The sequence below is a fragment of the Melospiza georgiana genome, chromosome 6, assembly GCF_028018845.1.
Source record: "Melospiza georgiana isolate bMelGeo1 chromosome 6, bMelGeo1.pri, whole genome shotgun sequence".
Taxonomy (NCBI): domain Eukaryota; kingdom Metazoa; phylum Chordata; class Aves; order Passeriformes; family Passerellidae; genus Melospiza; species Melospiza georgiana.
In genome coordinates this window covers 44,090,753-44,234,931 of record NC_080435.1, presented here as the reverse complement: position 1 = coordinate 44,234,931, position 144,179 = coordinate 44,090,753, and the positions used below count along the sequence as shown (strand labels likewise).

The window sequence follows — 144,179 nt, the reverse complement described above, 5'->3', positions numbered from 1 at the left end:
TGAAACATAAAAAAATCTCCCTGGCGCTTTTTCACAGAGTCCAGATTCCTGTTTATAACCACAGCCAAAGCAGCCCTAACATCTGTGCCAGAAATAGCCTTTTTTTTAGTAATGCCAAGTATATGAAGTTGAAAATTGCCTGGTGATCCCCTCTGGAGCAGACCATGATATGTAAATACATCACTATTTATATCCTATATAGGGCCAGTTTCAAACTAAAATGAGAAAATTAAATGGGAAAAAGAGGTCAGTGCACTTAGATATTCTCCAGCACTTGCCAGCATCAATTAAGCACAAAAGATCAAAGCATCAGAACAAGACTGTTTTCAAGGTGCCTCAGATCCTACTACACTGAGTTGACAACTGGGTCTGTACCACAAAGACTTGGCAGACAGAGCCAGAAGTGAGCTGCTTCAGTCAGCGATATGGGTCTCTTAATTACTGCATTTTCTCTTTGTTCTTAGAGATTAGGTTCTAGCTTTTCCTGAACTATAAGTGCTGTTTTACATGCACTGCTTTTACAAATTAGAGAACGCTGGGGAATCATCCTAATTGTTAAAAACTCTCGCCTGTTGTATAAAGGTAATATTACTACAAACAAACAGCTAAAATGCTCGTTTCTGGAAGACCAACTTAAGCAGGACATACACATTATTAAAATCTCACAGCTGGGGCCTTGTAGGGAGAACTTACACAGATGTAGTCAGTTTAAACAAGGCACATGGTAGTTTAAGTAAGCAGTTAGCATAAATGATGCATTTTCACCACAGCTGAGGTGCCAGCCTTCAAGCTTTTCCACTCCCTATTTCTGTAAGCGTTGTTGTACTGCCATCTGGTGGGAAACACTCATAGGAACAAGGATTGTCATGAAGGTATATAACCAGAGGCACTGCAGTGAGTGAGAGTAAGGGAATTCTGAATTCCCTGCTCCAATGGGAATATTGGAATATCAGTTGTAGTTTAGGATCCAATCCCAAAGTAAAATGCAGATACATAGAAAACTGCTATATAGCTTCAACACAGTAAATAAACAAGACCAAGAGACTTGGGCTGAATATCAGTGAGACAGATGCCACAGACACCAAAGACTGTGACCAGACCGCAAATCAAGCCACATGAATAGATACTGACATTACAATATGAATTATCTGAAGGCCCACATGAACAGAAACATTTTCTAGGGGAAGGAAATTTACATTCAGCAAGTAAGTCACTAACTGGGAACTATTATGAAAATTACTCCAAAGTGCACTGTGCTCAAAGGGCACACATAGCTCTATGGATGCATCCCTTCTTTGAGTTGGTCTAGTTTTACAGTCAAATGCACTTAACTAAAGGGAAAACTATGAACTGTTTTAGCCAATTAAACAAATTAGTGCCTTACCTTGTGCCACTGGTTTTAACCAACTTGGGAATGCAGTGCCAATCCTAACTTAGAACCTGTAAAAGGTTCTATTTACCCCATATTTCCTTGGTGGGGCTGGTCAAGTAGGGTCCAGAAAGGACCATCTGCCCCTCTTTAGAAGAGTCAAAGGTAAACTGGAAGTGCTGCTGAGTTCTTTCCTCTGCAGTGTCCAGCCCTAATACAGATGGTGCAAACAGCTCTGTCTGGCTCTGAAGAGGAAGCAGAAGGGATATTTCAGGGTAGACAAAGGTGTCCTCTCACTTCAGAGACAGCCCATTTTGAAAGATGACAAGAAGGTCTTTTGAGGTGGTTTTAAGACAAAATGTATCCCATCAGTTGCCTTTAGCCACTGAGTTTCAAGCCAGGACTTGAGATAATGGCATGGAAATATGACTGATCTATCCATTAATACAGCATGTCAAATGGTATTAGTATTTATGTTTTATGAGGCTAAATGTGTTTTGTATGTTTCTGAGTGTGCTTCCATTAACTCTCAGGCACAAAGGAACATGCTTGCATTTAGCAGCAGACTGTAGACAGTGTGCAAAAGCAGAAACTGGGAGAAGTGCAGCTGAGGGCTGCCATTCTCAGCAACAGGCACTAATTCCACAGCAAATCCCTGCCTACATCCCAGGATAGCATGGTAGACTTTAAGAGGTCAGTGCTTCCATAAATACAAATTTGCTATTGCAAAAGGGCACAATTCATCTCACACATAGCAAGTTGCCAATAGCAATCAAAGCATTCTTCCTCTCTGGGTCATGTCAAAGTTGACATCCGGTATCTCAGGATCTACTGCCATGGCAATAACCAGGTCCTCTGGGCAGGGTATTGTTATCTTATTGCAAAAGTTCCATACCTTCTTGGTGATTTCTTATGGGAACCTCCTCACAGCACTGACTCCTTCTCAGCACAGCCAACAAACTCCAGGTCCCTTCTCACCCAGCTAACCCATCCTTTTTTAGCACTCATCCTTATTGGACACAGCTGTAGCCTATTAGGGCAGGCCTGTTCCTAATCTGTGGTGATTAGTACAGCTGCAACTCCTGAGGGGTGAGATTGCCTTCTGCATTATTCTCTTACATTCTATCCTCCCATAGGTTCTGGGCAGTGCTTGACCACTCTTCATCACCCTGCTCTGAGTACAAGAACACAGTGAGTTACTGTGAGTTCTTATCCTGAATAATTTTTTATGAGTCTAGGAAATTAACAAGTGACAGACCAGGGGGTGTGCATCTCTATTGCTATTTGGAGGAAAAAGGGATGACCTTCTCAGGCTCAGTACTTTAGATAATACAAAGAAAATTATACAGAAAACCAAGAATATGGCACAGATTTTGAATAACATCCTTGCTTTGATAGAGTACCAAGCACTTAAAATAGAAGGGCCCAACCTAATTGGCTAATTTCTATTAAATGAGTCAGTAAACTAATATACATAGTCAGGACTTTTCCCATCATTATTTGTTCCATTAATTGTGTCCATTTAGAGTCGAAGCTAATTCAGTGTAAGTTTGGTTCCAGGTACCTCAGGGATAAAATCTTTTCTTTGTTTTCCTCCCAAAAATGTGATTCTGTAGTCACTGAAATCCACAGACTCTCCCAGAAGGGCATATTTTCATTTAACAGAAGAGATTGCTGACAGGCAAAAATTCACACTACAGTAGGTAAGGGAAACGGGGAATTTTCAGAAAACGGCAATTAACTCTTCAGGAACATCACACAGTCTGTCTGCTTGACCAGATAACATTAGATAAGCTGAGAAAAAAAGGCTAGTAAGAACTGCTTGAGTAAGAGGGAGGTGTAGAAACAGACCAGTGATGACAAGATAACCATGCTGTTATCATTAGTATCTTCTGCTCTTGCCTGTGTCTTTAACTAGAAGCAGCTAAAATGCCTGCATCTAGAACGGTGAAACTGAGCAAATGTCACATCAACAGACACTTCAGGAAGAAGCATAAAGGCACAGAAAGGAAAAATGGAAGCAGATGCACCACTGGAACAGAAAAGACCAAAATATGATTAAATGGTACTTCAGAAACTACAGGGAGACAGACAAAAGAATAAGTTTACTGAAGTCAAACATGTATCTCCTCCTGTGGGAGACTGCTGGTCCCAAAAGAGGGAAAAAAATTAGTAAACTTACTTTTTGTGGTAACCATATTTGCTCTATTATAGCTTATATAAAAAAGTTCCTCACAGAAGGGGTAGGCAGATGAATCAACAGATAACTTTACCCTTCAGTTCCACTGGGGATGTGATGGATGTTTAAGTATTTCCAGTCCCAGCGCCAGAAAAACACAAGGAATTCTCTTGCCTCTTAACTGCAAATGTTTGGGAAGTTTGAAAAGGGTGGACACCATGACTTAATGGGAATGAATTCGTGACAATGCAACAAACCCCAAAACAGCAGTGATAGTCCATTGCTCAGGAACTTTAGAGATTTGGAAGCAAAAACTGGCCAGATTAAAAACACCCGGTGTTAACCAAGATCCAGACCTTGTATTACTATTCAGACTTGTACCAAATCAGCCCGCTCTTGAATTTTTCAGCAAGGTTCTATGTTTAACAACTTAAATAAAATAAACTTAAAGTTTGTGTTTAGAGAGCAGACAATCCAAAATCCAGCTCTGGATCTAAACAGAAATAATCTTGGAAATATCACCTCTTCTTCCAAGAATTTCAAACTGAATAGAATTCACAGAACCACAATCACAGAATGGGTAAAGTTGGAAAAGACCACAGTTGGGTCATCTGGTCCGACCTCCCTGCTCAAGCAGGGTCATGCTAGAGCGCATTGCACAGGATTGCATCCAGACAGGTCTTGAATATCTCCAGTGTGGGAGACTCCACAGTCAAATCTGTTCCAGTGCTCAGTCACCTGCAGAGTAAAATTTTTCATCAGGTTCAGGTGGAACTTCCCATGCATCAGGTTCTGCCTGTTGCCTCTTATCCTATTGCTGGGCACCACTGAGCAGAGTCTGGATCCTTCTTCTTGGCACCATCCTGACAAATACCAACAGACATTGACAAGGTCCCCTCTCAGTCGTCTGTTCTCAAGGCTGAACAGGCCCAGCTCCTTGAGTCTTTCCTCGTGAAAGAGATGCTCCAGTCCCCTAATCATCTTTGTTGCTCTCCACTGGACCTGTGCCAGCAGCTCCAGGTCTCTTGGCCTGAGGAGCCAGAGCTGGACACAGCACTCCAGCTGTGGCCTCACCAGGGCTGAGCAGAGGGGCAGGATCACCTGCCCTGACCTGCTGGCAATGCTCTTCCTGATGCACCCAGGACACCACTGCCTTCCTGGCCACAAGGAAGGGCACACTGCTGGCTCAGGGATAACTTGTTACCCACCAGGACCCCCAACCCTTCTCTGCAGAGCTTCTTTACAGCAGGTCAGCCCCCAGCCAGTAAATGAAAGCTGCTTCCGCCTCTGCAGCAAAATGAATGAACTAACACATGGACAAACCTCCAGGTTCTCAGGACTTGGGTGCCCCTGTCCCTAAACAATTTGCAGTCTCTGGTGTTGGTGATCCTTTGAGCAGGGCACTCCCCCTTAGACACCTGGACAGGCTTCAGACTCCACGATCCTTCAGTCGGGGACCAAAGGTAATAACAAGGTAAAGCCTTGTGTTCCTCACTTTTAATACAGGAATGTATGCTAGTGATAAAAAGCACTGGAAAATGAACCATAATTCCACTGCGAAATTAACTGGGCATTTACAACCAAGTTGAAACAATTTCCAGCTATTTTATGCTACTCATTTAACTTCAAATATTTCAACTTTAAGATTTGTTATAAAGAGAAGGTACTAAAGGCAAGGAGTCACCAAGTAAAGTTTCCTCCAGTTTTCCACCCATCAGATGGTTATTATCCTTAAAAATGCATACAAAGCAGAAAGCACTTCTCTTCCCACCACTTGATCCAGTATGCATCTTTTGGACATTATAAGCTGTCCCCTATGGAAAACCTATTATATTTGTGCATACCAGCTTTCTCTCCCACCTTCCTGGGCATGAACAGTGCTTTTGAAATGGAACCAAATTAATTTCAGGGAGCTTTCTGTAGTAATATTTTATTCTTGTGTTGTCATGTCACAAATTCAGAGCTATTTCAGCAGTCTTTTAAACCTTCCTCTGCAAAAATTCAGTTACTTCAAATGAAAGGAAGGTATAAACAACAGGTACTGTATTTCTTTCTTGCTCCTTGTTACACAGACTTCATTTGGGAATAACAGCCTTGTTGCACATGGCAAGCAAGATGAATAAATAAGGATTCAGAGCAGTGCAGTATTAGAAGCAAGCCTCACAATATAAAAAGCCTCATCAGTTAGTGTCAAACTACATTGGTATGGGCCAGTGGCTGCACAGCTGCATTCTCCCATCATGAGTCTGTTGCAAAAGAGCATCTGATAGTGTGGCTGTATCATGTCACAAGAACCTGCTAGGTGACCATGCCAGAAGAATACAACTGATGCTGTCACACAACACTGTGATACCATAAAGGGACACTCCTGAGCCATTGTTGCTTGAGCCATTGTTGCACATTTCTGTCATAAAGGCAAATCATCTCTGGGCTGCAGCATATGGGATCATTAACACCTTATATGTATCCAGATACTGCAGTGTATGGGGAGAAATGCCAAAAGCAAACAGATTTCATATCATCTGATTTTGGGTGCCTAAATTAGAAAGCTAATCACCTCAGATCATCCAGAGACAAAAATACAAGCATTCAAAATAAAATTTATAGCTACAGTTCAAGCAATATTGTCCTTAGCTGCCTCCTGAAAGAACCCACTGCGAACACAGGGGGAAAACACTCTAAGATAAATACCCACATTAAGATGTCCAGTGTTTAACACAGACTAACTTGATTTAAATAACTGTTTGTAAGATTATAAGGCACAGGAGGCCCCACCAAACTCAAACAGAAATAGCGATATCTCTAAGTTAACATAAATCCATTTTTATCAGTAGAGCTCACTAGTTCCAGACTGTCAAAAAACCACACCACAACTAGTTTGCTGCTGTATTCCCTTCCTGTTACAAACAGGCAGGCAGTATCACAATAAAGTATTCTCAATCAGTAATTAAAAGCTTTTACACATGAATGTCACAGCATATATCACAGTTAAGACAGCCACAATACAATTTCAGAAAGCTTCAACCCATATACAGTAACATCATACCACATCAGAGGGCTTTGAGCATCTGCCCATACAGAGTAACATCACTTTAGAAAGCTGCAAGCAGCTGCCATTTCTTGTTGTTCAGCCCAACCTTTTATCCCCTCACGCTGATGCACTGCCCCTGTGTGCCTCTGTTTCCTTTGTGGTTGGTCAGTGCCCCTGGGCCCTCCATGGCTCATTGCTGTCAGTGCTGCTCACCTGCTGCTCACAGCTGTGCCCACTGGGGATGAGGCTCAGCCCAGCCCCATCCCAATCACCACAAACTGTGTGCCTACACATAAATGCAAGAAAAAAGCCTCAGAGATAATTCAGTGATACATTTGTTGGTATAATTTTTCCTTCATTTCTTTCAAAATGCATTTTAACAGGATAGACACGCACCTGACTGACCTCACTGAATGCCCAACTACATTACCACCATTTTAGTCCTGCTGTTAAATGGAACTGCATTGTTTATACATGTCTAAAAAGCTTATCAAACCAAGTTTTCAAAGCAAATAGAATAATCTCTTTGCAGTATTCTTGAAATACACTGCGGTCCTCTTTCATTTGAGCTGCAATTCAGAATTATCAAGATCTCACATAAGGCTATATGAAAAAGATCAACAGCAGGCAAGCCAAGCCAAGTGCTTCCCCAGCTCTGCCAAGAATTAAACACAGAGCTCCATCAGCAGGAGGGCTTTCTTTGGTAACAAAATCTGTCTCAGCCTGTATGTAAAAGGTTTCCTAAGGCTGAAAATTAAAGCTTAAAGACCACAAGAAAAGCCTCAAGACAAGGAGAGCTCCTATAGAAAAAATGCTGTATAGAATTTCCAAAAATAAATAGGTAACAATTATTTCTAGTAACAACAGTAATAGCAACAATAGTCCCTCTTTTTAATGATTCTCCTTCCCTAGAGATCTCAGCATGCTTTTTAATTTATATAAGCAGCAGTGTGCAGTTCACTTAATATTGAAATCCAGCCATCTCTGAGCACAACTGAAAAAGACAGCATGAAATAACATTTCATTATGTAAGAAAAAAAAAAAATGCTATGTTAATTTGAAATCACAAGGGAAGTTTCACAAGACATGTGGAGAAAGCACCAGGGCTACAAACCACTCCCTGGAAAAGTGCCATTGAATATGTAACAAACTGAAATGGTCAAGACTTCTTGCACGTCAAAAGGAGAAATTAGACTGCACCTCATCCCCTAACCCCTGCCAGCACTGCTCTCAAACAAGCTGGGGAGGCAGTTCTTCAGTGATTGAAAGGGAGAAGCCCAAACACTGTATGGGAGTGCTCTTAATAGCAGCTCTTAAAAAGGTTTGAAAAATGCACAGGCAGTACTTGCCCTGGAAATGGATTTATTGGGAGCATGAAGCTGCCTGCTAGTTCTGTTCCACACTGCATGTATTCAAGCATGGGCTGACATATGGACCATACATCTGACTGATAATGTCATTCTAGTCTGATTTCTCTTAGCAGAGTATTAAAGACAAAGGTGCAGTATGATGAATGAAACTCTAGCAGTACAACAGATTTCTGAAGAAAATTAGACTGATTTGACAAGACTGTGCAACTCAAAGATAAGTATCTTTCCTATAGCAATTCTGCTTATTAATTAGCAGCAGTAAAGAAGGAGATTGAGCGTTTCACTTCCTTCCCTTTTTATTAATATGCACAGTAAGTCAAAGTTTCTGTCATACAAAGCAAGATGGAATACTGTTAGTCCTATCCCAAAGGAACACATAGACCTCTTGTAATGTAGCACATACAAACACTCCTAAATCCTTCTGCTCAGCTTTTCCACCACCCATCACTCATCGCTGAAAGCCACCAAGCATGTGGTATTTCTCAAGTACAGATCAAATGTTACACTTGTAAAGTATCATAATATAAATAAAAAAATATAACTGGAGGTAAATAGAATTAAAACAGAAATTTAATCCTGTTTTCTTTGAAAATTATCCTTGTATTCTCACCAGACCAGAAACACTAGACTGGAAATTCTACATAAGTTGTCTCTTTGAAACTCCTGTCATCTTGGATGCAACTAGATTTTACAGCTAAAGAACCCCCACCCCAAACAGATTAAAAAAAAAAAAAAAAAAAAAAACACATCAGAAACATAGTTGGGCTCATTTCATATTGTGGTACTGTGGCCAAAAAAAAGGGCATCAGTCCCAGAGCTGATAATCTAGTAATACCCCACCATGATTAAAACATGCTTCATTTACTTTAATATAAAATAGCTAAAGCTAGAAAGACAGAATTGTCTTTTCCTTTTAACCAGCTGTGATGGCTCAACTGGCCTCTGATTACATGAGGCTTACAAGTCATCTGAACACATTTGTATGCAGCTATTTAATAATACTACAGTGATTAGGTGTCTAAAGTTATCTTAGCCAATGCAGGGAACATCTAATGCAAAGTGAGCGAAATTTACAGTGGAAGTGCAAAAGCTCTGATTATGGCAAGAGTATTATAGCCATTTCTTTTAGTCATAATCTCCTGTCAAATTGATGCCCATAGATATTACAGAATTGTCTAACAATGAAAAGAGGCCATACTGTCGCATTCTCAGAAGTCTTCCCAGCACAAGGAATGGATCACGGAGACTTAAACTGCTCATTAATGCTCATAAAGTGTCATCTTAAAAGGTGAAGCCCTGATATTGCACTGGAAGGAAGTTTTGCTGCAGAAAAGACACCAATTAGCACATTTTATTAACTTCAGAAACTTGGCAAGGAACAAAAGCCACAGCTGTTAGTAGCTTGAGAAGATCATGCTGAACGTGAAGCATCTTCTCTAGGAGAGTAATGTAGCATTAGAAGACATAATCCAGAAAGATGATGGAATCTCCAAGCTACTTTCAGACAAAACCACAGCTGATCTGATCTATCAATAACTGTCCTACTTTCAGAGTGGTGTTGGGTGAGAATATGCTCTGAGATCCCATCCAAACAACTTTTCCAAGATTCTGTGATCTTGTGAGCAGATGCAGACCAAGCCAAAAATTCACTGCAGCAGGAAATGGTTGCAGGAGCCCCTAGTACAGCAGTAAGGCCATACACACCTGGACAACTCTCAGGTAAAAGCTCACAGGAGATCTTGTGCAGATGCTTTTGTCAGCAACTGCAGGTTTTTTTCAAGACACTGATTTTGGCACTGTCTTCCACCTATCAGAAAATATTTCAGCTGAATGACAGAAGTACAGCAGCCACATCCTCATCTTTTCCCTGAGACACACTGTTTTGCCTATCAGACATGCCTTTGCTGAAACATGAAGATGTTCCACATGTTCAAGTTAGAAGGGAAGTCTGGCACACCAGGTTCCCTTCAGAACAGCTGGGGCTGGCATGTAGCTGGTTATAAATGCACAAAGAACCTTAGCATAGCAATGGGAGTTCAGTAGAGGAAAAATGCTCTCTTTTGCTGTAACAGTCTTCATGGTTTAACTCCGAAAAAAATTCTCTGCTTCAAAAGCCTTTATGCATATGAATGTGATTTTCAGCTTGTCTCTCAATTTCACTGTTACAAAGACTTGTTAGGAAAAAATAGTAACTGGAAGGACTCGAGGGTAAATGAAATATAAAAACTGACAACCCTTTCTTGTGTCTACTTACACCCTTCACCCTCACTGGTACAAAACATCATTTTTCACATCACTTAAAAATTGTGTGCATTGGACACTTCTGTAGATGCCAGTAAACGTACTTGCATCTCAAACTTTTTTGTAGTCACTGGTATGATTTGCTCTGCAGGGTAAGCATAGTTTTAATGAGGTGGTGCACTCCTCAAGACAAATAATATATATTTTTTCCTTTTATTTAAGTTTTGGCTGCAAGACCTTACAAAGAATCTTGGGGGAAAAAAAATAAAAAAGCTATGGGTGGGCCTAGCCTTCGAGTGCAAAATTTTTGCTCAATTTTTTAACACCTGATATCCTTCTCATTTCAATAGTAGAAAAGAGAATTTATAATAAATACAGCTCTTGCTGTGACTGAAAAAGTGGAAAATCTTTAACTCAAGCTAGCTGTCAGATACTGTAAAAAGAACACTCAGAAACTGATAAATCTCCAAAAGATTTATTCTGTAGTCCAAAATGGAGTGGGCTAAAATTCAGAGTTCTGAATTCTTATGATCTGCTACAAAATTGAAAAGAACTCCCATAGCCCATGCGAACCAAATTAAGAGAAGTTACTGAAATGACCAATACATCATCTGTGGCAATCATAGCGGGGTCTTGCTCCCAAATGAAGCATTTTATTCTTCCCCACAATGAAAAGTAATAGGTCAAGCTAATAAGTAAGGTATAACTAACAGGCATGAAATATGTTCATGCTAAGACTGGAGCATCTGTTTGGAGTGTTTCATTCCCTAACATTTCTTTTCTTCTTGGCCTCTTCTCCAGTTTGAGGTTTAGTGTTTTCCTCCTACCTCACTAATACTTCTCTCCTTGTTACTTTAGTTTCATCTTCCTCCCCCTAAATCATGGCTTTACATTTTACCCCACACTCTTCCTTAGACATATTTAGGATGTTTATTAGACAAAGTCTTAACAAACTCAATCAAACCAGCATGCCCAAGCAAACCATAGATCTCCACAGATTTTAATGCCTGCAGACTTTATCTAGCATGACTTCTTTCCATTTTAATACAGATTTCTATGAATTATATTTAAGTATGCTTTTAAAAAATAAAATCTTAACATTTAAAACATCAGAAGTGAGGGCAAGTCCACCACATTCCCTAGTGCACTGCTTCAAACAACCTTCACTTAAATACTGCATCTTTTTTAAAGTAAACTCATCTATTTCATTGTGTTATTGCAATGAAGACTGAAAATTTTCCCTACTAGGGTACCATGTTCTCATCTGGAGTTAATAGTATATTTTAAGTCAACTTTGAGACTCCAGAAACAGAAGAGAAATATACCTATGTATTCAAATCCATCTCCAGCTGAGGATCATTTTTGTGCCCTTCTCTGAAGTTCCACCAATGTTGCTATGTTGGTTTTGGATAGAAAGTTCTAAAATGAACATAAGAATGTAGCACTCTTACCAGTATTTCATGCAGAGGTAAAACTACATCTGTTTGTTTAACTGCTATTCCGATTTCCAGAAGATTTTTCCAGTGTTCAGAGCAGAAAGGTTTTGAAGATCACTTCAGTAAAAACCTGTATCATGATAGGTACTCACATTCATAATAACTGCTCTAAGTTACTCCCTTTCGGGAGTTTCTTCGAAAAGGTATGGTCAGTATTTTCTACTCCTACACACACTCTGTTTTATTTATCTGTAAAGAATGCAATAGCTTTAATAATTTAGATTACACTGTAATAATGCACTATTATAATTACAGCATTATTGGCTATTAAATAATTTAAATAACATTTCAGAACACTGCTAAAATGCTGAATAATATAAAGCAAACAGGATTCCTGAGGTACCTTGTCAGAAAACAGACACCCTGTTTTCTCCCCAATAGCCACTTTTTAGATCAGCCATGAAGCCAGATTTTAATCCATCTAATATATAAACTCTTAGAGCCAAGTTTCACTAGTTTCCCCCATCAAGATGTTAGAGTGACAAGACAAATGCCTTTGAGAAATTCAAGAATACTACATTCATTATGCTGTCTTCATCAGCCAGATCTACGATCTTGTCAAGCGATGACAGTTTTGTTTGACAGAACACGTTTCCATAAAACCATCTTGACTGACAATAATATGCTCTTCGTCTCTAACCTTTTGTAGATGGCATCCAAACTGTTCTGTTCTGCTGCCAAGGCTTCTGTGAAAGTCGCTATTCTGTTGAGTGGTGGATAGCTCCTCATATTCGCCTAAGTATTTGTATTACCATGGCACTCCTGCATTGTGACAGAGCTTCTCCACTCTCCAACACTCTTTAATATTTAATTAACGGCTGGCTCAGAACACGAATGCTAGATTTATTTATCTAGTAGGATTTCAGAACTGCTGGTCATAACACACTTGCTTTTATCCAGTGCTCTCCATCTTGCACTTTGACTATAATGAATAAACGTATACTATCTATCATATGAGGGTTGAAAAACAGAGCAGAAACAGCTGCTGAATATTTCTAGCTCTTCTGCATCACTATTTATAATTTTATTTTCAGTTTAGCAACAGATAACTCGACCCAATTTACAGCTATCAACTGGAGGCTGATTCATAATATATCTTATTCATAATATATTTTCATAATCTACCTTAAAATGCCATCTTACTATTGTTAGATTTTGGTATTCACTTTATCTCCCATGAGTTGCTTTAACATAGGGACAAAGTACACATCAAGTTAGACAAAAATGTCCTTATATCAGTTTTACACTGAAAGAACTGGGGAAAAAAACAGTACGATAAGATTGTCTAAGTAACAATGTACATGGAAGAAAACGTACTTAATGGAAAAGAATCAGATGAAACTGCAAGCAAAATTTAGACAACTGCTACTTCAATGCTTTTCACCTGACTTTGAATGTTGGCAATTACTTTTTATTATTTTTATAGGATACAGGGAAATACATAAACCTAGAAGACTCTTAATTGCTGTACAATGTAAAAATGGAACTGTCACCTGTGAGAAGCACAGCTGAAAGAAATCACTTTTAAGGGAACCAGAAAATGCTTCACCTTGGACACCAACACGCCTGGCACACACTCTCCATCTCATGTTTTTGAAGCAGTGCACAGGGAGTTGAGAGACAGAAAACCTTGCAGCCCTAATGTTTCCCAACACAAACAGAAAACAAAGGTGGATTCCGAGCTGTAGTTAAAAAGTGACTGTCAGAGCTGGACAGACACAGAGGAGTTCTGACTCCTTCTCTTGATTAGATCATTGCCTAAGGTTTGGTGAATTTCTAATACATTTTTTTTATGCAACAAAATTTTATTCCATTCTGTTTCCCTGAGGAGTGGGAGGAGATGGTGGAGAGGCTTCCATACCTCTCCCAATATGTTCGGTGCTGTTGTGCTTGGCTGCGCATATGCCAGGGACACGAAGCATATGGCCCGGGGGCTGGCACTGTCCCGTTCAGCAGATGTCTTCAATACATTCTGCCATAAAAATCTTTTGGGGGACTGGTTGACTGCTTTTTATCAGACAATTCTCTCTCTAGTTGATAGAGAGTTATTCACCTTAGCTGAAATACTACTAAGTCCCTTTAGAAAAGCTGTGTAGCTTTCCATATCCAGCAACTACAAAATAAGATTTTACTACTTTCTCAAATTAAGTCTGCACCTAGCAGATAGATTGACTGCAAGCTGACTATACCAAGTGCCACAGGAAGACCTAAATCTTCCTAAAGTAGTTATGCTGCCTTGTTTTTTTGGACCAAGGAATCAGAGACAGGAATCAATCTTCACAGGCAAGCACTCTTCCCCTTGTGGCATTACTCCAAAGCAGCCAAGGATGAAAACACCTGTAATTTGTGCAGGGCTGCCATGCCAGCAGGTATAGAGGAAGACTCACACAGCTTACAAAAAAAACAAAAGAGCAAGTATCTATTTGGAAATCCAATGTAAATTAATCTTGCATGTTGGTAATGTAAGTATTTACCAAATTATTCAAATGGTGAACATTATTTAATCCTGTGGGCCGTTTACAAGCTTTGCCTGAATTGTTTTATGGACAGTTAATTCCCACTTTGGGTTTGTGTATTTGACAATCCCTTCCCCATGGGGCTTCCAGTGTTTGGCATATCCATCAAGATAATGGACAAAATAATCCTGATAGGAATTATTCCTTTTTGCCTTTGTAGAGGACACACCAGACAGTGGAGTAATGGCTGGATGGGAGAAAAAAATGCTGCTGCACAATATCAATGCCCTATACCAAATCACATGACAAAACTAGAAAGTCAAAGCATCAAAGCCAACCAGCTCCTAGTCAGTGAGCTCAAAGGCAGAAGAATACCCAAAACTGACTTAATTTTGTATTTTCTCACTTTAGTTCTTGTTACAAAGGCTGGACACTTTCACCAAGTATCATGATCTGTTTTAGTTGATCTCAACACCTGTATCACCCTAAAACTTCTACATCCTCACTTACAAATTAGAAGGGAAAGAGTAGCACACTTTGTGATCCCTCATAAAAATACTTTACAAAATAAGACCCAAGAGATCCCAGAAGAATTGCCCTTCAAGTGTCTCAAACTTGAAAACTGATGTTCCACATTGAGCATCCTCTTCCCCCCAACCAGAGGCAGAGCATTCTTGTTCCCTAGCTGATGATATGAACATGCCAGGCTTCTAACAGGTAATTTTTCTGATAACCATGCAAACAACTCACACAAGGGTGTCGTCAAACACCGATGAAAACTGAAATTAGATTGCCTCAACAAAGTCCACTCTTCAGGGAGCAAGGGTCTGCCTTAAAAAGAAGAATGGGAAGGCTTTTATAAATGACTCAACCATATATATATCATATTTTCAATCAAATTAAAGAAAATCTGTATTATTTCCCCTTCACCCCCTTCTGTGCCCCCCTAGGGCCAGATTCCTTGTGTCTAACCCACAGATTAATCAATCCTTTAAGAACAATAATAAACTTAGCTCCCCAGTGTTTCCACTACACAGCTGTAAATAGCCCAATGGACAAACTTCTCCATCCCTCCTTGGGAGGCTATTCCCTAGCCCAATACATTTCACCATCCACTTGGGATTCAGTACTCCACAGGTCACAAATTCTGAACAGATCAAGGAAAAAGTGTCTAATTCTCCTAACAAATTACAGTCCATGTAACCTTAACGAATTTTCCTGTATCCTTCTCTGAGAAGTTAACCACTTAATTTCTGAGACTTTCACTAGTGTGTTACCATTTTGAAAGACAGCATAAGAAGCATATATGACAAGATTTACATTAACAGAGCTACTTTTGTAAGTCACTTCCTAGTCCTTAAAAATACTTTTCATTGGCCCCTACCTTGCAAAGCACTTATAAGTACATTCTTCCCCAACTATATGCCCCAAAGTCCCAATGAAATAAAGCATGCTTCATGTTTTCCATTCAATCCAACACACAGACAAGAGTATTACACATAACTGAACTATTTCAATGTAGTATGAGCCCAACCTCCCTGCCCAAACCCCTCAGACACCTGCTGATTGACTAGACTAAGCAGATTACATGAAGAATTAATACAAGTTTTACATTATTGCCATCACCTGTTCAAACTGAGGAGTGTAAGTGTCCATGTAGCCATTGCTATCTACATAAACCCTTACTCCCTGCAGCCCATGAGCATTACGGGCTATTGGATCCATGATATGATCACAATCTTTGCTTGGATATTAGATCTATGGTATCTACCACAATCTGTAAACAGTCTTGTCTTCTGAATGTTCAGCTTTCCATCTCTGTGAAACCATAATAAATCCATGATTTGACAATGGTAGTGCTGAGTGATTGCTTCAGGTGACCTCAGAAATGTCACTTACATTTTTGGAAATCAGACGCTACTTTAAACATTTCTACCCACATTCTCATGAATAGCCTGGTAAATTGTCTATTCATATAAAAAGCAAAAAACAAAATAAATGACTGCCTTGACCAGGATTATTAAAGAAAATAAATGAGGGTAGCAAAAGTGATTTTCTTGATGCAACTCTTTCAGAAAGGAAAAAGACATTTTCAATTAAACTAAAAAGAAAAAAGTAAAGTACGATCTCTGTAGTGCATGGGTAGCTTGACACAAAGTAAGAGAAGGAAAAGGAAAGCAAAAGAATGTCAAGCACTACCCATTTGTATATTTTCTGTGGAAAGATGCATGCTGGTGATAAACATAATGGCATGTGAATGGAAGTGAGGCAGTGGCACAGTGCCAGGCTGGTTTGTTTTATTTGAGAAAGCACTGAACAGTGATGTATGAGATCATTTACTAGAGAAGCTGGGAGAGCAACTCACAGTAAACAATTTAGTCTCCAAATGTAGCTCTTTTACTATTCAAACTGTCCACAAAGACCGAGCTATTTTATAGATGTTTGCTGTTTCTACTTATCCAGACAAGTATTTCCTTCTAGTCCATACCAAAAACACAGGTCCTGGTAAGTAAAGGATTCAGCACTCACAATGACAGCACTGTGACTGCTCAGCAAGTCAGCTGGCATTGCTACTGCTCCAGTTTAGCTGCATATGCTAAATTCCTTTATACAGAACTAAAACTTCTGAAAGTTACATCTCAAGTTACATCTAAATGTCTGGGGTCATTTGTCCCAAAATTTATTATAAAAACCCCTGCTCTTTCTGTACACTTCACAACGGATGTGAAGAACATGTCGCCATAGCATTTTATTGTAGGGTTAGCCATTTTTTACTTATTTCTGCAGCTCTGCTTTAAAGCACACAGAGAAAAAGAGAATTTAGTAGACAGTCTGAGAGACAAGACAGGTAGAATTAGTCCTTTTTGTTATATGTGCTCTGTCCCTTTCCTATATCCTTTGAAATTCAATTTCTTGTTTGCTGATTTAGCATCTCGTAAAAGCTTAACCAGAATACACATAAAACATTTCTTCTGTAAATCTGAGATTTATCTTTTCAGAAGGCAGGTGTAAGTGCAAGAGAATCATACAGCTACTTTTCTAAATGTAACTTGATTACAGACCTCATACAGCTCCCAAAATTATGGCATGGTGATATCACATATCAGGCAGGTAATTTTATATACATTCACTGTAGTTCACATGCATACTCTGTTTATTCATAATAAGCTGCAGCTGTTGAAGTACTTATGTATCAAAAAATAAAACCATCTGGGGTTATGCTCTGGGATTTTAGGAACCTGATGGAAAAGAAATGGATTTTCCCCCACAATGAATCTCAATGGAAATACAACCACTTTCCATGAAGACTGTGATTCTTTGGGATAGTACAATTCTACCTACATTACAAGTCACTGTTAGGCACAATGTTCCCTAATAAAATTGGACATACTGCTTCATAGTATCATACTTCTCTGCTTTCTGTAAGACATACAAAAGTAAAGGCACAAAATAGAAAATAAGGTTTAAACATTGTTCAAATCTTAGGTGCTGAAACAGAAAAAAAACATTTGCTGTAATTTGGCACTGGAGAACAGATGAGATAAAAGTAATAGAAGATTAAAAGAAGACATCTGGAAGCGCTCAGGAAGCATTGTGCTACCTCAGATTTAGAATATTAGCAGTCATTAGACACCATGTATCCCCTGACCTAGAGAAAAAGAAAATCAGAGAGCACTGTACTCTGTACTTGCTTCTGGTCTAATAAATTTTTCCTCATAATGAGTTTCTTTTCATAAAATCTGACCCAGTAAAGCATTCACCAGACTTTGGTTTTAGGTACAAGTGATACCATGCATTTCTAGGACACTATTCACACCACATAACAATTCACAGATTTCAAAGTTTGCTTCAGAACATCAAAATAATTAAGTTCCTTAATGATTAAACCCATTACTAAACCTCTAAGGCACATGATTTCACTGGCACAGTGCTAATCATCACGGTGCTTTCTAACATGATGCCTTCTGTCCTGGAAAACCTGTCTCATTAATTTAATCTTAATCTAAGTTTTTTTGCAGTCCTAATAGAAATTGTACAATTACTTTTAATTCACATTTTAAAAAATCAAAATCTCTTATTTTTTTTCTTATTCAAAAGTACAAATAAACACATTTGCAAGAAGAGAGAAAAATGTTTGACTGCAGCACCTACTTTTACAAAGCTATAAAGAGATTTTTAATGCATTAGAGGTTTTAGAATAATTATATTTCCAAGAGATTACTCAAGGATTACAAAGCCCTTTCATATATACTAATCTTAACCTAATAAATATTTCTAATTTTACAGATGGGGTAATTGACATTACTGACATTTTCAAATTAAGTCTCCTATATTCAAATTACTACAGTCACATGAAGAACTGAAGGAATGCAAGGATCTTTGAATGTCAAGACAATTTTTTTGGAACCTATGCATTGACTAAGCTAAGAATTATGAGAGTTAATTTTTGGGAATTGTGGTCAATATCATGAGACCATGGATATCATTGGGAAGAAATTAACATCTATGAAGATATTAATAACAAATAGTAGTTTGACTAGTGTCTGACTGTAAAGCTAATAGCTTTGTGGTCTGCAGGTTCAACTGAGAGGAGGGCTAGAAGTTTCTGATCTAAAGAAGTTTCTCATTAGCTCATAATACCGAGCCCTGGAACATCGTTGCTGTGCATATGGGTAGTCAGTCACACCAAAGTAGAAAAGCCACTCTTGGACCAAGCCTGAAGTCAAGGCCCAGTTCAGTAACAAATCCTGGAGCCTAATTGTTTCTCTGTGAACTTTGGGTAAATCTGAGTTTAAAGCAAGGAATCAGCAGGCTACACTGCTTTTCAGTCACAAACTTCCAGCATGGTAGAGGAAACAAACTCAAATGGCTCTAGTCCATTACAGCCAGAAAGGTGTAGGACATGTTTGCAAAGCAGCAGTTACACCCACTTAACCACACAGCCTCAAATATCTAGGGCTGTCTCCAATCCCATTTTGCTTTATTTGAAATATGTGACAGTAATACTGATACACAAAGAAACTCTGACCTTTGAACTGCTCCTCCTCCTGAGTCACTAAGAAGATATTGGTATCGCTACCTTACTGTTTCACACAATGAAATATCCTAGACAATACATATCAAATAACAGTGCTGTCTTGATATTAATTTTATTTATTCTCTTTAAAGTCTCAGTGTCTTCTGCCAGTCCTTTGCACTAGTAAGTTTTCATCAGCAAGTACAGTATACATTAAATGCTGATCTATTTCTGCCCTCACAATACACTGGTTCACTTCAGCAGTCAATAAACAAAAAGAAACAAACACATAAAATTTGGGATTAAAAAGCCCATTAAGTGTTACAAAACTGGAACTGGATGCACTTGGAATGTCAAGATTCAGCTACATCTCCAGCAATACTGAAAGACCAGTTTTAAATCAGACAGCAAGACTTAGCAACAGTTAGCTGGAATGTGTTACATAAAAACTACATCATTCATGCTTCAATCTCAAATCAGAAAAGTGTGCTATTTCAAAATTAAATTGTTTTGAGTTATAAACTGCTTAAAATTCAAAAGTGAAAACAAAGTTACCTAGTGCATCCCCTTCAGAGAAAATAAACAAACAAAATCCTAAAAACTAAAAAAAGAACAAAACCCACCAAAAACTTACAAGCTAAAAAACGCCAAAGTAAAAGTAAACATAAAAAAGAAAAGGATAGAAACCTGAACTGTTCCTCATGTTTTTGGATAAACATATGTCAAACATGTTTAGAGATTAAAATGTCTGTCTCTGAACACTTGTTTTCATGATGAGGAAATCAGCTATTATTTTACAACTTGGTGAGGCAGATTATGCACAATGATGCCATATGCTCTTTACTGTAATGAAGTCAATTTTGCCCTGCACTGGCTTTCTTTGTGGTGTTCACCCAGAGATTTAAACAGCTTTATTATTACAATACCACGATATCACTCCACAAGCAAGTTCTTGTTCAGTAGAGAAGTGGTGCATTACTAATGCCATTTCACAGTTGAGCTATGTAAGTCTTGAGAGATTAAGGCAAGACTTCTGAAAAAGTGGACTCTGAACCAGAAAAGCTTTGGCTGTTATTTTTACAGAGTGACAGAATGGGGTTGAAAGGGATCTTTGGGAACCACGCCGTCCAACCCCTTTGCTAAAGCAGGTTCACCCAAGCAGGCTGCCAGGATCGCATGCAGGCGGCTTTTGAACAGGAGGTTCCGCAGCCGCCCTGGCTTGCCTGTTCCAGAGCTCAGCCACCCTCCCATCAAAGGAACTTTTCCTCCAAAGGACGGAGCTTCGGTGTTTCAGCTGGCGCTTGCTGCGCTCGCCCTGGCGCTGGACACACGGTCCCTCGGGACAGTCAGCAGCAGTAGCCCCTTGGAACCTGGAGCTCCAGCAGTGTTCAGGGTGTTTTCAGACACTCAGAAGGAGACCCCTGGGTAAGTGCAATCGGCAGGTAAAACCCTCGGACACCCAGTAAAGCCAGCCTTCCAGCCTTCCTTCCTTCCTTCCCGCCGGCCTTCCCCGACCCCGCGCCGCCCGCACCGCGCCCCGAGCAGCCGCACCGGGCCCAGCCTGGCGCCGCAGCGACACCTGGCGGCCCCCGCTGGCACCGCGGGCGGCGGGCGGGGAGCCCCCGCCACGGGCCGAGGTCGCGAACGTGCACAAATAAATGTACCCAAACAAGGGTACACAGGGCAGGCACGCGTATCTGTGAAACATACAGATATGCGTACATCTAAAATTTGCTAATAATATGTTAGCAACAACCTTAAAACACTTTCTGCAGCGTCCAACTGTCACAGCTTCCAGAAGCTTCGAGGTACCTAAGTTAGTACTCAGCAGGAAATTACAGCAGAGAGGACCCCCAGATAATTCAGGACAAATCTAGCCTACATTGCAAGCACATCTCTTTAAATTGTTATTTTACTTCAGTGTTTAGAACAGGCACTGCTGAGAACAGCACCCAGTTGCTAAACCAAATGTGGCATGTATGGCAGCAGCAGTAGCACAGACAGCTTTATGCTCAAGTCAAAATTATTCTTAAGCCTGAACTCCTCCTGCACAACAAATGGATATTTGGATCTCTAATCTAGTCAGTTTATAGGCAAGGATGCTGAAGTTTGCAACATGAACACTGAGCTCCATCAGAACTGTTTGTATGCTGTGGCTTACAGATCAGCTAAGCAGAAAAAAACCAAGATCACAACAGAAGTAAGCTGGTCACCAGTGGTCACCAGCTGGTCACCATTCCTCAGGGAACGTTAAGGAGTCAAAAACCACTAATATGCCAAACATTTAAAACTCACAATCACACTAGAGGAAAAGAAATCTAAAGTGCAGTTAGTACTCCTTCCCAATGTGAGAATCATCTGTCCTTCCATGGTGTGAACTGATGGATGCTTGCCCTGAGCAGTCCATTGGAAAGCTCAGACTCCTGGAGCAGTAGATGAATAACCTGCCTTAAATCACATCTGACTGGCAAAACCTTAACCTGAGCACCATAACTCTGAAGCCATTTGTGACACCTGTGTGTCCTTTAACAAGGTACAAAATTTATGAGACACATAGCAATAAGAAAAATTAATTCCAATTTATTTCCCAGCCATTCTTACAGAATTGTCTTACATTCCTACAGACATTCTTACAGCCATCTCACTTTGTAGCTTGCACTTTTAATTACAGTTAAACCATAAACAGAAGCAGCTAAAGCATTAGAGGAAACAGCCTTTTCACCAAAGCAAATATTTGCAAAATAAAATAGGTTGGATACTTTTCCATTATTCTCTCTCTAGACATCTCATCACTTAACCATTGTTAGAGCATCAGGGGCTGGACATGAGAAACACAATGAAACTGACAGCAGTGGAAACTTCATGGGAATCAGTGTGACAATATCATTTGGTGGCAAGGTGCTGTTCCATTCCTGAGGAGCAGAGCCCAACTCATGCATTTCAGTCCTGGCTTTCTACTAGTCTCATTTTTTATATCCCAAGTTAGTTCTCTGATTATGTGCTTCAAAGAATCTCGCTGACATCTATTAGTATATCTGAATATTCTAATATCAAATATTACATTATTTTACACATAAATTATTTCTACATACATGTTTCTAAATGCACACAAGTAATAATCATTACCATTCTCTGTTCCCAAATAATCTAATCTAAAAACAAAATCCCCTAAATATGTTCGTTATTTGAAAGTATTTGTTGAACCATTTTTCTGAATAAATTACACTCTGCATGAACGCCAAGATTGTTTATTTATGACTGACAGTTTAAACCTTGTGATTGTTTTGTTTTTTCTACCTGAATGACTCACATTTTCTAAGCAAACCATTACAAGTCCTAACTATTCACATTTAAGAGCTAACTCTGAAAAAGCCCAAGAAATAACAGTGTTGGCATACCGTAAACACAAATTAGATACCTGAGAGTTGACAGAAAGCTAGGGGATACTTAATATGGCAAAATATTGTGTTTTCAGAGATGCACTTTTCTTCATCTGGCATTGTGTACCTCCCAGAATTACATCTCCCAGCTCTGGACATGTTTCCCAGTTAATACCCAGCCCTATTACCGTAATAAATATCCTGTTCCTTTCCTGATCACTAAGCAGAGCTCTGGCTTTGGTCTTAGGCCTGCAGTTTGCACAAAAACTTCCAAAAAAAAGGGCTCACAAGCTGGGAAGAAAAACATCAAAATCAGGTCCCACTTACCCTTGAACCATTTCCATGCTGTACTTGTTATCTTGTCCTATTTTCCCTTGAAAGCTTTCAGTCCCGTTGAGGTTTTCTTCCTTTTAAGTAATTCAGGCTAGTCTAGAAATTGCCACTAAAATAACTGACACTGCTAAATCCATAACTGCAACTGAAGTGCAACATATATGAAAATTGTAGCTTGCAGGCAGCATTAGGTTTAATTTTCATCTGCACTGCAGCTCGTACAACACTTCTCTGGAAATCATGTGATAAACACACTCATACACAAAAAATCACGTATATGTGCATATTTTAACTTGTTTATCACTAGCCTGGACAAAGGGATACAAGTTTGCTGGTGATTTAAAACTGGGAGGAGCAGCTGGGGAGAGGAGGGTAGGGGCAATGCGTCATCAATGCATATTAGTATCTCTAACATGGCTGTCAAGAGGATGGTGCCAGACTCTCTTCAGTGCTGCCCAGTGACAGGACAAGGAACAATGGCCATAAACTAAACCACGAGAAGTTCCATCTCAGCGTGAGGAAGAACTTTACAATGAGGGTGGCAGAGCAACAGCACAGCCCAGGGAGGTTGTCAGGTGCCCCTCTCTGGAGATACCTCAAACCCACCTGGACAAGTTCCTCTGTCACCTGTTTTACATGACCCTGCTTTGGCAGATGGGGTGGGCTAGATGATCCCCAGAGGTCCCTTCCAACACTAACAATTCTGTGATTCTGGTCAGTAGTACAGAAAGGGAACAGACCATCATTTGCAATTTCCAATTATAGACACTTAACAGTGAGGCTTTCTTCTTTTCTTCATTTTGTTCCATTTCTGAAAATTAGGGGCTAGAATAAAATTCTAAAGATTTTACACAGCCTTAAAACAATAATCCAATTTTTTTTTAATTATAAATACTGTGTTTTCACCAGACCTGAACACAAGTCAGTCTGTTGTCACAGTATCTCCAGAGTGGGCTAGCATTTGTTTTTCTGTAACACCTGCAAACTCATTTGTGCTTGCTATTCACTGTCAGCTAAAGACAGGAGCTCAAGCACACAGACAACTGGATAACAGTATTTTTAGTGCAAGCACACCAACTGTTCTTGCTGGAGGATTCCCACACTAGGCACCAAGCTGAAGCTCTCAGCACAATTTGTACACAGAAGAAATCTATATAAACAACTCAGTCATGCCTTTGGGACTCTAACATTACAACTGTGGTGAGCATCAATGTAATGTAATGTAATGTAAGCTCAGGTTTTGTTAAATCCTATAGGAAATCTCATTGAAGATAACTGGAGCTCTTCCCTTGAGAAAATGAACAGGAAAAAAAGCAAGTGATAGCAGTAATTCAATAACAGAGGTAAAACCAGAACGAATACAAAAGCAGCATGATTCCAGGACCTTAAATAAACAAGAGTATTTTTCCTCTATGCAAGTGTAAGAGTACATAGACTGTAAGAGCATCTGGTTCATTAAGCTCTCTAGTTAAGGACCATTCAGTGTAATAGAAGTAAGGAGTAACAAGGAAAACAATAAAGCAATAAAGGAAATGAATACACAAACCTTAATGAGCAGGTAATTAGGTAGACAAAGAGCAGGACGTTTCAGTCGCTGATTGATGGGCTGTTAGAAGCAACTACCTAGACACAGGCAGGGGCAAGAGGGAAGGGAGAGCAGAGGAGGGAACAGAGAAGAAATCAAGACTTCAAGACTATGATGGTATATTTGAAAGTCTTTGTGAGAGTGTACCAAAACCATGGAAAAGTAAAAAGAACTTGTGGGGCTTATGCAAAAATTATGGATTCATTATGAGAAGTGAAAAATGTAAGGAAAGTTAGAGATATGGATGGATAGCAGAGAAACAAACACTGGATGCTTGTCTGAGCCATATAATCAACATATGATTAGCACGTGATCAACACAGTGTATTCTTTCTTCTTAATAAATTATATTACTGACTTTGCCTTTATAACCTCACTCTATCCTACCTGAGTGCTACGATGTCCAATTTCCAGCAGCTGGACAACACACCACAGCTCACCAGGTTTTAGATCCAGGTGACAACAGAAAGACTAGAATACAATTGAGATCTGAGTGTCAGCAACAGGGGAAGGGATCATTCCCCACTGGGAATAGGGTGGGTATTGGTGGGGTCTAAATGTCAGCAACTGGAGCAGGGACTGTGGCTCACAGGGCCCCTATGTTTAAGTGCCAGCAGTTGGAGCCACCAGACTGTTTGTATTTCCCTAGGGAATTTAACTGTGCATACACCTGTGTGTATGCATGTCCATGTGTACACACACATACACTTTGCTAGCCAATCTTAAGCTGGAGTGGCCATGAAATACAAGACCTGGAAAGACTCCAGCTCTGAGTCAGCAGCTATGTGAGGGACAGAGTGTGCATGCATGGACATTGGATCACCATCCAGAGAGAGATCTAATATCTGGGCAAGTGTTTGTTCTTGTAAGAACAGTGCATGAGTGTGTGCATCTGTTCTGTACTGAAGATCAAGCCAGACTCTCCTGAAAAGTAGGGGAGGCTCCAAATAATGGGTGAGGACCATGAGCCTAGGCATGGATGTTACAGCCCACACTGATATTACAGAGATCTGTGAATGCTGGTATATTTGGGAAGCTAGAAAGCAAGGGCTGATGTTTTCATTGATGAGCTTCAACCCTTACCGTTTGGAGAGGAGAAACAGGCCTGAGCTATTTGCATTTCTGTCTCTGTGAATGCAGGTAGTTCACAGTGTTGCCTAAACCCTGCAATTTGTTACTGGTCCAGACTGGGTGACAGCTCTTCAAGCTACATCCTTGACTGGTGTCTTCACAAAAGCCTTGGCAACAACCTCTTTTCTAACATATACTGGAAGAGTCTTCTTTCCTCTCTTCATCACTGCTTCTGTCTCCCTCATTCCCTGTGACTGGGCACTTGATTTTACAGACCAGGTGATAGGAGCCATGTAAATGTTCACCTCTTCTCCCTTAGGTTCCTTAAATAACACCTGTGTTGTGTCTCTTACTTTGCATATAGGCCTTGCTGGAATCACAACCCTCCAGCTGCCAAGAACACTGGAGATACAGAAGTATTGTGCTCCTTGTAATTGTTTTCTCAGAAACTAGTGTGCAAAAGCTTTAAAAAGGCATAGTGTTTTTTTATATATCATTAAAAAGCTATGAAAATTTATCTACCTAAAACTATAAATTTTGTACACTCATGTAGAAAACTAAACATTTTTTTTGCCAGAAACATCTGTCACAATGCCAGTGTATTTTAGGACAGAAATCTTCCCTGAGAGGTGTCTGAAGCTTTCTCCTTTTAGTTTTTCTGAAGCAAGCTGAAAAACTTTATGAGAACATTCTGCAAAGAGAACTCTTGGGAAATTGCTGTTCAAAATCTACCAAGCTTCATACCTCTCCCACTTGTGCCATTTTTCATTAAAAAAAACACAAGAAAGTTTCTGCAATCAAAGTAAAAAGGAATGTTGGTACAACACAGATAGTTGTATGATCAAACTGCATAGAGAGAAGACAAGGGAGAGAATATGAGAAATAATCATAAAGAATACATATCACTAAAGTATTCCTAACTTTATTCCTGCACTTCCATTCTCCTAACTAGAGAACATCCAGTATTACATCATGCCACACAAGCTAGGCAGTACTTAACAGGTCAAATTTTAAAATCTCTTGAAAATTTATACCAGCTAATAGTTTGAGAAAACATACCTAAGAGTACCTGAAATGCAAAGGATGTAATTTGGGCCCTTATCATTTGTGTGGTCACTTGGACTGCTGCATAAAAGACCACAACATTTTGGCACAGAATAGAGAGGAAGAACACTGCAAAAATACCTAAGACTCCATTCAAAGCTTCAGAGAAGAAAATGCAAAATGGATTAAGAAAATTAATGGGAATTTTATGGCTGCTGCACACATAAATGGAAAGGCAGCAATAAATTTACCAGACCCTTAGAGTACAGAATATACTAAATTAATCAGAACCAACTCAGTCTGCAATACTATCTAATTTTTGTTGTCAGTCTGCAATACTATCTAATTTTTGTTGTTTGGACAGTTATTCATTAATTCAGAAAAAAAAATCTGTTTCCCCCATTGAATTTTTCCTCTTGTTCCTCCAGTTCACTTAACCCCACACACAGAGCTTTAGATGTAGAATAAATTTGGTTAGAAGTGACCTCCAGAGGTCATCTAGTTCAATCCCTGCTTGCAGGACGGCTGACTGGGTCAAGTTGAGGAGAGATTTGTTCAATGAAGTCTTGAACAGCTCATGGGCCGGGAGTCCATAAGGGCTCTGGGCAGCTCTGATGGGTTGACCCTTGCTCATCACCAGGTGACCACCAAAGCCACTCTATCACTCCTGTCCTCAGCTGGACAGAGGAGAGAAAATATAAGGAAAGGGCTCAGGGTCGAGATGAGGACACAGAGAGATCACTCACTGACTATTACTGTTAGACTGTCTGAGCAAAACAGACTTGACTTGGGAAAATTAATTATGAATCTAATCAGAGTAGGGTAATGTGAAGTAAAACCAAATCATAAGGACATGTTTTCCCCCACGCCATTCTTCTTCCCGGGCTTTATTCACAAATTCTCTACCTCTCCCTCCTAGTGGTGCAGCGGGACAGGGAAAGGGGGTTACAATGAGTTCATCACTTTCTGCTGTTCCTTGCTCCTCACGGCAAGGACCCTTCACACGACTACAGCTACAGCATGGGCTCCGTCACATGGGAGACAGTCCTCCACAAACTCCTCCACATGTCAAACTTGGGGCTGGTCTGAGCACAGACAAGCGCCCTGCTGAAACCCCTTCAGACCCATTTCAAAATGGCACTCCCACACCTGTGCGGCTTCGTTCTGCCGAACTCTTTAGCCGTGTGCGCTGTGCTGCAGCTAGAAAAAAATTGACTGGTATTTCAGTATTCTGCTACTTAGAAACACAACCACTCCTTAGCTCTATCCAAGGCGCTTACACGCTCTCTAGACACCTCCTGTCTGCAGGCGTTCCGTTGCCTGCGGACCCTGCTGTGGCAGGCAGAGAATCCCTGAGCCAGCGCAGGGTGGGACTGCACTCGCCACAGCTGCTGCCCCTGTGTGCCATGGGATAAACAGCGGCTGGCGGCCACTCTCCCTGCAGAGCTCCCAAGTGCAGCGCTGTAAGGCTGAGGCGGCTTGACACTACTGAGACAGAGTGGGAAAAACGCACTTTATAATTCAGCACAGCACTGTGTAACAGGACAGTCCTGTGACGCGGTGACATTTACTGTGTGACAGGTCAGTCCTGTGACGCGGTGACATTTACCACCCAGCCATGCTTCACTCCATTAAAGACTGGGTTCCTAGTTAGTTCCCTCGCTCGTTTGCTTTTTTTGGCCCACAGAGAGATGCAATCCCTATGAGAAGCGGACACTTGCGTCCCACAGCTGCACTAAAATTTTTTATGTTTCACATACTCCATCTATACTGGTTTAGGAAGGCAATTTACTGCTGTTTCCACACTCCTAGACAACGAGGCGTACCCCACACCCCGCAATTCTGCGTTCTGGAATGGGCGGGGTTCAGGACAGCGACGCCGCGCTCGCGCCCTGCGCCGGTCGGCGCGAGGAGTTGTGGGTGACGTAGTCCCTGCCCCGCCGCGGGCCCCGGGCGCACACGCTCCCAGACGGCGCCGCGACCCTCGCAAGGAACTGTGGGTGCTGTAGGAACGGCGCACGAGCCAATGGAAGGCGCCGTTTCGGAAGGAACCGCTGGCGCAACGGCCTTCGCGGAGACACGTGCGGCGCTATTTGCTAACGGGAGGGCGTGGCGGCTGAGCCGGGCCCCCGCCGAGCCAATCGGAGCGGGCCATGTAGAGCCGGCCGTTCCCCGGGGTTGCGTGTGCTGCTGCCAGCGGCCCGTAGTCGGCCTTCAGCGCGGCCGCTGATTGGTGGCGGCGGCGCGCTGGGCGGGGCGAGAGAGCCGGAGTCGGGGGCGCTCGGCGCGGCCCCTCAGAGCCCAGCGGGATGGGGCGGCGGGCGCGCCGGGTGGCCCTGTTGGTGTGCCTGGCCGCGCTGTCGGCCGGAGCGCTGCCCGCGGTCGGAGCGCTTCCCGCGGCCGGTGAGTACCGCGGCCCGCCTCCCTACGCCCCCCTGGGCCTGAGCGCTGACGGCGGCATTGCCCCCCGGGCCTGCGGCGGGGAACGGGGGCGCAGAGGTGTCTGTGCGGGTCCTGACGCCTGCAGCGGGGCGCGGGGGCGGCGGCAGCGGGGGAGGTGACCCGGTGCCCTCGCCGGGGCTTTGGGGTGCGTGGGGGCAGCGCCGACCTCGCCGGGGCGCTGAGGCGGCGGAGCGGAGCCGAGCGGGGGGAGCGGCGCTCCTGTCACCTGCGGGGCCGCGGGTGGCGGGACCGGGCAGGCTCGGGCTCGGCCTCACCGGCGCTGCTCCCTAGGCCTGGTAGGGGTGGACGCATTGCTCAGTGCGGTGCCTGCCTTTTAGCAGCTCGCTGGGAGCCCACTTCGTGGTGCTTGTACTGCTTAGGACCGAAATGAGGCGTTTTTTCTCCCTAGAACGCATTTTCTCCCTGAGGCGCTGATAATGCTGATTTCACCCTTATTAGAACGGTTTTCTCGCCTCCATACGTAGAAAACATTTATGCGTCCTGTTTTATGTCCCCATAATATTTTTTTCCCGTCCCTGTTTTGTTGTTATGCAGCTCGGGTTTTGTCTTTTGTCTGATTCTCATGTGTTGTCATCTACTTCCTTTCCTGGGGTTTCTACCTCCCACACCCTGCTTTCCACCATGGGCTGGTGGGGGGATGTGCAGTGCATTTATTTATAAAGCCAGAAGCCACTACCTTAACGACAGCCGTATGCGGTGCTGCTGGGGATTTGCTTTTACACTGTTTCAGGAGAGTAACTTAACCTTTTCGCTAGAGGTAAGTTCAGTACTTTTGGGTTCATTTTAACACGTGTGCAGTAGGAAGTTGAACTTTAAAGTAATATTAGTGTATTATATGAGCTTTGTAGGTCTCTCTTTAAGCCAGCAGGGCACTTTTGAAGTTATGGAAAGAATTCACACAAGTTCTGTGAAACCAGAGAGGTGCAGCCAAACTTTTGAACTATATGCTCTCATTTATAATGTATATGATGAAAAAACCTAAAGCGAGATGGGGCTGTGAGTGTCAGATGAACCATCTGTTGAGTACGTGGAAGTTAGGTGATAAGGGCTAATCAAGTGTCCATCAGTGGCTGTACTTCCATGCAGCTCTCCTCCCTTGACTGTTAGTCCACTGTCACAAAGTTGTTTGGTGGGCATGAAGTTCTGATAGTTTAATTTGGCTTGTATAAGCAAAATATTTAGATTCAGTTGAACCAATACACTTAATAAGCCATAGAAAGCACAGTACACAGATGTAGGGTTAAGAGCTGTTTACAAACTAAAATTGCTACTGTGATGTCAGACTGTTTACTGATGTCCACAGTTAATTAGGATAGGATGTTGGGAGTCCATAATTTGGCAGAAAGCTGTGAGAGGAATACATTACTTGCCCAGTTTTTGACAAGAATCGTGCTGAAAGTTGTCCTCATTTCATGCTTTGATTTCCCAGAGTAGCAGTGTGACTTTGTCTTTGAGACTGGTATAAGTCTTGGGACTGTGTATAAAATGCTTCCTTGAATGTTTAATTGTTTCTAATGTCTGGTCTGCAAAGAGTCATCTGGGATGTATGATGGGAGGAATTTTAAGAAGAATGAGTAAAATTGGTCTATGACATTTCCTAACTTTAGGAAGAGTTTTTAATGAGGACTTTTTTTTCAGTAGTGAATATTTTAAATTTAACTTGCGTATTTTAAATATAACTCTGTTGTAATAAACTTCATTTTAAATCAATTTATTGAGAACTTGAGTTGAATGCAAGAAAATTCAAGCCTAAGGGAAGGGGCACTGTATTTTTTTTAAACATGATATTGCTGCAGATTATGAAGGCATTTAAAATGAGGACTGAGGAAAGACATTAAGAAGCACTGGCAAAAGTAGCTAAAAAATGTTAAGCATGTGTGTGTTCTCCAGATGAAACTGGCTGTCTGCTGGTCACTGCAGGAGTGATGGCCTTCCCCTGCTGATCACTCATTAAGGACATTGAAAAAATCCTCTTTTTTGTGATTGCTGATGTTATTTGATTAGTGGGATTGTTTCCTCTTGTTCACTAAGGGGTAAAAATGTTCTCATTCTGCCTGAGGAGAGGAAGTGGTGCTTCCTCTGACTCCTACGTGTTCTGTGCCTAACTTCAGCAACAGGCAGATGTTTTTATGCTGTCCCATTGACTGGTGGGACAAATGAGTGCCCTCATATACCTGTAGGGAACTTCAGCACCTGTTCTTCCATAACACAGAGCTCAGTGGTTTTCCCTCACCTTTCTGTTTTTACTTACCTGATAGAAAAATATTCCCTAAACTCTTTGCTTTGTTGCCTGGTTGGGAATCTCAGTTCCTACTGAGGAACTCCTGGAGAGTAAGCTCTGTAACCAGTTAGCCAGCAATTGCAAGGACACTGGAATAAAGATTTTTATTCAGGGTGAGGGCTGACCTATATCTCAATCTTGTAGTTGAACTAAAAAGAATATGTTGCACAGATTGTGACTGGGAACAATTTACTTGCTGCCAAGGATACTTTGGAACTATTCTTGCTGAATAGGTGCCACTTAAGGATTTTACTTAACTCACTGCATGTTTTAATGGGAATAGCATCTATGCTATTGAGTCTGTTTCTGTGCTGAATATGTCAGTCGAAAAAATTGATGAGAAGCAGTTTGAGGTAATTTTTTCCTTTAGATTTCCTTCTTTCCTGCAAGAACTGGATAAACAGAATTTGCTTTCTCTTTCAATTTCTATCTAGTCACTTGCACAAAAACAACATTGAAAGAAATTGCCAGAAATGCTACAGAAAATCTCTCAGGGGTGCTCTAAAGCAGTCACTGCCAAACCATTTCTGTTCATGCACCCCTCTCTCCAGAGAAAGATTTTTGAGCATGCATTTTACATGTATTTTTTTTGTAAGTTAAACATTCATATACTCTTGTCCTAACATGCTATGTGCCTCATAAGACATGCACAAAAACACAGATGGGAGAAGAATGAAATAAAGGTGGAATGACGGCTGTATGAGAAAAGTTTTCTGTATGAACAGTCTGAAAGGTATGTTGTTCCTGCAGCCCCGTGGGTTGGCTGGCATACTCCCTGAGGTGAGCACACCCCTGGGGAGATCCCTGCTCTCAGCAGAAGCCCACTGGTTGCTTTGTTGTCGCGGTGTTTGAGGCCTGAAGAGCTCGGCAAAAGCTAGAGGGAAACTGACAACGGTAATCAGTTAGGGATTGCTCAGAGCTGAGGGAGACTGCTTCATTACTGAATTGTTGGCTGCTTCCTGAGTGTGGGTGACCGGTTTAACATTGAAATTAGTGGTGTTTCTTGTCTGGCACTAGCAGCCCTTTAGGTTTGTGGGGTGTCAGTTATCTGTTCTTCTAGCACAGCAAAACTTTGGAACTGTTGCGCTCCCTGAAGCTAATGACGTTATTGCTGAATCACACTGCATAGCTCTGCTGGTTTCTGCCCTTCTCCCCTTAGTGCTCTCTTGAAAGCAGTAATTCCCACAAAATGGTAGGAGCTTTATCCAGCATATGGTAGGATCTTTTTCTTCAGCATAGGCTGCCAGAGCACTTTTCCTATATTTACATAGCATGCTTGAAGACTGGCCTTTCTAATTGAGGAAAAATTAATACTTCTTAAAGCTGATTTTAGTTATATATGAGCTGGTGGATGGTTGAAAAAAGATTTTGGTTGGGTGAAGTGCTTTAAAGTCCTAGCTGGGTGTGAGAGCACCCAGCAATGTCTACAGCTCATCACTGTTTATAAGGGAAGCATTCTGTACAACATTGTCAGCTGCACACTTGAGCCACAGGTATCTTTGCCTACCTTTTCCTTTTAATAGATCATTGTACTCCCTAACTTGTTTTACAAATTGTGAGATTAATTTCCACTTGGCCTTTTTAGAGGAGGTTTATGGAATTAGACAGCCTTGGTAAAAGATCCAAATGATAATAATAAAAAAAAAAACTTAGTTACTTTTTATAATTGAAGGGTGGAAAAACAAGCTAAACTATCAGCTTTAATCTCTGAAACAGGTGCATAAACATAACATCTGTGACTTCATTCAATAGCTCAGCCTTGACTAATAAACTGTTCTTAGGCCCAGCTGTGACCTTTCATGGACCTTTCATTAACACTTTCAGAATAGTTTGAACAGTTTCATAGGAGTAAACACACTTCTGTAAGTGGGTGCGTGTTAGTCAGCACTTCTGTGAAACAACAAGGCTGTAAGTGATCTCTCCTTTAGTCAAACTCTTCATTATCTCTGCAGCCTCATCTGCCTACCTTAGAAAAAGTCTCAAAGCTAAGAAAAATTAATATTTTGGTTTTGCTTTAGTGCCTTTTGGAACCACTGTGTGAAAACAATTGTTCAACCACAACTTCTCAGTAACAAAGCTGGTTTCTTCAGAGAAAATTTAAATGATGCAATAGAATGGAAATAGGTTTATTTACTCTCAAAGAAGAAAGAGCAAACACTTACTGAGCTCTAGCTGATGTTGCTCAGGTGTCTCTTGACTTTCAGTTTAGTAAACCTTTTGCATATGAAGCTACAATAAAATTGTTCTTTTATATGTGTGCATAGACAATATAACCTATTTATATTTGGTTTTGTGTTGTCTTTTGACATAAAGTGAACCTACCACTGCAGATTGAAATCAGTTAGTGAAGCCTTTTCTGAAATGTTAGAAAGCTCTAGTGCTGTCAGGCGTATAGGCTGGTTTAGTACAGACAAAAACAATCAATCTAGCTGTATAGCTGTTCAAAAAAACCCAAATGTATTACCTACTGCAACAACAGGTACTTTATAAGTGCTTTGTATATATTAGAAGGAGCTCACAGGCTACTGGGTAGGTTACCCTTATTTTTCCTGCTCTCCAGAATCATGTCTGGATATCTTGACAAGCTCTGAAGTTTGTAGGTAGCCTTTGGTCTAGATCAAAGTTATTTAGGATAATAGAATGTAATATGTGGGAAACATGGTAAATGACAACTTCATTCATAATTTCAAAATAGAAACACCACCAAATATCCTAAATGTATGTGTACTTTTACTGAATTTAAAGACCAATTGTCATATCATGATCTGGAGTGTCAAAGTTCAGTGGCAGAACTACTTATGATTTATCACAATCACCCTTATCTGTTTGGTTCCTCAGGCTGCTAAGCCCTGAGGTCTCTACCAAAAATGCAGCTAGCCTTGTTTGTCCTTATGCCTCATAGTGTTTTTTTCCAAATTGGTGTTTGTTCTTATGCTGTCTTGATTTCTCCTTGCAGGGTGTGTTTCATCTGGAGTGCTCTGCTGTCTCCCCAAGTTTTTCTGAAGTGTTCTACACGTTTTCATTTTCAGACCTGTAGAGTACAGCTGCTTACCCACATCAGCTGTTTTAGATCCTTTTTAATTCCATGACTGCTGGCAGTCAAACTCTTTGAGCTTTACATCCTCTTCACCATCCTCAACAGGCTGTTATTTATATGTCCCAGTTGTACTCATCTCATCACCATAGTTTTGCAGCTTCACTTACAAGTCTTCACATTTTTTCTTAATTTCTGTTATGCTGTTGCTGCCTAAAGTTGAATTCTCCCTCACCTTTTCACTTGTTTGAACCAAAGGTTGTACTTCTAGTAACAATATGGAATCCAGATTCCAGAAAGCAATTTCCAAGATTAACCCTTTCATTGCAAAGGTTATAGTAGTAGGCTTTGAAACATGACCAGATGTCGTGTCATGTTTGGAATTTGTTGCTTCAGAGATGGTTTATCTCTGGTAAGTCACTTTACTTGCATGAGAATGAAAATTGTGCAAGTTTTGTTTGCTGCTAAGTGCTTGCAGGAGTCAGCAGAGTTCTGTAAACTGTTGGAAGTGTTTGTGCAGGTAGCCTTTCATGGCTAACTGTAACATACTGAATGTATCTCATGTACGGGGCATTCGTGTCTATCAGTTTAGACACCTTTTCCAGTCACAGTGCAGGTCTCCAGCCCATCTTTGCTTTGCCACTGCTACAGGGCATTGTGCACCCCAGAGCCTCAAAAAGGAGGATTTCTAAGCCTAGGAGGAGTTAGTGGCAGCTTTGCTAAGTGGTCTCTTTGTTTTGAGATTTTATTTTAATGTGAGTTGGGTACCAGAGTGAGGGAGGCCTGTGGCATCTTGTTTCAAATATAGGGAGGTCTGTTTGCTGAAATGAGGTGGTATCAGATACTGATGACTCTGAACAGTCACCTCTCAGTGATGTTAATTTTATTCTCATCAAAATGGTAGCACAGACCAAGTTGTTGGAAGTCCATTTTAGTTAATGGAACAGAACAATTGCTGCAGAAAAAAACCAGGAAAACAATGATAAAGCTGTCATAAATAAGCTTTTCTAATTATCTTCACCTTTTCACATGTATTCCTTTAATGTCTGCCTAATAGCCTTTCTTGTTTATCATTTCTTCCCCTTCCAGTCTTCTAATCAAATATCATCTAGCTTTTAGACAAGAGAGATGACAGTTTAAACAAGACTTGCATTTCTTGAAGAGTATCTTAAAGACAAACTAATTCCACACAGTTTTGAAGAGAAACCTCTATATAAAGGTTTGAATATGCTGGTCAGGCAGAATGAATTGGCATTCTAAAAAGGACAATGTTTAATTATAAGCATGGGGGTATGAACACAACTTTCTGGTCACTACTGAAGCTGTTGGTGCTAAGGCTGATTTGGTGACTAAACACTTTATGTTCCACAGTCCTTTTTCACTAGATGAGCACCTTTTTAAGTAGTTTACTTGGACTTGAGCCATTCAGACTATGACTTGGATTTAGAAAAACCACACTTTTTTCACTATGGAACACACTGTTGTGTTGGCATAATTTAAGGAAGAGAATCACCTCTGAAACATTTGATTCCTCCTCGTCACAGTTATAAGGCTTTTCTGAAGTGTATTAGTCAACTTAGTACACTAGAATATTTCAGAACTATGGTACAGCATTGTAAATAAAGCTTTTATTTTTGAGGTAGTTACTAATGGAAAAGCATTTTACTGACTTATAATGTCTCTTCTAGATGAAGAAGGAAATCAAGATGAATCACTGGAGTCAAAGGTGAGGAGATAAGTTTCTAGTCATTCTGATTTACCTGTGGAGTAAGAGCAAAGGTCTGAAATTCAGAACAATAATTTGACTTTAGATTTTAAGTTTTTCTGTCGTTTTCTTGCTGTCTCATTAATTTTTCTGTGCATCAGAGAAATTAATACTGGGTTACAAGTTGGAAACATTTTTTTTTTTTTTAAGACCTGAAAGGGATACAGGCAATGAGAGCTGATAGAGGTAGCTCAGCTTAGTTTTGGTTTGACTGTTTAATTAATTAACTGTATCTTTTAAGAAGTTTTTAAATGGATTTTAAGCCAGCTGCTGCTTCTCTCTAATCTTCTAAATGATGTGGCTGCTTTCCTTCAGACTTTGTCTGCAGAGGACCAGGTAAAGGATCATTCCACAGGAACTCGAGTGGTCGCAGGTCAGATCTTCCTTGAATCTGGGAAATCAGACTCTCAATCAGAGAATGAAGAGAGCTTTCACAGTCAAGAAGAGGAAAAAGAGAATTCACTGGAAGAGTTGAACTCTCTAGAAATGTCAAATCTATTAAATAAGGATTTGGAGGAAGCAGAAGTACAGAGTCCAGGTAACTGCTTGCTGACTTTTGAACAAGTGGCAGCATAGATGAGTCTGAGTAACTCCAGCATGTGGGTGAACATAAACAGTAATTTTGAACATATGAAATAACAAGTGTCTTAACCTTTCTGCAATGGAGTGGTAATTGCTACCTTTTTCATTAGAAATAGCATCAAAATGTTTGAAAGGTACTGTAATTGAAATGAATAGTTATTTTCAGATGCATTTGAAAGAATTTTCTGTTCTTCTTACTGTTTCTTGCTGGAAAGCTTTAACCATCAAATAGAGAAGGCCCTGATTTCTTCAAATAGAAGTCAATTACAGATTCTGTGCTCTGTATGTACACCAGCAATACAAAGAGGAATTTGCATTAGTCTTTTTCAATCCCATGGCTGTTTGCCTGGTGAGTCAGTTGACAGAAAAGGAACAAATAGTAATGTAAAGACAAGCTTCCTGGAACAGCATTGAGAGCCTTAGGGCAGCATCTGACCTGCATGTTAACTTCAGCAAGTTTTTAAATATAGGTATTGTAGTGGGCTAAAATTTCCAGGAAATTCTAATATGACTTTTTTATTACATAATTTTATGATTTTTTGATTTGCAGTTGGTAGTTGATAATAACAAGATGGCACAGTTGAGTACCTTAACCTATGCAGCAGACTTTTCCTTTTTACTTGTCCATAAAAAGTAAATCTTATTATTACTGAAAAATGCAGTTGTGTTGTACTAATGATACTTATCTTCTCAACTCATATTGAAATATCAAAGCAGAAGCTATGAAATGAGCTCTATCATGTAATGACTGAGTGTTTTCTAAGCTGTTTCCTTGTTAGAGCAGAACTAATATCAGTTTGTGGAAACTCAGTAATAGGCTTAACCATTGCTTTGTTGTTTGATGCTGTGTTGAACAGGAAAAAAAGTATGTAAAATCCACTAAATATCTTTCTGCCACAAAACAGTGAGCTAAGCACCAGCTTTAGTCAGTGCAGTCTATTTCAAAAGTGAACTTTAAGATACTTTTAGTCTCATACAAAAATATATCCAACTGACTGGCTCCTCAGAACTAAGGTTTTTAACTACCTATCAAACATACTACAAGTGACTTTCAACAACCATAAGTTTAAGTCTTGCACAGTTCTTGGAACTTGTTAGGAATTAAATAAGCAGTGTGAATTGAGGAATTTTCATTTAAAAAAGCAATTCTAAAAGAAAAGTATATGTTTTCTGTTAGGAGAGAGGAGTGCTAAAGGACAACTTTACAAACGCTTTAACTGAGCCTCTATCTGAGGTACAGATGTTACACCTCCAGATGAGCTGCTGGTGACAGAACTGCATTGAGGGACATAAAAGCTTTTCTAAAAACAGTTTAGCTGCTGTGTGTGGTCACAACATTGCATGGAACAAAAGTATATCCTGAAAAGTTCCATATATGTTTTATAGGATATAGAACAAAAAAATCACTTATTTAGAATTAGTGCTAGTAAAGGTTTGAAGTTTCTAAGAAGGCTATCCTGCTCTCTTCTGATGAGTGATGAGATCGTGTGTAAAGAAAATTATATTTCTTTAGTTATTGCTATTTTGTGTTTTAGGGTTTTATAACACCCAATTTCCATACTAACAGTTTTTGCTGAAAATTGCTCACAAGTTTACAAAGAGCTGGCAATTCGTATTGCACTTACTTTCCTTATTTGGAAGAATCTTACAGTAATATTGCCAGTACTTATAAGTAATCTATAATTAGTTTCCTGCAGCTTAAAGTATGAAACAAGACATATGTAAATTAGGACAAATATAATTAAATACCATGTATTTTATTCAGAGATAGTAAAGAGGGAAATTGCTTCTGGAGCATTTGGATTGACAAAAACTAATTTATCCTCTGGGTAAATTGTTTGCCTCACTTAGTATTTATCAATGTCTAAGCACATAAATAACTGTTGTGAACATTAACCTGTGATTGCATTGCCGTGTTGCTCTTGGGATTAGTCTCTATTATTATTTGGGAACAAAAACAGCATTATAGTTGAATTTAGAATTAAAAAAAAATGCAAAGAGGGGAGCATTGGTGCGGAGTAATTTCATAACTGTAGTATGCAGCTACATCTCATGCAGAGCCTCTGTAAAACTGCTTTCCACACAGGAGACAAGGTACAAAACAGTACAAATAAAACCAAGAGTTCTCAAGGAGTGCTCCTGGACTTGGAGCTTGTTCAAATGACAGTGGTGAGAGGTCCCATAAGTTGTAGTTACATGAGCCCTTAGCAGGAGCTTGTATATTACTTTGTAGGGAACAAATGTCTGAAATTATTCTGGGCTAGTTGCATATTAACACATGGTTTTTGAGTACAGTTACTGAAAATAACAGTTTCTCTCTTCTGATGTAATTAACTTGGAGTGATGTGGTGGAACCTGTGTCAAGTTAGGAAGAGCAGTTTGAACAGGTCCAGCTATACCTGAAGACTTCCTTTTGCTTCAAAAAATCAACATGAAATATTTGAATTAGTATAGTCTTTAGATCTTTCAATTATAAACCCTCAAAGAACTAATTTTCTCTGTAACTATAAAAATTAGAGTTAATTTGAAAAAACTCTATAATTGACATTGTCAATTGCATGATTTTGCAAATGTTTTCAAATTAAGCTGAACCCAACTGTTGGATTTAGCTTAGTGAAAGAGGAAAGCTTTTATAAAAGTCTAACTGAAATAATTCCATCTTCAAAACCTAGAGAGAGAATTCTTAGTCGTCATAGAAGATTGATTTTATTTTAAAATATTGTAATACTGGAATCAGTAACATTTGAAGTTCTAGTGCATGAGAAATGATAAAGTGTGCTGTTCAAAGCCATTTTGAATGCAACTAAATATATTGGCAAAATGAAATAATGATTTTAATCTTAGTATTTTCAAGAGTAGAAAATTACCAAACTCATAGTGATGAGAATCCTTTCATCTACATCATAGTGATTTCACTTGAATATTTTCATATAGTTGTGTGTTCAAGTGTACTCCCTGCTGATACTCCAGTACTTTGAATATAGCATTTTGTCATGTGTGGTGTTGTGTCGTGATTGTGCCTAAAACCAACATAGGAGCACTTTTCTGTTTGTAATGTATGATTTAAATTTAGAAATAAGGGAGAGTAATTGCTGGGTGTGTATTTTCAGTTTTGACAGCTATTGGAGGCACTGCAGATGGTGAACCTTGCCACTTTCCATTTTTGTTTATGGAGAAGGAATATGCAGAGTGCACTGCTGATGGGAGGGAAGATGGCAGGCTGTGGTGTGCAACAACCTATGATTACAAGAAAGATCAGAAGTGGGGCTTCTGTGAATGTAAGCAACCTTTTGGCTTGTTCTTGTTCAAGGAATGCTTTTTTAGGCTTGTGTTTCCAGTCCTCCTAATGCTCTTGATTTCAGCATGTAGAAGTCTCTGGCCACTTCATACCATAATAAACAGTAGTTATAAAGGCAAAGTTTTCATGATGGAAGACGTTTTAAAAAATGCCAGTTCCCAGACCTGATGTGGAAATTGTGCAATGAAGGCATCTATAAAACTATTTCTGAGGCTGTAGGAGGATGGGGGTTTGACAGTGTTGCCCATTATACTTCCTGATTTGTTGCACCTGCACAAAGGAGCAACCTGCACAGCTTGCTTTTGAGCAAGGAATAGAAAGAACATTTTATCAGCAAGCTTATGCATGAGACATCACACAAGAAGAAATCATCTGCTAATATATCAAACACATCCATTTGAGAGCCTTTTGTAATCACTTTGTTTGTCTTCAAAAGCAAGTTTCTGGCTGTACTTACCCTTTAGAATGAAAAGGAATTTTGAGAAGATAGTCTTCAGTGGTATAATTTGAGCTCTTAATGTACACTTTTTTTTTTAGCTGAAGAGCAATCTAATAAGAGAAGGCAGATGCAAGAAGCTGAGGATGTATATCAGATTGGAATGAAAATCCTTAATGAAAGTAGTAAAAAGGCTCAGAAGAAAGTGTAAGTATACCTCATCTGCCACCACAGGAGAAGGATGATATGGCTGGTCACTTTTGCTTAACTGAAAAAGAACTTGAATGAGATGTCCTGAGATTTTGAGCTTTATTGGACTCAACATCAAACCATGCAGTGATAGAAGATAGATAGTAAATACAGGGTATTTAGAAAAAAAATTATGCCTGCATTCCTTTGAATGCAGTAAAAATTGTGTAAGATTAATTTCTGAAGAGTGGGTGTCATCAAAACATTGACTTAATGCAAGGTGATGATTCAGTTCTCTAGCTCCAGTTTATACATGGCAACTGGCCAGGAAAAAAACTGAGAATGTGTTATGAGATAATTGCCCTTTTCACATGCTTCTTGCAGTCTGGTTCTCATTCTGCTTCAAAGATGAAGTGGGAGAAATTGGCATCTCTTGTCCTGCTCTGTTTTTTCTCCTGCTTTCTGATGCTTTTGGTCACCATAAAAATAAAAAAATAAAATTAACAAATCATTATAATTCTAATCATTAATTTTCATAGAAAGAAGAGGGTAATTCTTGTAGACAAATAAAACAATTAGAAATTAGTGTTCTGTTCATTCTACTTCATTTTCTGAAGGCATCCAATTACTGATTAAATAGCTGTGGACTTATCACTGTAATTCAGAGTTGCTGTGTTAATTTAGATCTTCCTCCTATTCATGTTGACAAGTTCCTCAGTAAGTGGTGACTTCTGCTTATTAATATGTGAGGACTATAACTACTTTAGATTCATTTGTGGAAATAAGGGAGTGTATTTCTACTTTGTCAGGGAAAGTGAGGAACATCTAAAGTTGTCTGCACCTTGGCAAAGACAAAGAGAGGCAATACCTGTTGGAATCTGAGTTATATTTTTTAGTATAAAATAGTGTAAGAATTCTAAAACAATATTAGGTGTTAGTTCTCTTGTGCACCTTACACTTTCTTAGAAGATGAACTTCTGTGAGGAACCAGGTATGCCTCAGTCTGTCCTAAAGAACAAGAACATGCCTGAGAATTGAAAGGAGGAGAGGTAAATGAAAATCTTGGAATGCTCTCAAGGGTCCCTGAGGCTAAGCTGAAGCAGCTTGCTGCTGCTGTGTAACCCTGTGTAAGGTTAGGAGGTTTTTAATTGCTGTGAAATTACTTGGAAGGGCTACCAGTTCTGAGAGTGGAATAGAAAGAGGAGTATCCAGAGATCGCCCTGTTTGTTAGCATGACTTTTTCAGCATAAAATTGATCACATATTCTGTTATCTTGGGCCCAAGGCTTGGTGTTTTCACTGGAGTGGTTTTGTACTCAGATTGTAGAGAATACATCGTCTTTTTCAGGCTGCTTCTCTTTACTGTGATATACAAGATTGTTACAGAAGTGGTTCTACTAGACACCTAGTACAGAACTAAAAATTGTTGCTACAAAAATATCATTTGAGTTTACATTTCTTGTATGTCTTAGAGGAGAGGAAATGCATACTGCTTTGCCTATGGAGTAGAGCAAACATTAAAATTCAGCTTGTCCATTAACTAAATCATGTGTTGTTGCTTATGTTGATGATTTGTACCTAGAACAAAATGATTGTAGGTAGATGCATTTTTGGAAAATAAAGGCTAAAACAGAGGAACAAAACCCTCTCCAGAATCTTCAGGTTTATAAATGGAATTTGCTACGTTGCTCCAAGTTGACAAAGAAATTGTTTTCTCTTAAGAGCATATCAGTATCTTCTGAAAGCAGCTGACATGAATCATACCAAGGCCATGGAGAAAGTGTCTTATGCTTTGTTGTTTGGGGATTACCTGAAGCAGAACATCCAGTCATCAAAAGAACTATTTGAAAAGCTAACGGAAGAGGGTTCTCCTAAAGGACAAATGGTATGTATATCCTTAGATCCTACAGATGCTTCTATAGGTTTATAAATGAAATAATATAATCTATAAATACAGTGTTTTAGATTGTACTTCCTCTAGGGTACTTTTATAGATGGCATCTGTACCCTCAAAGTAAGCACAAACACATCTTCTGTTGGAATTTTAAAATGCTTAACTACCAGTAATATGAGATGGTGCTGGTCTTTTACATTTTTTTCCCCTGTTACATGGCTGACAACATTGGATGTGTAAGTCAAAAAAACAAGTATATGTAGGTGACTCCAGCCAACAAACCTTCTGAAACTGTATTTTTTATGTGGTTTTTTGTGCAGTGTTGTGACTTTTTATTTGCAGTTTTATCTGAGATGACACCAGTTTATAATCTAGGAAATAAAAACTCCTAGGAACCTTGACATGTATTTAGTAGATTGGGACTTGCTTTGTCCCTGTGGCTTTAAAAACAGAATTATTCATGCTTACTGTTACAAAATGTCATAAAATATGAGTGTTAATGATTTTAATATCCCATACCTGCATATACTTATTGTTTAGTTATCACTTGTTTTGGAAATGTTAGCTTCTTAAGGAGCTATTAACTTTCTCTTCTCTTTGGCTGCCGAATCTACAGCTGTTCCCTGTTTAATGGTGGAGTACCTATTTACTATAGAAAGTAGGAGCATGTTTTCTCTACAGACTTGATCTCTCAGTGATGAACTTGACTTTTACTGATCTAAAATTCAATACTGTCTGCATGAGATAATTTTTGTGTATGCTTTCAGATTGCCTAGAATAGTTGTAGAACACTGAAACATAGACATCTTTACTTATACACTAGTTCTGTGCTACTAGTTTCTGTTCTGAGCTACCAGCTGTAATAGGTGTGATAGGTAGAGCAATAACTATGTAAATCTTAAGAACAAAAATAACTTCTGAAAGAACATCAGATAAATAGCTCAGAGCATTCTGATTGTTTATATTTATAGTTGCAAGTAACCAGTGGCAGAGCAGATGCAAAACTGTGGATTTATAAGAACTGTGAATCCAACAGTACGAGTCTTCTATGCAAGGCTGTGGTTCACAGATGTTTACACTGGTGTCTGAGGCAAGCTGGGTACATGAATGACCTGACAGATACTGCTTAGCTTCACTAGAGAGTCTTTAGACTGGGACACTTTGACTGTTTGGGACCTTTGGATCTACACTTGATATTCTGTGAAGTAGTAGTTTACTCCTTACATTTGATTCACTTGTCTGAATTCTGGTGGAACATTTAATTTATGTTAGCATCCTAAGCAACTGAATGGTTTTGAAACTTCATACTTGGAAAGGGGCAGGGAAGAGCATACATATAGGCAGCACCAAACTGAAGGTAGAGCTTGGCATACTCTTTGCAGCTTTGAATCTCCGTGCCCATGTATTCCAGGAGAATTGATCTGTGGTTTTTTGAAATGTGTGCTTTTGTATTTCTAGGCACTTGGATTTCTATATGCGTCTGGCCTAGGAGTCAATTCGAGTCAAGCTAAGGTAATTTAGAAATTTTCAGTGTGTGGTCTTGTGTTTTCTCTTAGGGGCTGATGTTAAATAACCAATGATTTTTGTTTTAAGGCCCTGGTGTATTACACTTTTGGAGCTCTAGGAGGAAATCTGATTGCTCATATGATCTTGGTAAGTAACATGGTTAATAACTTTAAACATGCAAGAGTGTTTTTGTACTTCTACGTTTTCAGTAGAAGTGTTATGATTTTCTTTCGTATGAATACCCTGTCCAAATACTACATCATTTTGCATGCATTGAGTGGGCAGTAATATCTTCCCCATTATTAATTTTTAATTCAAGGATGAGTCTGCTCATTTTAAGCTATGAACCACTATGAATTTAGATGGAATTTGGATGTTTAAATCTCTTGACTAAAATAAGAATTATCAGACTTAAAATTTTTGTAATCAAATGAGAACTATGAAAGAGATTGTCTTAAATACCATAATACTGACTAAAACAGCATTTTCTATAACAAAGTGCGGTATGTAAATAAAAGGCTTTACAGGTTCACTCTTAAGCATCATTCTACTTACTTGCTTTTTCTTGAGTGATATCTGAACTATACTGGCCATGTTTAACCTTTAATAGTGTCAGTCATTGGTTTTTTATGTAACTACAAAGGACTCATGGCCTCTGTCCAGCCTATTGTCTTGTCAAATCTTGATCAAGTAATGTGAAAGAAGTTTGTAACATTGCAGGCAGTGTATTCTCAAGTAATTGATAGTCCCATATTTGTCATTTCCTTTCTAGGGTTACCGGTACTGGGCCGGGATTGGAGTCCTTCAGAGCTGTGAATCTGCTCTCACTCACTACCGACTTGTAGCTAATCACGGTAACAACTTTTTACTGGGGTAACATTCTTGACCTTCTGTGTCCTTCTTCATCATTCAACTAGAAGATACTAAAGTACTTCCAGAGCTAATAGTATAAATAGAGAATTTCTGATATTAAACAAGTTATGTTTCTGCATTGTGATATGCTATTTTTATCTGTATTGAAATGTCTTGGAGGGTACCAAAGTAATTAATTCTTTCTTGAGTAACAGCTTGAAGCTCTGTAGGCATTTGGTTTTATTAAGTTATGGTGTAACTTTTGTATTGAAAAAAACTGTCTGAAAATTTATCTCATCTCTTTTCCAGTTGCTAGTGACATTTCCTTGACTGGTGGCACAGTGGTTCAGCGAATTCGCTTAGCAGATGAAGTAGAAAATCCAGGAATGGCAAGTGGTATGCTAGAAGAAGACTTGATCCAGTATTACCAGTTTTTAGCAGAGAAGGGAGATGTACAAGCACAGGTAAGATTAAATTCACCTGATGACATGCAGACATTTTCAAGAATTACAGGAACAGCTTTATGAAATATGGAAAGACATTGGAGTTTGTGTTCTATTCATCCAGAATCAAGCTGTTTCCTATTTCCCCCGTAGTTTTTATGTGAAGAGACTTATGTTTTAGTGTGTTTAAGGTAGAACTTGGACAGAAAATGCAAACTTTTTGAAAACAACTTTAGCATGTTAGGAATGAGATCTTGACTTTCACTAGAAACCAGCAAGACTCTTTCAAGGATAGCTTCAGATGTTGTGCAGGAAGGCTGAATAAAAATACTGGCCTTGACAAGGGATTTCAATTTCTCACTGGTCCTGCTCTTGCATGACTTCTGCATGCTGCAGTCTGGATCTCTTCTACACACAGTCTAGGAGGGGAGGATGCTAACAGAGGCAAATTGTCGCAAGCCGACTTGGTCCTATATCATTTAAGATTTAGGTAGACAGGATTCAAATGAGCATTTGTTACTTTACATCTAGGACAGTATGTTGCTTCTATCTAGGATAAATTTCCATTTAGGCTAGTGTGAAAAAGTAGGACTGTACTATAGTTATTGAATCAAGTCTGTGCTTTCAAACTTTGTGGCATCTTAACTCTGATATTGTCTATCTTTGTGCATGTAATTAGCTCACCTGTATCTGTATTGCTAGAAGAAGTCCCAAGGGAAAAGTGACTTACTTTTGATGTAAAATTTTTTTTTTAGGTTGGCCTTGGACAGTTGCACTTGCATGGGGGAAGAGGAGTAGAGCAAAATCATCAGGTACCTTTTCTCTATATCTCTGATGCATATTATGCTAGGCAGAGGGGGAGAATATACAACTGAGAAAGTGGTACAAAAATGTGTAAGTACCATTGTATGGTATGTAACAATTTCAGTAGTCTTATTCAGTAAAACTTAATCTTTATGTGACTAGAAGATGGAACTGATTTTTTTACATAACTAGTTTAAGATTAACCACCTTAAAAATTAGAATGTCAAAAATAAAAACTTCTTATCAAGTAGTACTGGAGCTGGCTGAGCTGTTGTAAATGTGGTACAAACTTCATGATGCACTGGGCCTGCATTAGTGATGATAGTGTAGTTTGTGGCTTGCAAGAACATTTTGCTTCTGTAGACAAAACACTGTAACTTTAAATACTAAAGATATTAAGTGTGCATAGAAAATAGAACTTCTGCAGATGTAAGGCAAGCTAGCTACCTTGCTTATGGAAGTTAAAATAGCTAACCTCATCTTGAAGTGTATATTGAAAAATTGAGAGCTAAGGATGTGTAGTCCTGAATACAGGAATTATTTATTAGTTATCATATTTAAAATACTTCCAGATGACTGTTTCAGGAGGGTTCAGAGATGATAGTGAGTGGTCAGAAGGAGTATAACCAATTTCTGTGTAAAAGTAGAATAGGAATTGGCCAATCTCACCTATTCTAAACAGAATTTGATGGTACCATAAGAAAGTAAGATTTAACTCTGTAGCTAGTAACATAGCATAGTAACAGTTACAGTTTGTTGGGTTTTTCCTCTTCTGTTTTTTGGAATACACTGGTTAGAGGGATTGCTGCTTAATATTGCAATTATATAAGTGAAGAACCCTGTCACATATATTAAATTAAGTGGGATTGGTAACTTTACTCCCAGAAGAATGTGGTAACCTGGCAAACAAATCTACCTGCCTCTACTCCATTTGCAAGAAAAGTTGCTCAAATCCTAGTGATGGTGATTAAAACACTTGCTTTCTTTTCTACAGCGAGCATTTGAATACTTCAATCAAGCAGCCAATGCTGGCAATTCCCATGCTATGGCTTTTCTAGGAAAGGTAAGATACAAATACTCTCAAAAGTAAGAAAACTGCCTTGCAGTGAAAAATAGAAAATGTTTCCTACTTTCTACTATCAGTCAATCTACAACGTGAATTCTGCAATTTAAGTATTGCAGTTTAGCTCCTGTTTTGAATTTTTCTGCAAGATTTGAGTGTTGTAGTGTCTTATGTCTTGTCTAAGTTCTCCTTTACTTTAGGATTTTGGAGTTTTTTTTAATAGTGCCTGAACCAGGGTTTTGGGGTTTTTTTGTGGTTTTGGTGTTTTGTGGTGTTTTTTTTTGGTTTTTTTTTTTTTTTAATCAAATTAAATATTGAATGTCCTTTTTCTGTGGTGGAATTCAAAACTCTAAATAGGAAACTATTCTTTTCCACACAATGTGTAGGGGAAAACTAGGCTTCTCAAAACTTCCCATCAGGAAATGATAAGTTGTGAAGGAAATGGGAAGGAAATTCTTCCAGTTTCATTCTGTGTAGAGAATTGAGGCATCTGAGTCAGAAATGATAATAGGGCTGTACTTACTTTGCAGTAAAGCTTGAATCTCCCTGCAGGGTGGGCCTTTGTTTCAGTTATATCAGATTTAAGGGTTTTTTTGTCTAAGGGCAGATCTTACCTGACCAATTTGGTTGCCTTTTGTGATGGAGTGAAAACAATGGTCAGCAAGGGAAGAATGTCTGATATCAGGTATCTAGATTTCTGTAAGGCCTTTGGCATGGTCCTGTGCAACATCCTGGTCTTCAAATTGGAGAGACATGTATTGGAAGGGTGGAATATCTGGGAAATAAGGAATTGGCTGGATGGATACAGCCAGAGAGTTGTGATTATTGGCTCTATGTCCAGGTGGAGGCCAGTGACAAGTGGGGTCTCTCAGGGCTCTGTCCTGGGACCAGTGCTCTCTAGTATCTTCACCAGTGGCACACACAGTGAGATCAAGAACAGCCTCAGCAAGTTTGCAGATGCCACCAAGCTGAGCAGTGCAGTGACACAACAGAAGGATGGGAGGCCACCCAAAGGGACCTGGACAAACCTGAGATGTGGGTCCATGAGAACCTTGTGAGGCTCAATAAGTGCAAATGGGAGGGCTGCATCTGTACAAATACTGGTGCAGACTGGGAGATGAACTTACTGAGAGCAGCCTTATGAAGAAGGACTTGGGGGATCTCATGAGTGAAAAGCTGGACATGACCCAGCAGTGTGCACTTGCAGCCCAAAAGGCAGACATCCTCCTGGCCTGCATCAAAAGAGGAGTGGGCAACAGGCTGAGGGAGGCAATTCTCCCCCTCTACTCTGCCCTTGTGAGACCCCACCTGGAGTACTTGGTCCAGGTGTGCAGTCCTCAGCACAGGAAAGACATGGACCTGTTGGAGTGAATACAGAGGATCAAGATGGTCAGAGGGATGGAGCACTTTCCAGTGCAGACAGGCTGAGACAGCTGGGGGTATTCAGCCTGGAGAAGAGAAGGCTCCAGGGAGACCTCACTGCAACCTTCCAGTACCTAAAGGGGTCTTACAAAAAAGAGGGAGAGCAACATTTTGCACAACAGGTAGTTATAGGACAAGGGGGAATAGTTTTAAACTAAATGAGGAGAGATTCAGGCTGAGTTAACATTCAGAGCCAAAGCTCTTTATTCAGAGGGTGGTGAGGCAGTGGAATGGGTTGCCCAGAGAAGTTGTGGGTGTCCCATCCCTGGAAGTGTTCAAGGTCAGAGTGGTTTGGGCCCTCAGCAACGTAGTCTAGTGGCTAGCATCCCTGCCCATGGCATGGTAGTTGGATCTAGATGATCTTTAACCCAGTCTGTTCTATGATTTTTAATTTAAAACACAATTTGCAGACTGCTGGCAGTGAATATAGTGCACTACTGCTTTGAGGGGTATTTAGGTCACTTGTCTGAGATCTGGGTTGCAGACTGCCTTCAGCCTGTGAGGAGCTAAATCCTTATTACTCCATTTGAGTACTTTCTAAGGTTAGGCTACAGTAAGCACCAGCTCTAGGTCATCTTTTTCAGGCTGTCATTGTAGTAGAGGATTCAAAATTAATATCCTTAAAGCCTAAAAAAATAGCATAATATTCTGTTCAGGGCACCTGACAGAAGAGATTGCAATTCCTGCTTTCTCTATTGGTTGTTCTATCACTAGTTATTGTTGAAGTTAACTGTGTTTAGTAACCAATTTTTGCTTTGTTTTTGCAAAGTATTTTGACTGCCAATACAGTTTGATTTCCACTGGTCTCAAGATTTTTGCTTGATTGTGTGTTTTTTCACTGCACATTAGGAGAAATTAAAAATGAAGGGTATTGTCCTGAAAAAAATTAATTTTATGGGCAGTTAATTTCCATCCGCAAGTTAAACTGAGTTTTACAGCAGAGAGATGTAGAGATGTATTTTCTGCTTCTGGACAAATTTTAATGATTATTCAGTAGTGTGAGAGAATAATTTAAGTACAGTAACTCCCTCTCAATATGTAATGTGAGGATGCTTCATGGTCTTCATGCTAAACTGACTACTTTGGCTGTTCTTCAATAATGGCTTTCTCTTTCAGATGTATTCAGAAGGAAGTGATGTTGTACCTCAGAGCAATGAAACAGCCCTTCAGTATTTCAAGAAAGCTGCTGATATGGTATGATTACCTGTAAGGTGAAACTACAACATGTGCACTAAGTTGATAAGCTCTGAAATGCTGAAGATGCTTGATGTGCTCTTCCATGTGCAGAGGCCCATTCCCAGCTTCTGTCCCAGATGAATTAGCCCATAGTCTTGCTTGCCTAAGATGTCAAAAACAACTCTGGCCATGGTGCTTCATAAAGCTCTGTTCAGTATAAGGAGTCTAGCTCTCATGAATAGAGTCTGACTCTATTTCATAATTATGAAATACTGTCCACCTAAATTGTTTGCAATTCTGTGAAGTGCTAGTGTTTGTTAATTTGAAGTTGTCTTGTCACAGGAATTTACAGTGCTTCTGTTAAGTGAATATATAATAGTTTTATACCTCTCGTCTCATTGGACTGTTTCCTCTTTGGGATGTTTTTTGATCATGTTAATCCCTTGTATCTGTCTTTGATATATCCCTTATGGTAGTGTTTGTACAATTAAAGCATTCCAGGAAAGGTGTTCAGCATATGAAACACAATAGATTAAGTTCTGAAGAAGCTGTTGGAGGGTAACTGCCTTCATGGTTCTTATATTCCACACTCTGAATGCTGTTCCACAACTCTGTGCTAAAGTGAGGATCTCTCAATGTGCTCACCCTGCATTGACTGAAACTTTCTGATGGGTCCCATTGCCTGTCCTGGCACTGAAGTAGTGCCATAGTGCCTGCTTTTGCATGGGCAGTGGTTAGCAATGTAGCCCACAGGACAGCCACCAGTTCACCCTTAACATGGGTTCTTAGAGTTCCTGGAGTTGTTTTGGGAACTTCTGTAGCACCCAAAACATTTTGAAGTTGGAAAAACTAAAGATAAGTAAACTATTAATGTCCCATAGGTTATGGGTTCTACATCTTGTATGACACTGTAAAAGTGCACAGTAAACTTCCATAAATAATATTGAAAGCTTTTCCCTGTTCATCAGCTGCGTAGTTACTGAATAAAAGTTACTGTAAGTGCTGTTTCCTCCCTAAATAAGTATTACTAGGAGCAAAAAATTAAATTCTGTTGAGTACTGTATGTTTTTATGATGTTCAAGACATACCAGATTTGAAAAACATAGATGTAGGTTTTGCCTTTCTTTTCAGAAGTCTTTTTCTGTGTTTTCAGGGTAATCCAGTTGGACAGAGTGGATTAGGAATGGCTTACCTCTATGGAAGAGGTGTTCCAGTGGTAAGCTTTTGACAGTCGTCTTTCTAATCATAGGTGATTGTGTGACTTTTTGTTGTCAACAGATTTTTTTTTTCTGGAGGGAAGTACTGTGGAAAGCTTAATTGTGAAGATTTCTGTTACGCTGAAAATTCCTTGAGGAAATCTCTAATGTAAAAAAATGCACTATGGAATTAGCAGCCATGAAAGAAACATCCTGACTTTGCTCTCAGAAGCTTGAAAATGTTGCTTAAGCTATTAGAAATGAATAGAAGTGTGCATTTTAACAGGAGATTTGAGCTTGTCTCTTATTTTCTTGTGAAATAAAACAAATCCTAACTGTCCCCATTTTGTGACTCTTGTGAGAGTGGAGGAACACAGAAACTTTTAATTAGTTAATTTGCTTTATTGCTTTTCCCACAGGAAGGTTTCTTGTCAAACATTTTATATTTAGCTATGCAGACAGATACTCAAAATTTGAAGTGGCCCAAACTTGAGGAAATAAGTGTTCCAGAACCAGAACAGAGCTTCTATTCTGTTAAGCTTTACTGTTCATAGCAATGCTGTGTGTGGATGCCAGCTTTGAGGTAGCTGCAGAGTTACAACAGGCTAAATATCATTGTCGTCTATTTCATTTTTTGCTTCCAGATTTTGAACAGGGGAATATTTTCACTGGAAAATCTTGCTGTGATTTTTGTGTAAAACAGATATGTCCTTTCACATATGCACATGCATATTATCTCTCTTAAACTTTGGTGTATTGCAAGGCTCTAATGACTGGACCAAATCTTCCTGCAGAACTATGAGCTAGCACTGAAGTATTTCCAGAAGGCTGCAGAACAGGGATGGGTTGATGGACAGCTTCAACTGGGTTCCATGTATTACAGTAAGTGGCATCAAAACCATTTGCAGGTCTAAGCACCTGCCCTTTCAGTCACTGCTCACTAGGTGGCATTAGAAGTGTGTGCATACTCTGCATGTAGAAGGGGCTTGCTACATTGAACTTGTATTTCATTCTGGTTTTTGCTGACTTTTTCCCAAAGCTTTTCTAGAGTAATTTTGAAGAGTAATAGCTGTTTCATATAATGCTGCTTTTCAAGAGGAATGAATAGCAGTGATTTAATCTTTCTTTTAGATGGCATTGGAGTCAAGAAGGACTATAAACAAGCTTTGAAGTATTTTAACTTGGCCTCCCAGGGTGGCCACATTCTGGCTTTTTATAATCTGGCTCAGATGCATGCTACTGGCACTGGAGTGATGCGGTCCTGTCATACTGCTGTTGAGGTAAGGTCAGCTGTTCATCAACATCAATAACACTGACTGGCAAGAGATTGGCTGTAACCACATCAGCCTGTATAGGATGTTTCCATTTCAGTGACTGCAGAGTCAAGGCTGTCAAAAAGGAAAGTGATATATTAGCAAACTTGTTTGTATTTCATGAGAGAAATCTTTGGCTTTTTTGTTATGTCAGGTTTGTATTCTGTTACTAACTTCAAAGAAAATCAAAAGAATGCGATGCAAAGCAACAGTAGCTTATAAGTACCAAAGTCTTCTTTTATACTTAGTTTAGTTACACTTAAACTAAGATACTAAATAATTCTGAGTAAGCATCTGAATTTTACGAGTTGCTATCTTTACTTACTAAGAATCTTACAAGTTGCTAAGCATCTATCTGCTTAGCAACTTGTCTTAAAGTAAGCCTGTCTTGAGCGGTGGAGTTTGCTTGTCATGTTTTCATGTGAAATAGAAATATTTTGAACAGGCATCAGAATGTTAAAGTGTTACTTCTTGCAAAACCTAAATTTTTGAAGCTCCTGACAACCAGTATCCTCCCCCTTTCTTTTTCCTCTGCAGTTGTTTAAGAATGTCTGTGAACGAGGGCGTTGGTCTGAAAGACTGATGACTGCCTACAACAGCTATAAAGATGGTGATTCAAACTCTGCTGTGGTTCAGTATCTTCTTCTGGCAGAACAAGGCTATGAAGTTGCACAAAGCAATGCTGCTTTCATACTTGATCAGAGTAAGAATCTGAATATATACTAAAAAGGATTTTTCTGGAGGTGGCATGTTAGAACTTTAATGAAGCTCTTGTCCTTTTTCCTCCTCTTCACACTGGAAAGCAATCAGTTTTCATTTTCACTTCTAAGGATGACTTCGTAGACTAAAAGTTAAAATACATTTAATTTCTGACTTGGGGATTTTAAAATGGCGTAAGCAGAGAGTCTTTAGAATATTGCACAGTGCTAAAAATTCTCTGGATTTCCGAAGCACGATTGTAAAAGCAGGGATTGTATTAGGTTTACTTTTGACCTGTCCTATGCCTAGAAGTCTGTGTCCATTGTTCTTTCTCTTGTAATGCATTTTCTCAGCACTTTCTTCTTTGTGTGACTTTACTGATGCTACTCGTGAAGCAGGGGTGAGGAACTGGGCAGCTGATTCTCTTAGATTTGAAAAAAAACTCGTCCCATGTGTCTTACTGGAACTAAATGGCTCAAACTTGGATTCATTAGAGTTTCAAGTCATTGGTAGACAGTGGAAGTACAATGGTAAATCTTTCTACAAACTGCAAAACCCAGTATTTTAAACTTTCTCTTAACCAAATCTGGGTCTCCTTGCCAGCTTTATATCTTAGTGTTGAAATCACCTATTGGTGGCTGATGGGCTGATCTAACATCTTCATTTCTTCATTCAAGTTCATGTTTTTTTAAAGATGTCTGAGTGAATCATCTTTAGATAAGATGGAAGTGCAAAGAAACAGCTTTTTTCCCTGAGTTAAAACTCTGATTGTCTTTACTTGGAGATTGATTTAAAATTACTTGATATGTTTTATACAAAATCTGACAGCTGTGAGACAGTACAGCTGAAACCATAGTTACACTTGAAATTCAAGTTATAAATCCTTTGAATTGTCTGATAGTTCATGAATCTTCAAAGTGTGACAAGACAACTTCTGAAGTAGCTGAAGCACTGCCATGTAAGGGACTGCAGTCTGGCTGGTTAAGGAGTTTAAGCCTTTGTTTTACCTGACTAGTCCTGGGTTTCAGATGGCCAAAACTACAGCAGGTTATACTTCAACTGTGTATTTTTCAAAGTCCAAATTATGTGCTCTTAAAACTTGCATTTTCTGTCATTTCTCAAGTATGCATCAGAATCTCCTACAGCTGGGATGGGAAAGATGCTTAGTAAGCCATAGTTCGGTATGAAATTCTATAGTTTGTGCCTAGCTCTCTCGTGTGGGCAGATAAATGGAAAGGCTGTATAAATGAAATGGATTTTTATAAGTTTCAGATGCATTGAATCTTGTTTGTTCTATAATATGGATTGCTTCAAGTTTTTATCATATTTCAGCAGACTGAAGATAAGCAGGGGGTTTTTTGTGGTCATGTATGCATAGGCCATGGTTCTTTTTAACTGGATTATTTTCTTCTTTAGAAGAAGCTAGCATAGTAGGAGAAAATGAAACCTATCCTCGAGCTTTGCTTCACTGGAATAGAGCAGCTTCTCAAGGTATGTCTGTACCTCACAATTCCAGTCTCTTTATGTTGAGGAGTACATTCAGTGTAGGTTTGCAGCTGCAGTGTGAGCTGCAGGTTGAGCTCTGGGTGAGTGGAGCCCAAGGCAAGGAGCCATACACTGCCACCCTTTTTCATAGCAAGGGGCCCAGGGACCTGTGGCCCAGGCAGGTGACAGGACACAGCAGGAGCCAAGGGCCCCAGATTTAAGTATGAACAGACTGTGAGGGTATAAAAGCCCAGAGATTCTTTTGTTTGGAGTTCCTCCTCGGAAATACAAGCTCAAGCTGTTTTTTGTGTTACTGTGCCATTATTAAATTGTTTAAAAGATTCAGGCATCTGAGACTCTGCTCTTGGAACCCCAGGGTCAAACCATGAAGGGAAGCTTGTCTGACTGTGAGAGTGGCACAGGTAGGGAGTCAATCACCCATCAGCCCTTGCAGCCAAGCACTGCGAAGGGGGAAGGAGCTTCAGTCCCTGCAGTGTCAGTCTGTATTGGTGGGAGTGTGATGGCCACAGTGCCTCCCAAATGATCAGACAGGAAGGTTTCCTTAATGTTTAGTAGAGCCAATAATGTCTGATTTCATCTGTTTTGCTATGAAATATGTAACGAGGGAAAGTTTACTTCCTCCTGTTAAGAGAAGTTGTATCCCAGATAGGATAGTTGGTGTTCTTTGGTCTATTTTTAGCTATAGTGTCCTCTGAGCCTTTCTGTTACAATGTCCTCTGAGCCTTTCTGTGATTATAAAGACTAAAAGGACTAAAATACAAATGTACTTTGTGTTTCTTTTGTCGTTCCATAAGGAATTATAGAGCAGTGTTAAACAACACTAGCAATGTTTGCACTGACTTTTCTAAAAGTGTATATGCTTGGAAAAATAAATCGAAAATCCTTCAGAGTGATTTGTTACTTTTCATCATTTATTAAGAAATGCAATTTCCTATTCAAAGTAAGCACCGGTGAAGAATGCATCCTTGATGACCAAACAACACAAATTTAAACTCTGGTACTTGTTTACCTACCCTAAAATAACCAATGTGAACTTAATGATGAAATATCTTGAGATATCTAACTTCTAAAGGGATGCATCTACACTGTTTGTCTACTAGTTTTTAACTTTAGAGCAAGACTACCATGAAAATTCAGACTGTCAGGGCTTTTAGTTTAAAATTAAGAAATTGAGATGATGGCATGAATGATGAGACACTATTTTCAAATTTCCAGTGTTACTGCTTTAAAAAAAAAAAGTTGAATCCTTTAAAGGTTATATAGCAAATGAAAAGCTTTTCTGTAGTAAGGGACTGATCATGAACATGTTGCAGATTTTCAGCTGATACCACTATATATCAATAAAAATGTTGGTAGGATTACTAGGAAGAGGTCTTACCTGCAGATAGAAGTTTGCTGTGTTTTGGTTAGCTTAACCACATTGTTAAAATAAAAGCTGTGTATGTGAGGGGGTGGTGAAAGATGAACAGTTTGTACACACTGTCAAAAGTAATACTAATGCTCCTACTGGATCTTCATGGGAAGCCAAAAGGTTTATTTGCCTAGTTATTTTATCCTTTTTTTTTTGTTGTTTGATTTATAGGATATACTGTTGCAAGAATTAAACTTGGAGATTACCATTTTTATGGGTTTGGTACTGATGTTGACTACGAAACTGCATTTATTCACTATCGACTGGCATCAGAACAGCAGCACAGTGCTCAAGCAATGTTTAATCTGGGCTACATGCATGAAAAGGGGCTGGGCATCAAGCAGGTGAGTGAGCTGTACACTGAGAGTCTGCTTTGTTAGAGTACATTTGCTGATACTCAGTTAAGTCCACAACTAGTGGAATGAGCATGTCTCCCAATACGTTCACCAATAGGCGATGGACGAGTATATTGACTTAACTATGTGAAGTAATGATGCATAGACACCAAAGGTAAACATATCTTAGGAAAAAAAAACAAACTATGGTTAATTATTCAAGTTCTTCAAAACCGTGCTTTGAATTTTCTTAACTTTAGGATATTCATCTTGCAAAGCGATTTTATGACATGGCAGCTGAAGCAAGCCCAGATGCTCAGGTTCCAGTCTTCCTAGCACTTTGCAAGCTTGGAGTGATTTATTCCTTGCAGTACATACGAGAAATCAATGTAAGTAATGCAGAGTTAAAAGAGAAGAGCAAATGTGTTTTCCATTTTTAAAAGTAGCTTAATTTGTAATTTTACTTAAGTAGAAGTATTGCTTGAACCTTCTGCAAACTTAGGATAGATTTGTTTTCTACTGTTGCATATTAAGAAAGTCAGTGAAGCTTTTGTTCCTATTTGTGCAACTCTGTGAATCTGAAATGTGCACAGGCAGTGCTCTTCTGCACTGTTCTTTCCTTGAAGAGAATTTCTCAAAACTGTTTAACTGTTCTTATCCATGACCATCTGCTATCAAAATGAAGCAGATTTAACTGACATAATTGCTTAGGGGAAAAAAAATTATCCCTGATTCTCATGCTATTTTATACTCAGCTGTAACAACCCCATTATACTTGTGTTTGATCTCTGTGGGGGAAAAATGTATTTGTATTAGATAGTTTAGGTATTTTGTATTGTTTTTCCTGAGTGGTGGACCTGAAAAAAAACCTGTCTGGAATTAAAGTGAAGTCTTTCCAATATTTCTCAGTGTTGTGACATCTTACTGCCCTTTTGGATTTTCATAAATGAAAATGGTATGGAAGTTATTACTACTTAGAACAAATGCAGTTTCAGACAATTCAGCAGTTTGACAAATTATAATAGTATTGAGGCTGAGGACAGTCAAAATACTTAAATCAATTGGGCAAATACCCACGTAGCACTCACAGAAGCTGGTATGCAGAGCGCAGATTTTCCTAGTTAAAAGTCTGCTGCTGCAGTTTTAAATTGGCAGTGACTGTGTAGTATGGTCAGATACAGTGGTGAAGCATTGAAGTGTGTGTTAGCTAATCCTTATGCAAATGGGATCTTACAAAAAGGCTCTTCAATCAAAATTCCCTGTCCATTACCTGCACAAATCTCAGCATTGTACCCCACAATTGTCCTGAGGCTTAATGCTCTGTCATTCATGGGAAAGCCACAAAACACCATAGTGAAACTTTCATCTCTAAAATAGAAAGTAGAGTACCTCATTCTATATAGGATGGCTCTTAGTCTCAATGGTGGTTTAGTTCCTGGAAAATAAGAATGTTGCTGATGTGATACTATTTTTTCGGAGAGGAAAAGAGCCACTAAGTTTTAAAACTGATACTTGTACATGAAAAGTGTTACAAGTCAAATTTAAAATCAAAGTAATTTCCCATTTGTGTTCTTTGACATGATGTTGACTTTTTCTTTCTTAGATAAGAGAGGTATTCTCACACATTGATATGGACCAGCTGCTGGGGCCTGAGTGGGACCTCTACCTGATGACCATCATCGCCTTGCTCCTGGGAACAATTATAGCTTACAGACAAAGGCAGCACCAGGCAGTTCCCAGAGCAGCAGGACTGCGGCCAGCTGTGCCTCAACAGGAACCGCCCCCAGAGCACCAACCACCACAATAGCAACAAGAGCCTCAGTCAAAGAACTGGATTTTTCCAAAAGGAACAATTTTCATTGTGAATTAGGACTTTGGATCAACAGTCCCTCCCCCAAAAGAGGCACAAAGAAGTTTAAAAAAATGTTTGAAAGCTGCTTAGAATGATGCCTTTTTTCAGGGATAAGAAAATTATTTTGAAACTGATTTGAATGTTATTTCAGTGCCAATGGAATAACACTATGGCTTTTTTCATGGAAACACAAGAGTGCTACTACAAAAATGTTGCCTGCTGTATCTAGTTCCTCTTTATTCAGTCCTTTTCATCTCCCAGAGAGACAGAAGGCTAGCAGTGGAAGGTTTTTGCCTGCTTGATAGCAGTTGCCCTTTATAAAAGTAATAATTATAAATTTATGGCAAATTTAAGTCCAAGAAGCTGACCTATATTCAAATTCTGAAAAGACTAGGGCTGTTGGGAACTTAAATTCTGATCTACATCCCAAGTATTTCTATAGTCCTTATTTCATTTTTTTTAGTATTTCTTAACACTTTGGTCCTTCAGGCTGTCTTGGATGGTTCAGCATAGATTATGGATAAACCCTGTAAAACTAAGCCAGCAAACATGCTACTCTCCATTTGTGCTTTTTTGGTTTGGGTGTTTTTCTTCGTTCCCCTTAGACAGTTCTCAGCAGTCAGTATGTAGCCCATAAGGTGGAGTGGGACAGATGGGGTCTGTAAAGTTTGTCAGTTGAAAACTGTCCACACAGCACCCAGATCTCACATACGCCTAAAGCTTTTCAGGACCCTGTGTACTTTGCAGTCCTTCATGACATGAAAACATATTGGTAGAGTTCCTAAATTTAAATTTGTCTTGACTAAGAGGCTGAGTCTAGATAGCAGAAATCACCAGTATTACTGCACACACCTAAGAAAGGAGAGAGCCAGAAATCTCAGTGAGTTAGCTGACTTGCTTTTGGAGTTGGAAGTTCTGTGCTTGATTTTCAACAAACCTGTTAGTGATTTGCACTGCAAGAAAGAAATGTGTGTACCTCATGCATGCATCTGCTTAATGCATCTACAAAAAAGAGCCACAAAAATGCATGCTCTCTACAAAAGGGCATGGGCTTATGCCTGTGATGCTACTCCAGAGCCACAGGGAGTGTTGCAGCTGTTGCCAGCCTCTCTTGTACCTGGCATAGAGGAAAGTCACAAGTAATGTCTCTGGCTGGGCCATCTCGAGGGCCCTTTGTAACAAGAAAATCCAAAGAGAAAGAAGACTAGTGGCTTTTTGATGCCACCAGGTCAGTGTAAAGGCCTTTTAATGGGTGTAAAGACTGTGACCTGTGGACTGATGATTTAAGACTGCAAGAGGAATCTTCACTTTGTGACAATTTTCATTGAACTATAATTTCTGGGGCTGGGTATGGGAAGCAGTGGCAGAATAGTCTAGGAGCATGAAATGCATAAGTGTCTGTTCTTATTTTCCAATGGTAGTGAAATAATTGGTTTCTGTACTAGCATTAAACCCTCTGAATATGCTATCATAAAGCTGAATGAATTCAAATGAGGAGGCTTTAGCTGCTTTCTGACAGAAGCTGTTGTGTTTAAGGGGTTAAGGGCTTCTTTTCATGCAAATGTTTTTCCAGTGTATTGGCAACAACATATCAATACACTTTATTTAGAATTGAGAGTTTGGTATGGTTTCATACTTGGTACATGTGCAAGGAGATCATTGCACAATAGGCCTCTAGCTTGGGATGGAAGATAAACTATCCATTCATTTGTAAATGGAAATGTCATGGATGACTAGTATTAAAGGTACTAGTATTATAGGTAGAACTTCTCAGTACTTCACAATGCTTATGCTGGTCATATGAAGACAAATCTTTTTCATTGCAGTGTGGAGGGTTGCAGCATGTGGTAGAGGAATGCCTTGTTCAGTCTCAATCATCATTAGCAGATGAAACAGTATTGAACTTACATGTAGTGTCTTATATGTACAGCATTCCCCAGCTGCATTTCTAAGATATCTGTGACTTCTGAACACTCCCTCTGACATATTTTGCCACTCTCACTTAATAACTCGTTTTAGCTTGGCATGAGTAAATTAAAGATTATATGGAAAACATTTTTCAGTTAAATACCATTCATTCATTGGTATTGGTCTCTTAGGCAATTTAACAATTTTGTTACTGCTTTATTAAAATGTTTTGGTTGTTGATCTATTAGAACTAAATTCTAAAAGCTCTCTTTTACTTGCATGAGAATCTCTCATCACTGCTGCTATGTGACAGTCTTGTAGATGACTTTCAGTGAATCTGATGCATTTTTACATCCAAGAAATCAGCAGAAGAAAACAATTGAAGATGAGCAAGTTACTTCATTTTAAAAAAATGCTTTTTTGAAGGAGCAATAAGGAAGTCTTTCTCCTGCTTTTTTCCCTTCCACCAAATTACTACCACTAACTTTTCAGATGACATTCATTTGAATGTGGTGGTAGAAGAAAAAGGTACTTACCATAAATAATGGCAAGTTAACTCAGGGATTAAAGATATGAATAAGTTTTCTAAATCAGTTATCTACACCATGACTTAAGTTTTTGTGACAATCCCTTACTACTCTGTTCTGAAACTTGCATTTTGAGGAAAGTATATTTAACTCTTACTAGCAATATGTTCCTTGTTGTGTACTCAGTTAATCAAGCATCTTTTTCTTAAAGAAGCTGAGTTGCTCAGTTTACTGAAGTGAAGTACTTTTCCCTTTTGGTAGCACACAGGTTATCTTAGATGCAGGAGTATTTTAGAAGGGAAACTTGATTTAAGAGAAACCTTTCTGGGTGTGTTCAGCATGGTTTGAATGAAAAGCTGTATTCTTTGTGTGTAGTAACATAGGCCAGAGCCTGCCTATTTGACCTTCATAGACACATGCTCTTCTTTCCTTGCACAGAAAATGGAACTACAGAGCAGTAAGTGTTATTGGTGGGATTTTTATATCTAGGAAGACTGTGGGAAAATATGAAGAAACGCATTATTCTGCATCTCAAATTATTAATCAAAGACATGAGCTGTTCTTGCTAGTTAAAAGAAACACTGAACTGTTGAGAAAACAGGATTTTAGTTCATCACTGGTGAAACTTGTCCCAGAGCTATCTGTTGAAATAATTTTCTTGCTTTATATTGTCCATAATGGGACAGTGTAATAGAACGTAAGGCCTTTGATACAAACGTCCTCATGAGACTCTTGCAAGATAGTTTTACTCACTTTTTAGTTATCTTCCCTAAGTCAGCTACTCTTACTAAAAAAAAAGTTTTAATTTGGGGGGAAAACATTAGGATACAGCTTGTGAAAGGACTTTTTAAGACTATGCATTATCTAATTTCCACCTATTATATGCTAGTTTTGGCCTATAAAAGGGGATTAGACTCACCTTTGCAAGTTGCTTTCCTTTTAGATAGGCAACAGTGAACTGAAATTCTATTTTTTTGTTTCAGAGAATATTAAACTGAAAAGATTTAGTTTGATTTGAACTACTGCAAATGCATATGGCCAATAGGGACTATTTGGGGGGAACCCTTTGTTTTTATCAGCTACAGTTCTTTAAAAGGGTCTTGTAGGAGTTTTGTAAATTTATTTTGTATTTAAAATCAGTATAAAGGCTGGTCAAATGTAATATAATTGTGTAAACAAATTCTGTTAATAGAAAGATGTACAGATTCATTTTGTACTGTATCTTTAATCTTGTGAAATAAAGATACCACCTGTGTGGTCACCCTCAGTGTTCACAGTGGTTATGATGACAGAAGATGTGAATTGCAAGTCATATGCACTGGTATGTGCCACTGCTCAATGCATCCCTTCCTATAAGGATTCTCATACTTTCCCTTCCATTCCTTAGGAAGGGCACAGAGAGAGGGGGAATGTCTCCAGTTGTGCTGTAAACTTGTCCTCTATGTGTGTGTATGTGTGAGACAGTGTATGCAATATTTGTACCTTGGCTGGTAGGCACAGCCATGTGAACTGCTGTGTGATTCAAGAGTAGTGACCAGTAACTTCAGAATTACTGCTGCATTTTCAACACTGATCCAGGGATAATTCAGTCAGTTGGAATGGATACTGGGGGAGGGACTGCTCCAAGCTGACAGATTTGTTTGTTTTGCAGGCTGGTTTTGACCCAATCATCCCTTCAGGCTCCACCTGTTGAGACCAAGTCCTCCCTTGTTAAAATCATTAAGTTGATGGGCTTTGCAGCATGGTTGTTCATTGGGGAGAAGGAAAATAAGGACAGTGGGGTAGCAGTAATACGTAGGAAAGGTATCAATAGGTAAGTGCTCCTGAGCATCAGCCCAAATCACATAGTTTTCTGAAGTATTTGGAGGCTTTCCATGTTTTCTGCTCCTGCCAGTAGCACTTGTTGCAGGTAAAAGCAGAACTGCAGGTATTAAAACCAACTTGAGTTCGACTAACAAAGCTCAAGCTTAGTGAGGTCATCCCTCACCTTCCAAAAAAGTCCACTATTTGAGATGTGAGTGCTGACATACTCGACTGAGGTGGGATCAAGTAGATACTTGATTTTATTTGTAGCCTGTAGTCAATGTGAAGCTGTGTTCTGTGGAGGGAACTGAGTACCAGGTAAATATATGGTGTGGTGTGGGGAGTGTTTGGGATTTCTGTAGCTTGTTTGTCTTTAAAAGCTCCAGAATAATGTTCATTGAAAACTAGTATATGTGGTTTGGGTTTGGTTTTTATATTGCTGTATTTTCTATGTTTTAGTCTTGAGACTAAAACAAATTAAAATATTATTAGAGAGTATCATTTCTAAACCTACAAGACCTGTTTGATTAGAATGTGTTATTTTATATCATGACAAAATGTTCTTCCTCTTCTCTAAACTCTCATGATATTATTGGAATAATGACTTTGATTCCCTTTTTTTATAAAGAATAATTGAGGAAAAAAGTCACTCTAGCCTACTTACTGTCAAAAATCTTCAGACAGCTGTAATCAATTTCTTCTAAAGCCAAGAATGAGGGAGGGCAGTGTACCATATATCCAGATAATGAAAACTGTAACATATAGTGTTAAATTTTATTATCAGAAAGAAAAGTAAGTGGAGATGGAGTACCATTGTAGTTGCACTTCACGTAGTAAGAGAGATGGATGTCATTTACCTTCCACAGAGATGGGGTTGTTCACATTTTTATTTCTTTGGTATCCAACTTTTTGAGCTTTCTATATAACGTGTTACAGTTTCAGATTTTTGAAAATAACTTTGAAGAATATCAGATTTTTGTGTTGCAAAACTGAATTGTGTTGCAATACTGAAATTATAGCTCTTCAATTCTTCTGTCAATCATTTTCTGTATTTCCTTATTTTTATATGCTTGTTTTTCTTCATTCTTCCTCCTAAACATAGGCTGTTATTTATAAAATTAGTTGTTCCAGTTCCCATCTGTTATGTGGCTCCATTTCTGTACAGGATTCATACCAATGTTTTTATTGCTTCTAATCAACTACTTTTGCTGGGGGGAAAAAAATGTTGTACCTGGGGTGTGTGTTTGTAGCCACAAGGGGGTGTTAGACAATAACAGCAACTTGGACTTGTTAAATACTTGAGGTCTCAAAGATTGAGAATGGAGTAACTTCCACACTTTGAGTCACTGTCATATCTTGGGAGAATGTATGTGTGTATACACACACACGCACACACAGAGATGTAAGAAGTCCTTGGTTGCAGGAGCTTTGGAAACTTAACAAAATTAATAAGTCATTACTCTTATTTCTCTCATTTGTGGAGCAAAAGTTCAAAATTAAAAATTATTGTAGCTTCTGGTAAGACCTGGTAAATAATTACCTTCCCGTGAAGGTAATTCCATACTTCCCAACTCTTTTAGTATGTAAATCATTCTGAAATGTGCCAAACTGTCTTCCAACATTGCTTGGAAGATTATGTGCACAGCTTCCAGGAGAGTGGTCTCTCTTGCAGTTAAATCCATATTTTCTTAGAGTACAAAATCTTTCCCACTAAAACAAGTGAAAATGTTTAGTAACAGGTGATGAAGAAATTTTTAAAAATCATTTTTCATTGAGATTGTCTGGTGCAATATTTGAGCTATCCAAATAGCTTGAAGACTAATTAAAAATGTTACGTTGTTAGTTTCTGACCAATCTTACTTTAATGTTTGTTAGGCTCCAGGCTTTGCTATATTTGCAATATGTGAAATATTATATTGTATTTTCTATATAAAGAGCTTCTATTAATTAATGGCATTTTATGTTTTGCTTTTTATGTTGCTGTATTTTCTATATTTTAGTCTTATTTAGTCTTCTAAATAATTTATTGTTATTGTTATCACTACTACTATTTGGAAAATTTCCCAGATCTAGTCAACAGCAATTTTAAAGGAAAAGTCAGTTTGCATTGCTGATATTAAAAAGGGAGATGTGAAAAAGTCAAACACACTTCATGGACTTTGAAGTCATTCTGTTAGCCGATGTTAAAATGACTGAAGAAATATGTGGAATGTTCCAGTTTAAGGGTTCTAAATTTGCAATATAAAAAGGTACTCCTTGAACAATTGTCCAGCTTTGAATTCAAAGGGTGAAACCCTGACAATCTACATGTTGGTGAGTTTTCCAAAGTGATTTTTGTTATCTTCATTACTGGGGCAGTGAGATCGGGAGGACTTGAGTTAATTCTCTTCAGGTTGTATTTAGTTTCATCTCTAGTTTTCATCCCTAACTAAAGATTTCATATTTTTTACAAATAATTCTGTGTTTGACTTGGTTGTTGAAATCTGGGAAACATTGCACAGAAGGGAGGTGACTCTAGTAAGAGAATTCAGACCCAGTGAGATAAATGTGATCTCACTGCACACAGCTGTGTTGGCTTTTCCTGCCTCTTTGCTAAACTAAAAACTTACTGAGTTTCCTTCTAGGAGTATGATTTTTTGGAAGACAAAGGGTGCAAGTAGGTAGGAACTTCTCAAAACGGGCAAGAAAGAAGGATTTCTTCATTGATGTAATCTCTCAGCTAACAAACTGAACATTGTATATTAACTGTTTGCTTACTCTATCTTGCATATTCATTGAATAGCTCCGTAGAGACACAAAAAATACTTCAGGTTTTTTGCACATGTAATTGCAAAAAATTGGCCTAATTGTTATGTTCGGGTTTACAAGTGCCAAAAAGTTCACTCTTCACTCCATTTGTCATTCTTAGTTCAGTTCCAAAAGGTAAGTTGATACAAAATATTTGTGAATGTTTCTGGTGATACTAGTTCAGCATCATAATCACAGCTCTCATGTTTAGAATAAACAGTTTGCAAATAATCCTTTGGCTGAAAACTGAAAAACTCTATGGTAAATACTACTAAAACTAATAGAAAAGTAAACTAAAAATAAAACCCCTTTAAGATTTCAGATCCAGTGTCTTAATAATTCCGTTTGGCACTGTGAAAGTTGCTAGAACAAACAATATTCTCTGTCATTTTAAAATACTATTCCTTATTTAAACACAGCAAATAAAATATTAATTTCCACTGTCTCCTTGGGATTTCTAAATGCTAAATCATAAAGACTTTCTTGCAGCTCCAGAAAAGAAAGATTTCAAATTACATAAAATGAGTATGTTTGAGCCTTTAGCTCTCTCTATGCTTAATATAAGCATTTGATGCTTCCAAATTTCTCGACTAGCCATTACATTCCTGGCACTGCTATTCTGCAAACTCTTCAGTTGCTCAGATTGCAGGCAGAATGAGCTCTGCAGATACTGGTAATTTGGTTTGCTGTTAGATGGCAAAACAAGGGTGTCTGGTCATTGAGAAATGCCCTTCTATGGGGAAAATATTGTCTGTGAAGGGGACGTGAGGGTGATGGCTTGCCATGCTGGAAATAGTGCGTTTGTTCCAACAATAATTGTTTTAAACTAATCTTGCCATTACTGAGGTGTGCAGTTAAACAAATCTCTCCTGAAGGATGTGATCTTCCAGGCTGGGCTGTGGCAGCTGGAGCAAAGACCCTGCAGGTGTGTGCAGGTGGTCTGAGGTAAGGGAGCTGAGCAAACAATCTTTTGGCACCACACATTTATTTTCTTTTGCTGCTCTGTGTCAATATCAGCTCACTGGCTGAGAAGTAGCTCTCCTGTGAGACTCCTTTGTGATACAGTATAAGGGAATATGAATTACAGACTAAATTGTGGAAGCAGGTCCAGATAGGTAAAGAAAATTTCAAAATGCTTCTGTGCACTTCTGAATGGAGCCTCTGTTGGCACACCACTAAGGGTTAAGTCACACTGCCTTATTCAGTACGATGAAATATATTGAATTCTGTTAACTGACAAATTTAATTAAATTTGCAGTAAAGCTTGCATGAGAATCATGGTTTTGTATTGGAATAAAATAGCATCATTTTCCAGGGTATAATGAATTATTAATATCTTTATAATGAAATATTAACATTAAAAATCCTAGTTAGCTGTCAAGTTGAAAGAACAAAAAGTCAGGTGATGTGTATATTCATAATAAATTAGAACTGGGATCATTCTAGCCTTTAGTTACTCAGTACATGTGTTTAGAGTTATGATTTCACATGCTCTAACCCTGTAGAATTATGGAATTATATCATAAATACATATTCAACATCAGTCAGAATATCAAGAATAGAATGCTGTATTTTTATGGTTAATATTGTCATATTGTAGAAAATGGAAGAATATAATCTTTATTCTTCAAACCCAAACTATTTCAAGTAGGCAAATCAGAAACTCCGGAGTAGGTTTAATTTTTTTTTTCTTTTTTTTTCCCCTACGTCTTTACTTTGGTGATGATAAACACTCAAGTGTATTCTAACTTCTCTTTCAATTGTAGGAAAAGCAATGTTCAACCAGAAATTGAATATACTTATTTAAATAGGATAACTTTGGGTTTGACGCTCTGATGTAATAGAATATTTCAGTGGAAAAAAGGACTTGTAATGACCATTAAGTTCAACTGCCTGACCATTGCAGGGCTGACCAAAAGTGTTTTCTGTGGTTTTGATTCTGAGAAGACTCAAGAAAATCTAAGAACTCGTATCAGGTGTGTTATCTGCTACTCCTTCCATTCCAGATCTTACTAGTAAAAGAACTTCAGAAATATAAAGCAAAAATTTCTTTCAAGTCCAAACAGAATAGTACTAAACAGAGTTGTGTGATGTTGTGGTAATGATGTTCCTAATTTGGATGGAATAGATAGTGTAAAAGAATTAAATGTTGTAACACATGTTTTTGCTCTGCCCCCACCTCTGTCCCATTCCTCCTTTTTAAAAGGATGCTTAACACAGGGACTTCAATTTACCTAATATCAGAAAAATTGATGCTAGAGCAAATTTAAGCCTGGTAATCTGCGTAAAAGAGGACAAAGTGCTAAAAAAAATATTATATGCAAGCCTTTTTCCTTTAACGACTACTTAAATGAGGAAACATCCCTTTCCTCAGCTCTTAAACCATCTAAAGGCTATCAGTAAATATGCTCTGGAGTGAAATGAAAGCAAAGACGGAAAATGTGTTTCTGGTGATTACAGCCTGACTGCTGGCATTTCATGCTTTGTGCTTTAGCAATGAGAGATACAGCAACCACTGCAACTGTTGGACTGTTTGTGACAGTATTGGTAGCTGTCACTAGCCTTTGTGATTATAAGTTAAAATACTGTTGTGAAAAGTTACTCTGTATTAGCTTTTACTTTTATTTAGAAAACAAAGAGGAAAAGGCAGAAGGAGCAATGGGGTTCAGAACTTGATCAAAACCAGGGAAGGATTGATGGCCTTCAAGTCTTTTCTAGCCGGGATCTTTCATAGTACAGTACGCTAGAGGTCAATAATGTAATTCTGGATCCTGGATTTATTAAAGATGGGGAAGATAAAAGGCAACAATTGGAAAACTAATCTGTAGTTCTTTTGGCTCATAAAACAATCCTGAGAAGAAACAAAGACACCAATTGTACCTGAGTAGAACTATCCGTGTCCTTGTTGAATTTGCCCTGTACACATGTAAATGAGTCTGACAGCCAGCCTAAACCCATTTGGGCAGATGATTCAACTAAACATCTTCCAGGTGACCGGCTTTGTCTGGGCAATCAACATCTTCTACTGCAGGATGAACAGAGTCAGCAAGTCCCGTTGGGGAATGTGCGAGCCGTGTGCTATTTTCCCCCGGCCGCCTCTAGCTGGCACTCGTGTCGGCGCTTTGGGGCACGCCGTGTCCCCCGCTTGTGCCGCGGGGGCTGTGGGCTTCGGGTCGGGTGTTCTCCGGAATGTGTGTCCCCGCACTGCTCTGCACCAGGGCCCCTTAGAAAGCCCCTTCGAAACAATCAGGTGAACCAGACATGCCAAACTGCTGAGTGGAACATCACTTGTAATCCCATGGTTGTCTTGCACTTTGCATTTGAGATTTTCCCAGTGGTTTTGCACTTTTTAAAACTCTTTAGTTCACTCAGAGAAAAATAAAACTGCCATTTTCCTTTTTTTTTTTTTCTTTTTACAGTCAGTCTCCATTCCTAATTAAGGCTGTTATTATCATGTTTATTGCAAATGGTCAATAACATTTGTCAGCTTGCAAGGTTCAATTTTCTAGGAAGCTCTTTGGTGACTTGCTACTCCCTCAGCTCTCCAGAGTCGCTCTGTGAACCTGCTAATGGCTGTAAATGTACACACCTGCGCACACGTTTGGGCTAATGGTGCACATGTTCATTTTGCATAAACTTCCTTTCAGCTGGAGTCTCGGAATGGTACTGGGGTTGCAAGTTAATTTCTCCATAAAGACATTTTCATATGCAGATTGCTCTCTGAACTATTTAAAGGCAGAAATAAGATTAATATTACCATACAATTTGTATTATTAGGTTTGTAATACTCTTACAGTTTAACAGCTTAAGCACAATTTGGTTAATAGGCATTGTATTAACTTTCTTATACTTGCATAATCCATAATCTGCGAAATTCATCAGGGTCCAACAGAAGAAGTGAGGTTAATTTGTGTTAAAAGCGTGCACGCGAATTCACCAGTTACAAAAAAATAGCGTTGTATTTAAGCATGCCCGCTGAATAACCCCGAGCAGAAGGATATTTTGTTTGCATTATCGATTGTTATTTGCACATTGCTATTTATTTTTGCCCGTGGGCGAACAGAAACGCTGAAGTCCGTTGCCTTTGAATCGTACTTAGAAGCGGGCCCTAAGGAACTTGGGAGGGATCAGCGCTGGGCGTGTGCGGGACGAGGCGGCCGCTCGGCCGCCACCTGTGCGCGGTGCGGGCGCTGCGGGGCGGGCGGGCAGCGGGGCCGGGGCCGGGGCTGGGGCCGGCTCCGTGCGGGGCGGGGCGGGCCCGGCCAATGCGGCGCCGCCGCCTCCGGGGAGCGCCCAATGGCGGCGGCGCGGGCGGGCCGGGCCGGGGATGATCGCGCTGGGAGGGCGATCGCAGCGCCCGCGGAGCAGCGGCCGGCGGTAGGTGCGCGGGGCCGGGGAACCGCGGGGAGCAGGATGGGGCCCGTACTCTGCCTTCGGAGCCCCAGGGAGGGGGGCCGCGGCTCGGGGCTGGCGGGCAGCGCTGGCGCGGTCGGAGCACTTCAGAAACTGGAGCCGAGGAGCCCTAAAGCGAAGGCAGGTGGCCCTGCCGGCGGAGCCGGGGCCGCCGCCTGCCCCTCGGTGCGTGCGGAGCGGGGCCGCCTGAGGTTCCCCTCCGCGCTCCGGCCCTTTCCCCGGCCGGGGTCGCGGCACCGCTCCCGGCCGCGACCCTGCGTACCGAGTGCGGACCCGTTCCCCTCGGTGCCGGGCTCCCTCAGGGCCGCTCTCCGCGGACCGTGCCGGGCAGCCGGCCGCCCTCGGTTTGCGCGGCTGTGCGCCTGCGAGCGGGTCGCTGCTCCTCGGCTGCGGAAGGGTTAACGCTCATTAGCAGCAGCGCGGGGAAGCTGCTCGTATCCACCTACCCCTCAGCTGCTCCATGTAATTACTCATGGTTTGGATTTTTTTCTTGCTTGTGTCCGCTGAATTATGCTGCTTTTGAAACGCTTTTCTGCGGTTCAGATATTGCAAGGCAAACAGAAATCTGTCTCTCATCTTTCTGTTGTCGCGTTTGAATACGCTATGTTAAATTGTAGGTTTAAAATGCTCAAATTACACATTTCCATGCAAAGTGGATTTTTGTGTTGATATACGATCAGACAGCCTTCTCTCTGCCCATTTGTTTAGTTCATGTGTTAAGTATTCTTTTTGTGCTGCATCTCCACTTTTCTCTATTGATTTTTGTTAATTGTTTTGTGGATTAATTTATTGTAATCAGCCTCAGCTTTTCTCATTTTTTCTTTCCTATGGCTTAATCTGTTTGAGACTTCAGGTTTCCAGAGACACAAAAGTTTTAAAAATGCTCGACTGCTTGAGTAGATCGGGTGATGCTTTGCAGCTTGTGTCTTCTCATACTGTAGTTGTGCCTTTTGCTGGGAATATCCGTAGGATAATATTGCAGTATTGGTTTGAGGGCGCTTTTAGTATTGTCAAGGCAAAAATTTGGCAAACATTGACATTTCTTGTGAATCAGATGTGAATCATTCTTGTCTCCTGTGAAATGTGTATTTTGCAAATTACCAGTCTGGGCAAGTAAATTTCAAACTACAGGTTACTTGGAAAATGATTGTGTTCGCTAATTCTGGCATGTGACTCTGTTTTTTGCTTCTGCTCTGCCAAGGGGATGGAAACATACCTTGCATTACACAGACAAGTGAGATCTGGACTTTGCCTTAATATTGTCCAGATAAACAGGTTTATTTTAATAAAGTTTGTGTTATCACCAAAAAGCTTAAAGAGCAGCTTCCCACATCTCTATGAGATGTATTATGCAAGATTATACAACACATTGGACTTTCCTAAGTACTTCATTTCTTAATTCAATTCTTCTAAGTTGTCTCTTCACCAAGAATTTTCAGATTTGATTGATTATAATTTAAAGCAGTGTTCCCTATGAATTACTTTGTTATGTGATGCTTTTTTCAGGTAAATCTTTGACCTTTTCTGTATATTATTAATGGCTTTTCATTATATTCCTATGATGCTTTAAAGTACAAAGTGAGTAGCAGTAACTTCCTAGCAGATCTAACATACAGATTTCCTTATATGTAGGAATACAGCTGGCAACTCTGCTCTTTTATAGTTTTGGTTTTTAAATTATTTTTAAAATATCAGTGTCATCAGGAGCATAACCATTAAACTTTCCAGTAAGAAGAAAGGGTCAGATTTTTTTTCTGCCACATGATGCAGTGTATCTCAGTTCTGACTAGTTGTACGCTCTTATAATTTGTGTCCTTCGTTATCATTAGGAACAGAACAGCATCCCTTGGTTTTTAACTGCAGAGCTTTCCTTGAGTTCCTTGTATCCCTCACTACCTCAGTGGCACAATTAATACTCTGTGAGGTTGATTTAGATTACAGTCCAAGGGATGCAAGGTAAAAAGGTAACAGCAACATCTCAGTAGTGGCCAACTCCCCATGTCGAGTCCTTGTTTGTGCTGCTTTGCCACCTATCTTGTGAAGAACTAGCAGCTGGTACAGTTCCCTGGTTGGGAAACCCAGACTGTGTGTGGGTTACAACCATATTGTGAGTGGGCTAAACACACCATGTTTATAGAGTCCATAATTTTCAGCTATCTCAAGTCTGGCATCAGCAAGTGAAGATGAGAATTGGTATCTAAGTGTGTTACAAACCTCTCAAGGTGTTTTGCTCTGCAAGGCTTCTGTTGCCCCTGAAGCAGTGACTTTTCCAGTCTGTGAGACAGTTTCCAAGATGGCATCAGCCGTAAGGTCATGGCTTGTGGGCTCTCCTGCTCTGACACTTGGCTCCTGGTAGTACCCTTTCTTCATGCAGCTTTCAACCAGGTACTGCACTGAGGCTTTGTGCAGTAAGCTAACAGAATCAATTTTGAGTTGTTGAAGCCCTGTTAAAGGCTGTCTTTGCAACACCATCAGCTTTCTCTGGAAGCTGGAAAACCAAACAGGTATGAGGAACTAAGCTATAGAACTATAAGGATTCATGTGGTGGTGGCGGTCTTCTAACATAATCTTTGCCATCTAAAAGTTGCGTTTAACAAAGACAATCACTTAAACTCAGCTAGGAAAAGACAACCTTCAAAAGGCAATTCTTGGCCAGTTTATCTCAGCTATTGGTTGCGTTACCCAAAAAAAAAAAAAGTATTCAACTGCAAAACCAGGTTATTTTGTCCTCAGATGTCTTAGTGCATTTCTTTTGAGTCCATCATGACAGATGTTCTCTTCGAGGATTGTGAACTCTGCTAATGGATGTAATAACTTCACAAGTGGTTAACCTCAAGGAAGGAATGCCTGTCATTGTATGTGTTGGGTATGAGCATGTGTTCTCTTCAAGACTATAGCTGTAATTATGACCACGAGAATTTGAGTCCTAGGAAATTAGAAGCCTTACAACTCAGCTTGTACATCTGGAAACTTCAGGGATTAAATCTTTGCTCCATGTAGGTGTGAAAGATTCACCAGGACCTTAAACAGGCCCAGAAATCCGTCTACATGTGTCTATGTGGGTGAGACTGCTTCCCAGGAAGGGATTATGTATCCCCTATTGACTTCTGCCATCAATTTTCACTGTCTTCTGAATGTTCAAATAAGGTGAATGGTGTGGAACATCCTATTTTTTTCAAAACTGAAAAGGAAGTAAAATGTCAGAAATTATGATTGAAAAAATTTAAAAGACACAGTCCTGTGAAAATACCAGGGAACACCCAGCAGTGTTCCAGATTTCTCTTCTTTTCTGAAAAAACTATAGGTGAAAATACATGAGTACATTATTTAAAGTAGGAATACCCTTTTAAAATGAATGTCCTGACCACATGCATTTCTGCATCTAAACAAAGATGCACATAAACTGATTCTGTTTGGGATAAAACTGAGCAGAAAGAGGAGTTCATTTAATGTACTCCAAGTGCTAATGCAAATTCAGTCTACAGGATCATTTTGGAGATAATTGTTAGTAAAAACCACAAAAAAGGTAGTGTGAAAGCTGTGCCCTTAAAGCTAAGTATTTCACTCTACCACTCAGCTCCTATTGTTAAAGTTTTATGCTGTTTACTAGTGTAAACTTAGGATATAGTCTCTTGACCAACTTGATAACTCAGTTTTAAATTTGGTATAATCATTATTATATATTGACAGAAAAAAAAATACAAGAAAAAGAATTAACATCTTAGAACGATACTGAAAGACTTAATAGCAGACATCAATGCTAGGACAATGTGTGTCCCTTAGATAAACATAGAAACAAACACTGCTTTTTAAATAGGAAGGTATCTTAAAAGAAGTTGGTTATTGGAATGTATAGCTTTCTTATACATCAGTTCTATAGAGATAGAGTTTCTGAAGTGAAACTATAAAATTAAAGAGCTTTTGCTCTCATCAATCATGAGAATTCTTCAATAGCTGGTTTTTTGACAGGAAATACTTCCCATAATGCTGAAAATATTTTTTAGCAGTGATAATGTAAGGTTTGTCAGTCACCTTCAGTGAAATGTCTAGAAATGTGTGTAAGACTTCCTTGAAGTTTACACCCTTAGATGTGAAAAAGACATGCAAGTCTAAGTTAGTTACCATATTCTTCTTGGAGGGGGATTCACCTCATTGGATCAGGCAAAGGACCCTCTGGAGATGTTGTGCTCCTTCTCCTGGCTATAAGCAGAGCCTCAGATGTCTGACTGGGTGGCTGGAGTTAAAGGAGGTGTGATTCATCTTGCTTTATTAAGGTAACCGAACTAAATGTCTCAGCACAACTCCTTCAGCTTGAAACAGAGGGCAGAACTGACCAGTGTGCTTCAGGAGCCTACAGAGGTGCTCTAGTAGTTAAAAACTATGATGATATTCAAAGAGCAGTCAGTGTGCTCCAGAGCTGAGATTCAAAGTGGAGCTCCTGGTCCAAGGGCCAGCAGACCTGCCCGGTGAGCTAGAGAAAAAGGATGTCTTTTTGCTGAGCTGTTTCTTAATTCATTATTATGCTCTTTTAGGCCAAGTTTTAGTTGGCACTTATAGACATGAATGTTTATAGAAACCAGTTCTCTCTGTGGGCTCTTGGGTTTGCCAGCTGTGAAATGAAATGAAAGAATTATCTTCAATTTACTTTTGAAATAGGGAGTGGCTATAGGATACAGTAATTTTGCTATCTGAATCAGGGGCGTCTGGTGAACAGAAGGTACTATTTTGCAGAACTTCATGGTGGTTTTGTGGTTATGTGGGTGATGGAAATGCATGAAAAAACATCTACTAAGCATTTTTGAAGAGAAAAGTATTACTAGCTGCAAAGCTGAAATTAGAGCTCGTCAAGCTCCACAGCACAAGGCCTGTTTATTTTCTAAGAGAGCAGTTTCAATTGAATAGCTGTAAGGAAGAATTTGGCCCATGAAGTTTAATGATTAGTTGCTGTTTAGTTGCCAGCTGCTCCTAATGACAGAAACTTGCCAACAGAATGCTCCTTTCTCTCTGATCCTTGCTAGGTTGTTTCAAGTTCACCACAGTTCAAGTATTTACCTGGCTAAAGCTTACATTCTATATATAAAAATTATACATGGTGGAAGCATCAGGTGCATGCTCCCAAATTTATCCTAAATTATCCAGTGCATGAGTTTAGCATGAGGAATGCTCAGTTGATCTGTGCATGGATTACTTTGGGGGCATTCACAGCCAGAATCTCAAGTGTCACTGAAGAGGATAAAACTGAGGTAGAATAGACTTGGCAGATCTGGGCTTTCCTCCCCTAAATAACACAACTCTGACCTCTGCAATTGAATTGTTCAGTCTCTCTGAATGGAGGCAGCTATATTAGCTTACCACACTACATACAGGCTCAGAGCTTGACACCTGCACTCAACTCTTTTTTTCCCAGAAAAGTTTGCCGATTCTCCCTGTATCCAGTCCAGGCTATTGATGTGAATGTGCTTGGAGCTGACCATTAAAAGATGATCTCGTGGAAGCCGTGCAATAATGTTGGTATTAATTATTTGATGCCTTTTAGCATGAGGTGCAACCAGTCCTCCTCCCTGCAGTTGGTATCAGACTTGCATTGTCTCCCTGTTGCAGCTTCCTCAGCAAAACACTGAGTGTAATAAAATACCAGTGCCTTGCTGCCTCCATATGCAAGAGGGGCCTGCATCTCTCACCCCATGTACCTCTGCATCACTTAAAAGATCTCCCCTAGATAGCTGGCCCTGTGTCTTGGATTCCTCTTTTGGAATGCAAAAGGCTGCCTGCTGTCTCACAGGCACTATCATTGGGGTGCTACCATAGACTACCACTTATTAGTGTGTGTTAGTAAAAACAAAACAGCCCAAAACCTCAATAAAACTGAACAACAAAAAGTGAAGGATTTTCTCATACCGTCTGTTCTACATCAGGCTAGTATACCGTGCTTATGTTTTGACTTTCTATGTTTTGTTCAAAAGTTCAAAACTTTCTTATGTTTTGACAACTAAACAAATACAATTAGGCACAAATGCATTAGTACCATTGCAAACACTTTTTGTACTGTGTATGAACTTAACTTGTCAGGAACTTTGTTTCTACTTCAGATATATTTTTGGTAATATTTTATTAAAAACTGGGTACCTTTAAATTCAATCTTTGCACAAGCTTTTTTTTTTTTTTTTTTTTTTTTTTTTTTTTTTTTTTTTTTTTCCCTAGGGCTGTTTTTTCATTCTCTTGAAACAGGAGTAGCCATGCTAAACCATCATGTCTAATGGGCCTATATTTAGGCTGTCTGAAATAGAGAGTGACAACAAACATGATATTTGTGGGTTGCCCTGAAGGACTGCAGTGTCCTGGCATCACATTAAGTTGCATTTGACTCTTCAGACACTGGAAATGAGGAAAGACCGGTTGGATCATTGAAAGAATTTTCTGCTAGGGCAAACTTGCTCCCTGTTCTATCTCCTCCAGAGTGTTGTTTTTTGTCTGGCTTTAGATAGTCAAGTAGGGTTTCCTTAAACTGGGAGACAAGTTCACGTTTTAATGTTGCCTTTATCTATAACAATCAAGAAGGATCTCCTTTATAACAAAAACCCCTTTTTAAACTCTTCATTGGAAGGGTGCTGCTGATACAGATTAGAAGTTATAAAAGATGTCACATAGAAATACTATTATAGATAAATTTATGTAATTAGTTGTTAGCTACATGGATATACAGAGAAGGCTTGAACAGAAGATGACTTTCTCGCTCAGTGTTCCTAATCACCCTTTTGAGCCAACATTCAACTCAAGAAAACTTCTTTGCTTTCATTCAGGGCTGCATCACTTCCTCAATAGTCCTTGTCTTCCTGATGCTTGCACAGTTGGATTCTGTGTTTTTCTCTCACTCTGAATCTGTTCTCCCATTCTGCACATACTCACAGCTCAGACGGATCAATGCCCATCCTCTCTGCAGGCATACAGCCTCCAGTGAAGCATCTCTCTACAGAATTCAGTTCCTCCTTGCTTGAATGTGGCTAGTGTTTGAGGCCTTGACTTCTTTCTTTCTTGGAGATTTTTTTTTTTCTTTGGGGTTTCTTTTTTCCTCTTCCCCCAGCTTAGTCAAAATGAGAGTTTAACTGATGCTGATTGATGGCAAATAATTGTACCTACCATCTTCACTGAAGATGTTTTTACCCATCTTCTAGCATTTAACTTATTTGTAATCAGAAAATAAAGCCGTGATTTCATTTGTGCAGGTGAAATACTCCACAATGGAATTACCATCCTTACTGATGGAAGCAGGATCAGCTTTTGAGTTGTACAGTGGATATTTGAAATGCAGTAATTTGTTGCAATGCATATAAGCAGTGCTGGAAAGTTAATATCTGTCACAACAGGAGGACATTTCATACAAGCCAGGCTGTGTGTTTTCTGAAAGACTGTTGTTCATCCAGCATGATATTCCAGTAAACTTATGATAGCTTCCTCCCTTCCCTGTTTCTTTTGTCATTAGTCCCAGCACAGAAGGAGGAGAGTAGATAGGATTTTATGAGCTGTGTTCACTTTTTGATGGCTGTCTTCAGTGATGTCAGGCTGCGATGGCACAGTTGGCTCTACAGTGATTAGTTGTAGAACATTGTGCTTTTTGTTTTACTGAGATAACTTTAAAAAACACTTTTATCATCATCACAACAGCAAATAAAATACAGGAGCTTTTGGAGGGTTTGGTAATGGAATACATCTGGCTAGCTTGTCTGCAGAATTTGAGTGAGAACATATGAAAGCGTCAATGTCAGATGTGCAAACCAGGTCACTCAGTGGGAATTTTCTTCTGAAACACACATTCCTTGTATTACTCACTTTTTGAGGTTTGAAAGAAGAAATAAATTCTTAAACACAGTTCCCTGCACATACTGTGGACTGGAGCATCAATTTTATAGTATTGTGTTGTGCAATAGTTGTGACCACTCCAAAGTCACCATCTTGAAGCAGAGAAGAATCTGTGGCACACACAGTGGGCAGGTGTTGAAGTCTGGGATCTGGGTGCTGCTTTGGACTTCTGCCCTGTGAAGGCCTTGAGAAAACAAGAGTAGCAAGGACCCTGAACCCACCCTTTCCTAAGGGGATGTTAGCAACTTCTCCTCCCTTACTGCGTTTACATTTCCTGTTGTCTATTATGATTACCAAGAGAATTTTGCTGAACAAAGTAAAACCTGAGCTATTCTAGTCTTTGGGAGGAAAAATCTTAAATTTGTGGGTTTTTCTTCTGTTTTTTCTCCTGTTTATAAAGTATTGACTGGGGGGGAAGGGGCGGGGGAAGAAGTGCCAGATTTTAGAGATGCAAATGTTCTGCTAAACAAATTGACACATTGCCTTTTTCCTGTGATCTTGTCCCAGTCTAGTTTTATTGCGCTGTTGCTCTGTATGGTTAGAGAAGCATTTTTCTGATTGTTGCCTCAGATTCTAGTTTGAGTTGAAAGCTTGGCAGTTTGGGAAGTTGTCCTTCAAGTTCCCATGCAATTACATGGCTTCAGTTACGCTTTGAATGAATCATGTACCCAGAGTGAGCTATACTGAAAGTCCTGAGATGCAGAACTTCTCTTTTCCTGCTGTGACTGGTGATGTGAACTATCACTGTCAAACATTTTGTCTCACATCCTCCCTTGGTTTTAGCCTGCTTTATATTTCTTCTAATAGTAAAAATAAATAAAAATACATAAAAATTCCTATTTTGTTTTGCACTGCTGGTCTTCTACAGTGTCTTTCTACATTTCTCACGCTTTTAGGAGTACAAGTAATAGAGGAGGTTGTACAATTTATCTCCAGCATCAGACTTTGAATCTCTGTCTCTCATTATGAGGCATCCAGCATCCATGAACTATTTCTGAGGCATGCCCTTGGCAGGAGAGACATTATTGCCTTCTGAACTGCCTAAATATGCTGGTTTTGCCTGCAGGAGAGCATTTTAGGTGTCCTCTCTCTGTGGAAAACAGAGGAGCCTCTGTGGCAGATAGATTTTGGTGCAGAGAAAACAGCAGCTGTTGACCTTCCAGATATTAGCCTTGACACAAATATTCCTGGGGGAGACGCTTGTGACTTTCTTACCAATGCATCCTGTACAGATTCTCCTCTCTTACTGTCACTGAGTTAGGAGTTTCCAGGAAACCTGGCATGTGTGTTTGTGGCATATGCTTTTATGTGTGCTGGTTGTGCTGGAGAAAATAAGGTCATTCCAGGTCATCTCAGCTTTAACACTGCTTCTGCCATGGACTTGCCGTGTGGATTTAGGCAGATCACTTTGTATCTGCTGGAATAATTGGGAATGGGGTGGCCACAGTGGGTCCTGGGCTCAGGCAGACCACCAGTCTGCTTATGTGTCATTCAGAGTGCCAGACAGCTCTAGTCACCTTCAGTACCTCACTCAGCCTTGCCCCATCTCTGTCCCAAATCACCAGGAGACAGCACTAATGACCTACCTTGTAATGGCACAGGGGGGATTTGCTCTGGCTCTGCAGACACAGCAGGCTCTTGTGACCATTCACTCAGGTGTAGCCCATAATGGGAAAAGCCATCCTTTCTCCCAGAGAGGCTGCAGGAGTTCCATGAGGCACATCCATTTGTCTCCCTTTGGGCCCTAATGCTTCCTTTCACATTGTGAGTTTTTGTTTGTTCTGCTGTTGTGTGTGCGTTACACGCGCCAGGTAACGACTGAGTTTTGTAAGCTGCATCTGAAGTCATGGAGCTCATGTAAGAGCATGTATCAGAGTAAGTAAAACTGATCTAAGACAGAGTTTTATCAGAGACTCTCTCAGGGCAATTTACAAGCTGCAGAGCTGTGTATGTGGAGAAAATATTGTCAATATTACAAATACCATAATCAACCAAATGTAACTTTATTCCTGTCATCATCTAGGTCATTCATAAGGTAAACTTACCTCAGGCATTTAGGCAGAGGTTGATAAAATGATTTTTTTCAGAAAGAATGATATCTAAATCCACTTCCTTTATTTCATTTGGTTTCTCAAGTTCATTGTTTTGGTTTATTTTCCTGTTGTTTAGCACTGTGTTTTGTTTATGCTGTTGCACCTTGAAGTACTTGGGACTGCCTTTTGATGCTGGAGAACAGAGTTGCAATTTGGAGTTTGTTTATTATTCAGCTCATGATGTGCTGATGGTCAGTGTTTATTTACAGGCCAAGCTGAGAGGAAGAACCATGAGCTCTCTCTCACTTGGAAATTTTCCCAAGGCAGCAATCATTCCTCACTTCGTGCTACCAGAATAGTTTCATCTGTACAGGTTTGCCAAACACATGGTCAAGATAAAATTACTTATTTTTCCTTGAGGCTTTCCTGGTGGGAGTGAAGCTTGTTTGTTACAAGAAAAGCCCTGCTCAGAGTCTTTCCTTTTCTTACGGTCCCATTGGCTTAGTTTCTTTTTTTTTTCTAAGTGAAATTTAACAGCTTGTCTACTTATTTTCCCACAATGGTCTCCTACAAAACCAAATGCAAGCCACTGTAACCAGTCAATATTTCAGTTCCTGGAACTGTAAGGGAAGGTATAAGCAAGAAAAACAGAATCACTGCATGGATTACAGGATTTTTTTCAATAGTATTGCCATGTAAGGCAATAGAGACTATGCACTTAGCACAAGCTTGCTATTGATATATAATTGGAAAACAAGAAAGCAAACTACTGAATTTCATTCTCATATTTTTATTCTTTTTTCTCCTGTTTTCCCATATAACTGTAACCTAGTAACTCTAGGTAGTGATCAGAAAGCCAACTGCAGCCTGCATCATATGGATGTAACTTGAAGCAATTGGAGAAATGACCTTAGTGCTTAAAATTATTAACTGTGCCAAGCTGTTTCTTCTCAGCAGAGTTGAAATCTACTGAGAAACTGTTTGAGTTTGCTGTCCAAACACGAGTAATTAAATACTTGGAATGGTATGTTTGCAAAAACACCGTGCAATTACAGATATTTCTGAAATCCATTACAGATACTTCTAAGCATCAATAGTGGCACAAACGTTTCTACATACCAACATCAGTACTGTTGGTGTTTGTACTCACAAAGTGTGTAAAGGTCCCTCCTAAAGTGAGGGCTCATTGTACAAGGTGCTGGGTGACAGACTTCTGGATAATTATGTGTGTCCTTCTCAAATACATGATTTTGGTTTACCAAGATAAAGGGAGAAGGACAATGCTATTCCTTTCATTTGTTGCTGGAGTGGAGTTGTTCAAAAGGACAGATGTGTAATCACATCACAAGAAGGAATGGCTGTAGTCTGTGAATTCACATAGTTTTGAAATAAGAGGTTTCTAGTTATCAAAGCAGTTCTGTCATTTTAGAATAAACCTTCATCAGTTTTCAGAAGGGCTTGTATAATCAAAACACTGAGGGGACTAAAGAGACACAGAGTTTTGTTCCAGCTCTATGATCTCTGCCTCCTGGAGACCTGGAAATAACTGTCACCTGCTTGCCACTCATATTTACATGCACCACTGTGAAACTGTAATGTGAAAAAGGGACACCTGAAACAGAAATTTCAGCTTCTTAGAGAGGTTTTTTTCCTCATGGTCAGGTCACTGCCTTGGAATTGATGGTAAGGATCATGGGGGTGAATAAGTAAAACATTGTATTTACTGTGTAATAGTAGGAAACAAACAAACTTCTGATTCACTTCTTTTTTTTTTTATACCAAAAATCTGATAAATTAGCTTACTTTTTTTAACCACTTCAGCACTAAATGCTTAGTGCACATAATAACACAAATCCAGAAGTAACAATCTAAACAATCCTTTTAGTGTAGACAGAAAAAGGTTGCTGGTCTGGCCTGGTAATATCTTGTTCCAAGAAATGTGTTTCCGTCTGCTCTTATTTGGGCTGTGCAGCATAAACTTTTGCTTTAATTGTAGCTCACTTAGAGTTTAGAAGATCCATTTGTTCTTAGTCCTAGTAGGCTCCAAAGTTCATTCCTCTAGGAATAGCCAGAGATGTTTGAGATTTCTGAAGAACAGGAAGGAACACTCTGAAATTCACTTGCAGAGTACTCACTGCAGTGTTTAAATAGTGGTGCTGGCTGCTTTGGTACAGAGAGGATTCAGGGTTACCCACAATTCAAATGGTTCCTCTGCAGAGATTTACCTCTGTGGTGGTTCTGCAGATTGCAGCGTCGTTGTGTTAACTGAATGCACAGTGGCACTGGTGTTGTGCTGGCTGAGGCCCATGGGTTCACACTGGGATGGGCTTAGGTCTTTCTTGAAGGAGGATTTTGGAGAGTGAATGAGAGGTGAAGTTTGTGGATGAAGTATTTTTTCCACATAGTCTGCACAGGTGTTAGCTATACATGATTCATAATTCTGTACAGGCATTTAGGTCAAGGGGTGGGATTGAGGATCTTTGAATGTCGAAAGAATGCAAAATTCTATCTTTTTCTTTTTCTTTTTTAACCTAACATATGCATCCTCAAAATGCCTCTATTCTGAATATTTTTGAAGTTATTAGTTACTCAGACTGCCTTTCTTATCTTTCAGGCTGCTTGTCTAAAGGGCGTGATAACCCTGATAAGTCAACACAATCTCTTTTATTTACCAAACTGGGAAGTCTCTAGAAAATTCCTGTCATGGGAAAGTTGTGTAACCCTCAATGCACAGTATTCGGATGCTTTTCTGGGCTTATAATGATTACTATCCATTTTAAAGTGCTAGTTTTGCTGTCTGGTACTAAATGGATTTTAAGAATTATATTTGTCACAGGGCAGTAGGGTACTAGAGGAAATCCATCTTAAAATAATGGTGTAATTCTCCCACGTATCTGTACTGCTGAAACAGTCCATTTTCTTGCCTTCTTTCATATCTTTCTTCCTCTTGAAATTAAAAAGAAAAAGAAATTTTAAAATGAGTTCTGCTGAAGTCTCTGTGCATACAGGGCAGGGTAAACTGTTTTCTTTTTTCATTTCCTGCCACTTCATGCTTCTGTCAGGACTTTTCCAGGAGAAAGGGCAGGTCAGTATCCAGTTGTCTGGGAAAAGAAAACTTAGTTACAGATATTTAAACAAGACCAAAACAAACAGCTTAATTGGTCACATGAGGAAAACAAGACACCAAGGTCATCCTCTCCTTCCCTTTTATGGCCTCCAGATGACCCTAAACATCTGATTTTTTTTTTCCCTTAGCTTGCTTCTATGTTTAGCTTTGTAGTTCCTATTAACAGCACCCAAAATAGATATTATTCAGGGTAGGCAGGTGTACCTGCCCACACTGCATGGAGACAGGGGTCCTGCCATGGCAGTGGAGGAAAAGGGGCTCAAGTGCTGCTGTTCCTTGCAGGAGGGAATTGGTTGTGTAACAAGGGCGAGATGTGCAGGGTGACTGGTCAGGGGTTCATAGCCCTGGAAAGTCTATGGCAAGGGGGGATCAGTCTTATGGCAAATTGCACTTGACCATCGGGATTATCTCTGGGGATCCTTTTTTGTTTTTGCAGGAAATGGTACATTTTGTATTCTATTCTGCTCAAAAAGATTCATCTTCTGACAGGAATTCTAGTTGTCAGGCAGGTTTGTGACTTCTGAACTTTTGACGTTTTCAGCTCTTTCTTGACTGCTGATCTGCCTTCAGCTGACAAAGGACTTTGTGGCCCTGAGGAGAATAATAATATTGGAAGCTATTTCATGATCTGCCTCCTTCAGAAATGCTTGAAGATTGAATGCATTTAAATATGTCTGCTTTTTAGGCCCAAATTTTGTTAATATGGGGTAAAGAGTAGTCTCGGTGAAGTATCTGTTCTTGTACACTAACATGAAGTTTCACCCTGAAAAACCCTTTAGTTAGGTGAGAGACAGGAGGCCAAGAAACGCTGCTTAAAGCTCTTTCAAATAGGTCTGAGTTTCAGTATGTTCAAGTACTTCAACACCATGGCAACAAGAGCTTCAGTGCTTGAGATAATTGGGGACGGAATTAGCATATTTCCCTAGGAAGAGTCTTCTGAGAGTTTTGAAGTTTTGCAAAACTGGGGTGGTCATTGTTTCCAGACAGAGAGAATTTCAGTGCCTGGACCTGACTCTCCTGGTTACTAGCTAACAACCAGAGCACTTTCCAGTGCTCCACTCCATCTAGCAGATTCACAGATCTGTGTGAGGTGCATACTGTTGAAGGGCCTACTAAATTCAGTTTTCACATCTGTGAAAACATTTGCTGAACTACAGCAAAATCATGCTTAACTCTGGACAAGGTCTAAGATGGTTTTTAAAATTAAATGTGAAGTGCCAGTCAAGCAGCAGAGTGGAAGGTGCATCTAGATGAGAAGGCAGCTCTCTATACCCAGACCATGATGAGAGTCATTGGCCACTCATCTTCATTCTAGAATCAGCTACATAAATGTTACTGATAATGAAATGTGCAGTTTATTGCTTGCTCTGCCAAGGGATTAGACATTGTAAGCAGCAAGGTGGGCAAAGACATGCTAATAGCTTGGAGTGGGGATTAAGTTACATCATCAAAATTTGCTAAACCTGGGAGAATCTCCTCATCTGCTCTTGCTGGGATCATGAGAGGCATGGCTCCTTGAGTAAGGACTAAAACATTGGTTTTGGTGATGGACTGTTTTAACATGAAGATGATTGCTTTATATGAAGGAGTTGCTCGAGTGTAACCCTCCTTTAGACACAAGTGACATTCCTGTCTCAAAGGTGGTAGTGCTTTGACAGTACTGTGACTGTGGTACATAAATTGCTTTAACTTTCTGTATTATAAAAAATGGTGGCACTAGTTCCTCCCATTTAATTTTCTAAAAAAAAGTCATCTACTTTCTTGTCTTAACAGCAGTTGAAAAGAAAGTGCAAAGGAGTTTCCCTCTACTGTCTCATCTCCACTGTACCTCTCCCATTCTGCTTCCTCCTCCTTCTGATCCCCGAGTGAAGATGAGTGACCGGCTGCGAATATGACATCTCTGACAGGTGTCATTGCCTCCCACCAGTCCGAGTGGGTGTCCTTCCCTGACGAGCTGCTCCTCCCTGTTCCCCCACCAGGTAAGCTCTGATTTTCTCTGGAACTGCTGAGACTTCCTTGTTTGATTTAGACCAAGTGCTGGCATAAATCTAGCATATATATGTGATATATGTGGGACAGCTTGCCTTCTAAGTGGAAGCAGTTTGTGCAGAGATTGAATTATCTCCTGCTACCCCTATGTAATAGGAGAATTTGGGCCAAAAAGGCAAATCACTCTTCTTGTGTGATGTAATGTAGATCTACTACAGGTTTTGGATCTGTGCTTCGAAATTCAAGGCAGTATCCAACCAGCCATAGAGGACATCTCACCTATTAAAATCAAGTGCAAGACTGCCCTGTGTTAATCCAAAAACTGCATTAGGTGAAGGAAAAATTCCTAAATTTAGTGGCAAATTTTAGATGTTTCAATAAAAAACAATGAAATAATGATCAATCCTGTAAATCTTTCTATGGTACCTCTATTTTAGGTAGCACTGAGGCTCCTCCAGTGAAATGTTTTAATTCCTCTGACACATCTTCAGAAGAGAACCACAATGCAAATGGAGGATTTCAAGACCTTTTCTGCTCAGAGCTGGAGGAGGCAGCTGAGCAGCCCAAGGTGGATTCTGGTAACCATGTGTCTCCCAGCACTGATCTGTCATCGTCCATCAGTGCTTGGGTTCAGTTTGAAGATGCACCGTGGACAGGTGCTTCATCAACCCACCCACAAACAGGTAAGGCAAAAGCAATGAGAAAGTCTGTTCCAGTAAGATAACAAAGTACAATGAGAGCATACCTGATTTTTGCCTTGCTCTTTGGCTTCTCAAAGGTTTGAGTAGTTTGCACTGTATTTTAACACAATTAATGTTATCAGAGTTTCAAAAAGGGCCTTCTGGAGTGAACAAGAAATATTTTCTTTTTGTAAAGAAAACGAAAGCCTTTTGTGATTCACTCACTCCACCTGTGTCTTGACTAAGTCTTGGAGATTGCCGAAATGCATTCATGGGGAAAGAGCACAGAGGTGTTTTCAGCAGTGACATTTCTTACATAGAGATATGAAAAGCCATTGAAAGAGTCTGAGCCATATTTGCCTTTGTATTCTGGAACACAAAGAGTGGTAATCACCTCTGCGATCCTAGCCTTTGCCTGATCTTAGTCCCCATATGCTTTTTGCCAGCAGTTCATTGATACCAGCAACTAATGTGCCAGTGCTCATCAGTACTTCCTGCTCTCTTTTGATACTTCCTGATGTCTTGTGATTTAGCAGCTTGAGAATGACAAAGACAACAGGTGTTTACCTTAGTTCCAGCACTGCATGCACTTTTCTTCAAATATAGCAGTTCTTTCTGGCATGCTTTGAACATGCATGCAAATCCTCTGCCTTGCCTCATCAGCTCATGGTAACTGGTGTGGCTATATGAGCTTCTAGCTTTTCTGCATGAAGAGACTTCTGTCCTTCCTTGCAGGAGGTTGTGGAGTAATTGCCAAAGTAAACAACAGTTTACTTTTTCAAGTTTCAATTGAGATTCTCTCTTATTAATTCCACTTTATGACTGCTATTTATTAAAGCAGTTTAAAGAGTTATAGCTTTCCTCTGCTCACTGAGTCCATCAGATATTCCCTGTAACACATGAATAGTACTTCTGTCAGAAAACTTGGATTGTCAGCTTTGGATTGGGTTTTGGATAAACCCCATCTGGTTTTCCATCTGCTATTTTGATGGATGCTACAGACTAGTCCTTTTGAGACAGTATGGTTGGACCTTTGTGCACAAGTAAGGGAACCTTTAGAATCTCTTCTAAAAGAGATTTCTCTGATCTTCTTTATATTTATTTGTTGGTTCTTAGTTGTAAATACTTATTTATCCTTGTGATGTGGAGAGAAGGAAGAGTACCCATGAAGTGTAAATAGGTAAAACTGAGATACTCTACCTCTCTCTCTAGTTTCATGGCTATGTGATCCTTATGCTTACTCACACAGCCACGTACTTTTTCAAATGGGGCTCTTGGTTGCTCTGACTTGGTATTTCCATCCTAATGTTGTTATGTTCTTGTTAACTGAAAAACCTATAAATACACCTTCTTAATTAAAAAAATCTTTTAATTAAATTAAAAATATTTGCTCAACCTTAATAAAGCTAATCATAAGAAAAAGACTTCCATAAACCAAATTTTATGGTATATTACCTGATGTCCTACCCTTGGAGGGATGTGGCCTGGCCTTAAGGTATATGATTAGCAAAAGCACTGCCTGTTGGTGGGTGTTTTCAGTCACAGGGGACACTAGTCTGTAGGCAGAGGTCTAGGACATCCAGATGAGGGGAGTAGAGTAGACTTTCCAAAAGCATTGCAGTTTTGTAGGAGACACTCATTTGTGCCCCTGTAGAGCTTTGTCCTGTATGATCCATGTCACTGAGGGAGGATTATTTGCGTGCTGACTTTGGCATCTGAGATTCATGGAGGAGGGTGGTTCCCCTAACAGTCAGACCAGGATGTACTCCATGTAATTCTTGCATGGGAAACTATTATTCTATGAACTATATAGGAACCCTAAGGAAGTGTTTCCTAAGGGTATTTTAAAATCCTTACTTATGAGCTGGTCCCACTCCTTTTCTGAACCCTGTATGATAAAGGGCCAGACCAGTGCAGCTGACAGCCTCTAAAGGGAAGCAGAAATGACAGGTCTTTGTTTCTGGTCCTTTACTTTGACACTTGACAGCAAGAGGTAGGATAAAGTCCAGCCTAGTTGTTCTCCATTATTGTGCAGATCACGATTTAATTCTATGGGCGGCAGCAAAGCTGGAGAGCTGCGCTCGCTAACACCCGGAGTGGAAAGCCCGAGGTGACAGCAATTTCTCATTTCCAGTAGAAAACACTCTGCATAGGAACAATGGCAAGTACCCAGCCGGGGGAGGGAGGAGTGTAAAGGCTAAGTGCAAACAGAAGGATTGGTGTGAGAAGGATGGCCACATTTGAAATCTGTTTCCTGTGCAGGCAGCTGTGAAGAGCAACGTCCTGGAGGCTCAGCACCCCTGTCCGGGCTCCAGCGCTGTTAGGAAATCGTCTGTCTGTCTGTCTGTCTGAATATGCTTGAACAGCTGCTCAGCTGACCAGATAATTACCCAGGCTGATGGCCAGGCTGCCTGGAAACATTTTGAAAAGGGATTGCAAAGTGGGATTTCCAGAGTACCATGAGAGCAAAGAGGATCAATCCTCAGAGAGAGAGATTCTGTACATTGGGGCTACAGTATTTTGGCACAGGTTTCCCCAAAAGCAAATATTTCTCTCAAAATACTCAGAGTCTAAAAAAATAGCAATTTAAATACAGTTGGAATGTAGTGGTTATTCTATAGGAAGTACATTTTAAACAAAACCCAGGCTAATGCTGAATCCTTTTTGTTCTGGGAAAACTGAAGGCATTGTTGGGGCTGCAGAGGTTGAGGGACTGATGGCAAGAAACAGGGCTGAACAAACCGGCAAAGAATTTGGAAGATGAAAAGAAAGGTCAAAATCTGAGGTACAGAAATGAAAAGCACCCATAATAAGCCTCACAGTGAAAACTATTTTATTTAGTATGTTCTTGTAAACCCTTCCTTCTGCCAGGCTCAGGTAGAGTAAATGCTAAGCAAAATGTTTGACTCAAAATATTTCAGCATTTGAGATTTATGTATAGTTAACTGAGAGCTGCCAAATCATGTGGATTTCTCCTCAAGAAGCAAAAACTCTTGAGTGAGACCATAGAAATATTAAGAGAAATTATGTATTGTGGTGTCCCATTCTCTTTTTTCCTTTTGTGGGGAAAAGGAGAAATTTGAATTTTGTTATGATTATTATCAGCCTAGTCAAACTGTTACTGCCAAAGTGAAAAATGAGATTTTAAAGCTGACCCAAATGTTCCTATCACAAATGCTACACAATCTGTAAATGATCACAGCCAGCAGGTGACAAAATATTTGCATTTGTTACACAATGGGCCTCCAGCTCACAGTCTCATATTCTATCAGTGTTAGCTGCACTCTTCAATTCAATGAGGTATTCTTACTCACCATAATTAGAGTAAGGCAAGATCTATTACATCATCCATCCTGCTCAGCCACGCCCACTTCTTCCCAAGAGCTTTGTCTGGTTTTAAATGGCTCAAATTACTTGGACTCTTACCATGACCCTTGAGAGGCCATCCAACAGCATATCTGGGCTTAACTACTTTGTGCTGTCCTCTCTGAAAGTAGGCAATACTTGCAACACAAGATCAGCAGCTGGAAACTACACCTGTCACTAGAAACTGTGATGCTGTGTTAAAATGAGAAAAATCTGAAGTCCTATGTAATAAGAAAATAAATTATGCTAACATGGTTTATTGTAATACAGTGTAGGGATCAAGGAACACGTCCTCAAAACACCAAAAAGGAATTAATGATTCAAGGTAAATCTGCATATTAAAAGCCAATCCATTGTTTTAAGCATAGATATGTCAAGAAAATTAAAGTGCATGTTGAAGGAAACGTTTTTTGTTTTGGGAATCAGTGAGTTGAGTTTCAGTATCCAATGCATGCTACAGAATTTGCAATTTAGGGATAGTTCTGGCACCGGTCTTTCAACATAAACAGATTTCTGAGAAATTCCTACAGCAGAAAGGCTGTGACTCTCTGGCTATTGGCATTAGAGACTGAATTCAAAATTTCTACAAGAGCCCTGCCTCATTTAGGAATTTGGCTGCAGCACTTCCAGGAATCTGAAGAGCAGCAAGCAGAAGCATCTGAAGAGAGATCTTAAACAAACATGTGTAGATGTTTACTTTTGCTTGTCTTGCTTTTTGAGGTTGCTAGATGGTCTTTTGGCTCAGCATAGGGGAAAATGCCCTTTTGCTAGTTTTAATAATTAGTGTTGAGGAACCTAGAACAGTCACAGGTAGAAGGTGACTGTAGTAAGAATTTAAAGAACAGCTGTTGCAGAAAAAGCTCCCTGTGGTTTTGGTTTTCCAAAGTACAAGACTCTTTTAAGGAAAAAAGCAAACAATTCTGTTCTTTCAAGATGGCCCAACTTGCCTGGAATAAAATTAATATGCCCTTACGTAGAAATATTTGGCAATGCTAGTCCAGTCAGATGCCTTCTTAGATAAAAAATGAGTTTGGAAAGCACAAAACTAGTTGGCAGTATTTGAGTTCTTAGATCTTACATGTTTCTAAAGTAGCCTGTTTTTTCATATTGCTGTGACTGACTTAAAAAAAACACTGGAAATCTACGATTTTTTAAAATTAAATAATTCCACAGTTTCTAGGATATAAAGCACACTTTTAAAAAAACACTTGGCTCCTGTTAGTGATCCACATACAGAGTTCAGCTTTTCCCTTTGTCCTCTATGTCCAAATAAAGTGCTTTGTCTGTCAGAGCAATTTCAGCTGAAGTTTTAAGGATGGCTTTTCAGGTGCTGTGTTTAACAAAAGGACTGAGAGAGGCGCTGACAGATTACAGTCATACACTCATCATTCTTTCTCTACAGGCACTGAGCACCACACAGTGTGCAGTTATGCAGGGAGGAGGGGTGGACTTTGGTTCTGTGTCTGACACAACAGCTGTCAGCCTGTGCAGTAAGGAGGCAGATCTGCCTTACAGCTCCTCATCCTCAGGGATGACTCCTTGGAAGGCACTCAGAGTCAGTAGCCTCACAGCTGTACACTTATAAAAATACCACTGCCTGCTTACCTGAGGCTATCAGTGCAGATATACAAAATAAATTCACACTTCTCAAGAGGCAAGGCAGAGAGCACTGTTTGGATGTTCTGTCTATGCCCATATCAAGGTTTCCATAATGTGGAATAATGTCCCATCACATCACTTGGATGGAGAGAGAGAAATCTTCTTTAACTAAATTTGTCATTTTTTTCCAAAGTATCTGTCAACACAGTAAGAGTTGCTTGTTTATTACATACTGAGAAGAGAATCTCTGTGTCAGTAGTTGTTCACTGTAACTGCAAGATTTGAGGAGCATCAAGATCTTTCTTGGTTTAATAGCTAAATACAGATGTACCAATTTAGAAAACAGTTACTAAGCTGATATTAAATTAGAACGAGTCTCTACCTGTACACTTTTCCTTAGTTCAGGAAGACTTTTTTACCATAACTTTCTTTTTTATTACTATTATTTCCTCACTCCAGCCGCCCATTGTTGCTAGCATTCAAGTGATGATGTGGGCAAAGAGCATGCAATGCAAACAGTACAGAATACAAACTCATAGCAGTGGATGTGTGTGATTGTGTTCCGAGGTCTGGGTGATGGTTAGGCAGGTCTGAACTGTTTGACATGCAAGTCTGGCAAATGAGAACAGGATTTTTGGTCTACACAGAGCAAAAATATTATGTAGTATATTCAGACTGGGGCTCTACATTCTGCATGTTCACAAACAAAAGTTATTCCTAGTGCACATTAATTTCAGGTCAATTTCAGGTAATTTTTATACTCCCCCTCCATGCAGAGCATTCCTGAGATGATGACTGCATTTGACTGGGTGTTACAGATAGGGAATTCTTAATTAAATTAAATAAAACCACTTTAAAAAAATCTGTGGTGCTGTAAAAACTCCACAGAGTTGCACAACAAACATTTGTTTGTTGACCTCAGGTCTTGTCAGCAGTGTCAGAAACGTGAAATCTTGTTCTGAAAAGTCACAGCTTCTCCAGTACTTGAGCAAGAGGAAAGCATATGGCTGCCTGCAGCATGGAATCTAAGGCAGACAGCTGAGTAGTGCTGGAGGTAACAGTGCCAGGCACTAGCTAAGTTGTTCTGCATTTGTTACAAAATAACTGTGTTGCTGTGCATGTTGGAATTTGTATTTACAGAGCCCCAGTACGCTGATCTAGCATGCCTTTGGAATAGTTGTGATCTCTGGGTAGACTGCCCTGCATGTCTCTAACCAATACCTGTTTTTTGCGACCAGTGTCTGCTTCAAAAGCACCCAGCTGGACTTCTCCCTCTTCCAACTCTTCTGAGAGGCAGGCCCGTGCCTCAGAGAGCAGCTGGACAACCAACTCGGAGGACACCAGCAGCCCAAGCATTGCTCCCTCCTACACAGATCTGCAGTCGCTGAATACCGAGGACTTGACCAGTGGCAGAACATCTGCAGCAGATTCAGCTGGTAAGAGGGAAGCCTTCAAGCTTCCATCTCAAACTTTTTGATGCTGCTCAAACTCACTGTTCAGAATTTAGCCACAGGGAATGGATCCAAAGCAGAATAAATTCAAGGATTAGGCAGACTAACATTTTGTTCTACTCTAATTCCAAAAAAATCACACTTGGACTGTACACGGCACTGACATGTGCAGGCTCCTGAAGTTAGAGCCAAATGCAACTGTGTACCTGTTGATAGACTTGGAGCATTTCTGCTTTTGACATGCCACATCAGCTTAAGCTGATCTAGGAACTGTTATGTTGTGGGAGAGGCTAGATGCCTTTCCTGAATTTCCATGCAGAAGTTTTCTCAGCAGTGTATTCAGCTGAGGCAGGCCCAGTTCTGCTTGCTCCTCTCTGTTCCAGTGAGTGCCAAGACACAGCTCCAGTTTGCTGGAGGCATTCTTTGCATAGTGCTTTGCACTGTTACTGAACAGTAAATGCAGAGAGAGTTTAAGACATGACATAAGATGGTTCAGGAGCAGATTTTAACCATTTAAGGATCTTGTATCTGACCTTGTTGGGCTCTATTCAGACACAATCCTGATTATGGAAAAATGTGCTGCATGGCATTGTAGCTCTTTGCTCCTCAGTTGTACTCTGGGTAATCTGAAGTGAGAGAAATAGAGCAGAGTAGTGCCAGTCATGTCATGGAGGATGGGAACTGCTGAATGACAAAGCTTTCACAGTGCATAAAAAAGCTGACATGTCAGGACACAGAAAAAAATACACAGCTCCAGGAGGAAGCACCTGCACTATGTTGAAAGCTGTTCAACCCAAGCTGAGGAAGGTCAGTAGCTACACAGTTTGGGGATGAAAATCAATTCCCTGGTGTCGTGATAGCTCAGACCTGGGAGATATTTAATGTGTTTTCTCTCAGTTGGTGAATGTAAAAATACGTGGGAAATAAGATCTGTTTTGTCAGAATGGGCTTCCCAAGCCTTGCTGAGGTCATATGTCCCTTCCTTAAGAAACATATACATACATCACTTGCAAAGAGTATTATTTGGTGGTTCAGTGAAGCTGGGTTAGACTTCTAGCAGATTTATAAACAGCAGCGTGGTAGGTCCTGGCTCAGCACTTTAGACAAAGGATTTGTGGAGAAGTAGTAGTTACTTTGGATAAGTAGAGGTGTTTCTTTTTTCAAATAATGAAGTTACCACAAATCTGTCTGACCATTTTTATTTCAGAATACTCTACTTTCCTGTACCTCTGAGTTTGGAAACCACTTTTTGGTAGAAAGGTAGAATAGGCAAGTTGGAATATGTGCTGGATATTGCTATTTTGTGATTTGGTATAGGCTGCTGTCACTGGGGCTGTCTCCGTCTGAGCAAAGGGAATGAGGGATGCCCAGTGCATATATAACTTCACATTATATAGGCAAGTCAAAGACAAAGGGCTGCTGTATATGCCTGTCATACTCATGGGATTATATCCTACATATGGCCCAAAGTGAAGCTGATACTTCAGTAAAAGCTTTGTGTGCAACTTTCTTATCTCAGTCAGTCCCAAACTGACATATTTATTATCAAGATGAGTACAAAAGCTCACTCCAGTCACCTAAGAATTTTACAAGTAAAAAAGGAGGTAATACAAGCAAAGCTGTACTGTTAGTTAAAACATAAGGTACACTAATCATAAACATAAAATACATAAAACATAAGATACACTTACACTTCCAGTACCTTAGTGATACTGGAACTTGAAGTGAGAAATACAGGGAGCCTTTGTATCACCAGGTGTAGAGTTTGCAAAAGAGCAGCATGAACAAAGTGCATCTGTTTGTGCTGTTCCTGGGATGCCTCACAGTCCACTCCCTGAGGTGGCTGCTGGCATCAGGAAGGTTTGTGGAAGTGGAGAAGCTGAGGACCTAGTTGCCATGGAATTGTTGTACAGTTCTGGCTGCTCTTCTGTTGTTCAGCCCACTGTCATCCCATCATAACAGTGCATAAGTGGACAAAAAATGTATGATCGTTTTCTTCTCTCCATCCTCTCTGCCCCTCTCCAGAAATTCAGTTCTTTAAACCTGACTTGAATCATGCATTTGATTTGCATTTCTCCCCTCAAAGGACTGGCTGCCTCAGTCTGTAGTAAAGTTTGAAGGCTCCACCAAGACAATGAAATGGCATGTATTTTGCCGTGAAGGCAAAGAGAGGAATCCTCATGCTCTGTGTGATGATGAAGTTACGTTGACTGCTAACCAAGATGTTGATTCCAAGGTCAAGCTTGCTGGAGGGAAAAAAAAATCAGACTAATTTCACTGCTAAAAGCCTTGTGAAAATAATAAATCAATGTTTGATCTACTTAGTGATGGTAAAGAATCAGGTCTATGAAATAATCTGGGTTTAATACTATTTCAAGTGAGAAAAACCTGGTGATGAGAAAAGCATGAAAAATTCTACTCTGTGGTCAGATGCTAAGTAAAATAACTATTTTAGCCATGGTGAATTTTTATTGCCTGAACAGGATAAAAGGACACTCTATTCCATAATTTCACCACTTGTCTTGAATTAATCCTGCATGCAAAATGCTTAAACACCAGCTGCCTGTGGTAGTTCAGGGCACAGGGCTTTGTGTGGGAGCAGATGAAAGCCTGAGGTAGGTCTGACTGCAGGCATACACAGGGACAAGTCCCAGCCATAAAAATGTGCATCTTGGTGTCCAGGGCTGGTGGGCTCTAAGCAGGTAGAATTGGCTGGAATTAACTTTCTCACAACTGACACAAAATGTGAGTGTAAAACTTAAGGGGTTGAGCTTATATAATGCATGTGTTTATGCAAGATATAGCCTAGGAAGATATCTGAAGGAGGAAGATGCTAGAGACCTGAGTGATGCAACCTGAAAAGTTACCCTTGCTACAGGGGACAGCAGAAAACCTCCTGACTGATGGAGTTGGGATAAGCAGACTGATGTCCTGTAAAGGCAGCAATGTTGCAGGAGCAGAGCTGAAAAATATGTGCTTTTCTGTCAAAGTGCAGCTAAAAGATGCTGCACTTCATTGCCTATGCTTGTTTGAAATCTGGCACCAAGAAGCCTTTAATATTATCCTCAGCTTTGCCAGCACAAGGGACTCTTTAGCCTGCAGCAGCTAGCCAAGAAATGTGGGTCAGGTGATAGCAGAGTGCCCATTTACCAGGGGCATGTTTATGTGGTTCTAACAGCAAGCACTTTGCAACAGCTGGGCTTTCACAGTGTGTGTGAAGCTGTATTTGGTGCTGCTGAAGTGCCCTTGCCTCAGAGTTCTTACCATGCCTCGCCACATCGCCCAGCTTGGATCAATGAGCATGAAAAGAAGTAGGAACTTTTGGCCTTTGTGCTGTGCTCTGCAAGATAAGTAACACAGGACATCTCTGTTACTGATACAATACAAGTATTTGTTCCTTCTGTAGCAGATGCCTGTCTCAGCTTTCAAAAAAGGCCAAATATCTGCGAGACAGAGGAGCAACGGAGAGGACTTCTTGTAACTGTGGTTATGGATCTGTTCTGAGGTTGTGCCCAAATACCTCACAGATTGATTTAGATTTCTGCATTTCACCATTCTTCTTTAAAATAATTATATCTATATAAATTAAAATTATATTGTACACAAAATATAGTTATATATGGTCAGTATGCATGTAATAAAGAAGATATATATATTTACATAGCTCATAAACTATACTCTATTATAAACTTCATAGACTATATAATAGAGTCTCTCTGTATCAGATAATAAAGCTGTGTATGTCTGTGTGTAGGCATAATTTTCTTCATAGCAATTTTAGGTGCATTGTTGGTAGTTGTGTTGCTTCTGTTGTGATTTGTATCTTAGCAAAGCTGCAGCTATGCCATGTTTGATGTTAACGGTTCAATTTGCTGACCAGTTGTTCTCTTTGGCACTTTCTTGTATCTCTGGGACTACTGGGATACTGAGGAAATTGTTGTGTTATTATTTTCTGAGAACATCTGCATGTTTGGAGATAGAAGGTTGCATGTGTGACCCCTAACTTCCAAAAATCCAGACAGTTCATAAATAGCACAAGGAATTAACTCTAAGAATGTTGTTATTTTCAACATCATTTAATGGGGCTCTGGTGCTTCTCTTCCAAAACTTGGAAATGGCAGTTCTGACAAGCTCAGCTCCAGCTATCTCTTGACGGTAACAGAGGGCAAGTAATAACTTTTCAAACCTTTTCCTAATGCTTTTCTGCAGTGTTTCTGTTACACTTCTTCTGTAACTGTAGCCAGCTAGATACTGAATCCTGATACGATGACTGCAAGAATGGTGTTCAGTGAGTTTCAAACAAGCAGCTTCGAACAGATTATGTGGCTGTGCAATGTGGTTGCACTGAATGCCATGAACAGGGTACAAGCTCTGAAATCATTCCATGTTAATTACCACAGCAAGAGGGAGAATAGTACATGCTGATGATTACCACCTTCCATCCAGAGCTGCATTTCAGTTGTGCTGTGTAACTATTAACTAGCTTGTGCTGGGTCCCAGTCCCAGACACGTGAAAACTTGTGCATGAGAGCCTGCCAAAGCCAGCTGGAGAGGCTGCAGAGAGGAACAACCAACCCTTGCTTCAAGGAGGAGGGGACTCCAGAATACCATGAACAAATAGCACCTAAAATATACTCCTAAACAACTCCAAACTGTAAGGGCTAGATTCAGCACCAGAGGCAGGGTTCTTTATTTTTCATGTCAATACCAACCACCAAATCAGGAGTTTTATATCCTTCTTGTCATCCCAGATTTTTCTCATGCATTTTTAGCTTCTTGGAGAGTAATGAATTAATGGGGGCAGATCTGAGAAGCTAGGTCTAGATAATTCTTGGCAGTAGAAGTGCTGTGATCCCAAGATAGACCTGTGTACTGGAAATTAGCTCATCTTCAAGGCTTCCTGGCTGCAGTGTCCCAATGACCTCTGCAGCAGAGTTCAGTCCACTTCCCTGTGTTGCAGTGAGGAAGCCTGCAGCTTGGTTGTGCAAACTGGACCTAGGTGAAGTAGAAATAGCTTTTGCCATATAGACTGACAACTTTGCTCTTTGATGAAGAGTGCAGGTAAAAGTAGTGGGCCAGAGTCACTGTCTCAGTCCTGCCTTGTGGCAGGAAGGAAGGCTCAGAAAATCTGCCAGGAGGATGGGGGAACTATTAGAGTGAGGAAAGAACAGGTACAACAATAAACAAATGTTTATTTCTATCTATTCAGTAGAGAGAAATAGAAAATAATCTTGGTGTGCAGGCATCTGGTTCATAGGCTTTAAGGCCAGAAAGGAGGGCTGTGTTGTCATTATTATTGTCCAGTCTGGCCTCCTGCATGTCTCAGGCCAAAGAATCTCACCTGGTCATTTCTGCACCAAACCCTTCAGTTTGAAATAACAGCACAGCTGCAGGCTGTGCAGGGAATGCACGAATGCACTGGGAACAGCCCTGAGGAAAAAGGTGTGGGGCTGTTGGTGGATGAAAAGCTCAACATGAGCTGGCAATGTGGAAGAAACTCTTTACTGTGAGGTGGTGAGGCACTGGAGGAGATTGCCCAGAGAAGTTGTGGATGCCCCGTCCCTAGAAGTGTTCAGTGCCAGGCTGGATGGGGCTTGGAGCAAGCTGGTCTAGTGGAAGGTGTCCCTGCTCAAGGCAGGGTGGTTGAAACAAGATGATTTTTAAGGTTGCTTCCAACCTAAGCCATTCTATAACACTACCATATCCTGAGCAAATATTTGCATAATATCTTTCTGATTAACATCAGCTGCAGCAAAGTTAGTCCCTGATCAGCCATTTCCATCCCTTCAAAACTTAATTTTTAAAAAGGACTGTCCTAGTGATAACATTTAAAGCAAGCTGAGATGTCAATGAGCTCAGCTCTGCCAGCTCTTGTGGGCCTAAATGTAGTCTGCTAACTTCCAAAGGTCCAATACCTGCCTCCCCTACACACTAGAAAATAACACTGGTTATTTATCTTCTCTGTTACCTTGCCTCACAAGAAAGAGTGGTTGATGCTACTGTAGGACTATCAGATTCTTGCTTTTTCTTCAGGAACAATGAGAAATATCAGGGTGTAGGAGGACAAGATTTAACATTGCTCTTATAGTAAGAAAGGAGTTAGAAGAAAGCTCAGAAGTGTCTGCTCCTACTAATGCCTGCAAGGCTGAGTCTTATGGTGCTTACTCCTGTGAATTAATTAGGCTTTCCCTGCTCCTCCGCATTGTAAGAAAACCAAGTCTAAGACAAGGAGGAGGCAAAGTGAGAGAAGAGAAAGTGACAGCATTTCACTGAGTCTAATTTTCATTACTGCTCGGAAATGTTACAATTAAAAACTTTATAACATTATGTGTGTATGTATTTATATATATATATATATATAAAACTTTGTTGTAATTTAGTGGGTTTTTATCTGCTTGCTAGCATAGAATCAGTTCTGATCTTATGCCATGTCATTGGCCCTGTGCTGCAAACAGCTAAATAAGCATCTCCTAGTTCAGGTGCTGAGTTTTCTTCTCACGACTATTCAGAAGTGGAAGATACAGTAACTGTGGATTTGTAGCTGAATTATCTTTATTATAGAAGAGCTAAATGCTGAGCCTACATGTATACTTGATGTAGTTCACTCTTTTCACACCAATGTTTTTACATAGATCAGCTCAAAGGACAGCAGAGAGAAGTCCAGGGCAAGTCACAGGACTGACCTTCTCATCTGCCTTTATATAGGCAATATCTCAAGAAAACAGACATGAGTAGGTGCTTTGTAGTTTGTCTCAGTGAGGCAGACTAGGTGGTATGAATCCCTATATTTCTGTTTGTAAGGCTGTGATTCCTCAGCCACAGTGTTTATGTTGGCCCCAGTTGGTCCCTAATGCAGAACGCCACATGCTGATATGATAAGCCTGAGGAGTTCAGCAGGAGATTTTGCAGCTGGACAGGACATTTCAGTGTAAAGCTTGATTGGAGATGGGATGCTTGAGTGCAGCAGCTATCTGTGATTGCTGTGTTCACAGAGGAACAGCTTGGTTTATTTGGATCAATTCTGCAGGATGCTAAGCGGCTTCCAAGCTTAAAGCTGCTGGGAGAGAAGAACACCAAGATATCTCCCCTGTCTCTTTCTAAGTAGAAAACATCGCTGGCAGTTTTCAGCGACATCATCTCGCCTGTTGCATTCAGTTCCTGGCAGCATGCTGCTGTAGTGCTGACAGGAGGCAGGAATGGCACTGTAGCCATGGAGTAGCTCTGGAGAAGCACTGTCCCAGCTTCATGCTGCTGCCCTACAGCACTGGCTGCCCCCCAGGGAACACAATTCTGCCGCTCCAGAACCACAGCAGGATTCACCGCAGGAAGGAGTCACCCACCTGAGAAGTGGCATTTCCACCCCTGATTCTGTGTGGCAGAGAAGCAAGCAAGGCTTCACCAGTTAACAAGAGTTGTAAATCATTGCATGTGCTCTTGATTAGAGATCCCAGTTCTGTGTGGAATTTCCTGTCTGATTATGAAGGGGCTGAATGAATGGAGCTGGCAGAGTAAAACAGCCAGTGAAAAAGCTGGCAGCAGCAGACAGCAAGTAAGAAGGAGAAATTTCACAATACCCAAATGCATGGATTTGCTTGTTTGTCTCTTGCTGTGACATCATCCAAAACCTAGAAAGGCAGACCACGCATCACAGGAATTGGAAAAGTGATGATGAACACCTATAGGGGATCAGTTATAGAGTCATCTCCTCAAAGAACAGTGTGGGATAAAATGGGAAGCGGATTTGTCAAAAACATGAATAGTGAACAGAATAATTTAAGCAAAACCTTCAACTTCTATGTTCACAACTTATTTTCTTGTGCCCACTTAGAAACTTGTGATAAATGTACATTTTTATCAGGACTTCTGCCTCCCTTTTTCTTTTATTCCACCCCAGTGTTAGGGACAAAATGTAACACTTTCTGTTATTCCAAGGCAGAAATGAGCAGAGTTGGATGACAGTACCCTAGGGAAACTGCTGATTTATGTCTTTGCTTCAATATCTCTGGTTTTCACCTCATGTAGCCTTGATCAAACCATATAATACTGGAGCACAGATATGACATGAATCTTAATAACCATGTTCATCTGTTATTAGAAGCAATTTGGTCTTAATTGTCCTCACGTTTGACAGATGAAACCAAAATTGTCTGCCTATATAAACCAGTATTTGCATTGTGACTGTGAGTGTTACATGAGAGGAAGAGGAGACTTCATGCTATTTCTTCATTCTGATCTTGCTTAGCAAGAATGAGAATTGTGATTCTGGGTTTTGTCACATGGATGCCAGTCCAATTTACTTGTCAGTACCCTTGTGGTACTGCAGTATATTTCATGGACACTGATTTGAACTAATCACTTAGGACTTGGTTTTTTAAAACTATTAAGAGTGCTCAGTACTTTTTGTGAAGAAGTCCAGATCTGGGTTTCGCACCTAAAACTTTCCAAGATTCTCCTGTCCCAGCTATTCTTGTTACAGTTGAACAAAATTTTCATTGTGCTCCTCTCCAAATCTAGCCATTTAATTTAGTGTCTAAAAGGAGATTAGAGATCCTGCCAACATATGTCCTGCAGCTCTGTGTTCTCAAGCCCATTACAGGCTTTGTAGAAATTATTTCATTTAAGTGGATACTTTAGTCAACAGTTTACTGAAGCTGCTGCATTTTCACGTGTAGACATTTTATTTAAACATGATTCACTTAAGATCATAGGAATGGAATCTATTTCCCAGGACTCTGATGTAAATGTATTCATGACCATTTCCTATCCATGTGTTCCTGTGCCAATATTGTCTTTCAAATAGCTTTTTGCCCTCTCCAGTGTAAGCAGTTTAATATATTTATATAGGGTAATTATCTCTCTTTCTGTGTTCATTTGCTGAACTGAATGAGACAAGCTCTTTAGTATTCTGGTTCTCCATTCTCCTCTTCTTCCTAGAAAGCTTTTCTCAGCTCATGTCGCTGTTTGAATTAATCTTTCGGGTATGTGGTGTTCAAAACTGTGCAAGACTGAGGTCTCACCACAGCCTGATATCAAGATATTCATTTTCCCATCTTCAGGAATTGTCTCCTTGATACATCCCAGGATGTTAGTTCCTTTTGAGCCAGTGCATCAGGCAAGTACCCTTGCAGTATATTCAAACTGATAGTGTATATGTGCTTGCTGTGTCCTGCCTCTGCTACGCGTGCACTTGTATGCTTGGTGGTGGGCATGAGTCTTCAGAGGGGCTGGGTGGAAAGGGAGCACATGGCACACAGAGGGAACAGAGAGGCACATGGTGCTGGTGGCAGAGCACACAACTGGAGGGTGTTAGTGCATTTGTCACACCAGCCACAGCACCAGTGTCATCTCTCCCCGTGCCTCGGGGCTGCACAGGCAGCTGGCTCCAGAGTGGGACACAATTCACTGCACTGCCTCTGCAGCAGGCCCTTCACCAGCCAGCCAGCATTAGGATCTGGGTGGGAAAGTTTACATAAAAGGAGTTAGGGGGGCTTTCCTGGTGGCTTTGCTTTCATGAACCCACCACTCCTCCTCCCCTAGACTGATCTGTTTGTTCAGGCTTGGTTGCCTCCAGCAACACATTATTAGTGCGAACTATGGTGTATCCTGGGAGACCTGCAGGATTCCTCGCAAATCTTTTGAGTTTTTCGTCTCCAAGGAGGAAGAGACACAAAGGCATTTCACTCTGTTGATGCAGTTGCATGTGCATTGTTCCCCTTCTTTGAATGTTGGTGTGTCTCTTCAGCAAATGCTGTAATTGGCCTGCTGCACAGTCTTCATCTTGCATCTTCGTCTCAGTGAGTAGATTATGCTTTTCTTGGTAAAGCCACCAAGCTGCACTGCTTTGAAGGCTGTATTTGAAAACATGCTTAGCTGAAGAGCAGAGTTGTGTGCTTATTGTTGCACACACAGATCTGTCCTTGCTGATGGTAGACCTCAGGCTTTCAGGGTAAATCTGGCTTAAGATAAATACAGATTGTATTACACATGAGCAATTTTCCTTGATTTAGCATGGCTGCAAAGGCAGTGAAGACACAGTGGCAATGGATTAACAACATGGGCATGTTCTCAGGGCGCTGCTGAAACCATACATCTCTGCTAAAATCAATGCCACTGCAAATTCTTTAGATATAGCAAGTGTAATGAGAGCTTCCCCACAATGTGATCAAACTCTGCAGGTATGCTTTTGATCTCTGCTTGGTTTGAAATTACAGGACTCAGCTTCAGCTCCTTTGGCTGTTCTGTGTCCCAGGCTTGCAGGAACCAGTCTGTGTGTCACAGCACAATTCAAACATGATGAACAGCACTTGATTTCCTGATTAGTCACGTATGTGTCCAGAGATGGACAGCATCAGATGAACTGATCTCCCATAAAGGTCAAGGCAGCTTAGCTAACAGAGGTCGGTGCTGCAGTAGAGCAGATGGCATCTCAGTAACAGAGCAGTCTGAGGCAATGGACATGAGGGTTCTCATAAGGGTGATGCTGTCAGTAATGGGGGGCTATTAGAGGGCAAAGGAGTTAGGGAAATGCAGAGAAGGTGTTTTGAATGCAATCTGCTTTCATCAGGGGATTCAGTTGCCAAGAGACTTAGATGTTAAGAAGTGGTGACTGGAGCTTCAGCCCTGTCTTCTGTCCTTCTGCCAAGGTGATCCAGGTCTGCCAGAGGGTGGGGGACTGCTGGGGCAAAAGGGTGAGCTGTGCTCTGCTGAGATTGACAGTCCAGCTGCATCCACAGAACAAAACCAGTTTGTCTCACGCTTCTGAACAACCTAAACCTGAACTAATGGAACAAACGGGGGTGAAAGGAGAAGGGTTTTGCCAGACCCAGTAGCTCCTTGTCTACTGGATAAAATGAGAAACAGGTTCAGTAGAAATCAACTCATCCCTCACCATATGGCAGGGAGAAGAGTCACTCTTCAATGAGCAAAGGCATTTGAGAATAACCTGATAATTCCTGGATCATTCTCAAGGCAAACGGCATGGGACCAGGACCCAGGAGGCTTCTCCTGCTACACCTGGAAATCCAGCTCATGTGCCTCTTGATATCTTTCTCCAGGGAAAAAGTAAGGGGGAAGAAAATACAACAATGGATGACTAGGCTGTACTTTTTCTGCATTTCAGTTATTTCTCAGTGAACAGCTTTAAACAGCTTCAACCCATCTCCTGCTTTACAGAAAAGTTTCAAGGTGTCTCTTGAACCATTGCTCTAAGAAATGCTCTTTAACCCACACGGTTCCTTTTCCCTTTCTTCACCATGGGATCTCTTCTCTTCCTGCCCAATTTTTCTCTTCTGGGTGCTGTTCTACTTCTATTTCTTTCCAATTCAAAATAACTTAAATGCTTAAAAGCTTTGATGCCAATGGCATCACCTTGTTTCTAGTGGGTGACCTGCTGCATCCTGCATTCCCTTCTGGCAGAGAAGAGAAAATGAGTAAAGGGACTGTCATTCCCCTTTACTTGGCAGAAGACCCTTCTGCATGCAAAAGAATTTCTTCATAATCTAGTTCCAAACTTAAATTTCTCTTTGTTGACCGGATAATTGACATAGCACTGTTGCAAAGTAGTGAAGTAATAATAGTCCTTGAGAAAATACATACCAATTCTAGCAGTAGCTAATGCTTTACTGGAGTGCCCTGAAGTGTCATTTAAATTCCATCAGTGACTATAATTTCTGCACCTTATAGGAATCTGAAGATGCAGTATTTCCCTAGACATTTTCTATTTTGTATGGTGCTGTAGGATTTCTTATACCTAGATTTCTACCATCAAATTAAAAACAAATGTGTGTTATCTTTAAAACTCAATTTTATGGATGAAAATTTTGTGGATATTTTCATTATTCTAACTTGATTCATTAAATCATTCTCCCACCTCTCAAAAAAAAGCTTTATTTTCTATACTCAAACACTATGAGTAGTGTTTGAGTATAGAAGTCTTTGCTTAAATTAGCATAAATTGGGAAAATGCTGCTCAAGTTGATGAAGTTTTGGAGGCAACTGGTCTCTATGCTTAACATCACAACCACACAGAGTCCCCATGCAGTAGTCTAGACAGACATGTAACACAGCCAAGTTGCTACAGTCACACCGAGCCTGTCACCTACCTGAAATGAAAGTGTAAAATATGTTCTTGTGCTGTTTTTAATCTAATTGCCTAGTAATCATCAGGAGGTAAATATTCCTCACTATCTTTCCTGAAAAGTCTAGCAACTTAACACTCCCTATATATTTATTTACTTTTTTTTTGTTTCAAAGGCCTTCAATCCCAGTTCGCTGTGGCAAATGCAGTGTTTTGTATTTTTTCCATGTAAGTGGAGCTGGCTTTGCAATGTATTTAATAAAGTCAGTTTCCACATTGACTATGTGCAACCAAAAGGGAAGATGTTTAAAAAGAGGAAAACACTATGATGAATATACAGTAATGGTCTCCAAATTGTATGCTGCATCTGCCAGTACAGTTTACTTTAAAAGTTACTTTAAAAATTTTAAAATTACTTTAAAGTAATTTTCAAGTCAACACTTGTAAAAACAGTGAACAAATGGTAAAAATGGTGAAAATACAACTTCTGTTTAAAAATAGCTGCTAGACTCACTAAGGCAATGAATTATGGCCATGGCATATTTTTTGATATCTCTGTCTTCTGTTATGAATGGCACGACTGTTGAGCACTATAAGCATAAAGTAATTTTTAATTCCTGTGATGAGGTAAGATAGTGGGAAGAGTGAAGATCCTCCAAGATAATTTTTTACTCTATGTTTTCTCCCACAGAAATTTGAATACAAAGGCTGCCTTTACCAACTGCATGGGTTTTTTTTCCCCTCAGTTTCTCATACTTTATAATTTGGCTATGAATTTTAAAGAATGGAGCAGAGATTAGAAATTAGCACCCTTTGTGTCCTTGTGAAGGCATATCAACCCCTCCTCCTTAGACACTGCAAAATTCCTTGCTAATAAGGCTGACTGAACAAGTCTTCATTAAACTGCATGTTGCTGGCCTGGAGAATTTGTCTGCATCAGCCATTCAGACCATGACCTCGACAAATCAACCGTGATGCCTCAGATGTGAAAAGCCTTTGTTTGGCTTCTCACGTTCTGAACACAATTAGTAGCTCTGCAGCTCATCCCCTTGGCCAAGGTAGAGTCACTCTGTCCCTTGCTGTAACCACTGGTCTTGAGGAAAGTCCTCTGAGCATTCCTCAAGTGATTCAGTAGAATGTGATTTTAACCATGTAACTCCCAGTCCATGGAAATGAGTGGCAGGTGAGAATAAAGCTGGTTACACCCAGTTAGCATAGTCAGTCTGTACTGTCTGTGCTGGCAGTGTAATAGGAAATGCAATTGGACAAAATTTTTCACTAAACTGAGGTAAAGAAACTGACTTATGCAATATATCTGTCGTTAAGGTGACTGAGGCTTCTCTCAGCTTCCAGACACTGTGGTCCAGATGTTTACCACCTCTTCTTTCAACCAGGAGTTAGTACAATAGATGTGACTTCTGTGTAACATGGCAGAATACACAAGTCTTTCATTAAAAAGCATCTTCCACTTGAAGATAAAGTTTTTATAAATTATACAAATAAAGGAGGCAGCTTTTTGTAATAGTCATTTAAAGGCTTAGGAGCTGTTTCACAAATATGTAATTCCTTGAGCATGTCAGAGTTTGCTTTGCTCCAGAAGAATGAAAGGCCAGAGTTTTAAGCTTTATTTCCTCCTCATAAATCCTGAGGATCGTGCATTTACTTTAGCACTGGTTTTGCTGCTTCTTCTGATTATGTCTCTGTTACCTTCAGTGTTACTGCACTGGAGAAGTGGTACACCTTCTACTCATTATGGTCAGGAGTTAAGATTTCAGATTTTTTTGCCTCAGGCAGTGTTTGAAGCCTTTCTCTGTTACATGCCTGCATGTCACAAGGCAGCAGAAGCATGCAGCAGGTGAGCCAGGGTACTCTCTCTTTCTGTCTATGCATATAATTATCTGTATTTCTATATATGGGGGAGGGGTGCATGGACACATACTCTCATTTGTAAATTCTTGAAAGACTTGAAGCGAAAATCTCAGTTGCATTTTTTGTTGGAAGGGATGGCTGAACATCAGACCAACCCAACCAAGTGGCTCTTCAATCAGACAGGTCTTAACAGTGTGTTGTGTTCCCCCTTGCTCCTCACCCACCCATCCCTCTCTATGCACACAGGTCCTGGTCTCCTCAGCCACAGCACAGATTGTTTACAGCAGCAGGAGAAATGTTTTCTGTCAGCTGGAATCCAACCAGGATGAGAGGAAAATAGCATTCTCAGACACTTCTGAATCAGCCTTGTCACTGGGGCAGAGAGCTACTGCCTACAGCTCAGAGGCCAGGAAGGGCTTGGTCACTTGTGATAGGAGGTGCATCTGAAGGGATCCATTTCAGATGGATTTAAATGGCAGGCATGGTTAGGACACTCTTAGGGTTGAAGGAGGCATCTCTCAGGGTTCTCAGCATGAGAACTGGACCAGCTGGACAGTGATCTGTCACCTGTGAACTTCTCTACACACTTTTCTTCTCACAGACCTTAAACGCTTATTGGCAAAAGGCTGCTTCAGGCATGTGGATTTATGTAACAAGCAGAAGCTTGTCAGAGACTATGTCTCATAGATTTCCCACGTATCAGTGGGTTTGGGTATTCATATTTTCAGTCATGACAAGTTGTATTTAGCTCTGACTAGAGCCTGGATTATGCCATGTGTTATATAGCTGAGGAGTATCTGGCTTTCAGTTAACCTTTTCTCCTAATGTATTTTGATGCCTTTCATTTTCTATGTTTGTTTCTCTTTTTTTTTTTTTTTTTTTTTTTTTTTTTTTTTTTTTGCTTTAATTGCATCCTGGCCTAAACCATCTTGTCCTGCTAGGATGATACTACAGAAACCCATTCTGGACTACTGAGCTTTAATTTTGCCAAATTTTCCTCCCAGGGAAAGGATCCTGGAAAAGCAACTGTTCAGAATTCAGTGGTTGCAAAATAATTGATAAACACAAGCCAACTGCTGCTGACTGAGGATTATGTTCAGCCTGGGCTTGGTTTATTCTCTCTTTCTCAACTGCTGCAGGATGAATACAGGCCAGCAGTGACAAGATACTGCTCAACAGCAAGTCCTTATCTGTTATCTATGCTTCAAATGCCTCAGGCAACAGAGTTAAAAAATACTTTCATACAGCTTTCATATTTTGTAAGGATGAATAGAAATAAAAAAATATGAATGTGAGGTGTGATGAAAATTACACCTTCTCAGGGGTAGCTGGGAGAATGTAGAGACCCCTCAGTGATTTGCTCTGCAGTGAGATCCATTAGGCTGACAAGCAGGCCCCAGCAGTAAAAGCTTTATTGGTTTGCTATCTACAACACCACCTGCAAGAGAGGTGTCAAACACCCACAGGACAATCTTACAAGTGCTGAACTGGACACACTGTATTTATCAGCTGGCTTTAGTTTTTCTGTAGGGATTATTGGAAAGGCATTGTGGCCACACTGGATTTTGACTGAGCTTCCATCAAAGTCCAAGGTGGGGTTTTGACAGACTGGACCCAAACCAGCAATATCAGGGTGGGAAGGATCCTTCTCTAGGATGAGAAACGTGAAGTTCAGGTTGAGCTCTTGTGTAAGGAAAAATAGAGTTGAATTTAGGTTTCCCACAGCCAAGCACAGGCTGAGTTACCAGCTTAACAGGCATTTTGGAGTGAAGTTATCCTTTAGATTTTTTACAAAAGCTGTTGACAGTTTTTGAGACATTGTGGTTAGAGATAATAACAGCTCTATAATGCATGTATTTTTTGGAAGGCAGATTTTATTTCTTTCCTCACAAATCTGATTCTTTCTGTAATCTGAGTTAATTAATGTGCACATTTTAAAAAATTTTTTGTATTAGACAAAAGGTCAAGGGACTGCCACCTTGTGAGGAAAAAACCTGTTTCCTGAGAAACAAGCTTGCTTCAGTATGTCTGTGACATCCCAGCACCCCATGCAGTGCTCTGTCGTGGTGGCCAGATTAATTATGGACCCTAATTGGGAACAAGAAACAAAAGAGGGAGTCTAGGGAAAGATGACTTCATCTCCCTGCTCATCTTACATTACTGTTCTACACAAAAAGATTGAGGCAACAGACAGAACAGCAAACAAAACTATCTACATAGAGTTTTCCCTTGGCTGAGGAGAGAAAGGATAAAATGAGAAAAGGAACACTATTCACCTGGAAAGTCACAAGAGCAGGTCTGAGTTTTCATCTTTTCCAGCCAGAATGTTTGTTTAAGCCCACACCTTTAAAAGTACTTGTTCAAGCAGTTTGTCCTTGGGCTAATTTCTCCATCTCATTCTGCTTTAGCCTCAACTTGCTATAAGCCTGGGAATTTTTAGGCTCTGTGAAAGAAGCTTTTTCTTACACTGACAGAGAACGCCTTGTCTGCTACATGAAGTTGTTACAACAAGGTGTGGGAGGGAAGTGAGGCATGACGGTGTTGCATAAGGGACAGTTTCACGGTTGGCAGACCGGGGGATTACAAAACAAATGTTCCGCTTCTTCCATTAATTGTTTCATTTCAGTGGAGTAGTATAGGCTAAAATTGGCAATGGCCTAGACAGATGGGTTGCCACAAGTAAGGACAGCATGTGGACATTCCTGATTTACTAGTTGTTTTGGGTTTTTTCTTGGGAAAGGCATCTAACCCCTGATTCTGACTCCTTGCCTATCAACACAAGCGTATCCCTCTAGTAAGGCAGCCCTGTCTCTTCTGCAGGCTGGCAGGCACCAGCTTTGCTGCATGCTGTACAGCACCTTTCCCACAGGAAAGACTCACACAGTTGTCCCTGCAGTCCCTGACCACACTCATTCCATCACCTACCCTCACCCCCTTTCATCATTTGATTCATAATCACCATTGTACCAACACCCAGAAGTCATAGATTGGCCTCTTGTTTTTGGTTCTACATGCTGCCAGACTCCACCATTCAAACCATAAAGCCATTTACCTTCTGTGAGTAATTTCATGTACTTAAAATTATTTTCATACTGATATAATTTAATGAGTAAATGGCAAATGAATTCTTTTTCTGTATGCTAGGTACTTTTTGGCATTACTTCCCAAGTATCCAGACAACTTTGCCTTCACACAATCTGTTTTCCCCAATGTGTCAAAATATCACATATGGTTTTTTTCTACAAAGTAATCAATATGGAGAAATGAGGAAAACCTGAATAACCCAAGGAATGTCACAGAGGAGCAAAAGGATGTTAGCTGTTTCTCAGAGGCACTGACAGATTGTTCCAGTGGTTTTCAGTCTTACACCTGAACTGCTTGTGGCAGAGGTAAGGGCAAGGAAAGAAAAAGTACAAGCTAAAACCAGGGCATTTGGGAACACCTAGAAGTGTATTTGGCAGGTGGAACACTCTGTGTTGGTGGACCTGGCTGTTTGGTATGTAGGTTGGGTCTCCTTCGCCTTCCTTTTATGGCAAGAGCTGGCAAGAACTTCCTGGATCATTAAGTCTAATTCCTGCTATCAGAAATGGACATATCCTGTTATTGATGTCATAAATTTGTCTTGCTTGGTGTTTAAAAACAGTGGTTCATTCCTTCCGTTTTCCATCTGTAAGATTGCACTGGAATCTCATATCCTTCCAATGATCAAAAACCACCCTCAAATTTCGGTCTCTTAGTTTGAGAGAGACTCATGTCTATGACTGAAAAACATAGGGAAATGTTTCCAAGGAGATTAGAAATGACTGGCTGACTGAGTTCTTTAAAATGTGATATGTGCTTTGCATTTGAAAGTTATCTCTATCTTTACCCAGCCTGGAGTAAATCCAAAACAGTTTCACCTGAGAGGACAAAAGGAAATCCCAATCCTAAAGCCAGCTGGTGACGGAAGAGTTAACGGGGCACAATGGTTCCGCTGCTGACACGGGGAGCAGCCTGCTGCATTTCTGCAAGGTGATGAGCTGAAATGTTTGGCAGTTTGGTTTAGTTTCGGGGAAAAAAAAAAAAAAAAAAAAAAAAAAAAAAAAAAAAAAAGGCAGCTTTATTACTGAAGCAAACCCAAAACTTCGGGGGTTTTGTTGGGCGGAGTTTAACCTGAAGTTTCGCTCCCGTTTTGCCGGCTGATCCCCGTCCGTCTCCCACCTCCGGCTTTTCGGGGTGTGCCAGACCTGCCCCCAACCTGCACATTCCCCACCTCCCCGCCCTGCCCAGCGGGCGGGCCGGCGCGGGGCGCGCCGAGCCGAGCCGAGCCGAGCCGAGCCGAGCCGAGCCGAGCCGAGCCGGGGCGGGCAGGGCGCGGGCGCCTTCCTCCGCTGCACGGCGGGGACCGCCAGCCTCCGAGCGACCCGAGCCCGCCGAGTGCAGCCACCAGCACCGAGCCCTTCTTCTCGGCCGCCTCGGGTTAGTGCTTTTGCTTCGGTGGGAGCTGGAGGAGGAGCGGCGCATAAACTTCTTTTAGAAGGAAGGTACTGCAGCGGCGCGGCCGGTGCGCGCCTGGGCAGGCGGAGGGATGGCTGATACTGCAGAGAAAAGAGACTGGGGAAACATCTCCAGCCCATGAAGTCCAAGGGAACCTCCATCACGGTGTTATTGACTTGGGAAAGTTTTATTTACAGGCAGAGTTTGGTGCTGTGAGCGCTACTGATAGGACGAGGCAGAGAGTTGACGTTTCGTCCCTTATCAACGAGTGATTAAAGAGAGAATTGTATGTTTTATGTGTGCAGCTAAATCGGCATTTGATTTCCCCCCGTGCCGTATTCACGGCGCGCACTGCGCTGGTAGGAGCGCACCGTGTTGTAGAGCCGGGGAGGATGTGGGGGAGGAGGGTGTTTGGTTCGTGAACTTTCGTGGGATGTTATTTCTCTTCTGATCAGACGAAGGAAAAGTTGGCTGTTTCTCTGTAGTAGAAGATAAAATTAAACATACGAAAAGAGCTATATTTTCTCCAAATATTGTTGAAATTATCATGGAAATTTGTGTCTGTGCCCACTGAGATGTTCCAGAAAGGGAAGGTTTGGAAGCAGGTTTTGCTGTGAGCTTAACAGCTCTGGGTTGTTCTGTATAGAATTTCAGTGGGTGAGTGAGCAATTCAGATTCGTCAAGGCTGCATTGTTAGGGGATTTCAGTGCCTCGGTATTTGTTGAAAGCACAAGCAGCGCATTGCCCTCATGCATGCAGGAGTAAGCAGCTGGATTTACACAAAAGTGTACATCAGGAACCGAGTTTTGAAGTGCAAAAAAGCAAATTTCAGTTAAATTGTACTCTATAAGAAAGGACAGTCACATGTAAACCATTTTATTTCTTCTGTTATTTTCAAAATCATTTAGTACTACAGTATCATGTGTAGGATCATGTATGTCTTGAGCACTTTGGAAGCAGGTTGTGTGAGGACGTCCTCACAGATGTTTCTATTTGGCCTTTTGAATATTGGTCTGGCTTTCTTTGTAACTTGAATTTTTCACTCTTCACTGCCAGTTCCAAGCTCAATTTGACACCAGCTCTCCACATCTAATTTAGTTTTATTAATATTTTTCTGTGAGGGAGCAGCACTAAAATTCATTCAGCTGGTTTGAAATTGATCACACAACAGGGGAGTGAGATGGAGGTGCTTAAATAACCATTGCTATATTTTTTCCCATGCAGATTAAAAGGTCAAGAAGCTTTAAAGTGATCATCTAGCTGGAGCTTTTGCATATCAGAAACTATAGCACATCCCTGACTTAGTTCCTGTGAGAACTAGAATAATCTCACCTGCCTAAAGCACTCCTGTGACTTCACTGAAGAGGCTTTTTTGTAAATCAGTTCCGTGGTTAATTGCCTCTGCATGGTTTTTAATCTCAGTTTCTCCATGTTGCCTACCAACTACCACATATCACTTATTAGATCACAGCAGTTTTTCTTTTATCATTTTCTGTGTAGGTGCTTACAGACTGATTGTTCCTGAATCTCCTGTAGAGCCAATTAAATAGGTTGAGCTTTTGTCTTTTGGTGTGTGGTAGGGTTTTTATTCCTTTATATTGTTGTGAATCTTTTCTGAACAGTTCTCAATTTTTCTGTTTTCTGAATTCTAGACAAAAGATCAGGTTCCACCAGGAATCATACAAGTGAAATTATTTCCCATCCCCTTCATGTTTTTCTCTTCCTAAATCCTATTATATTGGTTCTTTTAGTCTCAAGATCACATCAGAGATGATAATCATCCACATCTTCTCCAGAATCACTGCTTCCAAAGGTGCCATCCATCCCATGATGTTGCCTACTTCTCTCTGACCCTCTTTACCTGAGGGAAACCCACACACATTACCCCTAAGTACATACTACTGATCACACCATTTATGGTAAAACACCTTTACAGGCAGCATTAAATGAGGTGTACAAAATTACTTCCATCTAAAAGTGTCTCCTACTGGCTCAGTGTAGCAAGAAAGGCTCCCTTTTGCCATTTCAGCAGAATTGCTGCTTGCAGAATATAGGAGGTCTGCTTTACATATCTTTTATCTGCTGCATCGTGCAAGTGCAGACATCTGAGGAATATATTCACTCAGCAGTGTAATCTGTTGGCATCTGGCCATCCATGGGCAGACAGGGCAATACCCCTTTCCAGGTGGTCCCTTGTTGGGAAATGAAGGAAGGAATGTAAATGAAAAGAACCAACCTGAACTTTCTCCTTCCCAAATTTAAGCTGAACTCCAGAGCTCTAGTGAAGCTGGAAGCTGTTCAGTTGAGCTTATTGTCTGTCTTGCAGCTGCCTCAGCATGTACAGGTTCCAGCTGGGACCAAGAGAGAATCACTGAAATGCTGTCAGGAATGCTGATCCAGGAGACTCTGTCCTGACCTGAAGTTCATACACTCTTGTGAGAGCTCCTGTTCTCAAGAGATTTTCAGCCCGCTTTGCAGGTCAGAAAGACAATGAAGAAACACTCAGACTTTTGTGTACTTACATAAAACTTATAGTTTACAAACAGCTGGAGTGGATAGCTGCTGCAGGCAGGATCCTTGTTCTTCCAACCAAATCAAAAGTAAAGCTGGTCTTGGCTGAAAAGGGAATTGCGCTGTCTGCTTGACGTTGTTTCCTCAATCTCTGTACCTAAGCATGATAGTAAATAAGAAGGGAAATAAGAAGGTAAGAAATGAAATAGGATAACAATAGATCTTTTTTTCTTTTTTTTTTTCCCCATCAAAGATCATTGAGAAAAGGGTTTTACCTATCACAAAAGCAACCAGAACTTTTCAGTTTGGACAGTGAGACTCAGGTGTGGATTATAAAAATCTGCGTACTCTAGAGCTACATGTACATACAGAGACTCAATGCTGAGAGCCAAAAGTTGGGGAAATATAGAATTCCAGTAGCTGCTGTCTTGTTCAACTATACCCTACCTTTACAGAGGATAATGTGACCAATGCTATCTGTATTTATTCTTTGTGTTGGGAAAGTGTTGCCACTTCCGTTTAATGACTTTCTAATGGTTCCCACTGTTGCCTGCTTTGCTGGAGAAGCAGATAAAATATGTAAAATTGGTTGAAATTGCAAACCCTCCACTCAACATCCTTGATCAGCCAGGGCTTCCTATGAAATGACTATAGCGATGGAGACCTCCTGTGTTTTCCCAACACGGAGATTTCTGGTGGACCCTGAAGGATGCCAGTTCCAGGCACGCAGTGCTGTTAACGTGTTTGGTGCATGTTATTTTGATCTAGTTCAAATTCTGTAATTAGCGCCCAGGCTTGTCTGTACAAGCCGGTCCTGTGGAGCAGCCTGTGGCGAAGACCAGCCCGCAGTGAGCGCCGCGCACCCCGGTACTGCCCAGCCCTGCCCTCCGCGGGACCCGGCAAGGACACCCAGCCCCGGCCTTGTCCTGCCCTCAGCGGGACCCGCACGGACACCCAGCCCCGGGCTCCCCGCACGAGCCCGGCACGAACACCCAGCCCCGGGCTCCAGCCCTGCCCTCCGTGGGCCCGGCACCGACACCCAGCCCCGGGCTCCTGCCCTGCCCTCCGCGGGCCCGGCACCGACACCCAGCCCCGGGCTCCTGCCCTGCCCTCCGTGGGCCCGGCTTGGGCACCCAGCCCCGGGCTCCCCGCAGGCCGCTCGCCCCGCTGCTATGGCAACAGGCCGGGAATGCCTCTGGCTCAGGCGCCCCGCTCTCCGCTCCGAAGCGCCTGCTCTGCAGACAGCTCCATTGTCTGCCGGACAGTGGTCTTTCCATCGGCTTCCAGCGAAATAGCCTCTCCCCGAAGACAAAAGGCTCGGCACAAAGAGATTGAGCAGGGCTGAAAGTTTAAAGGGAAAAAAGAAAATCCCCTTAATTTGTGTTTTAACTGTAGGGGAGAGAGGAGAAAAATAATTCTGGCTTCTCTAAGTGATAGTTGGTGATGAAGGAAAGGGGTCATAAGTAGGTTTTGTTGGGATTTGGTAATTGCTTCCTGATGCATCCTGAAACTATTCACAAGGAGACTGGCTCACCCACGGGACTGTGGCATGGTTTTTACCCCTGCACAGTCAGGCTGCTGCCAGCTGACAACTGTTCAGATCATCTAATGAGAGATCTGGGTTTCAGTTTGCTTTATGGGTAAACCACTTTTCATATCCAAAATTATGAGAGTTAATCCCAAGAAATAGTTTTGTTTAGATCCAGCTCAGAGAACTCAAGTGCAGATTTGCCAAGTGTCAATAGATACCTTGTTTTCTAGAGTTTTCCCCTTATGTTGTGGTGTGGTGTTGATGGAGAAATTTAGGGGGGAGGATACTGCTGAGTTAGTAAATACAGGATTTAATCTTGCAAGTTGTCAGCATTTCTAGAGCATTAAAATTGTGGTTCAAATAAACACACTCCCAGTACATTCTCTTTTCTTGTCTCAAGCAGAAACATGCTTTCCTGAAGCCAGTGGGAAGGCAGAATTCTCCTTCATGACTTCAAGTGCTCATATGTGTGTTTCTGAACAAAGCTTACAAGAAATGCCATTCCATGTGAGAAGTTAAATTCAAACCTTTCCATGGGCTGCCTGTCCTTGTCCACATGACTGGCCTTTTTGTTTCTGCCATTTGACCTTGATGTGACCTAGATGAGTGGTACAAATCTGCAAACTGAAGAGATGCAGTGCAAAAGATCAGAATACATTACATTCCTAAATGAATTTAGATATTTCTTCCAGACTTGTTAACCTAGTGGAAGTCTGCTGGTGAATCTTTCTCATCTGACAGCTATTTCTGACATTTTATAGAAGTCCTTTATCCAAATAGACGAGTGGATGAAAAAAATTTCTCTCACCCCCATTTTCATAACATACTGAAACAATTTTGCAGCATTATCTCATGACGAAAAAAAATCTCTTCTCCTACAACATGATTAGTTCTTGAAATGGTAGAATAGAATGCTTATCAGTGAACCGAGCAATCATTCTTGTCCACAGCAATAATGTTGTTCTTCTTAGATAGCTCCTGTCAATTTCCTCCATGAGTCAGTGCCACTGTGTAAGATACTGCTTTTGGGTATTTTGGTTACACATTAAGTGTTGCCCGTTTATTTCTTGAATGTTCATTTGATCTTTTTGTAGGAGTACATTAAAATACATATTTTGTAACCTGAGTACCTTTTGTTTAAGCTAAGTGAAGTCCTCATCTTATTATCCCATGTTCCTAGTTTCTCTGATCCCTGTTGTTTCCTTTGGGCAGACCTCAGTTTTTTCAGGACTCTTCTGCAAAATCTCACATGGCCCTTCAGAAAGCTGAGCTTTGTTTACAGGGCACAGCAGCTGTGGGGGCCCTGTTGTTTTCCTTCACATTGGTCACATTCTGTGCTCAGCTCTTGTCTCTCCAGTGCCGCCACCAAACCAGCCACGCAGTTTGGTGATAGAGGCAGTGAGGCTTCCTGTCACACTGTCCGTACCTTTTTTTTTTCCCTCCCTAATCTTGTCCTGTACCCTGCAGAGATCTGTTAGGTCCCTTCCACATTTCCAGAATGTAGAAGTCTATTTCCATTTAGCTTTCTGTGGTGTATTTTGTACAGGGATTGTCCTGACACCAACAGCTCCACCCTATCCAGTCCTAGTACCCTGCCTAATTCCTGCTTCTGGTGCCTCAGGACAAAAATTTTCAGGATTCTCTGTTCCTTTCCTCCCCTCTCTGCATTCCCAACAAATGAATGGTGAGCATCATTTGGAGATGAAATAGGGCACATAGCTAAGACTAGGTAGTGATGAGTGTTGCTAAAACTTAAAAATTATAAAATAAATCAGTTGTCTGAGAAGTTATGTGCGACTAGCATTTAGAAATTTGCACCTTGTGTTTTGCCTCCAGCCAGAATTATAGCTTGGATTGAAGATGCCTTTTAAAGATGGAAAGATGGGAATTTAAAATCAGCACAGAGGACTGAAATATAGGTTTCTTCTTCACTTCTCCCCACAGTGCTGTGATAACATAATGAGTTACATCTTTCCATTCTTCTTGTGTGGGTCATTTTTGCTCAAACTTTTACACTTAACAGAGTCCCATGCCTTTCTGTTCTCTGTAATCACACCAACATGGTCCAAGGGAGGGAGGAAGAAATTGCTTGTTGGATCATTTCTGTTTGGCTGCCTCTGTGGAGTGACCCTGAATAATCCTGTGTACCGTGGCAGCTACACACATACATACAAAAGGAAAAACAAAACTCCAAATGACATAAGATAGGCAACAGCCCAGTATTTGGTTCTGTTGATTTCCTGCAATTGTGAATAGCTCCACAACAGCTGGGGTTTTATGGTGGGAGCCTGGACTGGTTGTGCTAAGGGAGTCTCAGGCCTGGAGCAGATGAGTGTAGGAAAGGGGGAATGGCCTCATCAATCACAGCAATATATCGTAAAACGAGCCAGTCTGTCATAGCAGCCTCCCAGGCTGGTGGACAGCTGCCTGAGGCTGGAGATGACATGCTGATAACACCAGAGCATGATAACAAGACTCTCAGACTTGGGTAGAGGGCTGTATAGCAGGACAATTAATTAAAATGTATTTGGATGAACAAACTAGAAAGTTTTCTGTCTTCTACCGTCTTTGGGAGTCCTTTTGTTATATGTATACAATGGGTGAGCTGGGTCAACTCTGTTATTTTCCAGAGTTGGCTGAAGTTGTTGTGCTCATCAGACTGGCAGGGCAAGCACAAACTGTGACAGCGCAGCTGTGCTTTTCATAACACTCTCCAAGACAATCCCTGCAGCATCACTTTTTTTTGAATGGGCAAAAACTGAGATCAGTGTCACTATAAAGGAGGCTGGAGTTAGGTTACCACCAGTGGGAATATTTCTTCTTACTGTGTTCTGTCTCTGAATTGTCGTGCTCAACATATATCCAAAACACATCTCTAAAAGGCCTCAAGAGGTGAAAACCGGCAGTGCAGCATCCTGACTCAACCCTGTAACCACCTTAGCAACAGCCCAATATGAATTTTGAAGACAATAACAGAGCAATAACCAAATAAAGTAGTGCCTATCTCATTGAAAGAAGCATGTTTCACAATCTGTTACTGCAAGCATTTTCTTTCCAAGGTCTTGGTAAACCTTTTTCACTTGCCTCCAGTATTTTTTGGTAGAATCCTCCTTACCTCTTAATAGTGTGGACAGTACCCTGTTTCTTAGCCTGTGGGAGGGGCAAACAGGATGAAGCAAAAGCCCAGCATTTCCTTGCAGTTCACAGCCAGTCCAGTATGTAAGCATTGAGCCTTAGCTGTTTACTCCAGTCTCTCCACCTTTCTCTTTGTTTTCATCCAGATACACTTGCTTGCAATGGCCAGTGCACAAAGAGCTTGACACACATAACTTTTGCTCAGCCAAGGGCCACATCTTCTACTCTCTAAAATTGTTTAATTCCCTGCAGGAGCTTCCTTGCTTGTTCCCTTTATCCTTTATGGTTTCTAGAAAACCCACAGGCTTTCACATGACTTATGATAGCCTATTTATCAAACACACGTGACAAGAACCATTAACACTTCCCATTACATCAGTATTTTTGTTTTGCTACAGAGAGAAAACTTGTAGAGCAGAGGCTGTAAATTGCTAGCTGATGGTCACTTAGACAGTCACATGGTTCAGATTAGCACCTAAGACTTTTGCTGCCCATTCCTGTGTCATATTCTTTGTATCATCCTGCTTCTCAGGCACCTTTAATTACTGTTTTTTATTGAGGGTGTGGATGGGTGTTGAACTGGCAGGTTCATCTTCAGTGATATCTATGTGGGTCAGGCATTGCATGTAGATCATGTCCTTTTTGTTTTATCACACTATTTCTCGCCAGTTACCTTCAGTCCTTTGTGTTATGTGTCAAAAATCCCTCCAAAAAAAAAAAAAAAAAAAAAAAAAAAAACCACAAACAACAAATTCAGACACACGTGGCTTTGTTACAGCTCTTCTCACCTTTTCACTGAGCACCTCACCTGTTAGCTCATAAAACTTCCCTGTAGCCTGGAGCTCACATCTGCCTTGAGGCAAGAAGAACTGGCCAAACTGTCTACTCTCATGCAGTTACATGGCATTGTCTGCATTTTAACAGAAAATGTTTGCATAACAAGCTACAGGCATGAAAAGTATTCGCATTAGGCAAAAGTTGAGCACTGCTATCTTCTGTAATTTATAGCTATATGTCACCTGTGTTGTCTATGAAACACATTTTTCTCCACAGTTCACCAGGCAACTGAATTATTAAAATACATGACTGAAATTGAAGTTTCCACAGAATCTTCCATTAGAAATTTCTAAATGGGTCTTCGGGTTTGTTTTAAATATCAGCAGTGACAAACTTGTAAATCATTTTGATAGTGCTCTGGGTGAAGGTAGTGTATAAATATGAGATTACCTCTTGACCACATGACCTGAGATATGCAGACAAATCTGGCAGACAGGATGTGAGCTGCTGACTTGATATGATATAAAACTTGATCCTGGGAAATGCCTTGGGCATAGGCATGAGGAAGTTATTGCTACTATTTTTAAATGTTGTGAGGAGCCAGTAGTGTTTGCAGTAGTGTTTTTGAAGATGTAAAATATCTTGTCTCTTTCTAAATGATGTGCAGTTTATTTTTGTGAGCAATGGATGGAGCAGTGGTACAGGCTTATTCAACATCCCTGTGTATTGACTTGTCTTTTTATGCTAAAGAATCAGCACAAGACTGAGCAGATAGCTGGGGTGACACTGGTTTCAGCCATGCATGAAGTGTCCACCTAGGAATCAGAGAACCAGTTATTTTGCATTGACTACCAAGTTGTCATCAGCTGATGTTACCATTTGTGGTCACTGCCAGTACAGTTTCTGAACTGATGGACTGGCAATAGCAAACCCAGAGTGCTTCAGCCACTTAACACACACGATGGTCTCCTGCCTTGGATTTTCCTATAGCTATGGGAACATTTCTCACATTTATTCAGCAGGGCCAGACCCCACACCTGTGCAGTACTGCAGCAGCCATTTGAATCCATAACTCAAGGCATGAGGCCATAGTGTGTTGCTTTGCTGTCAAAGGTTATGCTGCTCAGTGGGACCCCAGATTCTGAGGAGATGCAGTAGCTGGCACGTTTCCACCTGCAATCTGGCACTGCAAATGAGAGACTTGTTCCCTGTGGTATTACCTCAGGCAATACCAAGACAAAACTAACAAGGTCTGCAAACCTTTGTATTTTGTTACTGGTTCACCATATATTGCTTGAAAAGTTATGGCATAATGAAGTAATGTGTTGTCTGTGTGTGAGAGGTTTAAGTGATTGCCTTTTGCAAAATAGAGCTTGTTCAATGGATGGTAGCATCAGCTCTTCCAAGATGGAGTGGGATTATCTTTGCATTTATAGGGCTGGCTGCAGATTTATCCTTCTTGCCAGATACCAATTTCATGAAGCATCCTGGGCTTGCAGACACATTTCTGTTTCCTTATTCACTCTAATTTTTTCATGAAGTCAATAGTCTCATCTCAGTGGCAGCTCCACTATCGAAGGATATGCTGTATGTACTGTGGATTAAAATCAGAGAGGGAGGCAGACATCTGTGGAGAGAAGCAAAGTCCAAAGTACATTGAGGAAAACTACCTTCGTTTATCTTTGCCAAAGTACCTTTAAAGGAACCGCTTTTGAAAAATGTTGTGCATGTCTTCTTCTTCTTTGCTCCTTGAAAGATGAAGTAGTGTGATTCATTCTTCTGCAGAATTCTCTTATTGATCTCTCTGCTGAAACAGGTTCATTTGGTGTTTTCCAGCTCTGCTCTGCCCCTTCACACACAGGCTTTGCCTTGCCTACCCGGACTGGGAGTGTAAGTATTCCCGTGGCAGTAGCAATGACTAAGTCTAGGGTGTAGTCACTGTCTTGGTAATCTCTGGGCTGAGCGCACCTTGCTGAGAGCTCAGTTAGATGACATAGTGGGAAAAATATGTCAGTCATATCTGTGCCATGTCTTCAGGGGTAGAAATGAAGGTGCTTTGTGATGAATCATGGAGGCATGTTTACTTGCTAAGACAATTACTTTATTAATATACCTGTTTGTTTAATAGAAATAAGTTCTCAGGTAGAAGGAGGTTTGATCTTTTCTCCACCACTTAGGTGAGATTTGTTCACAACTTGGATTTAATTATAAGCAAATAGTATGATGTCACATGGAGCGTGTGAATTCTTTGAACAGGAATAGTGTTGTCTAAATCTTGTAAAAATCTTGAACACTTCTTACAATTATATTAGTGTTAATGTACCACCTTCTGGCCAGCTAATGGAAACACATGAACTGATCTTCAGGAGCTTTCCTGATCTGTGGCTCTCAAATGGGCTAAATCAAACAACCTCTTTTTCTATAGTAGCTCTGGGACCCATTCACTACCATTGTGTTATATGAGAGAAGAACTCCACTCTTTCAATATGTAAAGAGAACAAAAAGTGTTTACCTCAATTTCTTTTTAGACTAGCCATACTTACTGGAAAAAAAAAAACAACAACAAAGAAATCTATGTTTAAGTGATAAGCAGTGCTTTTACTTGGAGTATGAAATGTTTCTAGCTATGAGTAGGAGAATTTTATTCCCTTTAAAAGTAACTGCCTCTTACATGTAATTACTGCTTGATGTAAAGATGTAACAGTTTATTCAAGACACTAACAACGTTGTCCATTATTTTCATGAGCTGCTGGAGTACACTTACATGAATTTGGAGTCTACTGTTCAAATGATAAATTGGTATGAATTGGAGACACAGGCACTTACACTTCAAAGCTGTATATCTCTCTTTGCTGGTGATTTTTGGATAGGCTGTGTGCTTGTTCTTGACTGTAATTCTGTCTAAGAATATTAGTACACTAACTTCCAAGTGTTTGCAGGCTAAAAAGCAAGCAGTGATCCATATGCAGAAAAGCATTTTCTGAATATGGATATTTTCTGCACAAATCTAATTTATCAGTTTTGTACACAATGTGTTACAGATGCTTGGGGTTTTTTAAGACTAGCCAGACACATTCTGATTTCTTAGGGCACTGCATAGTACACACTGCAGAACACGTAAGGAACTTCTATAAAACTGTAGTTGCAGCCAAGATCTGTACAAGAGAAAGGGGAGTTCACTGTACACAGACTATGAATTGTTGAAATATTTTTTCAGTTATTCTATACCATATCTGACGCGCTGGGGGTACTGAATTTTTTTTATGAACGAGAGTTCTAACTACTCAATAAACATAACACAATAAAAATACTGAGTGTTTTTAAATTAAATCACTCAAGAAAGTTCGTTACAAACTAATTTTGTTCTCTTGAACATTTTCTTTATTCAAGGAAGAGTGAAAAGGCTCTGATTTAATTAATTAGTTTCTCCAGTTGAATAAAGATAAACAGAGAAGAGGAAAATGATTGATAGCTTCCTGCATAGTGCAGTGAGGCTTACAACTGCAACTACTGCTGTTCTGGTGCTATGAAACCAGTGTCTTAATGGTTAGTTCAGTCTTGTTTGTTGGGAAGATGCTCTTTTCCTTCTCCAAGCAGCAAGGGGTGGTGTGACTGGAGGGGACACCAGGTGAATAATTCTGGGCAGTGAAGCACTGTAAGCACAAACGCCTGAAATGCAGTAGTCCTTCTTTCCCATAAAGACAGACTTCTGTGTAGAAAGATAATTGATAGAAAAAGTCAAAACATCAATGGAAAAAGTCAACAAAAGCTTCTAGGGTCCTTAAAGGTAGTATGTCGAAGACTGTGCTTTTCAACAGTTTTGCAATGCATGGGTAGTCTTTAAAAGCTGTCTGTTCTTGTTATTGCTTTGTATTGCTGTGGCTTGAAAAATAAATTGGTATCATTCACCTTCGTATATAATTTTCAATTGTAATAACCCTTAGAACTTGGTTGATGTGTTTTGTCCTTAGATCAGTTGGGTAAACTTACTGGAATGAGAGGACTAGAATATCAAGTTAGCCAAGAGATTATAATGAGCTCATGGCAGCACTTCAGCTAGCATGATTATTCCCTATTTCATATTCTAAATTGTAGCTGAAATAAAAATTCAAATTGTCTGTTATGGTTGAGGCAGAATGGAAATCAAGCTCACCTTTTTTGGGAACTGGTGGCAATTTAAATAATTACTTAAAATAGTTTGGTGGTGTTGTTGCTGTAAATTACACTCAAATCACAGGTGTACAGCTATATCACAGTGCTACATTTTACATTTACTTCTTGCTTGTACTGAAGAACAGTGACTTGTGTAAAACATGGGATTTATGGGAGAAGCAAAAAGCACAAATACCAGCACTGCTGTGTCATGTAGAACAAACGTGGTGCAGTTACAGAGTTTGATTTCATGCTGGCAGCTCATTTTTTAGAGCATTCTGATTCATTAGCTCAGTAGGAAAAAAATGGGAAGAAGATCATTACATTTCTTAACACTGAGAATTTGTGCTCATTTTGGAAAACACCTTATTACCACTACAACAATCCTGGAAAGAGCTGGGACTGAAATAGTGCACTGTGGTACAGTTTTCTAGGAAGTGTATTGGCAGAGCCTGAGACTAAGAAAATAGCACTCAAATGTGCCCTGTCCTGAGAGAGGATGAGGACAGCTTCCACAACACAATTTAAAACCATGTTTTTCCTTGTCCTAACATAAATCCCTAGATCACAGCTTCGCCAAGAGCTGTTTCAGAGGCATCCAAGGACTGTCAGAGTCTTGCACACTGGGTACAACAAAGAGTCTCTTTGCTGAACACATCCTGGGGAAAATCACACATGGGCACCTTTTGTAGTTCCATCACCATACCCCGTGTGCTTTTGTGGTAATGGCAAATGCACAGACAAGTATGTGGGGACAGATTGCAGATGTGCTCTTCCTCGATGTTCATTCCTCTTCCTACTGGATTATTCTCTGGAGCAAAGGGTATGGGGAGAGAAAAGGGAGTAAAATTGTAACAAGACTGAGGGAACATTCCAGGCAAATAACAGAAGATAACAGTAGAAAAGAAATTCATCCTGAAAGTTTAGAGAGGGAAGTTGTAAAAAATCACTGTGACATGTGGTTTCTCCTTTAGGTCATTATGTTGGGATGAGATCAGTATAATCATTGCTGTCATTCCTTTAATATGTCTTTCTGGATTCCTTTTCTGTGTTCAACTGTGTATCTTTTAATTAATTCTTGTCAGACTCCTCAGCATTTTAGCCAAGTCTTTTGACTATCTTATTCTTGCCCAACATATGAATAGGCCTTCCTTGAGTGAGCAGACTCTGAGGGTTTTTTTGAGGATTGAATTAGATAATTCCAGAATAATTAGCTGAAATTTCCTCCCCTCCCCTCTTTTTTTAAAGACAACTCCTCGTCTCTCCAGGAAGATGAAGAGATAGATATGGAGGCTGTCAACTGGCAGCTGAACAACACCTCCATGAATGGCCATTCATCTACCCCAACCACAGTTCGCTTTCCCAGCTGGGTGACTTTTGATGACAATGAAGTCAGTTTTACACCACAGAGCCTTTCTCCCTTGAAAACAGATACCCCACCTGCAGAAACACAGGCTCCAGATGTTAACTTTAATCTCACTACGTCTTTAAAGAAAAGAGAGCGTCCCAAAAGTACATTGGGAGACCTCTCCAAAATTCAAAAACTAGATCTCTCTTCTTTAACCAAGTTGCCTTCTGTTGAAACACCACCATGGAGTGCTACTAATCCCTTTCTGGATGAATCTCTTCGAGATGTCCAACCCTCACCCATCAATCCATTCAGCTCATTCTTTGAGGAGCAAGAGAGGCGTTCCAAAAGCTCTTCTGTCTCCAGTGCTCCAGGCAAAAGCCAAAGAGACTCTCTCATTATTCTCCATCAAGAGCCTGATACCGTCAGTTTCCATGAGGCAAACAAGACTGTAACGCACACAGATGCTGTAGAGCAGCTCAAACAGCTCCAGATTGGAGACCCAGATGGTGTGAGCAGTCCTACCTTGCCTGATGATGACCCCATGATGCCATATGATCTGGATGCAGCTTTATTTAACCTGGCACCATCTCAGCCAAAGGATGGATGGCCAATGATGCTGAGGATCCCAGAGAAGAAGAACATTATGTCATCGAGGCACTGGGGACCCATATACGTCAAGCTGACTAACAGTGGATGTATACAGCTTTTTTATGAGAAGGGACTCGAGAAGCCTTTTCGGGAGCTCAAACTTGAAATCAATCATGAGATTTCAGAGCGCAAGCTGCAGAACTACGATGAGAATGGAAGGATACACAGCGTGCGGTTGGATCGCACAACATACAAGGAGAAAAAGAAGTATCAGCCTAAGCCAGCCATTGCACACACTGCAGAGAGAGAGCAAATTATCAAGCTTGGGACTACAGATTATGAAGACTTCCTCAGCTTCATCACTGCTGTGCAAGACACACTGATGAACTTGCCAGCTTCATCAACAGATCTGAGCACAGTGGGACTGAATTACCAAGAAGAAGAAATCACTGTGGATGTCAGGGATGAGTTTCATGGCATCTTGGCCAAGGGAGACAGTGGGATTCTCCAGCACAGTGTGCTGACTCATATCTATGTTCTCAGCTTCCTTTCTGGCCTGGCAGAATGCAGACTGGGCCTTAATGATATCCTGATCAAAGGGAATGAAATAGTTGCAAGGCAGGATATTATGCCCACTACTACCACTAAGTGGATTAAATTATACAGCTGCCGCTTCCATTCATGTGTGGATGAGGATGTGTTTAATAACTCCCGTATTATCCTGTTCAACCCCTTGGATGCCTGTCGGTTTGAACTGATGAGATTCAGGACTGTCTTTGCTGAGAAAACTTTGCCTTTTACTCTGAGGACAGCTGCCAGCATCAATGGTGCTGAGGTGGAGGTGCAGAGCTGGCTGATGATGTCCACGGGGTTCTCTTCCAACCATGACCCTTTAACTCAGGTCCCTTGTGAAAACGTGATGATCCGCTACCCCGTGCCAAGTGAGTGGGTGAAGAACTTCCGCAGGGAGAGTGTCCTGGGGGAGAAATCTTTGAAAGCCAAGGTGAACAAGGGAGCCACTTTTGGATCAACCAGTCTGTCTGGTTCTGAGCCAGTAATGAGAGTAACTTTGGGAACTGCCAAATACGAGCATGCCTTTAATTCCATCGTTTGGAGGATAAACCGACTGCCTGACAAAAACTCAGGTGAGTGCCATATACCATCTCTGCAGGAATAAACTAAAACAAATTACGTATTTTGAAAGATAAAAAATACTGAGTTTAAATGGTGAGAGATATATCATCATCTGTAGTGTACCAAAGGCATAAGTTAGTTGCATGAAGTATTTGTCTGACCCTTCATTGTAATAGTTTTACGTATACTACAAATACAGCTAATGATAAAATCAGTTTTAGGTTTTCTAGATGCAAAAATATGTGTTCTGTCTCTTCTTGGAGGTATTTAAAAGAGGTAGTACTTAGGGAGATGGTTTAGTGGTAGACTAGATTTGTGCTAGGTTAATGGTTGGACTTGAAAATCCGAAAGATATTTTCCAGTAAATGGTTCTATGATTCTCTGATTGTGAAACCTAGGCATCAAACATCTGTGTGCTCAGTACTATGATTGGAAGCAAGGCTTTTTCATGTAACTTGCAGAAGCAAGATTCTATACTGTGGGGCTGAATGACAGGATCAGATATATTGCTGTAGCTCCAGCACTCTGTGTCATCTTTTCCAAGCATACTGGGACAGTGCTACGTATTTCAATGCATATGCCACAGTTAATGCCTCTGAATTGTCTGATGTGGGGACTGTAGGAGAACAGAAGACATTGCTCAACCATTAAAAAAAAAAACAAAAACGTTTCCAAACACCATTTTGTGGCTATGTTTGTGTCATCAGTACAGACAGGGAATTACAGCTTAAACCTGAAGAGAGAATACCAGCATGAAACCCGTTTTGTATTTCTATCCCAAGTCTTTGTATTTCTAGTAGCATGGTCATAATTAAACATGAAAATGATGTAGGCAAGCTACTGTTCCCTTTGGCCATTTCTGGTAGTCGTTCTATTTGCTGTCTGGCATCCATAGTGCACAATAAAGCTGGACAAGTCAGGCTTATTCTTAGGTGTAGTGAATTCTGCTTCTTGACCTATCTGATCTAGAATTTTACAAATGATACGGACTTTTCAGTATTAATGCTGTAGTAATGCATCTGGGTCACTGGGAGGGTTTCAGTGTTCCCTGAAGGAAAGCTCATTGTCATACCACATTTGGCACTCTCTATATGTTTTTCCTGAGTTTGAGTTATAGTGTCAGCAAAACAGTGATCCAGATATCCTAGTCTTTTGGGTCACATTTCAGCCCAAGGACACCAGTTTACACCACGTGTTACCAATTTGGAGGGGTATCACTGGCAAAAGGGAAGGCTCCTGGTTTGCTGTAGACTGAGGTGGAGGAAGACAGAGCTTGGAAGCTTGAGAGAAATACAGCAATGAAAAATTCACCCCAGGCTGTTTATGAGCAATAACATGCTTATGAAGAAAATCTCAATATGCCATCTGCACAGGGTCTGGGAATGGTATGCTGTGAAATTGGGCCTTCTGTGGTATGTTCTCTGCAAAGATCTCAGTGTGCCATACAGACATCACAGCTGAGGAAATGAAAGCCCTCATACTGTAACACAAGAACAGAACATGCCAGTAGCAAACCAGGAGAAGAGGCAAACCCCTGTCTCTGCTGCCTCCTGCAAGGTGATGCTGCCTTACTCATTGCTACTCTGAGGGAGATACTGATCTGTGCCTCTTGTTTCCTTCTCTCCCATCGTGACTCTTTATTGTATATACACTGTGACAGGGGGAAGGAAATACATTACAGAGTTGTTGCTGCTGTTGGACCCCTGCCACAGAGCATCTATCCATCAGTGTCATCATGCAAAACGCAGGGCACTTGGTATTTGTTTACATCCTGAGAGGAAGAGAGTGTCCTCACCCCTCCGGTCAGATCAGATGTTATTTCAGGGAAAGGAAGAGCCTTGGAAGCACTGTCTTGGCCAAGACACATGAGGTATGTGAGAGGGAGGGAATCCCAAAGTGATGACAGGGCAGGCCAAGTAGTTTAAATCTGACCTTGCCCTTCAGGAACTATTTCTGTTTATTGGTGGTACTTCATCCCATGGTTCTCCTTTCTTAAAGCAAATGGCAAACAAAGGTATATTAAGTGGTACTCAGAGGGATTCATTCTCACTCCCTCTTAGATTTGCCTGATGGACAACATATGCTTTTGTCCAGGTGATAGTCATGTGGGATCTAAATACCAGCCTTGTGCACGTTTGGCTGTATTCAGCCCCATCCACAAGTCACGTAATAACTCCATGTATTTGCAAAGTTGTCATAAATGATGCAGTTCTCAAGCACTAAACACAAAACTATGAGTCCACTGACTCACACTTTATGCTGTCTTACTGTGATATCTGTTACTCACCCCTAAGAGCGCTCTGGGTCTTCCATAAATACCTGGCCTGGTAATGACCTGCTTTGATGCCTGGGACTCCGGAGCAGGGGAGGAGTTGTGGCATCACATTGGAACTGAGGGAAGTGCTGCAGGTGGTCACAGCCTGCAGCTCCACCTGCCTCCAGAGGCCACACAACAGGCCCACTCCACTTGGGGCATATGCATTGCATGTGTGCTCCAGCACACGTGCCTGCCTGCCAGACATGCTCACAGGAGTACGTATGTAGGCACACGTTTTGGGACTTGCTGTTCATCCACAGTGTGTGCTCTGACACACAGTCCCTTGCAAACACAATCCCAGAACTCCAGAGGTCTCCAGATAGCCAGCTGGGCCTCCTGTGCTTCACGCCATTCCCTGATTGTGGGCTGGTGCAGTCTCTGTGTAGGGTGAGGAGCATGACCCCCACCCTGCTGTCCCCAGGGAAGCGTGTCCTGCCATAATTCATGCTTGTATGCAGGTTGTAGCATCCTAAGCTCCCAGATTGTTAAAAATTTATTTCAGCAGCTTTGCACTCTTATCTAAATTTTTTCTTTCTGTGCTTTCTAATGGGATGGGACCCTTTGCACTCACTCTAGGAGACAGTGTTATCAGCACTGTCTGTATTATTTTGTAGCCAAAGTATCTGCTTATGACTAAACATTGAAAAGCATGTGACAAGTGAAGGACAGTGCATACTCTGACTCTGATTTGACCTAAAGAAAAAAATTGGGACTGGATTCTACTGAGCACATTGCTGAAATCCACATAGCAAATATTTGCCCATTTTTACAGTTTGGTAAACTTTATTGAGTGTGACATATTTAGAATTATTATGAACAAAAGAGCTGAGGAAGGATACCTATTTGCAGGCTATTTACAGATCCAGTTGCTGCTGGCTGGGCTTCACGTTCTTTTTTTTTTTTTTTTAAATCCACCAGTAGAATACTAGGGAAACATCCAAACAGTCTTTGATCATGGGAAAAGGCTCTTTCTGTGAAGCAGGGATGTAACATGTATGCAGAGCCTTGGATCTGGATTTGAACTTCCTCTAGTTTGGCTGTGGATCCCAGGCATGCTGCCTGAAATACTTTCTGAAGTAGATTATATCTTTTAATCCAAACATGTTGGGACATTTGGAGTGTTATGAGTCATTTGGAGCACATTCTCTCCAATCACAGTTACACTTGCATATATATTACTTATCAGATCCTTGATTATCAGAACAAACTGGTAGTAGCTCAAGGAAACAAGAGGTGCAAAACAAAAGCAGTGTGTTGATTCCTACTGATTTTACTAAGAAGGGTACCTCTTTCTAGAGAAAGAGCTCTGAATGAGCCTGTTGAGCAGTCTATAGAGGTGGTGCCCTGTAAGCCTCATGCCCAGAACAGTAATGAACACTGATGGGCCAGGTAATTTTGCAGTAGATTCAGTGGATCAGTTGCTTTCTTAATCTGTTCACCTTATCTACCACAACGAGCTGGTTTTAATTAATAACATTCATAATTTTTATGCAGTTGGTGGGGAGGGGAGGAGATGTTACCAAGTATCCAGTTGAAATTATGAAAATTATGAAGAGTTGAAAAGCTCATCTCTCCAAAGCATCTGGCCTGCAGTGTGCTCAAGCCCAGTTGAACACTTCCCAGTGATACCTTCACACACATCCCCCCAAAAGCAGCTGAGCACGTGCCAGCTCAGGAGTGTCGCAGCACAAGCTGAACGTTCTGCAGCTGTGGATGTGGCCCGTACCAGGCAACAGAGCCACTCCTCCTGGGTTGCTGGCATTCTCCAGCTGGAGGAGGGAGCAACCCACAGCAAACTAGAGAGGAAAAGCATATCAGAGCAGATGAGCGGGAAGGATTACAGTGAGGAGTCTGCTGAAAGGGGTACAGTGTGAGGAAAGAGCCATGAAAGGATGGGGGAGCCTGAGACTGGGGGTTGGTTGCCAGTACTGGGTGCTGAACACAGATTTTTGGAGCCAGTTTTAGGCGTCTTCATAATGCAGTACCAGAGAGCAGTGCTGTGTCACCCAGGGGCCACGTGTCAGATCCTGAACTGCATTGCCACCATGGCTGTGCTCACCACAGCCACGCTCAAGAACTGGCCAGGAGCAAAAGCACTGCAGTGCTGGAGGGCACAGTGACCTCCCTGAGAGCTCCTGAGAGCTCCTGGGGCTGCTGCTCTCCTGTGGTGGGCAGGACCAGCAGGAAGGCCTGCTGTGTACCACAACTCCTGATCCAGAAAAAGAATGTCCATCTATGAAAAGCCAGGCGGGGCTGTCAAACAGAGATCCTGGCTCGCTCTAGAACCAGGGCAAATGAGTCAGTACTCTGCTTGGGATAATTAATCCTGATAAAAGGCAGATGTATTTTTAATGCTTGCAAGAACTTGGGCTTCTATATCTGCTTGATAACTGCAACCATTCATTCATAACTTGTCTGCAGCTATGGTGCTGCATATCCTTGGTCTCTGCTGAACTGCACAGCCTCTCACTGCATTTGCTGCACACACATTATTTTACAAACCTTCCAGTGGTGCGGGAACTTTGGCTAGACCATTTTGAAATATGAGGCTGACTCTAGATGAAATTCTTACCCAGACTTATGCCGAGTAGAGTTTTTTTCCCAGTTCTATTTCAGAAGTCAGGTGGGATGCTGCAATGCCTAAGCCCTCTAAAGACTGCCTAATTTCATCCTATTTAGACAAGTCATACTTCAAAAATCCTACATCTTGCTTTTCAGGCTTCAGTTTAACAAGGCTGACTTTGGGCTAAGCAGGTGTATTCCATCTTTTCCCAGTGGGAGCTTCTGGGCTTTCCCCACCCAGTTCTCTTTACTTTGCGTTCCTCCTTCCTTTTCTCTGTCCTGTACACCTTGCTGACCTGCATGGAGAAGAATTTTCCTAGTGAACAACTGTTCAGGAATCCTAAAGCCTATAATAAAGGCAGGCAAAGATTCCATTCATTTACTTATACATTCATTTACACATACATTGATTATGGGATCCTTTCAATCAGAAAGCCCTGTGTTGCTGTGAAGGCTTTCATCCTCATTTTGCAAACAGAGAAACTGAGGCAGAGACATTAAATTACTTGCTCAAGAGCTTAAGTAGTTGGCAGCAGTCAGAGAAAAAGCAACTTAGTTTGACTAGAAGTCCCTGCTTTAATTTTTAAACATCACTGCTGTCCAGGAAAACAAAGAAGAAAGGTTATTTACATATGACAGAGCTAAACATTACCTCCTCTCCTTGCCATCCTTAATGACTAGCCACCTTGCCATGGGTTCCAGTGAGGAACAAATTGTTGTTTTGAAGCTTTGCAGAAATCTGCTTTTTGAACACAAGAAAGTTATTTAACCTTATCCAGTACATTTTCTTCTGTTAAAAAGGGGGGAAACAATTTCAAATAAACATCAAATATTTCCAAATTCTGTCTTTCCTTACTGTCGTTTCACAGCATTTCAGAAGGATGTGCCACAATGTACTTAGCATGTGACAATCACTGAGGGAATCAAGAGGACAAATACTTTCACCCTACTGTGCTTGATTTACTTCTTGTATTTTCACCCACTAAAAGCAAACTAGAGTGATTAGCAATCCTTTTGCATTTTGTTTAATTCCTTTGTTAACTTCAGCCACAGTGAAGCAGGTAAGACACTTGCTATGAACTAATTCACCTAGGGAGATTCTCGGTTTCCTGCAGCTTCATGATGCTGCTTTCTCCTGGGCATTGTGTTTTGATTCATCTGACACAACTCTCATGACTGTTTACTCTCTTTTTCCAGCTTCTGGCCATCCTCACTGCTTTTTCTGTCACCTAGAGCTTGGCTCTGACCGGGAAGTGCCTTCCAGTTTTGTCCGCTATGTAGATGTGGAGTTTGACATGCCCACCACTTCTGCGTCCAAAGCCGCTGTCCGCTCCATCTCTGTTGAGGACAAGACCGATGTCAGGAAGTGGGTCAACTATTCAGCACACTACAGCTACAAGGTAAAACTGAGCAGTGCTGATCACCATGGTTACTTTGCATGCTTCATTGTCTTGAAAGAGTGGGCAGACAGGGAAAATACCATGGACAATAGAGGTGGGATTTTGGTTCATGCCAGGCTGTGTGCAGTAGCTACCCATGTGCAGCTATTGATTCATGGCAAATAAGCAGTGGATTATCTCAGCAAAGATGGAATAAATTTGCTTGCAGTTGTCTGTGGAAGAGCGTGCACACAGCCAGCTCCTGGAGATTAGCTGATAGGGAGAGTTAGACAGGAGTTCTGCTGCTCTTCCCTAGTGGGAGTGCTACCGTGGGAGTCCTACTGCAGACAAAAGAATCACAGTATTTCTCTGCCTAAATACTTCTTTCTTCTGCCTGCCCTAAGGAGAGGAGCAGATAGGAAAGAGCACTATGTATGTACCTGCCAAAATATCTCAGTAAATTTGCATGTTAGCTGAATACTCAGCAGAGAATTTGGCATCCTACATTGCCTTCTTTGAGAGCAATGATAAAGAGATTCTGAAAAGATTCTCATGGCAAATATTTTTACTGGTAATTGTAATTATATTTTTAGTAGTTTCTTAAATTCACTGGAGATAATATTTCCTAAGTATCTCTTTTAAGAATTAAAACATTGGATTATTCCCAAGTTTTTGGAGATGTGGAAATTTAGAACCCAAACATAGATCCCCTTGGCCCTATCCCAATCCAAACTGGTATTTGTAGGCCAAAGCACCTCTGAGCCTGAGGACAGCAGGGAATGTGCTGAGATTTGGGGTAATGCTAGGCACTGCTTCAAGAAGCAGGGAGTTGGATTTGATGATCCTTACGGGTCTCTTCAAACTCAAGATCATTTAAAAACTCTCTTTGCTTTATACATCAGCCTTCTCAGAATTTATAATTAAGGCTGATTTTCTGCTGTCACGTAGGGAGCCACCTATCGTCTGCAGATTTGGTTCTGAGCTTGAATTCAGAGTACAACTGGGAATGGTAATGAATATAAAGTCATGTGAGTTCTCTGCATGACATTATCTCTTTTGGAAATTATTTCATGACACTGCTGAATTGTAGAACTGCTTAGATTAGGCTGAAAATCCTTATAGTAAATAAAATCCAATTTTCCCTGATCCTCAGTCTATTTTTCCTCGCAGCCCTCTCAGGTCACCAAGAGTTTCTTCGCCTGAGCATAAGAACACCACAGAGAAAGATTTGTGAACCTTTTGTTTTCCTTTCTCATTACAAATATTCTTCCTCTTTTTCTTCTACCAGGTCGAAATAGAGCAGAAAAAAAGCTTGAATGAGGATCTGAAGGGAGAAAGGACTGCAGATGTCAATGAATGTGCTACACAGTAAAGGAAGATCAGTCTGCAAGTCCCAAGAGGGTTGGTCAAATTAAAGACCTGGAAGAAAGGACTTGCAGGGCTTGGGTATTTTTCTTTTAAAAAATTAGGGACTACTACTTTTAAAATAATGCTCTGAAGAGTATAATTTTTTATAATTCCATACTTTGAGAAGAATGTGGTCAGGGTTTGTTTGGAGGGGATCCACGGGCTTTTGCTGGAACCAGTACAGTTGTACAGTCAAGCCTGCCTTTTCTGCCTTTTCACCATTTAGGTTCTGCACTCAAGTATGGTCTGGCAACCATCTCAGCCACACCAGAAAACAGCCTTTATCTCACAATCTTGCCCTCCCACATTAAGCATTTTGTTTCAATGCCTTTTGGTTTGGCCTTTGACTGAATTGCTTCCTTCTGAACTGCCAAATAAAATTCAGGGAGGATCGAGTGAAAAATTATATAAAATCTCCTTTCTGAAATGGTCCACAGAGTGAAAACCCTGAGCATCATTCTGAAGAATCAACACGCTCTGCATCTTAAACAAAGAGAATGGTCTCTGTGTTGAAGGAGATGAACTACGGATGGGACAGCTGATCACAGAGCTGTCCCTCTGTTCAGCCCTTCCTGTCATCCCTGGAGTGACATGTCACTGTGCACATTTTCACAGGGTTTGCACAAGTTGCAAGAAAGCCTCTGCGATTTCTTAAAATTTTTACTTTGTAGTCTGAGCTGTTCTGGTACCTTGACTGAACATGGTCTTGGCTGCTAGTAATAGGGAATGTGTGTTACAGTAGTGGAGGTACCAGAGGGACTTTGCTAAGATTAGATCATTCCTGCCTAGAAAGATATTTAAGGGAAAAACATGGGGGTTTAGTTTTGGGCTTGGGGGTTTTTTGTATGTTTTCTTGGATGGGTAAAATGGGTGGTTATTGAAAATGTCAGAACACAATTACTTTAACAGAAAATATTTGTTTTCCTGAAAATCCATGGAAGTCTGTCCAGCACAATATTATTTTCATGTTTTATCTTGAACCAACAATATAAGTAACTTGTATCTTTATAATACTCCCATTAACTGGGCTCCAAAATCTCTTTCCAAAAATTAACAAGCTTCTGTCATGGAGATTTTTTATCCCCACCTACCTGGAAGTAATAGCAAGTCTTAAAACTTCTTTCTAAATAAAAATTCAGAAGATAAAAATCACTCATTCACACATCTTTTCAGAGAAAACAGTGTTAAAAGTACCCATTTTTAGCTGTTTCTATGGCTTGTGTAATATTTTGTCTCGTAATGTTAAATGTAAAGTAAGTAATTTATTTTATCTTTTGAAAGGTTACTACTGACTATAAAATACACATTTGGAAAACTTTGGCAATGTAATTTAAAATCATAATGAATTAAAATGAAAGCTTTTTTATAAATTTATTTCATTTTACATTTAATATAAAAAAATTAATACACTCTTGATTTACCACTTTCACTGTGACTCCTATAAAAATTACTACAATGTTAAAATCACAAATAAATAATGAAATTAATTTAATTGAACCTGAAACTGGTAGTCGTAGAATTTAAAATAAATTGTAGGGAACTTTAAATGCCTTTTTTATATGCACCTACATTTCAAGCCTGCATCACCCTAGTGACACATACTTGGACAAGTACACCACTGTAAATGGTGTACATGTAAATGGTGTAAATATGTAAAGTCTCAATTCTTGTAGGACTTACTGACAAGCCTGTAATACTCCACTGCAGGTAGCCCTCTGGGCCCAGGATGCTCCTTGGAGCACACCAGGTAACACTAAGCATTTGCAACATCTCTCTGTAAATGTAAGAATGCTATTAACTTTTATTAAGGATTTTGAGATCAATGGATTAAAATTTCTGGTATTATTCATGATAACTTGTATAGGTTGTGAAATACTTGGGAGCACAGGGCTGAATTTGTGACTGATTCTCAGCTCTGGCACAGGCTGGCTGTGATAAGTTGCATGGCAACTCCTCTTCAAAATTCACTCCTGTTCAAAGGCAGTCGAAGAATTTCTGGGTGGTCTTCTTGCTTTTCACTGCAGCTCCTAATGTACAGTTTCTGAAATCTCACCATCAAGAAATAAAAAAATATAAAAAAAAACAAACAAAAACCAAGCTGAAGCAGTGCTGAGATGTTACTGAGGAAACATGAGAATGTTTTGTGAAAGAAATGGAGATATTTCTACTCTGACCTGCAGGCTCAGTGTCTGATTTTTTTGCTATTGCCCCATAGCTCATGGAAACACAAATAAGTAAGACAGGTTAGCAAAGTTATGTTGTACACCTTAAGAGGGGAGAAAATAAAAGGAATATAATTTTCCATCACTGTTGAATTGTTAAACTACTCAGCCTCTGTCATACTTGTGCCACAGAATATTCTGTTTTCCAGTAACTGAAAGATAAAAATACCAGACCTTTATGGATTTACTTAATTTCTCTACCACTTCATCACTGGTTTTTGTTTATTTTTAAATTCAGAATCAATGGATGAAAAACCTGACTCTCATCTTTCTTGTGTAGTTGTACACAGAAGTATTTCTTCCAGTCATCATGAATTTATGCAGGCAAAACTGGATAAGTGTTGTGATTTATATGAAAGTTATTTTAATCCATTCTTATCTCTGGAGAGATTTTTACATGTACCTGCCACTGAGTTCTCAAGTGTTAAGGATGAATAACCCAGCCAGAATCTCAAAAGATCTTAATTTCCTTATTTCCTAAGGACTGGACTAAATAGTTTGATTTTTCAAAAGAGTGCTAATAACCAAAGTTTTTAAGAAGTCTATTGTTGGTGTCACCAGGTGTCTCAACTGAATTATTTTTTGAGTCCAGCACCATTACAAGCATTGAGAATTTGAACACTGGGATCCTAAGTGCCCTTACTGAGGTCTCCACTGTTTTTCATTGATTAAATAGTGCCAATTTTTCACTGTTACATACTGTCATATATGTACTTTATGTACATATACTCTTCACCCATGGGAGTATAGTAGTAATTTGAACAGACTTGATTGGAGTGACGGGAAAAGATCTGAGAAGAATTTGAAAAGAGCAGAAGTTATTTAGATACAAGCAGTACCTGTAGTGGGAATTTTTATTTGTTTTTTAATCATGCAGAAAAATCTCTCTGACTAGTTTCAGATTACTGCTTCTTTTGAGAAAGATGCAGTCACTGTCCTTTGGTATATATGAAAGCTTTGTAGTACTCAAACACTCCATGCAGGAAATGTGCCTTCAAGGTAAGCATGCCTTTACTCCCTGAAGTGATTACCACTTTCAGTCCTCTTTCTATTTCTCATTAGGATTTTAATATTTGTACTGTGGTAAGACTTGAGGTATTGTATAGAATTTTGCCTAGAAACATGAAGTGTCTTTGATCACAAGGGGTAAAGATGAACAATATCTCCAGGCAGCTGAGGTTATTTTAGTTAATATCTCTTTCATTTATTAACTATGGACACTCTGCTAGAAAAGGAAAATGGGTGAATTCATCTGAGAAATACTAAAACTGACTGATGTTATTTTGGTTCTTTTATTTAGATCTAAATTTAGTCATCCTATGAAGGAGTCAGATAGAGCAGTAACATTATAAACACTACAGAAATAATCTTCCTGCTCTAGTGGGTTGCTGGCTGACAGTTACTTGATAGGATGTCCACCATCTGTCCACATTATTTGGTAGCTGCTAAAACTTCCTCTTGAACTGTCCCCTCCCAGGATAGACAGCAATTGCACAAGAAAGGGCATGAAAGCAACTGGAAAAGGTGAATGAAGTTCAGCCTGGAGGTGCTTGCTCTTTTGCTTGCACAAAATTCTCAATCATTTCCTTGGCCCTTCAGTGCACTGATCAAGTCCTTGATAGGTCACCTTTGTTCCAGTTGGTGAAAAATTTCTTTCAGTTACTCTTAGCAGCTCATGTGCATAGCTGTATTAATCTCTAGAACTGACCAGCACAAGAATTTACAGCACACAGAGATCACCTAGTGGATGAAGTACTTACCCTCTTCTGCCACTAAAGTTAAATCTACATCATGACATGTCTAAGATACAAAATTCTGTGTGATAACCTGCATAGCTCTTCCTAATGTTCCTGTTTTGTTCAGTCAGCCAGCCACCCATCCTCCCATCCGTCCTACCCTCCTTCCCTGTCTCTCTCATACTTGCAATTTATTCTTTGCACTATTGACATTGATTGGTTTGATTGTTATTTTGTAACATGTTCCTACCTTCTTATTTTGTAAAATAAGTAAGTCTATACACTGGCTAACTTCGTAGAAGTGGTTTATTTTATTTCTTTATATCAGTTGAAACGGGATGTCATGTTTTTGTTTAAACTACATGAAAATTTAAATAAATGTTAAGATGAAACAGCATATCCACACTTTCACTGTGAAATTGAAGTCGTATGTGCTGTATATTCTGACAAATCAGAGATCTTGAATTCAGAAGAGGAAAAGGAATATTTTGAATGGTATAAAGGACAACATAAATTAGAAGTTTAGGGACTACATACAGAAAAGAGAGAACATCATTTGATCAAGCAGTTTGAACAATAGACTGCAAGGGAAATGGAGCAGCCTCGAGCCTGAGCCACGTAACAGTTTGAAGTAGTACCAACATAATATGGAAGATGGTCCAGCATTTGGAAACAAAGTAATTGAGGATTGTAGCCTCTGCTCAGTGGTCTCTTCTTTGACCACTAAAACCAGGAGTACATGAAAGAGTGAGCAGAACGTGTTTGCAAAACAAGTATCAGGTCTAAAGTCCATAGAGTCCTCTGCTACGATTCTCTGAGTTCTTTCAAAGTTCGGTAAGCCATGTGCCATTTCATACATCTTTCCACTTCACTCAGAGTCACTGAGACCCACTTCAGTCTATTGTTTTTCTCAAAAAGCATTCCTTGTATCAGACTGAAGAGCTGGGCGCTTCTCTTGGCCAAATAAAATCAGATACTCATCATAAGTGCTGTTCAGAGTATTGCTCTGAGCTCAGTACAACTGACAGTAAGTCAACCATTTTACAGTATCAGAAAATGGAGGTACACAAGGTACAATGCCTCATATTTGTTATTCAAGAGTAAATCAGGTCAGCCAGAAGAAACAAAGTTAGGATTCAGCAGCTGTTAGTGCTAAGAGTTTTTTACTACAATTCAGATACTCAGTGACTTTTGGAAATGAGCATATAAAATTGGGAGGGCAGGATTTTATTAACCCTGATAGCTTGCTAATATGCATAATGTTTTTAAAAAGAAAAACATAGAGAAACCCAGGACATTTTAAAACCAAGGAGCTCAAAGTTCCTTGGCAACAGTGTAGTCTTTAGAGATAAGCCAAAATAACACCCTACAAGAGATGGGGAGGTCAGAGTGCCAGTGCAATGTGTACCCAAACAAAAGACATCACTAGAGGGAGATAGCACAATTTGGAGAGGAAAAAAACCCACAATTTTCTTTCAGTACTCTTAGTTGCCATGATTGCCCAACCTGACTAGTCCAGATATATTGTAAATGTTTAAGACAAAAAGTGCTGAAGGTCAGCTGGATATGAAGCAAAAGATGGAGGAGCAGCCCACTGTTTCAGCTTAGGTGCAGCTGTGGGTCACAGCAGATGTGTCTGAAAAGTGAAGTGCACCAGTCCCAGAAAAAACTCTTGTCCTCTTGGTCACAGTATCAGAAGCCTAACAGCAACTGCTGTATATAAAATAGTAATTTGAATAGTATTTTATACACTAGCTATGAAAGGTGTCTTTCTCAGCTCTGAACAATGAGACAGCAAAGCCTGATGGACAGGGGTGACTGTAGTACTGCCTTCAGTAGCACTGGGGTAATTCAGCAAGTGCCAGACACATGCTGGGCTTCAGGAGGTCTGGGCAGACTGGTCCTTCCCCACTGGGGGCCTTCTGCAGCCTCCCAGTTGTTACTACCCCAGGGGCTGTAGATAAACTGGGAGCAGTCAGCTCAGCCTAAACAGCTTTTGAAGGAAAAGGTTGAATACAGGCTGAATACAGCTGAAAGTAACTTCTTAAATTGGGAGGCTCTTTTGTAAAGGTTTTCCTGATGCAGGACTGAAAAGGAGAGCTCACCTCTGTGGAAGCAAACAAATTTGTTAGGGCATGGTCAGTTCAGTAATTGTACTAATACAGAGAGTCCTCAGATTGAAAGGGAATGAAGTGGGAAAACCTCATGTCAGTGCACAGATGCAGGCAGAATAGCAGAGTTCTGACTTCAGGCCAGCCAAAACAAAAGCAAAACTGCAGACAGACAGTTTTCAACTGAGATTAGGAGTTGAACTGCTATGGCATCTCCTGTGCCCATCTCCCTGTTATCCAAACCTTGTTTCTCACTGCAGCAGGCAGCAGGTTTGGTTGATTTTTTTTTCTCCACACTCTTAACAGGTATCCTTTGCTATGGCTCTCAGGAAGTGACGGTGCAAGGGGAACACCCAGGGAGAGCTGGTGGCAAAATGGGATTTGCTGAAGTTACAATCTCAGCAAAGAAAAATGTGTACTAATACCTCATGAATTCCTGTGACAAGTCAGGAACTATGCAAAAAAAATGTGACTTGGGGAGTCCCAGTCTACAAATACTGATCTTGGGAACAAAGGAACAAATGCTGTAAAAAATAATATGAATATTACAGAAGACTGGAAGGATTTTGAACAAATAGAATTAGATTTGGATATGAACCACATTGTCAAAATCAGCTCTCAAATTGTTCAGGGCCAGCAGACATAGCATGATGAAGCTGTGAGTTGACTGACAGTTCTGCTTGGTGAGTTGGGGTCCGTGGCATGGGTGTTCCCTGGAGAAGTGAACCACAGATGGGAACAACAGGTACCTAGCTGCGTGCTCACACTCCATGGGCTCTCCGAAGGGAAGGGACTGTTGCTCTCTAGCGGTCACTGCCAGGTTCTTGCCTGGACTGCTGGCCTGCTGCACTCCAAGCAGCCTCAAGGAATCACAAGCCTCACCGGTTTGCAGGACTATGAACTCCATGCAGAATTTGGCCCGTTGTAAATCAGTTGGATCTCAAAACTGGGTGTAAGAGTTGACTACCTCAGCTGATTCCATGCTTAGCTGAGAAAAGGACAACAGACAAATTAATTTTTCAGTGATGTTGACTAGCCTTTTCATCCAAATATCCTTACCTGGCTGCACAGTCATGCACATACCCAGTTTAAATTTACATCCATAAAGCACTTCAAATACCTCCAACAAAAAAAATGCTGTAATAGGATAATGTTTAACTCTTTTCTATAAAAACCAAAAGCATTTGTGTGTGTTGTATAGGCATGCAAGGATATGTACAATTATGCATTGATGGAAAGAACAATTTGACAAAAAAGTTTGACCTTTTTATTTTCTGGACACTCTTAAAAGAGACAGCCACTCCCCACCACCCAAGGTAAGCTGCTGTGGCTCAGTCCAAGTCTGGGCAGCCAAGCCCACTAATCCTGTCTCATCCACCCCCATGCAGCTGCTGCCTCATTCTGGAAGTACATAATTCCCAGAAGCTCTCATAAATTTGCATGAAAGATGTCTGCAAACCCCAGCTGTTCCTGTATGTGACCCAAACTACCACAGTTCTATACAGCCAAGTCCAGCTTGGGTTTTCAAGCAAGGTATTCCCCTACTCTTCCTCTCTTGATTCCAACCTGCTGCTGTGCTCACAAGGAGCACTGTGTACTGTAACACTGTGCACTTGTCAGAACACTGCACTGCTGGGAAATGAAGGTGTTTGGGATCCCTTTCTTCTCCTTGTTTGAGGCTACCTAGAGGGTGAGTACAGAGGTGGAGACAATGAAAGACTGAAAAGAAGGACTCAAGACTTTGAGGGTTTAGAGTATTGACCAGGTTTGTCAATCCTTGAGTGCAGTTTATGAAATTCTGTTGAGTATATTATATCCTTGGAGCAGAAATTAGACACCAGACCTACCCTCTCCCTCCATCCAAATTGCTTTTTGTTGAGCTCACTGAATCTAGAAGGCCTGTTACCCAGTGAAAGTACTTAATAGGATAAATAATAGCACCACTTGAGGCTAGTTCCTTATCTGTTTGCTGAGGTGCTATGGAAATGGAACTGTTTAAATACATCCTTACAATGTATTTGCTAAGAAGCAAATTGCTATGAAAAGTATTCTTCCAGAAACAAAATTATCTTTCTGTATTAGGGCCTGGCACACATACAGCTATATGCCTTTGAATAATGAGGGCAGTCTTAGTTCCCATCTACAAAAAAGCACATGACAATCAGTTTCAATCTCTCCTGAAGTAGTTTCTGACTTAAATTTTAGGTTTAGGAAAATGATTTATTAGTTACTAATTTTCAGCTTACATTAACCATTTAGGATTTACCATGCACTGAGGCTACATTCATAAGAGTTACAGCCAACAATTATTGTTCTCAATGCAAGGGCTACTGCACAGTTTTAGCTCAAAGAAGGAAAATTTGAAAGTGTATTTCTGATTTGTTTTTTTTGCTAGAGTTACTATACTGCCATAGGAGTTCTGCCTCCCTCTTGTGGCTACCTCTTTTTCTTTCAGCTTAGAAAAGAAACATTCACAGTGCAGCCATGATCAGAGTTTCTTACAGTTGCCTTCCTGATATCACTCTCCTCCTTAAGTTTAGTAGAAAAAGCCCCATTTTCCTATACAAAAAGAAAATAAATTTTAAAAAAATCTACCTAAGAGAAAGATTCTTTTTCACATTTATGTCACAACAACTGAACATCTTTGATAAAATCAGTGGTAATTCAGGCTGGTTATGTTTTCTAATTGGGTCTGAATATTTGGATTCAAGCCACATGTAGAAGCTCCACTTAGGAGCTACTAAGATATACTTCAGGGGACATGATATTTTCAAGTCATCCAAAAACCCATGGCCTATGTATCTTAGGATATTGCTTTGTTCTTTCCTGTTAACTTCTATTTAAATTTTACACAGTCCTTTTAAAACAGTAAGAAATCAAGCTATCTGAAGAGTTAAATAAAGAACTGTACCTCTAAGATGATAGGAAAACCAAGACAACATTAAATGGTTGCCTTGGAATGGTGGAGCCCCAGCTGAATGCAGATCTAATGTCCCTCCATTGCTTCCACAACCCAGAACACCTTCTCCCTTCAAAGTCCTTAGCAGACTTACAGCATTTGCAGGGTGACAGACCTTGAGTGTGCCTGCCCTGTGCCCTTCATTCTTTTGCAATTTACACTGATATCAATACAGCACTTTATAGCCTGGCACACTGCTGATTTCTGTTCCGTTTCTCCCGGCTGTTTTATGTCCGGAGATAGCTCAGGGACGCCACTTGCTCGGTTTCTCGGCTGTTTAGGTGGCCTGGAAAGGCCCAGGGTGGCCTTGGACAGCCCGGCACTTCAAAGGACGAGGAGAGACTTCTGATCTTGTTTCGGTCTCGGTGTTTATTAATTGTTTATCTAAAAGATTTTCTTTCAGCCCGACAGAGGTCTGCACAGCAAGTCAGCCATGGGCACACTGAGAGTCCCCAGGGCGGTCACCTATCTTTATACCCGCAGTTACGTATACAATATTTATAATTTTTCTCCAATACCTTCTACCCTTATTAACCGGTGCACTTCTAGTAAAGACCAATCCCAAAGTGCCACCATCACCACAGAAGATGGAGGCCAAGAAGAAGAAGAAGAAGGACAGGACACGCCCCAATTCCTCCATCTTACTTCTTTAGACCCCCCTGTACAGAAATCCTAAACCCTGTGTTTTACACTCTAATTAACTTATCCCTTCACCATTCACCCCAGTGAAATCCTCCCAGTCCTCATACAGGTGTCATCTCCTGTGTAGGATCAAAGTCCTGCCACCAGACACTTCTGGCAACATTCCAGGACTCCCGAGCCCCCAAGGGTGTTCTCGGCCACTCTGCACCTCCATCCTGAGGTGCTGAGATCCCACAGCACACCATTCAGAAAGAGATGTGAATTTTATCTTGAAAGCCATAGCTAGAAAGTGGGCAGGAGGGACACGAACATTTGCAGAAGTCTACAGTAATGGAAAGAGAATAAGCTGCACAGTTCAAACACTACTGCTGGTCATCTTGCTTTGTCAGGTCTAAAACAAAGTCTCTTGCTAGTTCTACACCACTTGGTTGCATCCTCCAGCTTCATCCCCAACTTCATCTGGATTTGGCAGCAGGGCAAGGGACTTGCTTTGACCACTCATATATTTACATAACTGGTCAGATGATGTGGATAGAGACCTTATCACTTTGGCTTTGAAGGTACTCTCATTTGCTTCACATTAGATGTTACCCATCAGCACCTCCTTGACAGCTGGCCAAGGAAAACATTCATGGGAGCTGAGCCCAGCTGAGCTCAAAGTACACACTACCAGGGGCTGGCTGCAGTGACAGCTAGAACTCCTTGGGAAAAATCATCCCTTGTGCCTACAGACCTCAGCCAATAAAGGCAGCATTGTGTCCTCACCCATAACTTTAAAACTTGTCTGCATCTGAACAGATGGGTCAGAGCATGGGTCAGTCTCTCCAGCAAAAATCCAGCTGTGTAAAAACTCTATAAACTGGAAGTTCTCTTTTCTGTTCAGCAGGTGTTCTGCTCATACCATAAAATAGTGCAAGTATTGCAGATGTGATGGGATGCCTCACTAGAAATATTTTCTGTCAACAGAGACACGGCCACACTGACCACTAATCTGCCCAGAGTCTCAGTGGGAGAAATGAGATGGCTGATGTCAGTAGGCCATGTTGCAAATCTAGGGGACCTGTAGTGGAAGATGATGTTTAAATGGAAGAACTCCCTTTCATCCAAAGCAGCAAGGCAGGGAGCAGGAAGCAGTTAAGCAAAAATTTGAGTTCCAGTCTATAAGTGCAGCTTCCCATTTTTTAACATGTTGGCAGCTGTCAAAATCTTGGTATGCCAAAGACTCCCAGGTTATATATCAATTGCCATGAAGACTGGAGCAGAGAGGAGCTCTAGAAATGGGTCACAGGTTAATTTCATTTATTATATAACCCATTTCATTTATTAATTAATAAATGCCTTGGGTCCTAAAGCTCCACTACAGAATGAACTGGGCTGGCTCATTCCTGCTGTTTTCCTTTCTCTTAAAGCCAGGTACTCCAGCTGCCCAGCAGTTCTCACACTAATGCAGCTTTGCAGTTAGATAATTTGCCTCAGAATGAGAACTCCACATTAACTACTCATAAGCCATAGGCTGGTTCCAGCTAGTTTATGTTCACTGTTTCACACTAGGAAAACTAAATTCAGCCAAAATTGAACTGCAGTTGTTTTCTGCAAATTTCACTCAGTCCTGTG

At 40.5% G+C, this 144,179-nt stretch overlaps 2 protein-coding genes across 5 annotated transcripts; both read left to right on the top strand.

Annotated features, from left to right (window-relative positions):
- The first annotated feature begins 28,880 nt into the window (after positions 1-28,880).
- On the top strand, positions 28,881-62,977 carry SEL1L (SEL1L adaptor subunit of ERAD E3 ubiquitin ligase). The gene is made up of 21 exons (XM_058025934.1): positions 28,881-28,974; positions 36,038-36,075; positions 36,430-36,652; positions 39,807-39,974; positions 40,532-40,637; positions 42,341-42,503; positions 43,971-44,024; positions 44,106-44,165; positions 44,791-44,872; positions 45,180-45,334; positions 46,069-46,125; positions 47,112-47,180; positions 49,719-49,796; positions 50,932-50,994; positions 51,769-51,856; positions 52,106-52,254; positions 52,825-52,990; positions 54,403-54,477; positions 56,075-56,247; positions 56,499-56,627; positions 57,842-62,977. The coding sequence occupies exons 1-21, from the start codon at positions 28,881-28,883 to the stop codon at positions 58,043-58,045; spliced, it is 2,394 nt and encodes a 797-aa protein (XP_057881917.1). The 3' UTR covers positions 58,046-62,977.
- Positions 62,978-69,216: 6,239 nt separating this feature from the next.
- On the top strand, positions 69,217-137,250 carry STON2 (stonin 2). Of its 4 annotated transcripts, none has more exons than XM_058025478.1 (7): positions 69,217-69,296; positions 84,319-84,524; positions 84,972-85,217; positions 91,418-91,615; positions 123,406-125,241; positions 131,307-131,509; positions 132,777-137,250. In XM_058025478.1, the coding sequence occupies exons 2-7, from the start codon at positions 84,437-84,439 to the stop codon at positions 132,858-132,860; spliced, it is 2,655 nt and encodes an 884-aa protein (XP_057881461.1). In that variant the 5' UTR covers positions 69,217-69,296; positions 84,319-84,436; the 3' UTR covers positions 132,861-137,250. The 4 variants fall into 4 exon arrangements, with proteins under 4 accessions (XP_057881461.1, XP_057881459.1, XP_057881460.1 ...); XM_058025476.1 differs by lacking the exon at positions 69,217-69,296 and adding an exon at positions 69,422-69,492; XM_058025477.1 differs by lacking the exon at positions 69,217-69,296 and adding an exon at positions 69,474-69,496.
- The last annotated feature ends 6,929 nt before the right edge of the window (positions 137,251-144,179 follow it).

What these genes read in the sequence shown, in the direction of transcription:
- SEL1L (XM_058025934.1), top strand. Translation starts at nt 28,881, where the DNA reads ATGGGGCGGCGGGCGCGCCGGGTGGCCCTGTTGGTGTGCCTGGCCGCG. An exon ending in CCTGTCATACTGCTGTTGAG is followed by an intron (nt 52,255 to 52,824) that starts GTAAGGTCAGCT and finishes TTTCCTCTGCAG; the next exon opens with TTGTTTAAGAATGTCTGTGA. An exon ending in AGTACATACGAGAAATCAAT is followed by an intron (nt 56,628 to 57,841) that starts GTAAGTAATGCA and finishes TTTCTTTCTTAG; the next exon opens with ATAAGAGAGGTATTCTCACA.
- STON2 (XM_058025478.1), top strand. Translation starts at nt 84,437, where the DNA reads ATGACATCTCTGACAGGTGTCATTGCCTCCCACCAGTCCGAGTGGGTG. An exon ending in CCTCCCTGTTCCCCCACCAG is followed by an intron (nt 84,525 to 84,971) that starts GTAAGCTCTGAT and finishes CCTCTATTTTAG; the next exon opens with GTAGCACTGAGGCTCCTCCA. An exon ending in ATCTGCAGCAGATTCAGCTG is followed by an intron (nt 91,616 to 123,405) that starts GTAAGAGGGAAG and finishes CTTTTTTTAAAG; the next exon opens with ACAACTCCTCGTCTCTCCAG.